The sequence below is a fragment of the Gopherus flavomarginatus genome, chromosome 6, assembly GCF_025201925.1.
Source record: "Gopherus flavomarginatus isolate rGopFla2 chromosome 6, rGopFla2.mat.asm, whole genome shotgun sequence".
In the NCBI taxonomy this organism is placed as follows: domain Eukaryota; kingdom Metazoa; phylum Chordata; order Testudines; family Testudinidae; genus Gopherus; species Gopherus flavomarginatus.
Window position 1 is genome coordinate 50,752,315 of NC_066622.1, and position 144,179 is coordinate 50,896,493.

At 47.2% G+C, this 144,179-nt stretch overlaps 1 protein-coding gene and 1 pseudogene across 4 annotated transcripts; one reads left to right on the forward strand and one right to left on the reverse strand.

Moving 5' to 3' along the window:
• Positions 1–3,010: 3,010 nt before the first annotated feature.
• Positions 3,011–50,792, forward strand: TRAIP (TRAF interacting protein). Of its 4 annotated transcripts, none has more exons than XM_050958698.1 (17): positions 3,011–3,029; positions 4,343–4,503; positions 6,630–6,687; positions 8,047–8,130; positions 18,638–18,677; positions 22,987–23,114; positions 26,119–26,213; positions 26,927–27,040; positions 33,848–33,935; positions 35,897–35,986; positions 36,263–36,351; positions 45,495–45,650; positions 45,904–45,952; positions 47,312–47,437; positions 48,069–48,192; positions 48,822–48,991; positions 50,516–50,792. In XM_050958698.1, exons 2-16 carry the CDS (start codon positions 4,406–4,408, stop codon positions 48,989–48,991), a joined length of 1,509 nt encoding a protein of 502 aa, XP_050814655.1. In that variant the 5' UTR covers positions 3,011–3,029; positions 4,343–4,405; the 3' UTR covers positions 50,516–50,792. The 4 variants fall into 4 exon arrangements, with proteins under 4 accessions (XP_050814655.1, XP_050814656.1, XP_050814657.1 ...); XM_050958699.1 differs by lacking the exon at positions 3,011–3,029 and adding an exon at positions 3,088–3,108; XM_050958701.1 differs by lacking the exon at positions 3,011–3,029 and having other exon boundaries at positions 4,347–4,503; positions 48,069–48,119; positions 48,834–48,991.
• A 16,382-nt stretch (positions 50,793–67,174) lies between these two features.
• LOC127054647 (uncharacterized) lies at positions 67,175–67,327 on the reverse strand (annotated as a pseudogene).
• Positions 67,328–144,179: the final 76,852 nt, after the last annotated feature.

Sequence of the window (144,179 nt, forward strand, 5' to 3'; positions counted from 1 at the left end):
GGACCCCATCTAATAGCCATTGCATGCTCCAGGAATGAGGAGCAAATCCCCTAGCCATCACTGATCTCATGCAATGGGGCCCACAGTCCTTATGAACGGACAAGGAAATGGGATAAAAAAGGATCATGATCCAATCATCAGCTACTCCCACGCTGATGGTTCAGATGTTTCACAGAATCCTTTGCACTGGTCCCCATGATGCTTCATTGGAAGGTCTGTGGGAAGCAGGATCGTTTGTTGGGTTCTCCTGGCTTCTAAGGAGACAATGGCCCCAATGACTGAGACAGCATGCTACAGCAGGAGTTGACTGTGGACAGATGGGAGCAGGTGCTCAGGTGATGTTGGAAGACTTGGAAAAGCTGACGGCTGAGGTCCCATCGATGGATAGGGCGAGACCCGCATAGGCAGGGCAACTGGACCTTTTAAGCCCTGTTTGGGAGAATGCTGATGTGGCAAGTAATGCCTGATTCTGCACAGGGCAAATGGTTGAGATGACACATAGATGAAGGAGGCCGATCTCTGAAGCTCTCCTAATCCCATGACCCCATCCTTCTTCTCCATGCAAAGCCCAGTATAACTCCCCACGGGCCTACTGGGATTGCCATTCACTGCAGCATGGCTGTAAGCATCTCCATTTGTACATGTGCTCTTCAGAGGACAAAGCACACACAGGCACCACCTGGCTGCCAGGTTCAAGTAAGGGCACATTCATAGTCTGCTGCCTTTTGAGCCAAGGCTGGGCTCTGCCTGGCTAAGCAGTTTTGAGTATGATTGGAACATGGATGAAAGACTTCTGAGAAAATCCCAGGAACTAATGCGGGAGTTCCTACCAAGCCCCACTGCCTGAATGTGGTTCTATTAGGTACTGAAGTGACCTCTGTTAGAGATGTAAAGCTAAAGTCCTGATCATCTGTGGTCATTATAGATCCCACGGCACTGTTCACAGGAAGAAGGAATATAAACAGGGCTGTGCTGGCCAAGTTCCAATTATGCTTCATTCTACCTCCCTCAATTTCCCTCCTCCCCCCCCCGAGTTTCAATGGGACATGGTATTCTGCTCTTCCTGTCTCACTGTTTTATAGTTTTGCTGTGTGCTGTTCAACAACAGCTGTGTTCCACCCAAGATGGCTGCATTCCAGTACTGGGTGACGTGATTCCTGCATATTCCATTCACCATACTCAAGTTCCTGCTAAAATGTTAAGTAATTAAACCATTAACTCTGAAACTTAATGACACCACAGATGACAGTGATGTAAGAGCCCATAGAACAGACCCATGCAGCCAGTTCTGCACCAAGTCACATTGGAAGCTTTTCTTCCCAGCTAGAAAGGCCATAAACTTGATGAATTAAAATGAAGATGCCCAGTAATTGCTGGAGAAGCCAGAGAAATGGCAGGAGTGTGCAGCAGCCCATACTGGTTCAGTTCAGCCCCTGAGGCTAACCAGGGCCAAATGTAGTCTCAGCGGGCTCCATACACGTGATACATTGCATTTAGCATGCAGATCTAACAGCTTCACCAGCATTCTGCCCACCAATGCATCCCCTCTCCTGCAAGCATCTTCCCTGCTTTCCTCCCTTGGTAGCCCATCCTAGAGCCCCCTGTCACACTGGTCCCCCTCCCACAGTAAGGTCCGCTAACGCTGTCTTTGCTGTTCGCAGTCTGGGATTCTGCTTGCCTCCTTGCTGTGCCTGGATGACCAACCTCAACCTCCCTGCCTATTGCACTTTGTTTTCTCTCTGCCTTGCTGTCTTCATGAAAGTGAAGACAAAATAGCACACTCAACAGCCCATGCTGAGACGTCCATTACTCTCTGCACAACTCATGCTATTTGGGTTCTATCCCTGTCCTCTTTGTCTTGTGCCGCTGATCCTTCAATCCGCTCCACTCGCGCAGACCCGTGGCCAATGAACTGGGGTCCATGCTGGCAGATCCAACTGCAGGACTGATGCTTTAGGCTATTAGGTCAGCAATTTAGGACCTGCTAAACAAATGGTACATCATTACAAATGTAGGAGAGCTAGATGGTGTGTCAGGGGTAGCTGGAGATTTTGGTGGGTGAGTAAGAGTCACAAAGACTGTGAATGGCTAGTCAACTACAAAAGCAGTTTCTCCTCCCTTGGTTTTCACACCTCAACTGCTAGAAGAGGGCCTCATCCTCCCTGATTGAACTAACTTTATCTCTAGCCTGCTTCTTGCTTGCACACCTGCCCATGGGAATTTCCACTAGGTGCATCCAACGACGTGGGTATTCACCCACGAAAGCTCATGCTCCAGTATGTCTATTAGTCTACAAGGTGCCACAGGACTCTTTGCTGCTTTTACAGATCCAGTCTAATACGGCTACCCCTCTGATAAGAGTCAGCTGGGATTTCAGGTGCCCACAAAGCCAGTGGAGTCCTTGTGAGCACATGATTATATGCTATAACGATTGGCAGTGGGACAGTTAGAGTTGGTAACCATATCACCATCACTAGGCTTCAGATCTAACACTTCCACAAAGATGGATGGGGCAGCTCCCACCTCCCAGAACTATGATGGGCTTTCTACAGCCCTGGGAACACACAGCAGTGTCAATGACATTCAGGCCACGTTTGCCAGGTTTTCCTCACCATGTGGTGGGCTGGAAACAGGATTGTTTAAAGGAAGGTGAGACTGCATCCAAACCCCTCACAGGAAACACGCCAGGAGTCATTCTCCAGGCCCTACCCTTGAGTCTGCAGACCGTGCACTAACCCACATGCCCCGCCCCGCCCCACGAGCACAAAGGCCCCGCTTTACATATTGTGCCCCTGAGTGTGAGGGCCGCGGCCCGCCACCCAGCTGTCCGCTCCGGCCGTCAGGCTGGGGCGGTGCTAGGAGCCCCTGCTCCCGTTAGCCCCGCCCCAGGGAGCCCGCTGGAGCCAGGCGCAGGAGAGACTCTGGGAAGCCGGCCCCGCCCCCTCCTCCGCCATGTAGCGCGGCGCGGCGGGTCCCGCGCCTTTCCCGGGTTTGTCAGTTCCGGCTCGGAAGGAACCAAATTTGAAGAGGTAACGCGCTGTAAACCGCACCGAGCTCCTGCTCCGGGGCCGAGCCCCCGGGCCCTGGCGGAGGCCCTCTCGCACCGAGGCGGGCTGGGCAGAGCGGCGAGCCGCGGGCGGGAGCTGGCCCGAGTGCCCTCCCCTTCGGGCTGCCCGCCGTTTCCCCCGCGCCCTGTCCTAGAGAGGCCGCCGCCTATAACCCGCGTGTCCCAGGCAGGCCCAGCCTGTGCTCGGCGCGAGTCCCCGACTCGTTCCCTGCTGCGGCCCCGAAGGGACGCTGGGATCGGACCCCGGCTCGCGCTGGGAGCCAGCGTTCCCCTTCCGGGCTGGCTGCAGACTAGGGGCGGTGGGGGACATAGCTCCCCGTGGAACACCACCTACAGCCACCAGCACAAAGTCGAGATTCTGCCCCATCTGGGTGTATCACAGGGGCGGGCACGTTTTTTTGGACTGAGGGCTGCATCGGATTTTGGAAACTTTATGGAGGGCCGCTTAGGTGAGGGGATAGTGGCCCGGCCCCCACCTCCTATCTGCACCCCCCAACCCCGGGACTCCTGCCCTATCTCACCACCGCTTCTCCCTGTCCCCTAACTGCCCCTGGAACCCTTGCCCCTGACTGCCCCCTGCTACCCCATCCAACCACTCCCCCGACTGCCCCCCAGGACCCCTGCCCCATTCAACTCCCTATCCACACACACTCTTGCTCCCTGACCACCACCCTGAACTTCCCTGCCCACTTACAATGTTGCTGGTGGTGCTACAGCTGCACCATGCTGCTGCTTCCACCACACAGCTCAGAGTTCCGGGTCAGGCTGCCCCAGGAGCTCACAGTCCCGCCGTCCAGAACATTACGCCCGTGGCAGAGTGAGCGAGCTGAGGCTGCGGGGGAGCTAGCTTCCTGGGTCAGGAGCCCAGGGGCCGGGCAGGATGGTCCCGTGGGCTGGATGTGGTCCGCGGGTTGTAGTTTGCTCATCTCTGGTGTATCAGGTTGGGCACAAACACATAGTGTGCGCTGGATGCATCCAGGGGACCATATGTTTGACACCTGTGCAACACCTTCTTCATCCCCACCCATGCCTGGCCATGAGTACCCTGAATAGCAACATGCCATGCGTGTCCTGTGTATTATACCTACAGTGCCCTCTGTACTTTCTCTCTGGCCTGCCTGCAGCTCATAGTGGGTCCCCCATGCTATCCTAAATGTCAGGTTATGCCCTGTGTATAGCATGCCAGGCAAAGATCCAAACTTGTGAGGCTGTGTTTGGTGTTCGTTCTGGAGACAGCCCCCGCTGAGACTGGTGCGTTCATCTCCCCTTGCATAGGCCAAGGAGAGGTGCTTCCCTGGTTGTGCTGTGGCAGCCTCCTGAATGTCGGAACCATAGAGGATGCCTATCCGGGCCCACTGTACCATCTGCTCGGATTTCTTTGACAATCACAAGGATGTGGCAGCTATCCACTGTGGGCACACCTTCCATCAGGAGTGGTGAGTAAACATGAATACATGACAGGTAGTGGTAAAAACATGCATCTCCTTTAACTGCTGAGTTGATATGTCTTATGATGATGTCAGTATCTCTGGAGAAGCAGAGGAAATATATCTCCATTTTGTTGTTGTGATAATCTCTTGTCATTTCAGTCTCTGAACTCTTCAGCCTCCTCTTTTCTAATCCTGCTGTTTGCAAATGTTATAGTCAAGGGGGACAGGGAAGAAGACACATTTAAAAATCATGTACCTTGTGCTTGGCTGACCCTTCTTGGTTTTTGAAGGGATGGGCTGACAGATTGTTAGTTGGCCATCATTATAGTGCAGGCTTCTAACAGTTGTGCTTTTCCTCTTTTGGAGAGATGCAGAACTAAAATAACAGGAGGTTCTGTGGGTTGGCATTGAGCTGCATTGGTGTAGTTGTGTGTTGGGAGCACTAGAATTGCAGGGGGACTGCAGATCAGCTTTGAAGTGCATTGGCAGAGTTGTAATGGGGCTGAGGACTGTAGTAGGGGAAGGGAGTGCAGTTCTGCCAATGCAATGCAAAACTGAGCAATGTGGATAATCCTGCACTGTTCTTGACTAGTTAGTGCTGATTGGAGCTAGGCAGAGTGAGTGCCTTATACTCAAAAAAGCAGTTAAAAGTACTTAATTTGTCTTAATGTATTTCATAACATGGTATCTTTGATTGAAGGCTCTCTGAGTGCTTTTTGAATATTAAAGTCACACAATGCCACTGTGAGGTGGGTAGATATCTCACCTCCCCATTTTAGTGCTTAGGAAACTGAGGCAGAGCAGAAGTTAACTTGTCCAAGCTCACAGTAAACCAGTATCAGATTTGAGAATAGGAATCAAATCCTAGTCCTGTGCTTTTAGCACTCTGAGACTAAAGGAAATGGGGATTAGACCCGTCAATATACAGACTTCAAGATACTTTTTTTTGCCAGTCTTGATTCTTAGGTGTTAATTTTAAACTCACTTTTTCATTAAAATGGAGAAATGCCAAACATATTAAATATGTTTGTATGCCACAGGCTCTCCCCTACTGAGCCATGTATTAAAGGAGCTTTTTTTGTGGTGACCCAAAGTAAGATTCTGTACCAGGGCCTAGTGTCACTTGTTGGCTCATTTGGTTCTCCCTGGGAAGTCTTATATCTGAGTTTCCCTTAACTGCCAGACAAATATCTGGTAACTGAATATCCTCTTTCCTCTTAGCACCTTCCATCCCTTGTAGAAAACACCTCTGCTGTTCAAGGCTTTCTTGTCTCATTTCTTCCTTCCACCTTTTCGTGTTTTCTCTCTTCCCTCTGTCTTCCATGATTCCTACTCTCTCCCCTAAACATCCTTGTCACAATGACCCTTCTTCTGGCTAAGGGTGTAGTTCTTGGGCTTCCTCCATTGATTTTTCCCTTTGCTGGAGGAATGTGGTAGAGTGAAATGAGGCTGCAACTTGCAATGCTCTTGAACTCTGATGCAGTGCTGCTCCCTCCCCCTTCATGCTTGTCCCTTCCCCATCTGTGGTCTTGGTTTCCTTGCCCTCTCCATCAGAAAGTGCTTGTCCATGTGCTCCAGCAGGAACAAGCTAAAGATGAAACAATCCTAATCAATTCCACATTTTTGCTGGAGTTCCTTTGCAAGTGTATTTGAGCTGGAAGCATGTGGTCTTCCTATGGGATCAACTGAGTGTGTGGGGGGAGGGGGGCAGAGGGGACATGTGTATACCAGGGCGCACTCATCCATGCCAAAATGAATCACCCTGAGGATGGTCACTGACTTCAATGAAAGGAACATCTGGGGCTCGCTTTGCTCAGTAACGGCTTTAGAGGAGGGGTGAGGGGAGCAGTGCTCTTTGGATCTGACTGGCTAAGCTAATTGTTTTGCTGCCAATAATCACATAATTCTTAAGGTGCTCTGAAGACCCAATTCCTAACATGAGACTGGACATTCTCCTCCACATGCTGTTCTCCTGCAGAGCTTAAAGCATGTCCCCAAACATCCTCCATTTGATACAACTTATTCCTCTGCCTTCTGGTAGGTTAGCAACGTAGCCCTTGGTTGGGCAACCTTTAGAATAGATTATCTTAAATTGTAACAATTCACTGTATATTTTTTTCTTTCTCCCTCAGTCTCATCCAGTGGTTTCATACTGCACCGAGTCGGACTTGTCCGCAGTGTAGAATCCAGGTAAATCCTTAATCCTGAGCAAAACACTGTATTTCTACATCCCAATGCTGTCTACCAACACTGTCAGAGCTCAGGCCTGAGGGCACAGTGGTGGCTCACAGAGGTGTTGATGTCATGCAGAGATTGGCTGTCACCTCTCAGTCACCATCAGACTGTGCTGGATGTCACTACTTACACTCTAGCAGAGAGGCTAAGGAGTGAATGGGCTATGGAGACTGAAATCCTCCCTCTAAGCCTCTCCAGGCCAGATTGGGGCACATGGGGAAGCATGTTTTGCTACTGCTGGGCCTTCAGGGCTTTTACTGTGGCAAAACTTCACTAGCACTAAATTGTCCTCCTGGAGAAGAAAAGGGGTGGAGGGAGCTAGGAAATAATCTAGCTTCCCCAGCTGAGATCAGGACACTGCACATACACATCATGAGAGACAGTCCCTGCTCTGGAGCACTCAGCCTAAATAGGAAAAAAAGGCAGAGGGTGGGAGACAGGAAGGATCATTTCTCTTCTATAGATTAGGAACCAAGGCATAGAGATTCAGTGACTCACTCAAGGTCACCCAGGGAGTCTGGGCAGAACCAGGAACTGAACCCAGCTCTTCTGAGTCCCAGTCTGGTGCCTGAACCCCAAAACCATATTTCTTAAGTTAGTCTGGTTCTTGTGCCTCATGTTACAGTAATAGTCAAGGTTGGGGGTATTGGCTATACTCTGAGCTGAGTTACACGGAGGCGTCAGTTTGCGGCCAGCATGTTAATTCTATAGGTGTGCTCCTGTCTTTTTCTTTCCTTTCAAGGTCTTAGCCCTTGTTTCTTCCCTGACTTGTTGATTCCCTGTATTCTTCACCACCTCTTATATATCTGGGTTACCATGGAGTTCTTGCAAAATAACATCTTATGTAGCAGTAACTATGCAATTAGTTGATGTCATGACTGCATATAATACTTAAAACACAAAGCTGTAACGGCATGGGGGAGGTGGGGAGAGCTACTGCACTCAATTACAGCACCCTCGGCATATAGAGAGCAGCACATACTTCTGTGTTTGGATTTGACACTGGGTGAGCTCAGCATCAGCTGCTGGCCTGAGCTGCCAGAGAACAAGCTGCTTTTGACTCAAATGCCTGAATCTTTCTGTCAAAATTCCAGGATCATGCTTGGAGTGACGACTGTAAATCTCAAGTTTGTTGCTTGGGTGACAGATCCAGGATCTCACCATAGAGATGCCAGCTGTGTGAACTGACTCTCATCAGCCATACCACACGTTACTGTCTTGTGATGGGACAGTAACTCTCTCCCATTGTAGCTGTCTGCCTAGCAGAAAAGGATCTTCCTGCATTTTCACAATCCTTTTCCATGTCTCATCTAGGTCAGCAAAAGACACATCATCAATAAGCTGTTCTTTGATGTTGCCCTGGAGGAGCAGACGTCACTGGATGCAGAAAGCATACAGGTATTCTGACTCTGTTCTCTTAACAGCAGCCTGGAGCTACAGCTTCTTTCAGTCACTGGTGAGGTCTCTAAAAAGTCCTGGGATTGAAAGCTGGATGTTGCTGTTCTTTCTACTGTTTGCCTCTCTGTTTTCTGTCCCTGTCCTTGCCACTGAGCTCAGCTCAGCTCTTCCTGCAGAACACCTTCACGTGGTACTTCACAATGGTCCCTGCTTTTCTCTCAAATGAGGAAGCCCTCTCCACCCCTTCGCTCCTTCCCCCTCACTTCTTATCTTCCCTGAAGCCCTTCCCATATGTTATAACTGTTCAAGCTCTTTTTGTTCTTGAGGCTCCTTCATTGTCGGGAAGGCTGGGAGACAAAGCTTTCCTGCAGCCTAGGGTGAAAGGAGTCCCAAGTTCTATTGAGCCAGTCAGCAAACCCTAGAGAACCTGGGCATAGGAGGATGATCCTCTAACCCTCTTGGGGAAGGGCCTATTAAAGGTACACTCAATTTGTTCACTTTATCTGTTTAACAGCCCTGTGAGTGTCAGACTCACAGGTCATGCCCATTCTTGGCCATGTATAGTCCCTGTGGGGGGTGGGACCCCGTCAGTGTGACAGCCCTTCTCTGAGGTCTGCTCTCCCTTGGTTGTTAAGCCCCTCTGCCTCCTGGAACCACTCCTCTCTGAGCCTTAGCATGCCTGTCTCTCACTGTGGGCCCCCTCAGAGAGTCCACTCACTCTGGACCAGGCAGAAACACGCAGTTTGGGGCAGGGAGGGATAGCTCAGTGGTTTGAGCATTGGCCTGCTAAACCCAGGGTTGTGAGTTCAATCCTTGAGGGGGCCATTTAGGGAACTGGGGTCAAGATCTATCTAGGGATTAGTCCTGCTTTAAGCAGGGGGTTGGACTAGATAACCTCTTGAGGTCCCTTCCAACCCTGATATTCTGTGACCCCCTGGGCCTCCACTCCCAGAGGGAATAATGCAACCCTGTTCTCTAGACCAGGGTGACTCTCAGCGTAAAATGGAAGGGTTTATTGAGCTTCTGAACACAGCATAGGAAATTCTCAGGGCCCTCAGGCTGGCCTTCCTCTAAGTCTCTCCTGCATCCAGGTGGGCTCTGCCTGCTCTCTCTCTCCAGTCCCGAGCCCCCGTGCTTTCCACCTGGGCATCTGAAATCACCTCCCTCAAGCCCCACCTCTGTCCATTTTCTTCTGTCCAGGTAACCAGGGTCGCCTGGGCCGCCTCCTCTTTTCAGCCGTCCTTTGTTCCCTTCTGTCTGGAACCGGCTGGCCAGGTCACCAGGGTCCTCTCTTCACAGCCCATTGTCCTCCCACTGGCCAAAACTGTCTGTGACTCCCAAGTTGAGCTTCCCGGTGACCAGTTGCTGGGGTATCCATTCTTCAGGACATTGGCTGGGGTCCCAAGTTCTGTTGCTGGTCCTCTGTAACAACAAACTCCCTCTCCCATCACTTTGTTAAACCAGTAGCACCCAGGGAAACTGCATCCCACCCCCTCGGCATTGAAAAAAGACAAGAAACCCCCCCACCCTTCCCCCAACTCAAGGTAAGGGCCCCCGCCCTGTGATAAAGCATCGGCTATAACATTGGCACTCCTCGTCACATGAACCAACTCCATGTCATAACCCTGGAGGAGCAGGCTCCATCTCAGGAGCTTGGCATTAGCCCCTTTCATTTGATGCAGCCACGTCAGAGGCGAATGGTCAGTGTACACAGTGAAGCGCCACTCAAGTAGATATGGCTGCAGCTTTTTAAGGGCTCACACCATGGCCAGGCATTCCTTCTCTATGGCCGCATAGTGCTGCTCCCAGCGCAGCAACTTCTTGCTCAGGTACACAATGGGATGTCTCTCCCCCTTAGTATCAGTTGCATCAGCACAGCACCCAGCCCGGTCTGAGGCATTGATGAACACCGGGAAGGGTTTGTTAAAATCTGGGTTTACCAGCACCAGGCTTTGGATGAATGCCCCGTTTAACACACAGTGAGCCCTCTGGCACTGCCCAGTCCAGACCACCTTGTCCAGCTTTCCCTTCCTACAAAGCTCCATGAGGGGAACTGCCAGGTTGCTAAAGTGTGGCACAAACCTCCAGTAGTACCCCGCCATCCCTATGAAAGCCTGGACCTGCTTCTTAGTCTGGGAAATGGGCTAATCCTTGATTTTTTTTCCACTTTGGCCGGCTCCAGCTTCAGGTGGCCACTCCCCACCTTGTGGCCCAGTATGACACCTCTGCAATCCCAGCCAGGCACTTTCCAGCTTTTATGGTCAGTCTTGCATCCTGGAGGCTACCCAGCACCCTCTTCACCTGGAACCACACGTTCTTCCTAGGTCTGGCTAAAGACGCAGATATCATCAATATACGCTGGAGCAAAGTCCTCCATCCCCTTAGTAACTGGTCCACCATGTGCTGGAAGGTGGCGGGTGCCTCTTTTGAGGCCAGAAGGCAGGACTAGTAGGCAGAAAGCAGGACCAGTAACTCAAAGAGCCCTGCTGGGATGGTGAAGGCAGACTTCACCCTAGCCTCTGGGTCCAAAGGCACCTGTCAGTAGCCTTTGGTGAGATCCATGGTAGCGAGGTACCAGGCACCCCACATGTCTAGGATCTTATCGGTCCTAGGCATGGGTTAGGCATTGGACATGGTTATAGCATTGAGCTTCTGGTTCTGTGTGGGCTATCGGATCAATCCATCCTTGGGGACCAGCACCGCAGGAGAGGCCAGGGACTGGAGAATGTCTGGATCACCCCTAAAACCAGCATGTCTCCAATCTCTGTCTTCCCAGTGAACCTGAATGGTGAACACCTGATGGGAAGGTTGCTTCCCATCTCCACCCAGTGAACAGCCAGGTTAGTGAGCCCAGGCCGGTTGGAGAACAGCTGCCAGTATGAATGCAGCACATCTCTGATCTCAGCTTGCTGGGCAGGGGTTAGCTGGATTGAGAGGGGAATTAATTCCAGCGAGGGGTCAGCCTCTGCCTCAGAGAGGAGTCCCACCAGGGGATCCTCTCCCTTCACCCACTGCCCACACACAGCCAGCACCAACTTCTCCCTGTCCCAGTATGGCTTCATCATGTTGATGTGGTATACCTGGTGGCTCTGTTGGACAGTTCCACTACATAGTTCACCTCGTTTACCTGTCTGATGACCTTGAAGGTGCCATCCCAGGCAGCTTGCAGCTTGTTCTTCCTCACAGGGATGAGAAGCATCATCACCTTGTCCCCGGTAGCATAGGAGTGGGTACGTGCTGAGCGGTCGTACCAGACCTTCTGCTTCCTCTATGCCCTGGCTAGGTTTCCCTTGGCCAAGCCCGTGAGCTCTGTGAGTTTTTCCCAGAAGGTCAGTACAAACTCCTCCACTGAGTCTCCATCGGGAGAGGCCTTCCCCTCCTACTCATCCCTCATCAAGTCGAGGGGTCCCCTCACTCTCCTCCCTGTGGATTCCTGGGGCACTTCCCTGTATGCGAACAGCAGGTGGGGTAAATATTTGTCCCAGTTCTGCAGGTGCTGTTCCAGAAAGGTTTTCAGCATCATTTTTAGGGTCTCATTGAACTTCACCACCAGCCTGTGGGACTGAGGGTGATATGCCGAGGCCCCAGTGTGTCAGACCCCACACTTCTCTCTCAAGCACTGGGGAAGGGTTGACATGAAATTGGACCCCTGGTCTGTAAGGACCTCCTTGGGGAACCCCACTCTATTGAAAATGGTAAGCAGTGCGTCTGCCTCGATCGAGGACAAGGCCACCGACTCGGGGTAGCGCATAGCTAAATCTACCACCACCACAGTGTATTTCTTCCCCAACCAGGTCACCCTGCTGATGCCCTGATGCCCTTCAAGGAGACTATTGTGGGCCAAGAACAACTGTCTGTGGTAGTACCTCTGGGGAACCACCAACTGCCTACTGGCTTTCCAAGGTTCAGTTTGCACTGAACCAGCCCAGGAATCTGATGTCTCGGGGCCCTTCCCCACTTACCCCACGGCAGGCCCTCTTGGCCCACCTCTCCTCCAACTTCTCATGCTTTCGCTGTTCTGCCCAGTCCGCCAGCCTCCACGCCTCCAGCTCCTTTGTTTTCAGTTCCAGCCTCGGCAGCTCCTCCAGGGCGAAACCTGACTGGGGCCCCCCGTGCGACTGGGAAGTCAGGTCTGATAGACTCCCGACTGCTACATGGATTGCCCGCATGGCTGCTCCCTGGCTCTCTGGGCATCCCAGGAGCGCCACTGGGGTCTGGAGCCTGTTTCTGAAACTGTTCATTCTCTACAAGCTGAGCCATCAGCTGCTCTTTAGTGAGGCTTCCCACGCTCAGCCCTCTCTCCCTGCACAGACGTGCCAGGTCCCTCTTGCGGAACTGCTTATAGGCCCTTTCCGCACTGGTTCCTTCAATTCCCTCGTTTTATCACTGGCAGCCACACACTGCAGAGCCAGCAGTCTACAGGGTGCATCCACAAACCATCCTCTGCTACCACGGATTCGCAGGTTGTGCCCACTCTTGACCCCATACCGTCCCTGGGGGGAACTCCCTTCAGTGTGACAGCCCTTCTCAGGGGTCCACTCTCAGGGGTTAAGCCCCTCTGCCTCCTGGAACTGCACCTCTCTGAGTCTTAGCATGCCTGTCTCTCGCCGTGGGCCCCACAGGGAGTCCACTCACTCTGGACCCCCGGGACCTCCACTCCCAGAGGGAATAATGCAATCCTGCTCTCTAGATCGGAGTGATTCTGAGCCAGCATAAAACAGGAGAGTTTGTTGAGTGTCTGAACGTAGCATAGGAAACTCTCAGGGCCCTCAGGCATGGCCTCCCTCAGCACAGTATATCCAAGTCTCTCCTGCATCCAGGTGGGCTCTGTCTGCTCTCTCTCTCTCTCTCCAGTCCCGAGCCCCCATGCTTTCGAGCTGGGCATCAGATATCACCTCCTCCAAGCCCCGCCTCTGTCCGTTGTCTTCTGTCCAGGTAAACTGGGTTGCCTGGGCCTCCTCAACGCTCAGCCATCCTTTCTTCCTCTCTGGCTGGAACTGGCTGGTCAGGTAACCAGGGTCCTCTCTTCGCAGCCTCCCACTGGCCAGAACTGGCTGTGACTCCCAAACTGGGCCTCCAGGTCATCAGTTGTGGGGTATCAATTCTCCAGGCCATTGCATGGGGTCCCAAGTTCTGTTGCTGGTCCTCTATAACAACAAACTCCCTCTCCCATCATCTCATTAAACACAGTTTCCCTGGGTGTTACTGATCCCACCCCCTCAATGTGCAAACCATTGAAAAAAACAAGAAACCCCCCCTACTTCGTCACAGTGAGTCACAGTTTCCATGTATATTCAGGCATTTTTTCCCTGTTACTGTGTGCAAGACCCAAAAATGAGGGTGAAGTGATTCATAGGTTCCAAGGTCAGAAAAGATCATTGTGATCATCTAGCGTGCCTTTCTATGTCACAGAGACCAGAGAACTTCCCCAGAATAATTCCTAGAGCAGATCTTTGAGGAAAAACATCCAATCGTGATTTAAAACTTTTCACTGACTTCACCATGGCCTTGGGTAAATAGTTGAAATGGTTAGTTATTTTCACCATTAAAAATTTACACCTTATTTCCTGTCAATCTGTTGAGCTTCAACTTCCAGCCATTGTATCGTGTTAGACCTTTCTCTACTAGATTGAAGAGCCCATTATTAACTTTTTGTTCCCTGTGTAAGTACAGCTAGACTGATCAAGTTAGTCCTTAATCTTTTCTTTGTTAAGATAAAGAGATGGAGCTCCTTGCATTTATATAAGGCAGGTTTTGTAATCCTTTAATCCTTTTCATGTCTCTTGTCCGGGCCCTCTCCAGTTTATCAGTATCCTTCCTGAATTGTGAACACCAGAACCGTAGCAGCAGTTGCACCAGTGCCAAATACAGAAATAAATTAACCTCTCTGCTCCTACTTGAGAGTCTTCTGTTTTATGCATCCAAAAATCACGTTAGCCCTTTTGACCACTCTGTTGTACTGGGAGCTCATGTTCAGCTGATTATCACCATTACCCCCAAATCTTTTTTTTTTTTAGAGTCACTGCTTCCCAAGATAGTCCCCCATCCTTTGAGCATGGCCTGCATTCTTTGTTCCTAGATGTATACATTACATTTAGCCGTATTAAAATAGGCACTGTTTACCAAGCAATCCAGATCACTCTGTGTCAATGATCTGTCCTCATCACTATTTACCACTCCCCCAATTTTTGTGTCATCTGCAAACATTTTCAATGAGGATTTTACATTTTCCTCTAGGTCATTAATAAAAATGTTAAATAACATAGGGCCAAGAACCAATCCCTGCAGGACTCTACTGGAAACACACCTGTTAGATGATAATTCCCTGTTTACAGTTACATTTGGAGACCTATCAGTTAACCAGTTTTTAATCCATTTACTGTGTGCCATGTTAATTTTATGTTCTAGTTTAGAGGTCGGCAACCTTTTGGAAGTGGTGTGCCGAGTCTTCATTTATTCATTCTAATTTAAGGTTTCGTGTGCCAGTAATACATTCTAATATTTTTAGAAGCGCTCTTTCTAAAAGTCTGTAATATGTAACTAAACTATTGTTGTATGTAAAGTAACTAAGGTTTTTAAAATATTTAAGAAGCTTCATTTAAAATTAAATTTAAAATGCAGTGCCCCTCGGACCAGCGGCCAGGACCCAGGCAGTGTGAGTGCCACTGAAAATCAGCTCGAGTGCCGCCTTCAGTACGCGTGCTATAGGTTGCCTACCCCTGTTCTAATTCATCAAAATGTCATGCAATACAAAGTGAAATGCCTTACAGAAGTTGTTTCTATCAATGCTGTTACCTTTGTCAACCAAATTTATAATCTCGTCAAAAAAAAGATCAAGTTAGTTTGATAGATCTGTTTTCCATAAACTGAGGTTGATTGGCATTTAATTATACTTCCCTCCTTTAATCCCGTTATCAGCTGCTCTGTTATGTTGTCCGGGAACAATGTCAGACCGACAGGCATGTAATTACCCAGACCATCCCATTTATCCTTTTTCAAAAATTGGCACATTAGCTTTCTTCTAGTCTTCTGGAATTTCCCTGGAGTTCCGAGACTTATTGAAAATCAACATTAACGGTTCAGTGAGCTCCTCAGCCAACTCTTTCAAAACTCTTGGATGCAAATTATCTGTGCCTGCTGATTTTAAAAATGTCTAACTGTAGTAGCTATTTAACATCCTCCTGAGATTATAGTGGAATGGAAAGAGCATTATCAAATGGTATGACTACCTCATCTGATTTATTTTTTTTTCCCTCAAAAACCCACATTTGACATGGGAGCAGGTCTGGTATTGCCAACCTACTTTTAACTCATTGAAATTGACCAGAAATGCCTTTAAACAAAGCAGCATAGGGAGATCTGTACCTTGATGCTCATTTTAAGAGAGAAAGCATAAGAGTAACACTGACACACTGGTAACTGCAGGAAAACTGCTTTGATTAGGGATGTATGTAAACAAATCTCTTGATGATAGAAGTGTGCGTATGGTGTTTAGCTTTGGAAAACTCTGAATGCGAAGAGTTAAATCAAGATATTATGGTGCTCTGTCTTCAAGTCAGTCCTTTCGCTTTGGCAAAGTCCTACTTCCGCATGTCTGAGTCAACTGTTTAAAAAGAAGAAAATCGCCTTGACCTTGGTATAATGGGATTCTTATACCCTCTTGTGTTTAAAATTAGCATGTGCAGCGATTACCATAATTAACATCGTCATGGCAACTGCTGTGTGTTTCATATGTGTGTGGGGAGGGGTGTTGGAAAATGCAAGACATTAACATAGGTAACAGCGTCATCTTCAGAAACAACTAATATATATTGTGGGCTATAATGCATGTGCAGAAGAGATGAAGACATCCTATAAAACATGTCTGTCTACCCATAGCTACCTAAAACTGTGACTTGGAGCAGATAAATTCTGCCTTTATGCTTGCAAGAACTGGTTTGAATGCATGCTAAATAGATGAGTGGTGCACTCACTGTGGGCTGGCTAGAAAAAGGATCTCTCTAGAAAAGAAATTTTTCTTGCCACTGACTCTTTGTTTTTTCTCTTTCATGTTTCTTAAACACTTTTGCAGCTCTTTCTGGGATCTCATTCTTTCCACCTAGCTTTCTCTTCCTGCTTGATTCTTCAATGAAGGCTTGCTCCTGTGCTTCTAGGTATTGATGTGAGAGCACTCTTTCTGCCCTAGACACAGATACTTGAGATTAATGTGCAATGCCCATACAGAACAAATCTTGCAACTACAGGAGCAAGCCATCGGTTGCCCAGCATGCATCTTGGCTAATTAGCAAGAAGCAGGGCACTTTAGTACCAGAAGAGAACTGCATGTCTTAGTGTTTAAACTATTTGCATACAATGTGAAGCAAATTAAACTCAGTTTACTGTTTATATTAACAGGGGACGGGGAAGCTGAGCAATACTATCATATTGAATGCTTCCTGTTGCCCTGCAGTGTTTTCAAAATAGTTTAAACATGTAATGTTGATCTTCTGGAGACAGGTTAACTTGCAGTGCTTATATGTATGACCGGTAGTTCTCAAACTTTTGTACTGGTGACCCCTTTCACACAGCAAGCCTCTGAGTGCAACCCCCTGTATATGTTAAAAACACTTTTTTTTTATATATATATATATATTAAACACCATTATAAATGCTGGATGCAAATCAGGGTTTGGGGTGGAGGCTGACAGCTCACAACCCCCCATGTAATAACCTTGTGACCCCCCGAGGGGTCCTGACTCCCAGTTTGAGAACCCCTGCGTACAACTATCACGTACAGAATCGTAAACAGTCAGTACTGGGTGATGGAAAAAGCCTACTTGGTTACGCAGTTTCGTCTTTGTGTCAATGCAGGAGGAGCCAAGATGGCAGGGTTTCCTTTTTCCTTTGGAGACTATTCTAAAGCCCAACGAACATATCTCACTTATCCTGTTGTCCAGCCTAAATTTTCCTAGTTTTATCCCATTATTCTTAGGTCTTGTCTTTATGGGAAATTGACCAGAATAGTTCCCCAAGTGGACATTCTATTTTAGAATAAGTCACTTTATTCTGGAATAATTAGTGCACTGTTTGAGCACACTAATTATTCCAAAATAGGATCCACATGGGGAGCTCTTCTGCAGTAGTTAAATCTGCTCAATTTCCATGTGCAGACAAGCCCTTAATTATAGCCATGTGCCTCACAGTAACTAGCCTCTTTCCGTCCAGGGTGTTTACACCTTTCAAATAGATATAAACTGTAAATCCTGTGGCTTCTGTTCCCCTGTCCTATAGCTGTCGCTTAGCCAAATGTCAGTGTCATCCCTCCAGCTCCCTGATCATTTTTGTTGCTGTTCTCTGAATTCCTCTGTTTGTCGATATCTTTCTGGCAAACAGATGACAGAATTGAACACAATATTCCAGGTACCATGTAGAGAGAGAGAGAGGCTATTACCTCTGACAGGATGCCTCTGCATATGCAGCTTCTGTGTTGTGTTGGCATTTCTTGCTGTCTAGTTATATTGCAACTCCTGTCCAGCTTGCTGTCTGCTGTCCCCTGCAGGTCTCTCAGTATTACTGCTTTTTAGGTTTCTTTTTCCCATTAAGTATGTTTAAGGTTTTTCTCCAGATGTTTTGGCTTCACTTCATTATTCTCTGCCCACTTTTCCAACCCCTTTGTAGGTCCCTGTTGTATCCTCACTGGGTTTACAGCATCTACCAATTTAATATTTGTTAATTTAATTAACATGCTATTTTCTCCAGATTGCTAATGAAGGTATTTAATAAGATGTGATCTTCCCCGGATCTCTGTGGTACTTGCCAGACACCACCTCCCCTGACTTGATACTGATCAGTTTATGGTTGCCCTTTATTTATGGTGCTGCAAGCCAATTGTCAGTTCACATAAGCATCCATATCCAAGCTGATATGAATGAACAGTGAATTTGGTTTTGTTAGACACTTGCTCACCCACTTCATTTTCTGTCTAGCTGGACATGTTCAAATCTACCCATTGTTCTGTGTCTGTGGCCCAATTTCATTACATCTATTTCATTCCCTTCAACCACTGAACTCATAATTCTAGTTAAAAATAATTGGCAATCTAGTTCTGTCTGGTGAGATCCTTGCCTTATTGCCTTGTTTAGTTAAGATGTTATGAAAATTCTTCCTCTGACTTCAAATGTTTTCCCTGAGAGGCCTTCCAGAGTTGTTCAATTCGGTAAAAATGATTGACACCGTGAGAAACGAGAGAGAGTCACAAGCATAAGATAAGACTGGGATGTTCTCTATGGCAGTCTTGTTCTTCCACTGAAGCACTACCAGTTTGAGATGCTCCCCGTGTGTCCTGCAGTAGCACTTGGGAATGTTGCATATAACAAGGGCATTCCTCACTATTTTGTTCTGCTCTCAGCACCTGGTCATGTAACTCACCAGGAGAAAGCATTTAGGAATCAGAGAACTTTCGTCTAAGATTAGGTGAAGGTTACTGGGTGGTGCTGCTCCTCATCCGATTCTTTTTGTTGCATTTCAGAATGAACTGGACAAGGTGAAAGCACAGCTCTCCATGAAAGGTAAGTTCAGAAAGGAAACAGAAGAGTATTCTGCCCAGCAGTAAGGGCGTGGAGAGAAGGAACATGGGATTGGCAGGCTCTGGGCTTTCTCAAGCTACAGTTTTGTTTTGTGCTGATGCTTTCAGGTCAGTTTGCAGCAGAAAAGTTGAGTATATGAGGGTGCTCTCTGAGCCTACAGTACAAGTAGGGTCTGCCTCTCTGAAACCAGTTGGACAGAGCAAACTGGGGATCGTGAGTCTTAAGTTTGCTGGGCCAGTGAGTAGAGACCTGTAGACTTTGTTCAGTGCTAGGGCACTTATGTGACACAGAATCATAGAATATCAGGGTTGGAAGGGACCTCAGGAGGTCATCTAGTCCAACTCCCTGCTCAAAGCAGGACCAATCCCCAGACAGATTTTTGCCCCAGATCCCTAAATGGGCCCCCTTGAGGATTGAGCTCACAACCCTGGGTTTAGCAGGTCAGTGCTCAAACCTCTGAGCTATCCCCACTCCCTGTGCTGTAATTATGTCCCTTGTAAGATTGTCCTAGCTGACATACCACTGACGGCTCAGTGTAGCCCTTATTCCAGGTGGGAATCAACAGCAAGCAAAGATTGTTTCATTGAGTTAGGCCTGTTTATCAGGAGATTCAACAGCCAGATGTTAGTAGCTCATTTATTCAAGTGTAAAGTGGCAGAAGAGGGCGTATAATTGGGGCCCAAACGGAAATGGGAGAACTTTGGCACTTATTCAGCTGCTGAAATGCTGCATCCCCAAAAGAGCAGGCACAATTTGATGTGTGCATTTCTATTTTCTCATTGCTTTAAAGAGCTCGGGCTCTTTAATTTTAGAGCTTGTTTGATGGAGACAGGAAAGCAAACACCCTGGGGATGTTGTCGATGTGTTTTAAGCATTGTCTGTAGGCAGCCTGTCGTCAGAATATGAGTCATGAGCAGCCAAAGGAAAATGTCAGTCAGTCTAAGTGACAGAAATCCTGAGACATGAGTTTGCAATAAGCAAAAAAGACCTTTAAGGGGAGCTTGGAGTGGGGAGAGTTTCAGCCATTTCCAAAGAGCCCTCTTTCCTGTTGGGTCCTCTGCCCTCTCACACGTGCAAGGCAGATAGAAATAGTTGACTAGATCTATTAGAAAATCTATCAGATGCCTATATCAAGGCCCCTCCTTGCAAGCAGTCCGGGGCAGTGACATAGTGAGTAGCTGGGCCCCACCTTCTGGGGTAGAGTGCTAGGCCTCCTACCAGAATGCTCTCCAAAGGAATTGCTATGCAGATTTGCTTTTTTATGTTAGCTAGGAGGTGCTGGGCTTGAAGGTCTCCCCGCTGAGAAGGAGAAGCTTTCTTCTGTCCTGTGTCCTGACTCTGTGTGGTCTATTCCTCCTGCCCTGCTAGTCTCAAGAATCTGCCTCTGCCTGTAGCTTTCCCCAGCAACAGAATGAAAATAGCCTTGTCAGTTTCACAGCTGCCACAGGGGGTTCTAAAGAGCAGATGTGTACCCGAGAAGAGTCTTGTACAGACCATAGACCAGTAGCTGAGGTGCTGGATCTGTCTGCAGAGCCCAGGAGGCATCGCTGCACCCTGGTCACATTGGAACATTTTCTTCACATCACACATACCAGAAATTAAACATTTGTTGGCCCTGAAAGCTTCAGTCCTCCAGAGCTAGCCTCTTGCCACCGCACCAGGAGAAGTTCTGCCTGAAAGTGTGTGTAGTGGGATGCATCTCCCCCACCCCCCAAAGTATGCTGCTTCTGGATAGGTACAACCACCCAAACAAGTGTGGGAAAACGCTTTACTTACAAACCAACTAACTTACCCAGCCACTTCCTATGGCCATCTTGTGGCTGTCACTGATTTGTTTGTGTGAGGGTGCGTGCGCGCACACACACACCAGTTTCTCCCTTTCTTTCCCCTGGCCCCAGCTGGGCATCTTCTGCCTCCTTTCCCAGGGAGACCATAATCCTGTTTCCAGCTCAGTTCTTTTTTTGGGATGGCAGCAATGTCACAAAGCCAGCAATGCCTCAGACCCTGGCGGGGATTGAAGCTGCAGGGCTGGGAAGATGAGCAAGCCCTTGAGGCCCTCTCCAGTAATGGTCAGCTACTACCAGAGAGCAGATGGAAACCTGGATGATGAGTGGATTTAAACAGTGCTCAAAAATAGTGCTACTGTGCTGTCCATGACTGACTGTAGTCACACTGCAAGAGGTGGGGACCACTGTCTTATACTGCTGCAAAACAGGAGCTTTCCAGTGATATAAAATGTTCTCTGCTGGCTCTGTTAGCTCATGATACTGGTCAGTCTAACCACCAGCTGGCTTTCCTGCCTCCCTCCAGAGCACACTTCAGTTCCAGCAGGATCTGCGCACCTCTATTTCGTGTGGCTGAAGGCAGGCATTAATACACCTTCCAGGCCAAAAAGCTTTATTGCTGGCATCCAAGGCATCAGAATTGAGGATATTAGTTTGGGGAAGGGGCGATCAGAACAACAGGATTGTGATGAAGCGGTTCTGGCGGGACCCAACTGAGAGTGCCAATTCAGGACCAATTGCTTAAACAGGGCAGTTACAGCCCTAGGCTGGGGTTTTTCCACCTCTAAGGCAAACCAAACCAGCCAAACAAAAACGACCTCGGTTTCACCCCACTGGCTAACCACAAGTCACACAAGCAATTTCCTTAGACACTCCAGTCTCCCAGTATCACCACCAGTGCCACCCGTCCTGGGGATGAATGGTTATGAAAACCAACACCCCAGTAAAAGAAAAAGGTTCTCTTGATCCCAAAGGACCAAGCCCCAGACCCAGGTCAATATACACATCAGATCTTACCCACAAATCATGCTGTTGCCAGTCCTTTAGAATCTAAAATCTAAAGGTTTATTCATAAAAGGAAAAAGATAGAAATGAGAGCTAGAATTGGTTAAATGAAATCAATTACATACAGTAATGGCAAAGTTCTTAGTTCAGGCTTGTAGCAGTGATGGAGTAAACTGCAGGTTCAAATCAAGTCTCCGGAGAACATCCCCCGCTGGGATGGGTCATCAGTCCCTTGTGTAGAGCTTCAGCTTGCAGCAAAGTCCCTCCAGAGGTAAGAAGCAGGATTGAAGACAAGATGGAGATGAGGCATCCGCCTTATATAGGCACTTCCAGGTATAAGAACACTTCTTTGTTCTTACTGTGGAAAATTACAGCAAAATGGAGTTTGGAGTCACATGGGCAAGTCCCTGCATACCCTGCTGAGTTACAAGGCGTATCTGCCTCCTCTCAGTGGGTCAATTGTGTAGCTGATGGTCCTTAATGGGCCATCAAGCAGGCTAAGCAGAGCTAACACCAACTTGTCTGGGGTGTTTCCCAGAACTGCAGCACCAATTTGAAATACAGACAGTATACAGCCAATACTTATAACTTCAACTACAAAATTATACAGACATACAGACAGCATAATCATAACCAGTAACTCATAACTTGGTCTTAGACACCTTATATGACCCCCTTTACATAGGATTTGGTGCCACTACAGGACCTTGGTTGCAACCCATGTTCTATGTGGTCCCAGATTATATCAATAACGTCACAAGGATTTTAAGGCCTTGTGACGTGCAAGGACTGGAAATGTTCCAGAGTGATAAATCTGCCTTAATCAAATATCACATGGCCTTTCAGAGCTCCAGTGCATTCTGCAGAGCTGTGCTTTAATGCTGCTTCGCTTGTGTATTTGTGATCTCACACCCTGAGACACACAGACTGTGGTGAGGGTGAGTGACAGCAGCATAACTACACAGCAGTATAATTGCTCTGCACGTAGGCACTGTGTTCCTATGCACAGCAGTGGCTGTCAAGCCTAGCTAAGCATGTACCCTGCACACACGACTTCTCGCTGGGAGAGCAGCGTCAAGGCAGCTCACCAGAGCTTTGTAGTTCTATAAATGTTTTGTTCGGCATGCAAGGATGCCAGCTCCTTGCGCCCAAGCTTGCCTTTGGGCGCTGCTGGAGAATAGTGCATGATAGTTATCTCAGTCCACATTGACTGGCTAGGACAGGGCTGAAGGGCCACTGAGGGGAACATTTCTTGATTGGTAAAGAAATGTTTGAAGTTTACTGGTGCTGGGTTCAGGGATTGCGTAGCACAGGTCCTGTCTGACACATTGCATTCAGTGAGGAGAGGGTCTGATGGGAAATGACTACGTCTCTGAGAGTTTCTCAGACTGAATGTATGTATCCTGTCTGTCACTCTGGCTTCATATCTGCCCTCAGACCTGTGGGTCTCAGGGCTGCCCAGGGCAAGGCATTCCAAGTGCTATGTGAGCATTTTCTTTCAGAGAAGGAGAAGCGAGACTGTCAGTCTATCATAGACACACTGAGGGAGACTGTGGATGTTCACAGCGTCACCATCGAGTCACTCCAGAAAGCCCTGTGTGAGACAGAGATGCTGTGTTCCACTCTCAAGGTACTTTCCTCCATGGGCAGTGTACATCTGATCTTCCCCATTTCTGACTAGGGTTACAGTCTCACTAGCTCTTCCTCTGGGTCACACTGTCCTCAGGCCTGTGCAGAGAGGACAAGTGGCTCTGTGCTCAGAGGTCTAAGTTCTGTTCGTTGCTCTGAAACCAGCTCCCTGTGACGCGTGTGGGCCCCATCTCTCCAGATGTGAAGTGGAAGGAGAGTAATGGGGCTGTATTCGCATTTAAGACAGTCCTTTAATCTTATCTGAGCTCCTTGAGGAGGTGGTGCTATAGAAGAGCCACTGGGGCAAAGGGGTAAGGTTCTCTAGGGCAGCAGTGTTATTTCAGGCGATGTGTTTCAGTTCTAACACACACCACCCTGGGACAGTAACCTCCTGAGCTACCTCCCTTGAACCCATGCACCTTGGAAGAGGTGAGATATTGGGGAAACAATACACTTATTGGATGAATATAAAGCAGTTGGGGTACTTGACATGTTAAGACATTGGGTCTTCTCTGTGCTTAGCCTTAGCAATTTGTGGCTGAGGTGGCTTGTTAGAATCCTACTTAAAAACAGCATTCTGCTCAAGGCCAGGGAATGAGAGGCAAACACATGCTTCCCTGCATTACCCAGTATGCTGAGGTGTTGAGCCTGCAGTGAGCTGGGTCTGGCTTGTTGATGCAGTGTCAGTATTGATCTTCCATCCCATCACTGTGAATGCTTGCTTAGGGAGCGAGACCCTAGCTTCTGTTGAGGGCTGACACTAGTGCCCTGCATTAAATCTTTCTGTAGGCCTGGTGGGGTTCTGCGTGAATTGATTAATGTTAATCAGTGATTTCCGCCTCCACCCAGGCAAGTTAATTGAAATGTACAAGGAGAAGTTACAAGCTGAGGCTGGGTTGGACCAACCATTGTGCTGCTGTCAAACCTGTTCTATAGTCAAGCCACTAACAGGAAATAATCTGTTTGTGTGTACATGTATGTGTGTGTCTATATGTATATAGACAAAACTCATGAGTGAATAAACTAGGATGGGGATGGGATGGCCACTTCCCTGTGGTGCTCCCCAGGGAAACTGATGCAACTTAATCACAGTGATTGGTCTTAGCTGCTGCTTAATTGAGATGATAGTGCCATAAATTCCACGTATTGGGGGTGCACTTTGTCTGCCACTGAGTAAGCTGTGCTTCATCAACTGTGAGTGCAGAGCTGCATTCTTAACGCACCTAGGTTAAACAGAAGGAAAAAGGTGAACCTGTGAAAATCTCTCTTCACCCCAAGGGTATCTTGTCCCTTTGTCCTTGACTTTAATGTTTTTCAGTGGTTTTATAGGTCACTGGGGTGTCCCAATGAACAGAATTTCTCTGTGAGGCTTATTAGCATTTCCTGGTCATGTAAACACTCCAGTTGCTGTAAAACTCTAAATCGGGGTGTGCTGTTGCAGCAGATACAAATGAGCCCTTCCCAAGATGATTTTGCTCTAGGTGATTGGGTTGGCTGCTAGGTTTCCACACCTCCTCTCTCCTGGGCTTTCCCTACCCCAGATTCAAGGGGAGACTCATAACCTATCTTTCCTCTGACTGTAATTGCTCTCTGACACATGTGAAAGCCCCTCCAGTGTAATCTGGGAACGTTGGAAGAAAAGGCACCATGCTCATTGCGTCTTGTCCTCTTGAAAGGGTCTGAGATCTCCCTGCAGAGTTCTGTGCACTGTTTCTCCTCAGACTGTTCAAAGCATAAGCCTTGGAGCCTCTGCTATGCTGTTGCAGGCCTGGCAGAGCCATGGCAAAGACCAAATTCACCAGCTTCAAGCCGGACCTTTCTTCTGCTAGCACTGCGTCAGTTACCAATGAACCTGCTTGGTGCCTCGGGACCACAGCTGGATGCCAGAGCAGCAAATATGGTCGCGTTGGCAGTTCTGGCCAGGGAGTCTGAGAACCGTGTATCGTGCCAGTTTAGAGCAGTGTGAGGGAAGTAGAAACAGTAGTGCAAATGTGGTGGAGAGAGCTGGCCAGAAGCGGCAAAAAGTGGCACTGGTATGAGAAAGATAAATATCCTAGCCAGGCAAGGTGAGACCTTGCAGAGGGACAGTGGCATCTCAGGCCTCTTTTTGTATCTAGTAATGTGGTGAGCCAGTGGGAGGGTCTGAGATTGAATGCATATTAAACCTCTCTGGCTTCTGCCAAGAGGAGAGGACACTGTCTTTGGCCAATCTTCTCTCTGGAGTCAGATCAAACAGTGTCTCAGTGAAAAGAAGGAAAGCCATCAGGAACCTTAGAAGCTGATATGTTAAACTGTCCAGGCAGATCAAAGCTTAGGGAGTGAATACAGGTGAACTGAAAGAGTGTTTTAAAAAACCATGTGATCCCCTTGGGAGCCCCTTATACACAGTAATATTCAGTTGATCCTGCTCAGGCCATGTCCTACTGCCAGTCATTTTGAGAATACCTAGAAAACCAGGCAGCACCTTCAGACAGCTCCAGATGCTCCTCCAGTGTAATCTGAGGGCACCATATTGGGTTTGTCTTGATAAAGTGTCTGAGCTCCCAGCAAAATCCCATGCAGGATTTCTTCTTACATCTGGCAACAGATGGCAGTTCAGCAAAATGAGAGGGTTAGTTCAGAGGTAACAGGGAGTGTCTGAATGGGGAGAAGGCTGCAGTAGCTGGAGACTCTTCCCTGTGGATCTTCATCACTTCTGAACACGGAAGGAGAGGATCACATATGACTCCCCACGAATAATCCTAATGGGAGCAATGGGATCAAGCAGTTCATGGACTGAAGTATCTGATGGCCAGCACTGAGAACTTGCAATGTGTTGGGAGCTGAATGAGTGATGTAGCTGGGTGGGAACCTATGGACACCTTGCTTCTGGGCTGATAAGATGGTGAGAGCTTTGAGGAGCGTGACTGCTGAGCAGGTTGTGCAGGTATTTCAATGTACACGTACTAGCTATGTGTCTCCTTTGTGCCATGCTAACTGCACAAATGTGCCTGTCTCAATCTCAGAAACAAATGAAGTACCTGGAGCAGCAGCAGGAAGAAACTAAAGATGCAAAAGAGGAGGCCCGAAGGCTGAGAAATAAACTGAAAACCATGGAGAGGTTAGATACAGGGCCTCTGCTGTGTACGTATATGTGGGCTGGGGCAAGCATGCTGTTCAGTGGTCCAAGTCACTTACTTTCTTAGAGGTCTTGTGCAGTAGTTCTGAATGCTACCAATGCAGAGCTACTTGAGTTCAGCCTCAGTTCCTAGTGCAGATGGAAATGTCACTGCTGTTGCACTGTTGAGCTGGGTTTTGGGAACCTCCTGCATCAGTGCTGGTGTGTCCTCATTGGTCCTGACCTGTCCAAACTCATCACCACCTCTTCCCACCCTGGCACCTCCGGGCAGTTATTGCTCTCTAAACAATAACATTTGGTACTTAGCTAGAGCTTTTCATCCTTAGCACTGGGAGCTTGGCTTACAGGTGGAGTAACCAAGGCATGTAGATATTGATGTGAATTGCCCAGGGACAATGACAAGGAATAGAGCACAGGAGTTCTGAATCCCAGCCTGGTGCTCGATCCACTACAGCACAACTGCCCCCCCTTCACCCCCCCGCCCTTTGCTAAGCCGTTGCTGCCCCACTGTTCCTCCCAGACAGCCCAGCTCACTAAGGGGCAGCTAGTGGGCAGCTGTAGCTTCCATCCCAGTGTGTCACTGCAGGGGGGGATAAACACTCTAGTGGCCCAGGTAACAACCCAGCACTCCAACTCCTTTCCCAGCTCCGCTCTTCATGGCTGTGTGGGAACCTGACAGGACGTGTCTGTTTCAGGATTGAGATGCTCCTGCAGAGCCAGCGCCCGGAAGTGGAGGAGATGATCCGTGATATGGGAATAGGGCAGGCAGCAGTGGAACAGCTTGCAGTCTACTGTGTCTCACTGAAAAAGTAGGTGCTGAAAACTTGGCAGTAGACTTGTTTGTTCCATCTCTTGGATATGTATGGATAGAACTCCCCCTTCAGGGTACTGGAGAAAAGTACAATGGTTTAGCTGCTGTGACTGCCTGTTTGCTGCTACGCTGGGCTTCGACTGACAGAATCAAGGCAACTTAAATTGGAGGCTGCCACTTGGAAATTCTTCCACTGATACTGTGGACATGTGCATTGCTATAGGAACAGCTTTCAGAGCTGTTCAGTGCATCTAGATGGTGATTATTGGATGGCAGTTGAGGGAACAAATCATTGACATACTCCTGGGGATGGTGGCACAAACCCTGAATGTCTCATTCATGCGGCACGTAGTACCTGATAGCAGTGCTGCTATGGCTCCTATTGTTCAGCTTCCAAGTTTTTGCCATACTTCTCTGCGCTGTCTCCAGTTCCTACAAAGAGATCCTTCTGCTCATGCGTCTTCACCGCATCTTCGCCAGCTCCAATCTAATGGCAGTTCAGTGATCACGATTTTATATGGTGCTGCCAGGCAGAATGATTGCACCTGCATTGTAATCGATAATGAGTTTGCATGGCAAATATCCCTAAGTGCCTCTGAACTTCACTTCTTAACCAGTACTACATGGGCCCCTTCAGCAAGGAGGCTGCATGGCCCCCAGATCACATCTCCTTTCCATTTTGCAGTCAGGGACTTTAGTTTTTGCCCCTTCCAGTCACTTGAGTGCAGTCTCCATCTAAGCCTATTCTCTTAGCTGCCCAGTGCTCTGTTGGTGGTTGCCATGCTACAGTTTAGCTTTGGTTTATCCAGCGTTGGCTTCTCCCCAGTGGGGCCTCTTGTATAAATAGCCTTGCACCTAAAGTTCTTCTTCGAGTGATTGCTCATGTGTATGCCACAATAGGTGCTCGCCATGTGCACCAGTGCCGGAAGTTTTTCCCCTAGCAGTACCCATAGGGGAGCACCCCTAGCAACCCCTGGAGTGGTGTCTCTATGGTACGGTATAAGGGGAGTTACGTGCCCCCCCGCCCTCAGTTCCTTCTTGCTGCCAGCGAAGGTGCATTGGAACTGTTCTGCTCTAGCTTGTCTGCAGCTTTCCTCTAGAACTCTTGTTCGTTAATTGTAATAGTACCTATAGGTGAAGTAGTTCAGATTAGTGTTAGTTTAGTTTAGTGCGCCCAGGTTGGGGCATGGCCTATGCCCTGAGCTTTAAGTCATGTGACACTTGCAGGCGGCCAATGCCAGTGAGTGACCCACACACAGACTGTTTACGCTGTCTGGGGGAAACCCATCTCAGCGATCACTGCAAGATTTGCAGATCTTTCAAGCCTTGGACCAAGAAAGAAAGGGACGTTCGGCTCCAAGCCATTCTGATGGAGTCTGCGTTGACCTCAACTCCAGTGCACTCCTCCAAGTCGGCACTGGGTACCGCAGCATTAGTGCGTGGTGACCCTTCAGTGACTTCCACGAGTCAACACTGCTCCCTGCCCTCAGGGCACACCAAGAAGGCTAAGAAGAGGTCTTCTCTGCCGAGGCACTGGAGCAGGACCAGGGGAGAGAGTAGACTCACGTTGGGCAGTTCTCGGTCCCTGTTTTACTCCTGGCCTCCGACTCCGCCACCGTTGGCTCCCTGGTCCAGAGGCAAGCCACCGCTTGGATTGCCGCAGTCACCTCCTGGTCAGTACCATTTGCTGTCGAGGGAATGTTCCCGATGCCGTTTGCTGTTCAGCAACCATCCCATGAGTAGTCCATGCCGGTCACTGTCGACCCCCACCAGGTTGTCTGGCTGGGTTCTGACTGACAGGGGTTCCAGGCACCGCTCCGCCTCGAGGGACCGTAGACCTTGCGAAAGGAGCAGGCCCTGTTGAGACCGAGACGGATGGCAATGGAGGTCCTCCTCTCCCAGAGGCTATCATAGCCTGTTGCGATACGAATGTCAACACCGTTTCCGTTCTTCATCTCGCTCCAGGACGCCACCACAGCACCACTCCTGCAGTCCCGAGTGTCGATCACCAGTGCCTCACTAGCGCAGATCCACCTGTCGGAGCAGATCATGGAGCAGCAGCTACCGGCGGTACCATTCCTCCACATCGGGATCACGGTCTCATGGTCGGCACCGTTCCCAACACCACTGCTTCTCCCAGTCCAGGGAGAGCGGCAGGTAGTCGTCCGTCAGTAGGACAGGCTAGTCAGGCTGAACAGCCTGCTCCGCCGGTGTCACAGCAAGTGCAGTGGCACCGGGCTCCTTGGCCAGCACCATAGTACCAATGGGCCCCGGTAGGGGTTTGCTCAGTGGCTGGAGCCTCAGAACAACCATCAGCCTCCTTTTCCCAGCCTCCCAGAAAGGAGTCGGTGGGACATGCATCTTTGGTTCCATGCCCAGAGGGTGACCAAATTGTGGGACCTCCAGCACCAATGGGTATGCAGAGTACAGAGCCTGCATCCTCACCCTCCCCTGATGAGGCGATTACGGCCCCTTCTCCCTCTGTTCCGCAGGAGGACTCTAAGGCTCACCAGGAACTATTGAAAAGGGTAGCATCAAGCCTCAACCTTCAGGCTGAAGAGGTGGAGGAACCCTCTGATTCCCTCTTCAACGTCCTATCAGCCATGGTACTGGGCAGGGTGGCCCTCCCTTTCCACAAAGGGGTGGCAAAAATTTCAAATGCCTTGTGGCAAACCCCAGCTTTCTTGCACCTCATCTCTAAGAGGGCAGAACAAAAGTACTTTGTGCCCGCCAAGGGGCATGAATACCTGTACACCCACCCTGCCCCCAACTCCCTGGTGGTCGAGTCAATCAACCACTGGGAGAGGCAGCTCCAACCAGCCCCTACTCCGAAAAATAAAGACTCAAGGAGGCTGGACTTATTTGGGGGAGAGGTTTATTCGTCCTCTAGTTTCCAGTTAAGGGTGACGAATCAGGCTCTCCTGAGTCTGTATGAGTTCAATTTGTGGGGCTCTCTGCCCAAATTTGAGGACTCCCTCCAGGAACGTGACAGGGAGTTCAAAGCTCTGATGGAGGAGGGTACAGCGGCTGCCAGGGTAACCCTGCAGGCAGCATCAGATGCTGTGGATACGGCTGCAAGGTTCATGGCCTCCGTGGTGTCCATGAGAAGGGCATTGTGGCTCCTGCTGCCTGAGCTGTCCAGTGAGGTGCAGAACTCTTTGCAGGACCTCCCATTTGATGGCGAGGCCTGTTTGTGGAACAAATGGACATGAAGTTGCACACCCTGAAAGATTCCCGCACTACGTTGAAGACAGTTGGACTCTATGTCCCGGCTCCAGCTCGGCCCAGGTTTAAGCCTCAGCAGGCTTCCACCCAGGCCACCCACTCTAAATAAAAGCTCCCTTATAAAAAGTCACAGAACTATAAGAAACGGCCATAGAGGCAGTCCCAGTCTGCCCCTCCCCCCCTCCGCCTGGGTCCTCCAAGGGTAAACAGGTGGGGAAACGTCAGTTTTGATGGGACACCTGGGGGTGACCTACCAGTTCACAACAGGGATCCACCCACAATAAAGCTTCCCTTCTCCAACCGCTTGTGTGCTTTTTCTCCCGGAGTGATCGCGGCTGACTTTGGTCTGTTGGGTGCTCAACACCATCTCCCAGGGCTACACCCTCCAGTTTACCTCTACCTCACCCAACCACCCTCTGCACCCGTCCCTTGTCTCACAAGGCCCTGCTAGAGCAGGAAGTGGGGCGGCTCCTTGGCTTAGGAGCGGTGGAGGTGTTGCCAGTGGAGTTCAAATGCAAGGGGTACTACTCCCGCTATTTCCTTATCCTGATGGCCAAAGGGAGGCTCAGGCCCATCCTGGGCCTCCGAAACCTGAACCAGTACATGATAAAGCTCATGTTTCACGTGGTTTCTCTGGCCTCCATCATCCCCTCCCTGGATCCCAGGGACTGGTACGCTGCCCTTGATCTGCAGGACACATGCTTCCATATTCATATTTTCAAGGGGCACAGGCACTTCCTTCGTTTCACAGTTGGGCAGGAGCACTACCAATTTATGGTCCTCCTGTTTGGCCTGTCCACTGCTCCCAAGGTATTCAGAAAGTACATGTCTGTTGTGGCGGCCTACCTCAGACATTGTGGGGTCCAGATCTTCCCCTATTTGGATGACTTGCTGGTCAAGAGCAATTCCCGGTCACAGGTGTGGGATCACATGGCACTCCTGTTCACGTGCGCCCCCCGGGGACTATTGGTGAACGACACCCATGTCCACGTTAGTCCTAGTCCAGCGCATAGAGTTTATCGGGGCAGTCCTGAATGTGATGATGTCCAGTGCCTCCCTCCCACCAGACAGATTCGAGACCCTGAAAGGACTCATCAACACGGTCACAAAGTTTCTCATGACGATAGTCAGAGCGTGTTTCCAGCTCCTTGGTCACATGTCAGCATGCACGTCTGTGGTTCACAATGCCAGACTCAGGATGAGATCCCTCATGCTCTGGTTGGTCTTGTGTTCTCCCAGGCCAGAGACAGGATGGACACGGTCCTCACTGTGCCCGAGCCGATGATTGCCTCCCTACAATGGTGGTCCTCCCCAGAGAATATGCTCATCAGGGTCCCATTCAGGAGCAGGTCAACGAAGGTGGAGCTAGTGTCGGGCTCCCCACCCCAGGTCTGATATGTCAATGTGCGGGACGATCAGACCCAAGGTCTGTGGTCTGTGCAAGACCGTGTCCTGCATATAAACATCAAGGCGGTCCAGCTGGCATGCGTAGCCTTCCGCTCACACCTGAAGGGCAGAGTGGTCAGGATTCTTGCGGACAACGCGACCTCGATGTTTTACATCAAAAGGGAAGGCAGGGCCCGCTCCTCTGCCAGGAAGCCCACAAGCTGTGCGACTTCTGTATAGCCCACGATATTTGCCTACAGGCCTACCACCTATTGGACACCTGGAACTCATGGGCGGATCACCTGAGCCGAGACTTCTCCTCTCAGCACAAGTGGTCTGTACACCCAGTGGTGGTGCACAGACTTTTCCAAGAGTGGAGAACTCCTCAGGCGGACCTGTCTGGGACTTGGCAGAACCACTGGTGTCTCCAGTTCTGCTCCTAGCTGGGGCTCTGATGCCTTCCTACTATCCTGGTCAGGCCAGTTTCTCTATGCCTTCCCCTCCCCCGATCCCACTGATCGGCCAGGTCCTGGAAAAATTAAAGACAGACAGAGCCCGGGTCATCCTGATTGCCATTGCATGGCCCAGGCAACATTGGTATGGAACCTTCATGTGCCTGGCGGTCACCCTGCCGTTGCCGACCTGCTCTCCCAGGACCTGCTCTCTTCCACCTCAACCTAGCAGCACTCCACCTCACAGTGTGGCTGCTCAATGGTTAGGCCAGGGGAAAAGGATGTGCTCAGAAGGGGTTCAGGCATCCTCTTGGAAAGCAGGCAACCCTCCATGAGTCGGGCCTACTTGGCAAAGTGGTCTTGGTTTTCCCGATGGGCATCTGAGTGAGACGTTTTCCCTGTGACTGCCCCGATCCACCTCATTTTAGACTACCTCCTTCACCTTAGAGCCAAGGGCCTGGCCCCCCGTCTGTCAAGGTGCATTTGGTGACCATATCAGCCTTCCACCCGCCAGTGCAGGGGCACACGGTATTCTCCCATGCTATGACTGGCCAATTCCTTAAGGGATTGGATTGTCTCTTCCTGTACATTAGTTCCCCGCTTTGAGCCATTAGCTACATGCTCCTGGTCGCACCTCTCATGGAAGGTAGCCTTCCTGGTGGCGATCACTTCTGCTAGACGGGTCTCAGAACTCAGGGCCCTGACCTCCGAGCCCCCGTACACAGTGTTCCATAAGGATAAAGTCCAGCTCCGCCCACATCCTCAATTACTCCTGAAGGTGGTCTCCATCTACCACATGGGTCAGGACATTTTCCTGCCAGTCCTCCCAAGCCCCATGCATCCAGTGAGAAACGCCGCCTCCACACACTTCACTTGAGACAGGCTCTGGCCTTTTACCTGGAACGGACTAAGCCTTTCAGGAAGTCTTTGCAACTGTTCATTGCCTTGGCTGAATGCATCAGGAGTCGACCGATCTTCACTCAGAGGCTCTCCAACTGGATCACCTCGTGCATCCATACCTGTTATGACCTTACGGGAATCCCTCTGCCGTCAATTGTGAGGTCACTCAACTAGGGCGCAAGCTTCGTTGGCTGCCTTTTTAGCCCATGTCCCCATTCAGGACATTTGCAGGGCTGCCACATGGTCTTCAGTTCACACGTTCACCTCGCGTTATGCAATCGTCTCCCAAACCAGGGAAGACGCTGGGTTCAGCAGGACTGTGCTCCATCCCGAGAGTTTGTGAACTCCTACCCATCTCCAACAGATATAGCTTGGAATCGCCTATTGTGGAATACCCATGAACAATCGCTCCCAGAAGAAAAGACAGTTACCTTTTCCATAACTGGCGTTCTTCGAGATGTGTTGCTCATGTCTATTCCACGTCCCACTCTTCTTCCCCTCTGTCGGAGTTGTCTGGCAAGAAAGAACTGAGGGTGGAGGGTGCGCGCAGCGCCCCTTAACCACATCATAGAGGCGCCACTCAATGGGGATGCTAGGAGCGCTCCCCTACAGGTACTGCTAGGGGGAAAACTTCTGGCACCGGTGCATGTGACAAGCACACACACCTATTGTGGAATAGACATGAGCAACACATCTCGAACACCAGTTACGGAAAAGGTAACTCTCTTTTCTGCAGCCGTGGAGCTATGAATCAGGTATCTGCAGGCAGTATGTGATCATTGACTCCAGTTAAGAACTCTATCTCAAAAGCCCAGAGTGACTGTAGTTTGGGCTCTTTCCAGGGAATATGAAAATCTGAAAGAGGCTCGGAAGGCATCTAGTGAGATGACTGAGAAGCTGAAAAAGGAGCTGTTTTCTGCCAATAATAAGGTAAAGAAAGTACAAGGAGTTGCACATCAAAGGTGTCTGGGTGATTTGTGTTCTGTTCGTGTCCTCTGCCTCTGCCCTTGGCTCACAGTAAGCCTTGCTCCTGCCAGCCAGCTGTATCAGTTACTCTAGCCACTGTTTGGTAAACTGAAAAATTCAGCTGGTGCTTCCTTGTGCTTGGAGCACGTGTTTGGTCAATCAGTGGGGCTCTTCAATCTGTTGTCCTAAGCTATTAAAGAACCAGGTAAATCTCTCTCTTCTTTACAAGTCCAGAGCTTGTAACAGAGCAAATACTATAACTAACCCCTGATGGAATGTTCTGCCCTCTTGTGTATAGGGCGTTTGTGTCCTGCAGCAAACTACCATCCCTGCCCTCTATAGCTCACTCTCTGAAATAGGTGCTGTTGCAAGGTGCGCTTGGGGGCTCAAGTGACATTGGTAATGTTAATTTGCTGTTGGGTATCCAAGCAGCCGTGGCCTTCCCAGCCCTGGTGATCTGGCAGGTCCTGTCCTGGCCAGTGGCATCCCTTGACAATTTGGTTGAGGTCTGTAGCTGCTGATCCAGACTAGAGGTGGGAGTGCATTGCCGAATAGGAATCCCTTGGCCCTCCAATGTCAGCAGAGCAGATCTATTGTAATTTTGAGTGGCAGGGATTGAATACAAGCTGCTCTTGCCTAGGAGTAGCCAGGGGTATAGTCACCATACTACTGAAGTCCCATAATGTCATAGTCCAAGGTCCTAAAACAGAACTGCTTTCCTGAATTGGTGAAGTTGCAGTGACTGGCATGTTTGTGTTGTACTAATGCTGATGCAGCAAAGCTGCTGTCCCTGTGGGAGTGGTGAGGCCCCATCATCACTGTCCTTCAAGGTGGCAGTCCTGATTCCCTTTGATCTGATATGTCTCAAATCCTGTAGAAATTCAAATGATTGAACCAAAGTGCAGCTGTTGCCACCCATGTGTTAAACCATGGAAAAGCTGTCACCATGAGGCCTGAAAGCTCAGGAAATCACCTGTGAAACTTCTCTGCTGGAGGCTGGGTCTGAGATAAACCACCATGGGATTCCCTCTGCAGGCAGCCTGAGGGAATGAACAGGCATGGCTTGCTTACACTAGAGTACACCAGCGATCTAGGCCAGTGGTTTTCAAACTCTTTTTCTTGTGACCCAGCTGAAGAAAAGTGTTGATGCCCGTGACCAAACATAATTATATCTTTTAACTAGAGTTTTCATAAAATCATAATATTGCAATACATTCCACTTTACATAACTAACACTAGTCTTAGTAAGCCTATTGTAAGGAGTGTGGGAGGTGGCCCAGGGTAGGGCAGAGGATGGGATGCAGGGGTGAGGGGTCTCTCTGGGGGTGAGGGCTCTAGGGTGAAGCTGGGGATGAGGGGTTCAGGGTGCAGGAGGGGGCTCAGGGTTGGGATGAGGGGGTGAGGGCTATGGGGTGAGGGATGAGGAATTTGGGGTGCAGGCAGTTAGCTCCAGGGGAGGGGCCTGCCCTCCCCCCTTCCACTCCTCCCCCGGCTGACAGCTCCGGAGGAAGGAGCCCCTCTCTCCTGGCCTGGCACAGAGCTCCAGGGTCAGGGGAGAGGCCCACAGCAGCCCTGCAAGCCCCAACTTGCTCCCCTCCTCAGTTCCCGCCCACACCCTACCTTTCTCCTTTCCAGGTCCCTGCAGCAGGGCCCTTTAGAGCTGCTGCATGGCAACAGTCACTACAATTCAAATCAGCAGTGCCTGACATTCCGCAACCCAGTACTAGTTCGCAACCCGTACTTTGAAAAACACTGATCTAGGCAATCTAGAGTGGCTGCCCTGCGTCTCCACTATGGGGAGTTCAATTCTCAAACAGTAGGGCCTGAAAGTTGACTGGGAAAGATAGCTTGTGCTTGCTGTATACCTGATACGTGCTTGGGATCTTTTCCTATCATTGCACTGTTGAACTGTTCTTACTCTGCAGCTGCAGAAAACATTCTTGGAGTTGGAGAAGATGAAAGAGGAGTTAAAAAGCACCCAGAAGGATCTGAGTAATGCAGACAAGGAGATTATGGTGAGATCCTCCACTCCTCAGCCTACAGTAGCTGGTAGCAGTCCGTGGCCTACAGCTGCAGAGCCAGGACTTGTGCCAGCTCTAGCTGGACACTTAGCTCACTGTCCGTTCCTGTTATGTCGCCTCTCTCCTGATCCTGTTTGAGACTCTGTCTGTCCCCTGTGTTGCAGCCTGTGGGCTTTCCTGAGTTTTATGGGCAGGAAGATGCAAACTTTCTCTGGCACAGGCTTCCCATTTCCTCATCTGTGCTCTGTTGGTTTTTTGGTTTTTCTTCAGAGTTTGAAGAAGAAGATTGGAATCCTGCAGGAGACTCTGAAGGTGCCGTCTGTAACCAGCGAGACGCTTAGCCGACTGGTCTTCGAAAGGTTAGATGGATGCATTCCCTGGGAATCAGTGTAGTGCACATAGAGGCATACTGGGTGCTCTACAGACATGGATAGGGATGAGATCTTGGCTCCAAAGAGCCTTCCGCCTAAATCGGAACAGAAAGCTGGGGTGTGGGATGCAGCAGAAAGCAGTAGCTGAGGGTGAAGTGGGGCAGGCATTGTGGTAGCTTAACCTTTGTTCCCTTCAGGTGGTTCTGCACATTCACATTCCGTACTGCACTGCCTGTGATTCCTGACCTTGTAACCGTCTTCTAGCAGGGTCATCTAGAGCTCTCCTGTATCTCGCCCATCCTCTATGTCACTGACATCCTGACAGCAAGACTGGATGGGGTGGAGCTCCCTCACCACCTCACTTCCTTCCAACTCTTGGCCTGCATGGATGTGAACCTTGCCTGGCTCTTTGGAGCCTGAGTCGTTCTCTTTTAGAGAGCTAGTGTTAGCTTTGTACTATAGTGAGTGTGTTTCACAGGTCTGGTGGACTCAAATCCCAACCTCCTCTCCTTCTTTGAGAGGTGCATTTCCTGCCCAGCTGGCTTCTCAGCATTTGACAATCACATGTGGTCCCTCGGAGAAGAGTGCTCGCCTTCTGGGTGTTTGACTTGTCAGACCTTCACTCTCAGAGCCCTCAAGGACAGGGAGACTTGTTTGCAGCTCCTTCTTGTCAAGGAAGCTCTCGATGCTAGACCCTTTGGATCCCATCACTCTTCAGATCCAGAGTCGAAGAAACCGATTTTGGCTCCTCTCGCTTTCACGCTTTCAGTGGCTCCCAGTGATTGAAGGTTTCCAAGAGGCCACACACTGTCGGGGCCAGATTGGGTTCCTGCAGTTCCCTCAGTCAAGCCTCCGAGGCTATGCATGTCCATACCAAAGACCACGCAGTCAGATCTGACTGCCCCAGTTCAAGAAGAGAGTTTGAGAAACAGTTCAGCCACCCTCACAGGTCCCGTACCTAGTGCCTTGTAGATACCCAACCTCCATGGCACTCCTCCTGCTGCAAGACCAGGGTCAGTTCTGAATTCCACTTCCAAATCCAGGAAGATGGATTCGATTGTTGTGTCAGAATTGAAGCCATTGATACTTTCATTTCCGTCTGTCCCATCACCGAAGGAAAAGAGGCATAGGGACAAAATGACCGCTGCATCAAACTTTCAGATCCATCCCATTCTCCCAAAAACTGCTATGGTTCCAAAGCTGTGGCTTCAGTCTTGTGATAGGAGGAAGAGATCAGAGGGCGCTGCTGGTTCTTCCTGTAAACACCTTGTGCTTCCTCCTCCTAGGACCCTTATAGGGTCACCACAAAGAACTGGATCTCCCTACTCTTCTCCAGATCAGCAGTTATCCCTGGTACATTCTATGTCTGATAAATAGACCTGATACAGACCTGGATCTTTACCAGGAGGAAAATAGAGGAAGAATGCAGAGACCTGTGGCTTAATTCATACCACCCTACAGTCCGCCTCCGGCAGGCATGTTCCTGAACCTTAGTTGCTGGGGGAACTTGTTGTCCTGTGGCCTTATGGGGGGCTACCTCGGGAATTTTGCTATTATCATCTGTATAGGCAGAGAGGTAACTTTTCTTCTGCAAAGGATCTGGGAGTCCAGAGTTCCTCAGATTGACACTACAGATGGTGAGACTGGAAATGCTGTCTGAGGAGGAAGATAAAGAGGTAGTGCCCTTCTTTGAGTAGTAGCATTTGGAAACAGATTATGAACGTGATTTATCACCAGATGTATGTGGAGGTGGCTTCAGCCTCCTCTCCTGAGGATGCTACACAGTTCCACAATTTAATGGATTGTATGGTATCCACTGTAAATCTTCCTGCAGTGGCTGTGGAAGAGACTTCTCACCTGGTGTTTGATATCCCTGAATGCTACTTCAAGGAGTAGAATCCCTACCTATCTTAGATGGTTTGCTACAGCCGGCTAAATCCATGTGGGCCTTGTCTGCTGCTTGTCAGCCTGTTTCTGACAAGTTGTATCAGATACCCTCTGAGTGGCGCTCCTACTTCCATACCCATCCTATCCCTAAGAGCAGGACTAAGTCAACTTAAGTTACGCGACTCCAGCTACATGAATAGCTGGAGTCGAGATACCTTAGGTCGACTTATTGCAGTGGGTTGACAAGACAGCGATCAGCAGTTGATTTAGCGAGTCTAGTGAAGACCCGCTAAATCAACTGCATGTCAATCTCCCAGTAAGTGGAGACAAGCCCTAATTCACTGGTGGTGACTGCTGCCAGTCGCACGGCAAGATCTGGACAGCCACACTCCACCACAGCCAACAAGGAAGGAGAAAGGATTGAGTCGTTGGGGAGAAAAGTTCTGTCCATCGTTCCTCAGTATTAGGGCGGCAAATTATCAGGCAGTCATGGCCCACTTACAGGAGAAGATGACACTGTTTTTACAAGTCTTACCTGATGACAGAATCAGGTTAGCAAATGCCATTTTAATGGAGGGCCAAGATGTAGCTACGCACTCCCTCTGGGCCTCCTTTGACTCTTCAAATTTTGCTTCCAGAGTACTGGCTGCTTCTGGGGCCATTAGGAGGCATGTGTGGCTTCGTTTATCCCCTCTAGCTCTGGACACGAGGAGTAAATGGGAGGATCTCCCCTTTAGAGAGGAGGAAATCTAAAGGATGCAAGATTGACAGCCATTTTCTGGATTTGATTCCCTTCTTGGCCTTCTTTCCAGTATGGGACATCTTAAAAGAAGACAGGCTGACCTAGAGGCGGATTGAGCAGATAGGCTTCTTTATTGCAGTACTTGTTCCCCTTATTTTTTATTGAATCAGAGATGTCAACCATGGCAACAGCCTGCAGCCTTCCAGAGTCAGCCTAGAAAGAGGCCTTTCAAACCTAGGTCTAGCTCTAACCAACCTGCTTCCTCATCCATGTCTTCAACTCAGAACACATCTGAGTTTTGACAAGATGTTTGAGAGTCAAGAACCAATCTACCTCCTTTTTTGGAGGCAGGCTACCCTACTTTCTCAATGCATGGAAGCAAATTATATCAGACCAATGGGTGCTAGAGAAAACAGAAAAGGCCTATGCCATATAATGCGAAAAATTGCCTCCCCACACCCCTTACCCCTACATTTCCCTCTCATTAGAGGAGACACTTAAGACTATTCTTGCAGAAGTAGAAAAGTTGCATCTGATAGGAGCAGTCAAGGAGATCCCTGTATGTGTGAGGGGTCAGGGCTCTTATTCCTGTTACTTTCTGGTACAAAAAAGGATTGAGGGTGGCGGGGGGGGGCGGTCATCCAGTACTACCCTGAAGGGATCTGAACAAGTACATTTTTGGAAGCTTCAGTTCTGTATATTGACTTCAACTTCCGTCATCCCTTCTCTTTAGGTCATGGATTGGTTCACAGCTCTTGACTTAAAAGATGCATGTTTTCATATATTGACTCATAATAGTAATCACAAATACTTTTGTTTTGTGGTAGCCAGACACCACTTCCAGTATGGGGTCATAGAATTGTAGACTATCAGGGTTGGAAAGGACCTCAGGAGGTCATCTAGTGCAATCCCCTGCTCAAAGCAGGACCAACACCAACTAAATCATCTTAGCCATACCTGGGGTGGGGAGCCCATGTGGAGGACATTCAGACCCAAGGTCTATGGTCCGCGCAGGATCTTGCCCTGCATATAAACGTCAAGGAGCTCAGGGCAGTCTGGCTGGCATGCGTGGCCTTCCGTTTGCACCTGGAGGTCAGGGTTCTCACGGACAACGCGGCCTTGACGTTTCACGTCAACAGGCAAGGCGGGGCCGCTCCTCTGCCAAGAAGCCCTCAGGCTGTGGAGCTTTTGTATAGCCCATGACATTTGCCTACAGGCTTACCACGTACTGGGCACCTAGAACTCACGGATGGATCACCTGAGCCAAGACTTCTCCTATTAGCACGAGTGGTCTCTACACCCAGAGTTGGTGCTCACACTTTTACAAGAGTGGGGAACTCCCCAGATGGACCTGTTCATGACCTGGCAGAAACGCCGGTGTCGCCAGTTCTGCTCTGCAGGGGGAGGGGTGTGGGTTTTATCTCCGATGCCTTCCTTCTATCCTGGTCAGGCCAGCTTCTCTGTGCCTTCCCCTCGATCCCACTGAACAGCAAAGTCCTGGAAAAGATAAAGGTGGACTGGGCCTGGATCCTTCTGATTGCCCCGGCGTGGCCCAGGCAACATTGGTACAGGACCCTCAGGAGCCTGGCGGTCACCCCACCATGGCCATTGCCATCCCGCCTGGACCTGCTCTCCCACGACCAGGGCTGCCGCCTCCACCCCAACCTAGTGGCACTTCACCTCATGGTGTGGCTGCTCAGTGATTAGGCCAGGAGAAAGGACATGCTTGGAAGGGGTTCAGCGCGTCCTCTTGGAAAGCAGGCAACCCCCCATGCATTGAGCCTACTTGGCAAAGTGGTCTTGGTTTTCCTGATGTGCTCAGCAGGGCTGTCCTCCATCCTGAGAGTTTGTGAACTCCTAGCCACCACCAACAGATGTAGCTTGGAATCACCTATTATGGAATACACATGAGCAATCACATGAGGAAGAAAAGACAAGTTACCTTTTCCGTAACTGGTGTATTTCGAGATGTTTCTCATGTCTATTCTACATCTCACCCTCCTTCTCCTCTCTCAGAGTTGTCTGGCAAGAAGGAACTGAGAGTGGGGGGAGCACACAGCACCTGTTATACCATGCCATAGAGGCGCCACTCCAGGGGTCGCTAGGGGCACTCCTATGGGTACTGCTAGGGGAAAAACTTCCGGCACCAGTGCATATGGTGAGCGTGCACACCCATTGGAATAGACATGAGCAACTCATCTCAAAGAACAACAGTTATGGAAAAGGTAACTGTCTTTTCTCCAGTGTGGTTGACTGGAGGTGGACATGTTCACAATGAGTTCCAACAAAAAGTGTCACCTCTTCCAGTGCAGAGTGAACAGGGACAGTCTATCCTTGTCATATGCTTTCCTTTTGTATGGGGAAAGGATTTGATGTGTGCCTTGCTATTGATCCAGAAAGTAGTGAAAAACATGTCAGGGCAGGGCAAGGATAATTCTCATTGCCCCAGCCTGACACCATCAACGGTGGCTTACTGATCTTCTGCAACTGTTTGGCAAAGTCTTTCTGTGTCGTCCTCTGTCTCCAGACCTACTATCTCAGCAGGAGGACAAGATCTTTCACCCAGACCCCCCGTCTCTTCAGTTGACAGCATGGGTGCTCGAACTTTGCTCTTGAGTAGTCACATTCTTCGTCTGTTCAGGGCAGGCTAATTAACTGTAGAAGCTAGTCCACTAGAGAGCTATTAGTGTTTAAAGAGGACCAGATTTTAAGCATAGAAGAAGGGGAAACCTGATTGCTCTGTATCTGCTTTCATTCCTTATGCTCTGGAATACTTAATGTACTTGAAGTCTGGGGCTTATCTAACTCATTGTTAAAAGTCCCTTTGGCAGCCAATTCTGTGTGTCATGCTTTATTTAGTAGTGGATTGCTGTTTCTTCGTTCGGACAAAAGGTTTATGAAAAGTTTATTAAATGTATGCTGTCTGGTTTTGGGATCTCAATTTGGTGTTGGCCATGCCCCTTGAACTAAGTGTTCTTTCTAGCATTTATCTGTCAAAACAGCTTTCGTTATTGCCATCATGTCAACTAGGAAAGTGAGTGAATTGAATGGCCTCGTGGCTGATCCACCTTTCACTCCTTTTCATAAGGACAAGGTAGGTCTCAGACCTGATCCCAGGTTCTTACCAAAGGTGGTGTCTGATTTTCTTAGGCAGTGTTATTGTAGCAGCGTTGGTGCTAGAATATTAGAGACACAAATTGGGTGAGATAATATGTTTTGTAGACTTACTTTGCTGATGAGAGAGACAAGCTTTCAAGCTTACACAGAACTCTTCTTCAGGTCAAAAGAGCTCTGCGTGAGCTGATCTCTCTCACCAACAGAAGTCAGTCCAATAGAAGGTATTATCTCACTGACATTGTCTCTCTGATTTTCATGTCAGTCAAACAAATAATTTGCCCTACCTCCCCCCCCACTGCACTCTCATAAGGGGGAACCATCCTACACACTGTGTGCACCAGACGGGCTCTCGCCTACTACTTAGAACTAAAAATTGTCATAGATCATCTAGATTGTGCCATATGCTAAACACCACATGGGTTATATGGTTTCTTCTTCGAGTAATTGCTCATGTGTACTCCACAGTAGGTGTGCGTGCACAGTAGGTGTGCGTGCTTGGTACGTGCACCAGTACCAGAAGTTTTTCCCCTAGCAGTACCTGTAGGGGATGGGAGCACTCCCCCCCCCCCCCCCCCCCCGTGACACCTGGAGTGACGCTTGCCCGGTGCGGTATAAGGGGAGCTGCACGCTTCCCCCCCCCGCCTCAGTTTCTTCTTGCCGCCAGTGAAGGTGCGTCGGAACGGCTCTGCTCCAGCTTTGCTGTAGCTCGTCCCCAGAACTGTTCGTTCATTTAGTACCTGTAGTTAATTAGCTGTTTAGTTAGTTTTAGTCAGTCAGTGAGCCTGGGCCGAGGCATGCCCCGAGACCCAGAATTTAAGTTGTGCGGTTCTTGTTGGTGTTCTGTGCCAAGGAGACTGTTTGTGCTGTTTTGAGAGAGACCCACACCAGCGAAAGGTGCAAAATTTGCAAATTGTTTAAGCCGCGGACCAAAAAGGAAAGAGACATTAGGCTCCGGACCATTCTGATAGAGTTGACACTGACACCAACCCCAGCACACTGCTCCGAGCCGGTACCAGACACCACAGTGTTGGTAAGCGGCATTCAGCCAGTGCCTTTGACCAGTCAGCACCCCTCCCCATCCACGGGACACACCAAGCGGACCAAGACTCCCTCCTCGCAACAGCACTAAGGGAAGTCTGGAAAAGAGGCTAGGCCCATGTCGGGCAGTCCTCAATCCCCATCAGGCCCTAGGCCTCTGACTTACATAGAGCGGAGTAGCCCAGCATCTTTGGAACAGGCCTCTCCAGATGTCTGGATGCCTTCCACACCCAAAACCCTCCAGGCAGCCCTGGACATTGTGTCCATGCCAGTGTTCAGAGCCCCACTGATGTCAGCCCCGCACTCCAGAAGCACACTGCCGCTGGATTCTCTGCAGTCGCCTCTTCTGGTACTCTAGACCCCCAGTTCCACAGTGGGACTTAGACCTGGTCTTAGCTCATCTCACAGGGTCCCCTGTTTGAGCTGTTGGCTACATCCTCCTGGTCTCACCTTTCGTGGAAGGTGGCATTTCTGGTTGCTATCACGTTGGCTGGACGAGTCTCGGAGCTCAGGGCCCTGACCTCTGAACCCCTGTACATGGTTTTTCACAAGGTCAGGGTCCAGCTCCGCCCACACCCCGTGTTCCTCCCTAAGGTTATCTCCACATACCACATGAGTCACGACATTTTTCTGCCAGTCCTCTGCCCCAGGCCTTGTGCATCCAGTGAGGAACACCACCTCTACACGCTTGATGTGCAGCAGGCTTTGGCTTTCTACCTTGAGTGGAATAAGCCATTCAGAAAGTCCTCATAACTGTTTGTCACCTCGGCTGAGTGGGCGAGGGGCCAGCCAATCTCTACCCACAGGCTTTCCAACTGGATCACTTCATGCATCCGGTCCTGTTATGAGCTGGCAGGCGTTCCCCCGCCGCCCATTGCGAGGGCACACTTGACCCAGGCGCAGGACTCATCTGCTGCCTTCGTGGCCTACATCCCCATCCAGAACATTTGTAGGGCTGCCACGTGATCCTCAGTTCACACGTTTACCTCGCACTATGCGATCGTCTCCCAACCCAGGGACGACGCCAGGTTTGGCAGGGCTGTCCTCCATCCTGGGAACTTGTGACCTCCTACCCACCTCCAACAGATATAGCTTGGAATCACCTATAGTGGAATACAGATGAGCAGTCACTCAAAGAAGAAAAGACAGTTACCTTTTCCATAACTGGTGTTCTTTGAGATGTGTTGCTCATGTCTCTTCCACATCCCACCCTCCTTCCTCTCTGTCGGAGTTGTCTGGCACGAAGGAACTCAGGGTGGAGGGCATGCGCAGCTCCCTAAATACCGTGCCAGGCAGGTGCCACTCCAGGGATCGTGATGGTACCGCTGGGGAAGATCTGGCACCAGTGCAAGTGGCAAGCATGCACACCTACTGTGGAATAGACATAAGCAACTAATCTCAAAGAACACCAGTTACAGAAAAGGTAACTGTTTTTCCCCATCCTCTCCCTTGATTAAACAGTGTATTGCTGATTGTTACACGTTAGCAAAAGTTTCTGTACCTGCTTTAGTGTGATCACATTCCCTTTGCTTGTCACAGGCAGGTGCCAGTCATTGGAATTTGCAGAGCTTCAACCTGCACTTCGGTGCACACTGTAACCAGACACTATGGTTTGAACTTGGTCTCTAGGGCAGATGCTGGATTTGTTAAAGCAGTGCTTCAGTCTCTGTTCAGTTAGGACTCTGCTCCCATCTCCAGGTGAGTTTGAGCACTGCTCCTCAGACTGCCACTATACATGGGGCAATATGCAGAGCCACTCGAAGAAATGACCTTAACTTACTTGTAACCGGCATCCCTCAAGATGGCTCTGCATGCTTACCTTTCCCATCTGTCTCCCCTTCTCTATCAGAGTCCTTGTTTGTTCTGTCTCTGGGTTTGCAGTGGTGTCAGAATGGTATGGGAGAGCCCTAGCTGAGCCTGCTAGTAGGAGACGATGCAGTCCCCATAAGTGTGAATGTGCAGAACCATCTCAAAGAACTCTGGTTTTGCTATTTTTGTTTTTGTATCTTTCTCATACCCTCTCGTTTATACTAGATTGATGTGAGGACAGGGGTTTGTAGGTATCCAGAAGCATGTGTTCAGAGAGGGACTCAGGTGTAATTTGGAAAGCTCTGAGGGAACAAAATGAAGGGGTAGGTTATGAGTGAAACTCCAGTTTTGCTCCTAGTGGCTGTTGTTATAACTGAACATTAGAGAAGTGTCATTATAACTACTCTAGATTTGTTAGGAGATCCTATCAACTTTGGGATCCTAGTTAAAAACGTTGGGCTGAAGGTCTCTCTTGTCTGTCTGGTGGATGGTATGTAACTTGATGGTGATGGATGACATGTCTGAAATGGCCTTGCAGCCCTGCTCCTGTGGAACTGCTGAGCCCAAAGCTCCACCGCCCAGCCCATAGCAACAAGATGGACCTGGACACCACCTTTGATGTTGAGATACCTGAGCATCAGCCTCACAAATCAATCACAACCCCTGCAAAAAAACCCAAGCTGGATAAAAAGCCGTGAGTTCTCCCCTTTCTCCAGTCCTAGGTGAGACCAACGGGACCAGGCTTCAGTCACTCTAATGCTCACATTTCTGCTGAGCATCAGGATCTCTGCCCATTTGATTCATTGCACTAGGAGACATTAATCTTTGTCTGGCCTTCCATCTAGCAGCTCCTCTCCCCTGCAAATTCTTTGCTAATTGCTGCAGTCCTCTGAAGCAGTGAACCTACAGCAGATAGACATCTGACTCACTGATCTGATTTCTTACAGGCCTTTTGTGACAAACCTAGCAAAAAAAGTTCTGAAGGAAACAGTGGAGGTAAAGTAACCAATTGCTTGCCTCTTAGATCCCCCTGCTTTTCTCAATCTGGTAATAGACTTAAGAAATTGACCAGAATATCCCTCCACTTGGGCTGTACAGCCATCGTGCTCTGATCTTAGTACTGCAATACATGCTCCAAAGTGCATCGCCTAAACCAGTGTTTTTCAAAGTACGAGTCCCGACCTAGTACTGGGATGCGGAATGTCAGGCACTGCTGATTCAAATTATGTTTGTTGCAACGCAGCAGCTCTAAAGGGCTGTGCAGCAGGGACCTGGAGAGGACAGAGGTAGGGGGTGGGCAGGAACTGGGGAGAGGAGCAAGCTGGGGCTTGCAGGGCTGCTGTAGGCCTCTCCCCCAGCCCTGGAGCTCACTGCTGTCAGCTAGGAGAGAGGGATTCTTCCCATGGAGCTCCATGCAGAAGAAGAGAGAGGCCCTTCCCCTGGTGCTCTGTGCTGCCTGCTGGCAAGGAGAGAGAGAGGGGCCCTTCCCCTGAAGCTCCGTATTCCCCCTGCTAGCAGGCAGCAGGGAGAGAGGGGCTCCTTCCCCCGGAGCTAGCAGCTGCCTGCCAGCAGGAAGAGAGCCCTTCCCCTGGAGCTAGCTGCTGCCAATGGGGAGAAGGCTGTGGGGAGTCCTCTGGCCCCAGCCTGGGGCAGCCTGCCTGCACCCCAAACTCCTCATCCCTGGCCCCACCCTAGATCCCTCACTCCCCACACCCACCTCCCACACTCCTTCCCATAGGCTTACCAAGGCTAGTGTCTAGTGTTATTTGAAGTGGGTTAAGCTGGAATGTTTTGCAATATTATGATTTTATGGAAACTCTATTTAAAAGATATAATTATGTTGGGTCACGGGCATCAACACTTTTCTTCAACTGGGTCACGAGGAAGAAAGTTTGAAAACCACTGGCCTAGACAGTGTTCATACAAATGCTCTAACACAGCTGCCCAAGTCCAGGGGCTATTCTAGCCTTCCAGACCACCTGTTCTTAATAGTTTCTGGGCATTTCTACAGTGCACTCACCTGGCACACACACTATTGCTATTGCCAATGACACCAGTGGTGTTAAACTCTAAGAATCCTGGGGGCAAACACTTTGACAAGAGCTGGTCTTACTAGCCACATGAAACACAAACACTTGCTCCTAAGCTTTGTTCTTAAAAGCAAGAAACCATAGACATTGATACTGACTAGCTGAGAAGCTGCAGTTCCATGGTCCACCTTAAAAGAATAAACCATGGGTACATGAGCTATAATTCCTAAGCTGCTTAGTACGGTTTTCAGTGCTATCTGTTTCTGTAAATGACATTCAGGGAGTAAAGCTGCTCATGCTGCCTTTCCTCTCTTTCCTGGGACAGAACTGGGCAGGTGAGCCAGAGGAGGACTCTCTAGAAGAATTCTTTCCTGCATTCATCAGGAACTCGGTTCTTTCCAGGAAGCCACCTGTGGGCAGCCTGCTGGGGCCACACAAGAACTCAGGAGCTGTGAGTATGTGCCCTGGCCAATCAGAGCAAGGATGCTGCTCCCTGCCCACCAGTGGTGGAGGCTTGTCAAGAGTCAGTCGTAGGCATTCTAGCCCCTGAGTGATCTAAGTGGGAGTGAATGAAAATGAGACTCTTGCTTTTTCTATGTGTTTGTGAATGTGAGAAGTGGCTAAAGACTTCTCTTTAGAGCCCTCTGTCTTCCCTCATGCACTGTGAAGCTAGTCAAATGGCCATAGCCCTTCACTGAGATCCTGTCCGCCATCATTGCTCTAGCTTGGCAGCTTGTCTGTCTCCCCTACGTTTCCCACTAAAGGTCCTATTTCTTTAAGGGGGGTTCTGTCCGTTGTGTAAGCTTCCATCAGAATATGGTCAAGTTCTTCAAAAGTGACTTTGGACACCCAACTTGGAGACCCTCAAAGGGTCCTGATCTTGAGAGGGCAGTTGCTTAGCATTTCCTGAAACTCTGGCTTCTTTATTGTCTCAGGTCAGGTACCTTAGTCTGTACATTATAAGGTGCCTGGAACTGTCCCTCACTTCCAGTACACTGCAAACTTCCAGCTTGGGTGAAGTACCTAGTATCACCCAAGAGGCAGACCTTGTGTGGTGTTATATCTTCTCTCTTCTTTTCTAGGTGAGAATGGGGTATGATGGCTTAGGAGGTAGAACTAAGTTCATACAGCCCGTATCCTTCCCCACCATCTGCGCTGTGGAAATAAGTGGGCAGGAATCTCAGCTTTGCTTCCCTCTCATTTGGGGCGAGTATCTAGGGTGATTAATGCATGGGCTTCACTTGGGAATGGGCTGGGGACTCTTTAAGGGAGCATGTGTTGGAACTTGTTTAAACAAGCACTTTGCCCACAGAACAGGCTGGTTTTAATTAATCTGTTTTCTATGCACCAAGTTAAACTGTACACCAAACGTGGCTCAGGTGGGAGAGCAGAATATCTAACTACATGTCTGATTAAAGACACTGTTCTGGTGTGTAGTCTCACTACACAGCTCTGTCTTCCAGGCACTAGGGGAGGAGGAGGGAGACAGATCGGTTGGGAACTCTTGAGGGAAACTTAAAAGATCCTGATCAATCTGGGAACTTGTGGCTCAGATAACTGTGTGCTGCTGTGGGTCTTGTATGTATGCAGGCACAGATCCTGGGGCTGTATTTGACCTATATGTGAATCATGTCATTCACGAGGAATGGGGGACCTGAGTCATCTGATCACTATGTAATAGTTGTCAGCTCTTGGACTGTCACTTGTGTGGCCATGTTCTCTGGGCAGGTCTGAGACCCTTCCACATGGTCCTGATTTAAAAGTTAGCCTAACCTATCCTGGAGCTGGTAATAAATCACCCTGCTCCCCATTTTCAGACTTGTTTTCCCTGACAGTTTTCCCTTCAGACAAACCCAATGGAGATCCGTCCCTTAGCTGTAAAGAGCAGGAAGAGGAATGTCTCCAGGCCAGCATCCACAACTGCAGCAGGTTCCTCCTCTGGCACGAGCCAGGCAAAACTGGACAGCTTCCTTCAGTAAACCTGAAGGCTTTCTTGGTCACTTAGGTATGCGTGGGCAGAAGTCTTGTGGCTTACCTACATCTCTGCGGAACCAAAGCCCTGGGACCAAGGCGCAGTGTCAGTCAGAACTCTCCCATGGGCTGGAACTGCCCTTTTGTAGTTCACTGTTGATCCGGTCCAGGCTGACTACACTCTGAGCATGGCAAGGCAGGATGTGCCATGTGCTACCAGCTGTCTTGGGAGATGGAGCTCCTGGCACTGAGCAACCTGCCTGCCTTTGCGTGACTTGCAAGGTCACTGGTTTGTGCTCAAGAGCTCAGGACTCCCTGTGGGTGGGGTGTGTGGATCCCTCATCTCCGCCTGATTTGACTCATCTTGGCCTCACTCCTAGGCAATGCAGTAAAGTGTGGGACAAAGCAGACTTAGAAATCTCCTGGCTGCTGATTGGTTCAGGCCTGGCCTTACGAGGCTGCATTTCCCCCAGGAGCCTTTGTTGGCACAGAATAAACAATGAATTTCCTCGCCCTGCTTCCCTGTTCTCTTAGGCTTTAGCACTTCTGGTGGTGATGGGTCCCTTGGGGGACAGAGCACTCTAGCTGGGTTTCAGGAGCATCGTAGACATGAAGATGGAGGAAGGGGATCCAGTGTCTGTTAGCCTGTAGCATCCAGGGCTGATTTCCAGGGCAGGGATGCGCAGTCTCCCTATGCTGGATGTTTCATCTCCAGCTGTCCTGGCTAGTAGGGCGGCATGGCAATCCTCTCTCTGACCTGGAGTCTTTGGGCCAGAGCATGCCTCATGCAACTCCACCTGAAAGAAGGAGTCTGCCTCAGGCACAAATCTGGTTTGTAATCTGATAGCCAGGGGAGACACCTCACATTGACACCTCACACTCAGGCATGGCAGCTGGGGACTTAGCCTAGCAGGAGACTGCTTTGGAAGGGACGAGCCCAGAATCAGGGCAGACAACCATTCTGTGATGCTGTCTCTACCATCCCAGCGGGTAGCCAACCTGCCGATTGTCCATAGAGCAAAACTGTGTGTGATTTGTTGCATGCCCATTGTACAGCAATTGGCACTGTACTGTTTTATCTGATCTCTAAGCAGCCGCTTGGCATGCACAGGTTTAATGAGGAGGTGGGTCTGTAATGAGGCAGTCGGGGGTGGGGTGATCTTAGCGTTTTTAGCTCAGGAGCCAGTAGCCTTTCCCAGCTTGCCACGTCTGTAGAGCTTTATTTTCCAGAATCGAGAACTTCATGTCTCTGTACCAGGCTCTTAAATGGGCCGATGTCTGTATGATTCTCTGGATGCTCTGCAAACTTTAGTTTGGAACTTATATTTTTATATATTTAATCAATTTTTTTTAATGATATGATGAGTTTACAAATGCTCCTCTGAGACGGATCCCTCCCTACTGCTGCTTGAGTGTTAAATACAAAATACCAGTCCAGTTACGCTTACTGGGAAAGAGATATGATGGAGCTGCTGATTGCTAGGAGATGGCTTCATTCTGCTGTCATTGACCTTAACTCAGTCTGGTGTCTCACATTTCCCATGTGATTCTGTTCCAGATCTTGCCCTGATACAATGGAGCCCTCTTCAAATTGTGCTGTTTATAATGAATTGGCTAGTGAGAATGGCTAGTTAGAGAGCTGACCGGACAGATCCAGCATTGGTACAGGCTTATCTGGAAACCAAAATGAATGGATTAAAGGCAGAGCCCTAACTCCACTGATTTCAGCATCAGCAGCTGTTTGTGTCAGTACCCAGCTCGTGCAGTGTGGGTGCCCTGATTCCTGTATGTCCCTGAGAACATGTGCCTTTATTAAATAAATGTGGTGTACAATATGGAGCCATCTGATTTGTAACCTGAGGTGGCTGCTGCTGTCTCTTCTCAGCAAAGATCTTGCTCGCTCCATTGCACTCAGGGAGCCAGTCTCTCACTGGGGAACAAAATTTGAAAGTAGCTGAGACACTCTTGCACATTCCTCTGAGCCAGCTGGTGCAGGCCACTGATGGAGGCAGAGACCTGGATTACATGGGCCTCTGCTCTCAGCCAGTCTGGTGAGTTCTGTGGGGCCTATTAAAGTATTGCTGCTGCCGTGCCCTGGTATCTTACTCTCTGATGTTTGTGGTAGCAGAGAAAGGGGAGCACCACCATCCATGGAACACCAGCCACTGTTCCCAGTAAATGCAGAGGTGGGCATTAGCTCCACTAGAGGCAGGCAGGGAGAAGGTGAAGTGACTTGCTCAGGAGAAGGGCACTGGGCAGGGCATGAAGCTGGCACCTGAGAATCTGCAAGGGTGGAGACATGGTAGATAAATGGCCAGAGGCCAGGCTCAGAGCTGTTGGTCGTTCCAGCTCCAGAGTGTGGGCTGGTTCCCTTGGGTGGGACTGGAGCTCTGCATGGGGGGCTTTCCAGCATCTACCCCTACATGTGGAGTGGAGGCAATCGGTCCCTTGGCTATGAGATGGCACAGGAGCATTGGGCTGGAAGCCTGGATGGCTCCCTAATTTTCCCTCCCTCCTAGCAGCTCTGATTGGTGGGCTGGGCCCTCAGCGGAGGGAGCGCTGGGGCAGTGAGGAGATGACCACCAGTGGGGGAGTTGGGGTGGAGGGAGGGCGGGAAAGTATTATAGAGTCATAGACTTTAAGGTCAGAAGGGACCCTTATGATGGTTTAGTCTGACCTGCACAACACAGGCCACAGAATCTCACCCACCCTCTCCCTCAATAAAACCCTAACCTATAGTTGAGCCACTGAAGTCCTCAAATCATGGTTTAAAGACTTCAAGATGCAGACAATCCTCCAGTAAGTGACCTGTACCCTACACTGCAGAGGAAGGCAAAAAACCCTAAGGCCTCTGCCCTGGAGGAAAATTCCTTCCTGAACCCAAATAGGGCGATCATTTAAACCCTGAGCATGTGGGCAAGACTCACCAGCCAGACACTCAGGAAAGGATTCTCTGTAGTAACTCAGATCCCATCCCATCACAGGCCATTGGGCATATTTACCACTAATAGTCAAAGATCAGTTAATTCCCAAAATTAGGCTAGCCCATCATACCATCCCCTCCATAAACTTATCAAGCTTAATCTTGAAGCCAGATATGCCTTTTGCCCCCACTGCTCCTCTTGGAAGGCTGTTCCAGAACTTCACTCTGATGGTTAGAAACCTTTGTCTAATTTCAAGTCTAAACTCCCTGATGGCCAGTTTATATTAATTTGTTCTTGTGTCCATATTGGTACTGAGCTTAAATAATTCCTCTCCCTCCCTGGTACTTATCCCTCAGATATATTTATAGAGAGCAATCCTATCTCCCCTCAGCCGCCTTTTGGTTAGGCTAAGCAAGCCAAGCTCTTTTGAGTTTCTTTTCATAAGACAGGTTTTCCATTCCTTGGCTTGTTATAGTAGCCCTTCTCTGTACCTGTTCCAGTTTAAATTCATCCTTCTTAAACATGGGAGACCAGAACTGCACACACTTGTCCAGATGAGGTCTCACCAGTGCCTTGTATAACAGTACTAACACCTTCTTATCTCTACTGGAAATACCTCACCTGATGCATCCCAAGACTGCATTAGGAGTAACATAGAAGTGTGAGGAGGCCTGGGGGCACATGGAGATTAAGTGCTGCAGGGTATCAAGGTGGGGAGCAAACCAGCTCTCTTTGGAGAAGGATGGGGGCTAGTCAGGTGATGAGTAGCTGCTCTCTCAAGTCTGGCTATGGAGGAGGATGAGCAGCTACTGGGAGCACAGGGATGGAGCCAGGGAGCAGGTCTGGGAGAGGTGGTTGGCTACAAGGCAGGGGGATCGGGTGGCCTGAAGTTTTTAGCACAGTGCAGCCGGCACTGAGGCACTCACCCCACAGTAGCAGGTGCCTGACAACCAGGCATTCCAGGAATTGAAACTGACTCTGCACCAGCTTGGAAACGGTCCTGAGGAGATTCAGGATGCCTGGCTCCGTCCCCTTTCCTCAGCTTGCAGGCAGCTCCTGATGCTGGGAAGGAGGCCCTCAGAGGCTTGATAGACCTGGCCCTCAGCTCAGCACTGAATTACAGGTAAATTAAACTCAAGTGAGGGAAGGTTAGCTTGGCCCTGTGTTGGTGCTACTGTGGTGCTACACAACATTTAAGTCAAGTAGGTCGACCTACTGCCACCACAGTAATGAAATCAGCTGTTCATGTCCACACTACCCTTGTTCTATCAGTGGTGAACATCTCATCAGGAGAACTTGCACCAACTCAGGTGGGACACTAACAGCAGGAGCCTTGCCACCCAAGAGCTGACAGTTGGAGCCCCACCACCACCTCATAGCGCAGTGGGGCTTGTGCTGTCAGCTCCTGGGGTGGCAGGGCTTGGGCTCTCAGCCGCTAGGGGCTGACAGCCAGAACAGTCAACCCAGCATCTACACTGACATTAAGTCAACCTAACTTCGCTGACCTAATTATGGCTCTCGCAGAAGTGGAGTTTTTAGGTTGATGTAGCACATGCAGCACAGCACGAGGCACACTGTAGTATAGACGCTGACAGAGCTAGGTCAAGGTAAGCTGCCTGACGTTGACCTAACTCTAGCCTGGACCAGACCTTTGCATGGGAAGGTGAAGTCAGGTTCTTCTGCGCCAACCTTTTCAGCACAGTGCTGCTCTGGATGTCAATTCCTGCCCTAATGTCTGGGACAGGCAGGTGGGTATTGCCTCCTGGATGACCAAGGAGGGCCACTTCATCTAGGTGTGCTAGAGGACAGATGATCCAGTGGTTTCATGAATAGCTTTTAAAGCCAAAAGGGACCATTGTGACCTACTCTGGCAGAGCACAGGCCCAAGAACCTCACCCAGAGACTTCTCCATCAAACCCATGACAACTGTTTATGCTAGAGCAGCTCTCTTGACAAGACATTCAGTCCTGACTTTGACTGGAGTCTCCACCAGGCCTCTGGTTAAACTGGTTAGGATGCTAGCCTGCTATTGGGTAGATCTGGGGTAATTCCCAGCTCTACTCCAGACTTTCTGTGTGGCCTTGTGCAAGTAACTAGTCTTTTTGTGTCTCTGCTTCCTATCTGCACAATGAGACTACTTCAGCCCCGTGGGGTGCACCAGGGCTCAGAGCTTCTACTCTGTGGGGTGCATCGGGGCTCGGGGCTTCTGCTCGGAGGGTTTGAAAATATTTACCAGAGCTTGGCTTTGGCTGAATTTAAGATCTGGCTGTGTATGTATCTAGAAACAAAGAACATTAGTCATATTTACAGGTGGGCAACTCTATCCTGGGAAGCAGTGACTCTGAAAAGGATTGGGGGTGGGGTGGGGGATGAATAATCAGATGAATGTGAACTCCCTGTGTGATGCTCTGGCCAAAAGAGAGAATTTGATCCTGGGATGTGTACATAGATAAATCTCAAGTAGGAGAGATTATTTTACTGATGTATTCTGGCACTGGTGCAACCGCTGCTGGAATCTTGTGTCCAGTTCTGGTGTCTACAATTCAAGAAGGGTGTTGATAAATTGGAGAAGGGTCAGCAGAGAGCAATGAGAAGCATTAAAGGATTGGAAAATCTGCCTCTTAGCAATAGACTCAAGGAACTCAATCTATTTAGCTTAGCAAAGAGAAAGTCGGCATGATTTTATTAGTCTATGAGCCCCTACACAGGGAACATATACTTAATAAGGGGCTCTTCAGTCTAGCAGAGAAAAGTCTAACACGATCCTATGGCTGGAAGTTGAACCTAGACAAATTCAGACTGCAAATAAGGTGTACATTTTTAACAGTGAGGGGAATTAACCGTCGGAACAATTTACCCAGGGCCGTGATGGATTTTCCATCAGTGACAACTTTTACATGAAGATTTAAGAAAACATTCAAAGCTCTGCACTAGAGATTACTGTGTGGCAGGTCTCGGGCCTGTGTCATCCAGGGGTTCAGACAAGATGATCACAATGGTTTCTTCTGGCGTTGGAATCTGAGGTAGGGGTCACAGCCTCTGCTAAGGATCAAAACTCTCATTCGCTGTGTTAGGAGTGTTAGTGATGACAATGTAGTATTCAGGCCTGTATATTTGCCTGAGATAGAATTCTAAGTCTTGTTTGCCCATTTGACTTTTTGGCATTTTTATATTCTTACTACTGTGTGTGAACAAAGACACTGTGTGTTACTGTGGGTGGAGATGGGGGAGATAAGAGCAAAAGTGTTGCTGGGCTAGGTGGGAGTTTAATATACAAACATACACTTGAAGGACAGTCCTGCTTCAAACTCCTCCCCTGAGATAAAGTCAAGCAACCAGTCGGGAGGGTTGAGGGAGTTGAGGGGGAAAGGTGTAAGAAATACTAAAAGTCAAAGAAATGCCTGTCCCTGACCAAAGCACAACCTCACTCCTTACCTCCCCACCCCACCACAGGGATAAAAAGAGGTGGTACCAAAGCCCCCTGATCCAAGAGCCTCCAAAATGGAACATGACCATACATTTTAAGGGGTGGGATCAAAGGTGTGCACTACAGGTATAATTATGCCTGCTAAGGAAGGGGAAACTGGAACTGGAACACTGGGAAAAGGCTCTGCCAGCATCAGAGCTATGGATACGCTTGCCTGATTTAACCCCAATAAACATCGCATTGCCTGCACTTCAGACTTGTGGTCTTCTACTTTCTGTCTGTGTAACAAGAACTGGGGGAGGGGTGAAGGGAAAGCCCTTAATATCCTGTGCACTAAGGGCCTGCTCTTACACCCAGGGAGGTCAGTGCGAGCTGACTTCAGAGGGCTTTGGAGAAAGCTTAAAACAACCTGATTCTTTGTGCTCAAAACTCCTTGGAGCAGAGTCCATCTCTTTTGTTCTATGTTTGGACAGTGCCTAGCACAGTGGAGTCCTGCTCCATAAGCGGGGCTCCTGGCGCTACTGCAGTCCAAATCAGTGATTAATAATGACACCTTTGGGGCAAAATGCACACAGATTTTGTCCCTCCTTTGTGCAAGCCACTGGTCAGTGTCTGCTCCATGTACTCCTGAACAGGCTGAGGAGACATGGCTGCCTGCGCTAACAAGGACTACACTCAAGGACCCAGGAGGTCCCTTCCAGTCCTACGTCCCAGAGTCATGCCTATGTGCTGTGGGGCAGGGGCTGGCATCTTCTCTGTTTGCACACAGCCTAGAGCCCTGTTTTTCAGTTACAGCCTCAAGCACTGGCAGAATGGAAATGATGCTCTCAGTATGCTCAAATCTTCGTGGGTAAATAGCTTTAACTGTCACGCTGTGTCTGCCACCTTCCTGCCAGGAGAGGTGGGGATGAAGGAGGCTGCAGACCTCCTGCTACAGGGCACGTGTGTTTGAAGGGCTTTGGCCTCTGTGCTGACAATGGTCCATTCCAAGAATCAGAGAGTGTTGGCTCCTCCAAGACCCTCCATGTTACAGCCATGTCCACATTATCAGATCTACTCTGGGCCATCAGACGCTGCCTGCCTTCTCCCTGTGATGCAAGTTGGCGCCAACCACAAGGTGATCCCTGCTTGCTGCCATTCCTAGCAAAACTTCACCACCGAAATTTCTAAACCAAGACAGTTTTCATTTACACATGGTTAAAAGAAGAGATGCACAAGCAAACCTCAACTGCTGTTGATGCTCCAGTTGTAAGATCTGAGGCCTCTTTCTGCAGTAAAAGCCGCAGCCATGAGCTAAGTTACAGAGATTCACATCCTTACATTCTGTCTATTGCACCAAAATGATGTAATATTGGGCTGTTAAGAAGGTGCTCCTGTCCTAAGAGTACCCACCATCACCAGATAAAGAAACAGATCTTAAGATGTTTAAAGAAAACTTTATTTGATAGTATTCTGTCTGGCAAGAAACCACTTGTCAACAGCTGTGATTGTGACATCTATACTTCTATTGTCTTGCCTTTATGGTCCCTGCTTCTCTATTTTTTATCTGTATGGTTTCGGTCTGGTTCTTTAATGGTTTCTATCTGATGCAGAACTAATTTTGCAAGATTTAAATCAACTAAGGTGGTGGGGTATGATTGGTTAAATAATTGTTTCATAATGGATGAAAAATACTGTTTTGTAGTATTTTAGTTTAAAATGATTAGTTAAGGTATAGCTAAGTAGGACCCAAGTTTTAACTATTTCAACTGGGATCTAAAAGGAAGTTTTTAGGAACCTAACTCCAGGACACAGCTCAAGATCAGAGCTGCCAGACCTCAACACACTGCCAACCATATAATGCAAAAGCTACCTGACCCTGATCGGCCACCAGGAAAAGTTCATCTACCTTATTGGGAGTGGTGAGCATTGTATGCCTAGTGTGTGCATTCTGTTTTGGTAACTTAATAAGTAGAGGTTAAGGATATTACTGTGTATGGCTTTTTCACTGGTAAAAGGCCCTGCAGAGCTGTAAAGCGCAGAGCCCACTGGGAATGGGTGTTAGTCCAGAGCCCACAGAGGGGTAAAGTTGGGTCCCTTACATCCTGAGTACCCAAAAGACGTGGGGCAGGGGAGATCACTAAATTGTGTGGGCTAACAGAGTGGAGCTGGACAGCTGCTTTTCTTTTCACAGCACCCCCTACAACAGATTCTCATCTCCTTTTCCATGAAAAAGCACTGAGCATGGTGGTATTGGGGATGGTAGCTTACAAAGAACAGGGAGGTGCTGGGACAGCTGTATTGTGTGAATTTTTGACTCTAAGTTCTCTTGTGGGAAGGACCTTGGAAATGAGAGAAAGAAAGCAGCAGCCACTAATGACTATATGGTCTAGTGGAGGAGTTCTCATTTTTGCTGGGATCTCCTATCAAAATATTTCAGGCTTTGAAGACCCTCACCCTGAAAAAGTGACATGTCCCCCCCGCCCCATACCATGCTACCCATACTTCTGCGCTGCTGCTGGTGGAGCTGCCTTCAGAGCTGGGCAGCCAGAGAGTGGTGCTTGCTGGCTGGGTGCCCAGCTCTGAAGGCAGCTCCACTCCCAGCAGCAGCACAAAAGTAAGGGTGGCAGTACCATATACCATGCCCACTTACAATAAGCTTGCCCCCACCCCTTTTGGGTTGGAACCTAGGTTTCCTGTAAGCTGCGTGGCCATGCAGCAGGTTATTTAAGGTCACGCAGGTCCCTCAGCATGTCACGGCCCAGCCTCCTGTGGAGCTGCTGAGGAGAGGAGCTCCTTTGCCCAGGCCAGGCCCACCAGAGGTGCCATGGCTGGGGCTAGAAGCCATTGGCCAGAGAGAGGGGCCCTTCCTCTGACCCAGCCTAGCCCAACCCCGCTAGAGCTGCCATGGCAGGGAGAGGTGCCCCTCCCCCCCAGCCCAGGTGCTGCTGCAGGGAGAGAGAGCTTGGAGGAGTCCTCTCTCCCCACTGTAGCCTAGGCCAGCCTGTACCCCAAACCCCTCATCCTGGGCCCCACCACAGAGCCCACACCCACGCACCCCAACCCTCTGCCCCAGTCCTAAGCCTCCTCCCACACCCCACTCTCCTCAGCCCTGACCCCACCCCAGAGCCTACACCCCCCAGCCAGAGCCTGCACCCAGATGCACCCCAACCCTCTGCCCCAGCCCTGAGCCCCTCATCCCTGGCCCCACCCCAGAGCCCACACCCCAAGCCGGAGCCCTCACCAACCCACATCCCAACCTTCTGCCCCAGCCCTGAGCCCCCTCCCACACGCCAAACCCCTTGACCCCCGTCACCTCCATATTGGTGAACATATAAAAATTCATTCCACACATAAGTGGGAAAAATTAGAGGGAACCGGACCCACAATTTGAGTAATACTGGATGGAATTGTCAATCTGGGCCTTCCTGCATTAAAACTGCTCCTACACCTTGCTCAGACGCATCTGTGGTTACCATGAAGGGTTGGTCAAAATTCAGAGCCCTTAGTATCGGGTCAGAAGTAAGCTGATTAAAGGCTTTCTGACACTTCTCAGTCCACTGAACTGTATTTGGCTGTTTTTTCCTGGTTAGGTTTGTCAGTGGGGTGGCACTAGTGACACCAGTAGTGTGATACAAATCATCTGTAATACCTGGCCAAGCCCAAGAAGAATTGGACCTGTTTCTTTGGCTTAGGGACAGGCCAATTTTGAATAGCATTTACTTTAGCCTGTAGGGTGTTGATAGTTCCTTGACCCACCTGGTGTCCAAGGTACCCTGTTTAGGCCTATTTGACACTTCTTGGCCTTCATGGTTAATCCTGCCTCCCTTATGTGCTGGAAGACAGCTTACAGGTGTTTCAGGTGTTCTGCCCATGAATCTGACAACCACAGGAGCCATTGCCAGGAAGATCCAAAGGGAACATTTCCTGGAGTTGTGCACAGTCAGATGCCTATGAGAGACAGCTCAGGCCAGAGAAAAACTTCAGTAGCCACTCAGACCTTATCAGACATGAGAGAATCAACATGGGAGAGACACTCTACACAAGCTCTGAGTGCGGGAAAAGCTTCAAATACAGATCAAACCTTATCACCCATTGGAGAAACCACACTGGTGAGACACCCTACATGTGCTCTTCGTGCAGGAAAAGTTTCAATAGGCAACCATGAGCACACATCTGAGACTCCACACAGGTAAGGCCCCTCCCACACACACACATGTGCTGTGAGTGCGGGAAAAGCTTCAGTCAGATATCAGCCCTTATCATGCACAAGAGAATCCACACAGGAGAGAGACCCTATACATGTACTGAGTGTGAGAAAAGCTTCAGTGATAGCTCAACCCGCATTAGATAACAGAAAATTCACACTGGTGAGAGACCGTACACAATGTGCTAAGTGTGGGAAAAGCTTCAATCAGCGCTCATCCCTTAACAAACATCAGAGACTCCACATGGGAACTTCTCCCTATACCCTGTGTGTGTGCTGAGGTGTGCGAGGCAATGTGACTCCCCTGCACGCACACTCTGCAGCACACGTAGCCCAGTGAGGTAGTAGCGGCCAGCAGGAACAGGTATGCAACCACAGGAAACCTACAGGCAGGAAGAGTAGGAGAGCTGAGCTGACACAAACCTGAGAGGGGCTGATTGTTTTCCCACTGACTCAACACTTGTAGCCAGATTTGGGTCAGGTTGCATGGCTCTATCACAGTCCTTCTACCCCATCCCTGTTGCCAATCACTGCCCCTGCCTCCAAACCTTGGTCCTCCCCGCACACACCATCTGCCTGTCCTCCCCCATTCTCCTATTGCTCACAAACAAAGTCTCACTGAGGCTACACCAAGTGCCTAATTTCAGACTCTCCCATCACTGATGTGGGTGCAGGGAGGTGCCAGACCCAGGCACTGGGTACTCCAAGTTCCTTGGTACCCAATGACTGTGAGTGCTGCAAACTGCAATCGAGGGCTTAGATACAGGGCTCTATGCACTTGCTTTCTGGAGAGAGACTGGATCAAATTAATGCCCCACCCTGACCCTGGATCTGCTGTGGGGGTTGGGGAGGCTGCAGTGGAGGGTCAGTTTATGTCCATCTCCCCAGTAATGATGAAACCCCTGACCCAGTGAACTCGTGAAGGCGAACATGATACTTCCAAACTCCAGTTAACTCCAGCTGATCTGCTAAGTGAGCTAAGAAGGAGCTTCTTTCCTGTGCTGGGAGTGCCTGACTCAGCCAAAGCAGTTAGTTGATGAAGGTGTTTTCCCTTTTAATCCCAGCTGCCCCAGGGCTTGCCTCAGAGCCCAGACACACAGTGTTACATGGTACTTATTCATTGTGAGGCAGTGTTGTGTGATCTGTGTTCCCCTCTAAGATGCGCAGTTGCACGGCCATCCAGGAGTGAATCAAGGACCATGCACTTCATCAGCAGAGTTGCATGTGTACAGGTGTCCGCCCCCCCCCCACACACTGCTTTGTAGCCATGTTGCTCTTGTCCTCTGCCTTGGAGCCCCTGGCCAGCTGCTCTTGGGACTCTCCTGCTGGCTCTGCAGAGTGGGGGTGTGGCGAACTGGGAATGTTCTTAATGTTTTCTCTGAATACTATGTTGGTGCCTCAGTGTCCCCTATGCAGTTCTTAAGTATCTAGGTGGTGGAATAAGGGTGTGTGATTGCTGCAGAGCAAAGGGCCAGTGCACCTAAATGCCTGACACTCTGTCTCCTAGCAACTGATGGCCTGGGCCCCTCCTCTGCAAAGGTGCCAACTGAAGGTGTTGGAGACAAAGAGATCAGGTGGCCTGGGAAAGGAACTGAGCAGACAGGAGGGGCTGGAGGGGGTTGTTAGTCTGGAGCTGGCTGGGGATGAGGAGTGAAGTGCAGACGTGGGGGTCTGGCTCACTGCCCCCCAGAATGGACCTGGCCGAGGGGGTCTGGTTGGCTGTATCTACAAGCTCTGTTTTAGACCCTGTTCTTGTCATCAAATAAACCTCTGTGTTACTGACTGGCTGACAGTCATGTCTGACTGCGAAGTGGAGGGGCAGGACCCTGTGGCTTCCCCAGGACCCCGCTGGGGTGGGCTCGCTGTGGGAAGCGCACGGAGGGGCAGAGGATGCTGAATGCTCCAAGGAGAGACCCAGAGGTGAAGACGTGTGAGCTTCTTGCCCTGAACAAGTCTGCTTCAAGGGAGAGGAAGCTCCCCAAAGTCCTGACTGGCTTGGTGGGGAGCAGTTCCAGAGCATCGCCCGGGACTCCGTGACAGGGGGGAGGGGTGCTGATGTCAGGGTGTCCCCCTTCCCTGCCCCTGTACCCCTTCTCCACAGAGCAGGGGGAAGAGGGGACAGGGCTCAGGAGCAGGAGAGCTGCTGCAGTCTGAGGTCTGAATGAGCCTTCAGGCAGTGAGTGAGTGCCTTAAAGAAACAGTGCACGGTCTCTCAGAGACTTCCCCAGCAGCCAGCATGCTCCCACTCTATTTCTCTCTCACACACACAGTCTCTGTGTCTCCCTTGCTCTCTGTCACACACACAGAGCCTTTCACACTCACCTCCCAACACATATTTGTATTATTGTTGTTATCACTTTCTGCAATGCACATATATTCGCTGTAATTTTATTCTTTTAGAGTGTTATTTTAGTTTTTAGACTCGTCTATGCATTTCATCATTTTTATTTTTTCCTTACGCTTAAATTTAATTCTTTGAGAAGTGAGTTCTAAAATGCCTAACCTGTCCTGGCTGGAGTAATTAGCTCTACGGTAACTTTTAAATATATACATATTATATCTAGGTTTTTTGTTTCTACTGAGGGCGCACATCCGCACATTACCTCACATAACAACATTAATTCTGTACGTGGTTGGAAAAAATTAGAGGGAACATTGTGTGTGATCACTGTGCAGAGATCCTCATTAAACTACAGCCCCAAAGCACACAGTACACTCCACTATGGGATTACTGGATACCATCCTACTAGACGAACCCAAATAACACAGACCATAGAACTTCCCCAACATAAATCCTGGAGCAGATCTTTTAGAAAGGTATATCTATAAACCAAACTTGTAATCTCATCAAAGAGAGAGAGAGATCAAATTAGTTTGACAGGATCTATTTTACATAAACGTGTCATGTTTAGCATTAATTATAGTATACTATTTCATTCTTTATTAACTGAGTCTCTCATCAGATGCTCCATTATCTTGCCTGGGATTGATATCTTACTTACAGGCCAGTAATTACACACAGTGTGGCCCTAAGATCATTCCTTGCCAGAAGGCAAGGGACTTCCTGGTATATAGCGGTGAGTATCAGCTGGCCTGACCAGTCCAGTGTACCCCAGTTCACTGTTGTTCTAATTGGTATCTTAAGGATCCCACTAGAGTCCAAGGGACTGGTTTTCTTTGTGTCCTCAGGCGAAGGTTAACATAAGGGTTCTCTGCTTCTCTCTTTATAGTCACGTAAACCTTTGAAAAGTATCTCTCCCACATTTCATTGACCTTGCTTCAAGAGGCAGGAAGGCTTCCTGGAGAAGCAGTCTCCATACCCCCCTTGGCTTTGTTTGTCTGGCATGAAAATGTACTTTTCTTTTTCTTTGATCACACCTTGCTCAATTTACATGGGAGACACAGTCAAGCAGGTGGAACTGCAGTCCTTTATCTGGAAAACCTGTTTATCAATGCTTCTCCCCCCCCGACATGCCCGGTTTAGACACATTTTAGTCATAATTCCAGCATAGTTGTATAATCCTAGTAGATTAACCGGATATACATCATACAAGAATATTAATGAACTGTGAGTTATCAGTTTTCCAGTGATATATTATGTGACAGCCTTAAGATACCAATTAGAACAACAATTAGGATTCTGTCCTGATCATTTGGAAAAGATTGGTTTGTGGAAACTACAATGAAAGAGAAACACTGCATGTGACAAATTTCACATGGAATGTACATATTAAAGCCTTTAGGTTCTATTTTCATCATTTGGAAGAGACTGGTTGGAAAAAAATATGAACAAAGAGAAAGAAATGGGTTTTTTTACCCACGAAAGGTTATGCCCAAATAAATCTGTTACTTTTTAGGGTGCCACCAGCCTCCTCGTTTTTGAAGAGAAAGTCGTTACTCTGATCAGGGCTTCTGCCCCCATCTCTCGTGGGCCCAATCCTTTTTTCCTTTACAAGTTCTGGGGCCTGGGCTGGCCATCAGAGCCCCCCCTCTGGCGTCGGGAAATTTTTTTTCCAGACTTCCAGGGGCCCAGTCCTGTCCACAGGGAGGCAAATCCTTTCCCCCTAAAAGGTTCAGACTAGTGAGAGAATCAGTGAACCTCAAGAGGATAAGTGGAACCTCCTTCTCCAGCCAGAGCCCTCACCACTCGGGAGGAGTCAACCCCCCAACAACGAAGCTGCTTCTTTGTGCCTCAAGAGCCTGACCCCCCCAAGTAGAACACTTAGGAGAGTCATATTTACTTCCGCCATTTACCCGTGCTTCATTGAATTTCTTCACTTTGACATTCAGCACGCTAGGCAAAAACACCCACCGTGGACCTTCGCGATGCTTTTTTTTAATTACACAGTCGGATTCCCCTGGTCTGCACTAGTTCTAAGTCAGCTGCTAGGCGCTGGCCGAGGTGGAATGCTGGACTCCCCTAACCCTGCAGAGGGGGAGAGGCGAGCAATGCCTGCTGCAGCTGGGGTGATCCAGAGGAAGGGCCCAGCTCATGTCCAGAGTTGCCGCTGCACCCCAGGAGAGGATGGCACCTCGTCCAGTTGCAGCTCGCGCCCAGACTCGCTTCACACCCCAGCTTGACCAACCCAGCCCTTAGAGCCACTCCTTATCCCAAAGTTACAGATCCGGCTTGCCGACTTCCCTTACCTACATTGTCCTAACATATCAGAGGCCGTTCACCTTGGAGACCTGCTGTGGATATGGATATGGGCCGGCGTGAGAGTTACACCATCTCCCCTGGATTTTCAAGGGCCGGAACCGCAACTCTTTCCAAGGCTTGGGCCCCTCTCCTAGGGCAAACCCATTCCAGGGCACACTGCCCTTCACAAAGAAAAGAGAGCTCTCCCCAGGGCTCCCACCGGCATCTCTGGGGTTGGTTGTGTTATCGCACTGGACACCTCATGGCATCCATCTCCACTACTCCAGATTCGGGGATCAGAACCCAACTCCCTTTTGATCTGCTGAGGGCAACGGAGGCCATCGCTCATCCCTTCGGAATGGCACTCACCTATCTCTTAGGATCGACTGACCCATGTTCAACTGCTATTCACATGGAACCCTTCTCTACTTCGTCCTTCAGAGTTCTCATTTGAATATTTGCTACTACCATCAAGATCTGCACCTGCAGCGGCTCCACTTCGGCCTGCGCCCTAGGCTTCTAGGTGCACCACCACAGCAGCCCTCCTACTTGTCGCAGCATAGCCCCCACTGCTCTCATTGCTGGCGATGGCTGGGTATGGGCCTGACACTCCAGTGCCATCCATTTTCAGGGCTAGTTGATTCAGCAAGTGAGTTGTTACACGCTCCTTAGTGGATTCCAACTTCCATGGCCACCATCCTGTTGTCTAGATCAACCAACACCTTTTCTGGGGTCTGATGAGCAGCGGCATTGGGTGCCTTAACCCGGCATTCAGTTCAACCCCTCAGGGCCAGTTCTGCTTACCAAAAGTGGCCCACTAGGCATTTGCATTCCACGGCCGGCTCCACGCCAGTGAGCCAGGCTTGTTATCCATTTAAAGTTTGAGAATAGGTTGAGATCATTTCGTCCCCAAGACCTCTAATCATTCACTTTACCAGATAAAACTGTGGAGACGAATGAGTGCCAGCTATCCTGAAGAAACCTTCAGCAGGAACCAGCTACTAGATGGTTCGATTAGTCTTATGCCCCTATAACCAGGTCAGACAACTGGTTTGCATGTCAGGACCATTACAGACCGCCACCAGAGCTTCCTCTGGCATCGCCCTGCCCAGGTATAGTTCAACATCTTTCAGGTCCTAGCCTGTATGCTCATGCTCCACCTCCCCAACAGGGTGGATGAGACGGGCGAGTCATGCGCCCTCCGTGACTCAGTGGCCTCGGGATCCCACCTCAGCTGGCGCGCACCGGCCCTCATCTTCATTGCAACATGGGTTTTCACTCGAGTCTGTGAGTTACGCATGTGTTAGACTCCTTTGTCTGTGTTTCAAGATGGGTCAGGTGGATTGCCGATATCACCGCAGACCCTGGGCACCCTGGCATGGCCCTCCCCGCCCAGTGGTGCGGAGCAGTTGGGGGACACTGAGGACAGTCTGTCCCGGTTGACAGTCACGCTAGGAGCAGGGAAACCTGTACCCCTCACAGCCCCCATACTCCACCACCCATGAGGGGAGGACAGAGGGGACACGGGGGAAGGTGCAGCAGTGGTCAACTCCCTCAGCCCCATGATGCGGCGAGAGCTGCTGCCTGGGGGCTTTAACACTCGCTGCCTTGAAGCAGCAAGCCACCTTCCTGCCAGGCCTTTCCAGCTGACCCAGAGCCGGTCGCAGCACACTGCCTCAGCGGAACTGCACCCGATGGGGGCTGGGGCCATCCAAGAAGTGGATGCCTCCTGACACACGCACCCCAAAGGGGGGCGAGGGGGATCCATCGTCCCGGGCTGGCCAACCAAACCTGCCGGGTTGAATCCCCTGGGCAGACTGTGCGGACCCCATTCATTTACCTCTTAACGGTTTCACGCCTTCTTGAACTCTCTCTTCAAAGTTCTTTTCAACTTTCTCTTATGGTATTTGTTGACTACAAGTCTTGTGCCAGTATTTAGCCTTAGATGGAGTTTACCACCAGCTTTGGGCTGCATTCTCCAGCAACTCGACTCCAAGAAGACTCGGTCCTGGTGCACCAGGAGCCACTACTGGCCTCACACCGTCCATGAACTGTGCCTCGATCAGAAGGACTTGGGCCCCTGAGAGTGGCACGTGGGGAGTGGGTCTTCTGTATGCCACATTTCCCATGCCCCACCATAGGACAGGGATTTGGCGCTGGGCTCTTCTCTGTTCACTTGCCATTACTGAGGGAATCCTGGTTAGTTTCTTTTCCTCCACCGACTAATATGCTTAAATTCAGCGAGTTGCCAAGTCTGATCTGATGTCGCAGTCGGATGGGGACACAGAGAGGGTGGTGGATGCCCCCCCCCAATGGACGTGTGAAGGAGAGCGAGAGCACAGAGATGTGCCAAGATGGGCACAGGCACTGGGGTGAGCAGATGGGGGTGGACAGCACCAGGAGTGCATGTGGGAGGTCATTGGCCAGGGAGAGGGAAAACAACCAACAGGGGCAGCAGACAAAGGAGATGGAGGCAAGGTTCGAAACCTGGGTGCCCTCACAAACCCTCTTCTCTTCCACTGTCATGAGCACCTGCCACCAGCTCCTTCTGTCCCTGACTTTCTGTCACCCTCCTCCTCCTGGAGAGTCTCGTCCTCACTCCGACCACGCCCTGGTCCTGGGCACCATCGTAAGCCAGGAAAGGAGAGGGAACCAGGACCCTTCGGGCAGCCATGTTGCCACAGACAGCCACATGGGGCAGGCCCGTATCCCCTCGGGACCCAGGAGCCGGCAGCCACAACTGACCTGGTTCCCTGACCCCCAGCACAACATCTCCCAGAAACTCCCTTATCCCATCACATGAGTAGGGCATAGAGGAGCAACAGGAAAATGGATGGGGTGACAGGGCGCATGGGATGAGCTCCCCGAAGCAGGCACTCTGGGGCATCGGGTCTGAACTTAGGGAGAAGAAGGCGTTGGGGAGAGTCATGAACTCCCCTCCCGAGAGAGGGTGGTGGCAGGGTGGCTCACGGCCCTCCATCACCAGGGGAGGAGGGCCATGTCCCACTGCCACTGCATCCGAGGGGCGATTGACCTTCAAGCAACACTCAGACAGGCGTAGGCCCAGGAGGAACCCGGGGCCACAAGTGGGTTCGAAGTGTCGATGATCAATGTGTCCTGCAATTCACTTTAATTCTCTCAGCTAGTTGCATTCTTCATCGACTCACGAGCTGAGTGATCCACCGCTAAGAGTTATCATGAGGCATTTATTTTTGGGAGGCTTGCGCCTTTTTCTCCTGGGCAGCCAAAGCCATGCTGGCAGCGGGGCGTTCCTTGTCTGCACCATAGATTAACAGACTTAAGGTCAGAAGGGACCATTATGGTCATCTAGTCTGACCGCCTGCACAATGCAGGCCTCAGAATCTCACCCACCCACTCTTGTAACAAACCCCTAAGCTATGTCTGAGTTATTGAAGGCCTCAGATTGTGGTTTAAAGACCTCAAGCTGCAGAGAATCCTCCAGCAAGTGACCTGTGCCCCATGCTGCAGAGAAAAGCGAAAAACCTCCAGAGCCTCTGCTAATCTGCCCTGGAGGAAAATTCCTTCCCAACCCCAAATATGGCGATCAGCTAAACCCTGAGCATGTGGGCAAGACTCACCAGCCAGCCCCTAAGAAAGAATTATCTGTAGTAACTCAGATCCCACCCCATCTAACATCCCATCACAGACCATCGGGCATATTTACCTGCTAATAATCAAAGATCAATTAATTTTCAAAATTAGGCTATCCCATCATACCATCCCCTCCATAAACTAATCAAGCTTCGTCTTGAAGCCAGATATGTCTTTTGCCCCCACTACTCCCCTTGGAAGGCTGTTCCAGAACTTCACTCCTCTAACGGTTAGAAACCTTCATCTAATTTCAAGTCTAAACTTCCTAGTGTCCAGTTTATATCCATTTGTTCTTGTGTCCACATTGGTACTAAGCTTAAATAATTCCTCTCCCTCCCTGATATTTATCCCTCTGATATATTTATAAGAGCAATCTTATCTCCCCTCAGCCTTCTTTTGGTTAGGCTAAACAAGCCAAGCTCTTTGAGTCTCCTTTCATAAGACAGGTTTTCCATTCCTCGGATCATCCTAGTAGCCCTTCTCTATACCTGTTCCAGTTTGAATTCATCCTTCTTAAACATGGGAGACCAGAACTGCACACAGTATTCCAGATGGGTCTCTGGCCTGATGTTCCCGAAGGGGACCTTGGGCGGGTTTTGGGGTGGGAGCGGAGGGGGACGCAGGTCCCTCTTTCTCTTGCCGCCTCAGCCCGCCCACCTGTCCCCCAGTACATCCTGCCCAGCCGGGGCAGCCCTCCTCGGTGTCCACCCTTCATACGTTACGGTCACAAGTAAAGGTTAAACAACCAAGCCCAAAGGCTCAGGTTCGGTCCAGGCACTTGGCTCAGAGAGGCCAGGCAGCCGTGGCCACGTGCAGACTGACCTTCCCGTACCCCAGCCCTTTTTGCCCTCCCCTCACAGAGAGGGAGGCAGGATAGCCCCTCTCCATCCTGGGCTTCCTGTGGACTGGGGAAGGTGGCGGTGGGTGATGTGGGGGTACCGATGGGGGCATGGGTGTCCTCAGACATCCTTCCCTCCTCAGCATTCCACCTTCCACCCTCCCCCCGGGCTCCCTCGTGGGCATCCATGGGTTGCCTTAGGCCACACAAGTCTTTGAACCACCGCCTACTTCGGGCCGTGAGGCTCGCGGAGAGCGCAAGGCACCTGGCTCCCGGGTGAGGGAAATGCTTCCAATCCCTCTGGGGTGTTCCCGCCCCGCCCCCCTGCTGCCACCGCTTCCAGCCTACATCGGCTACAGGCGAGTGGTGGACAGCACGTGGAGTGGTGTCTGGCACCTGCCAGCCAGCTCCGCATTACCTCAGAGGGCATCATCACAGAAGGTGCACTGAGAAACTGCTGCCATGGCCTCGCCTGCTCTCAGGGGTCCAGGGTTTCCCTCTGTTCCCGGCATGCCTAGGATGTGACTTGGGCCACCAACGTTTTTGCACACACCCCCACCCCCACCCCATAAGCCATCCCAGCCGCACACCCATGTCGAGCTCCCTGTCCAGGGTCGGTCATCCACAGCAGCAGGGAGGATGGTACCAGTGACCAGGGGCAGACTGCACAGGTGGGCAGCATCTCAGAGGGGGCAGCTCGGGTACACACATTGGGGGAAGGTGCAACAGTGGCTCGGCAGTGGACCAGCAAGGATGGAGGAGACCCCCCTCCACTGATCTCCAGCTGCCTGGGAGGGGGACAGAGTGAGCGTGGAGGGGGAGCTCAGCCCTCCCCGGGCCCAGGACCCTGCCTCCGAGTTCCCATCCTGCACGCAGGGAGGTGCCCAAGGCCTCAGTCATCAGCTGTGCCACTGTCAGGGGACCCTGAGCTGCCCAAGTGTAACCCCGTTAATGATACTTCCACAGGTTCACCTACGGAAACCTTGTTACAACTTTACTTCCTCTAGATAGTCAAGTTTGACCATCTTCTCAGCACTCCACCAAGGCCATGATGGACCCGGGGTAGGGCCGATCTGAGGACCTCGCTAAACCATCCAATCAGTAGTAGCGATGGCAGGTGTGTACAAAGGGCAAAGACTTAATCAACGTGAGCTTATGACCTGCACTTACTGGGAATTCTTCGTTCATGGGGAATAATTGCAGTCCCTGAGACCCATCATAAATGGGGTTCAGTGGGTTACCCACACCTGTCAGCATAGGATAGCCATACACTGAGCCAGTCAGTGTAGCGCGCGTGCAGCCCCGGACATCTAAGTGCATCACAGACCTGTTATTTCTCAATCTCGGGTGGCTGAACGCCCCTTGTCCCTCTAAGAAGTTAGACGCTGACCACTCGGGGGGGGGGGGTCACATAACTAGTTAGCATGCCAGAGCCTCATTCATTATCGGCATTAACCAGACAAATCGCTCCACCAACTAAGAACAGCTATGCACCACCACCCACAGAACTGAGAAAGAGCTATCAATCTGTCAATCCTTTCCTTGTCAAGGCCTGGTGAGGTTTCCCTTATTGAGTCAAATTAAGCCGCAGGCTCCACTCCTGGTGGTGCCCTTCTGTCAATTCCTATAAGGTTCAGCTTTGCAACCACACCCCCCCCGGAACCCAGAGACTTAGGTTTCCTGTAAACTACCCGGCGGGTCATGGGGATAACGCCGCCAGATCAATAGTCGGCATTGTTATGGTCTGAACTACAAAGATATCTGATCATCTTGATTAATGAAAATTTTCTTGGCAAATGCTTTCACTTTGGTCCGTCTTGCGTCAGTCCAAGAATTTCACCTCTAGCGGCACAATATGAATGCCCCCAGCTATCCCTCTTAATATGGCCCCAGTTCCAAAAACCAACAAAATAGAACCAGAGTCCTATTCCATTATTCCTAATTGGAGTATTCCGGCGACCAGCCTGCTTTGAACACTCTCATTTTTTCAAAGTAAATGCTTCAGACCCCCAGAACACTCAGTTCAGAGCCTCAGGGGAGTGCCAAGAGGCAGGGGCTGGGACAGGCGGTAGCTCGCCTCGCGGTAGACAGCCAGCTAGATCCCAAGATCCAACTGTGAGCTTTTTAATTGCAGCAACTTTAATATACGCTATTGGAGCTGGAATTACTGTGGCTGCTGGCACCAGATGTGCCTCCAATGGATCCTCTTTAAAAGATTTAAAGTGTACTCATTCTAATTACAGGGTCTCGAAAGAGTCCTATATTGTTATTTTTCGTCACTACCTCTCCGGGTCGGGAGTGGGTAATTTGTGAGCCTGCTGCCTCCCTTGGATGTGGTAGCCGTTTCTCAGGCTTCCTCTCCGGAATCAAACCCTGATCCCCTGTTTCCCCTGGTCACCATGGTAGGCACAGGAAACACCATTGAAAGTTGATAAGGCAGACATTCAAATGCATCATCGCTGCCTCGGGGTCATGCAATCGGCCCGAAGTTATCTAGAGTCACCAAAGCAGGCAGGTAAGCCCAGTTGGTTTAGGTTTGATAAATTGAAACTCCGAATGGCCTATCCATAAAAACTCTAACCTTAGTGCTGGAAACCCTACCAGTAACATCCCTAACCCTACATCAGAGAAAGTCATTACTGATCAGGTCTTCTGACAAATTTTTCGTGGAATCTACATCTTATAGCCATAAGGAATGTTTTCTCAGAATTAGGAAGATTTTGGTCCATGGAAATTACTAACAAAGCAAAACGCTTTACTGATCACTGCCAGTGACAAATTTCTCAGATAATTTTCATGTTAAATCAATCTCTCCTTAGCTTCTCTTTTAAATCGTTTTGTGAAAATTATTAAGGAAGCAAAACTTATTCATGGTCAGTGCTTTTGAGGAATTGCCAATACAGTCTTCATTATATATGGGAAAGAAAGCTACTAGAGCCTCCCCTGAGATACTGCTTGAGGTGTGCTACAGACCGCCAGGATCTGATCTGGATATGGATAGAGACCTCTTTAATGTTTTTAATGAAGTAAACACTAATGGGAATTGTGTGATCATGGGAGACTTTAACTTCCCAGATATAGACTGGAGGACAAGTGCTAGTAAGAATAATAGGGCTCAGATTTTTTTGGATGTGATAGCTGATGGATTTCTTTACCAAGTAGTTGAAGAACCAACAAGAGGGGATGCCATTTTAGATTTGGTTCTGGTGAGTAGTGAGGACCTCATAGAAGAAATAGTTGTAGGGGACAACCTTGGTTCGAGTGATCATGAGCTAATTCAGTTCAAACTAGATGGAAGGATAAACAAAAATAGATCTGGGATGAGAGTTTTTGACTTCAAAAGGGCTAACTTTAAAGAATTAAGGAAATTAGGGAAGTAGATTGGACTGAGGAACTTGTGGATCTAAATGTGGAGGAGGCCTGGAATTACTTTAAGTCGAAGCTGCAGAAACTATCAGAAGCCCGCATCCCAAGAAAGGGGAAAAAATTCATAGGCAGGAGTTGTAGACCAAGCTGGATGAGCAAGCATCTCAGAGAGGTGATTAAGAAAAAGCAGAAAGCCTACAAAGAGTGGAAGATGGGTGGGATTAGCAAGGAAAGCTACCTTAGTGAGGTCAGAACATGTAGGGATAAAGTGAGAAAGGCTAAAAGCCATGTAGAGTTGGACCTTGCAAAAGGAATTAAAACCAATAGTAAAAGGTTCTATAGCCATATAAGTAAGAAGAAAACAAAGAAAGAAGAAGTGGGACCACTAAACACTGAGTATGGAATGGAGGTTAAGGATAACCTAGGCATGGCCCAATATCTAAATAAATACTTTGCCTCAGTCTTTAATAAGGCTAATGAGGAGCTTAGGGATAATGGAAGGATGACAAATGGGAATGAGGATATGAAGGTAGATGTTACCACATCCGAGGTAGAAGCCAAACTTGAACAGCTTAATGGGACAAAATCGGAGGGCCCAGATAATCTTCATCCAAGAATATTAAAGGAACTGGCACATGAAATTGAAAGCCCATTAGCAAGATTTTTTAATGAATCGGTAAACTCAGGGGTTGTACCGTACGACTGGAGAATTGCTAACGTAGTTCCTATCTTTAAGAAAGGGGAAAAAAGTGATCCGAGTAACTACAGGCCTCTTAGTTTGACATATGTAGTATGTAAGGTCTTGGAAAAAATTTTGAAGGAGAAAGTAGTTAAGGACATTGAGGTCAATGGTAATTGGGACAAATTACAACATGGTTTTACAAAAGGTAGATCGTGCCAAACCAACCTGATCTCCTTCTTTGAGAAGGTGACAGATTATTTAGACAAAGGAAATGCAGTAGATCTAATTTACCTCGATTTCAGTAAGGCATTTGACACGGTTCCACATGGGGAATTATTAGTTAAATTGGAAAAGATGGGGATCAATATGAGAATTGAAAGGTGGATAAGGAATTGGTTAAAGGGGAGACTACAAAGGGTCGTACTGAAGGGTGAACTGTCAGGCTGGAAGGAGGTTACTAATGGAGTTCCTCAAGGATCAGTTTTGGGACCAATCTTATTTAACCTTTTTATTACTGACCTTGGCACAAAAAGTAGGAAAGTGCTAATAAAGTTTGCAGATGACACAAAGCTGGGAGGTATTGCTAACACAGAGAAGGACCAGGATATCATACAGGAAGATCTGGATGACCTTGTAAACTGGAGTAATAGTAATAGGATGAAATTTAATAGTGAAAAGTGCAAGGTCATGCATTTAGGGATTAATAAGAAGAATTTTAGTTATAAATTGGGGACACATCAGTTGGAAGCAACAGAGGAGGAGAAGGACCTTGGAGTATTGGTTGATCACAGGATGACTATGAGCCGCCAATGTGATATGGCCGTTAAAAAAGCTAATGCAGTTTTAGGATGCATCAGGTGAGGTATTTCCAGCAAAGATAAGGAGGTGTTAGTACCGTTATATAAGGCACTGGTGAGACCTCATCTGGAATACTATGTGCAGTTCTGGTCTCCCATGTTTAAGAAGGATGAATTCAAACTGGAACAGGTTCAGAGATGGGCTACTAGGATGATCCGAGGAATGGAAAACCTGTCATATGAAAGGAGACTCAAAGAGCTTGGCTTGTTTAGCCTAACCAAAAGAATGCTGAGGGGAGATATGATTGCTCTTTATAAATATATCAGAGGGATTAATATCAGAGGGAGAGGAATTATTTAAGCTTAGTACCAATGTAGACACAAGTACAAATGGGTATAAACTGTACACTAGGAAGTTTAGACTTGAAATTAGACGAAGGTTTCTAACCATTAGAGGAGTGAAGTTCTGGAACAGCCTTCGAAGGGGAGTAGTGGGGGTAAAAGACATATCTGGCTTTAAGACTAAGCTTGATAAGTTTATGGAAGGGATGGTATGATGGAATAGCTTAATTTTGGCAATTGATCTTTGATTATCAGCAGGTAAGTATGCCCAGTGGTCTGTGATGGGATGTTAGATGGGATGGGATCTGAGTTACTGCAGAGAATTCCTTCCTGAGTGCTGGCTGATGAGTCTTGCCCACATGCTCAGGGTTTAGCTGATCACCATATTTGGGGTCGGGAAGGAATTTTCCTCCGGGGCAGATTGGCAGAGGCCCTGGAGGTTTTTCACCTTCCTCTGCAGTGTGGGGCATGAGTCACTTGCTGGTGGATTCTCTGCAGCTTGAGGTCTTCAAACCACAAGTTGAAGACTTCAATAACTCAGACATAGGTTAGGAGTTTGTTATAGAAGTGGATGGATAGGATTCTGTGGTCTGCTTTGTGCAGGAGGTCAGACTAGATGATCATATTGGTCCCTTCTGACCCTAGAGTCTATGAGTCTATGAGTCTTTCCTGATCATTTGGAACAGATTGGTTGGTGAAAATTACAAACAAAGCCAAACGCATCATTGCAGGTAATAAATAAATCAATTAGGATTCTCTCCTGAGCATTTAAGATACAGCGCTCCGTGAAAATAACAGAGAAAGTCTTTAATGATAAGGGGACATTAAAAATTTTTCATACAATGTACAACTTGGAGCCTTTAAAATTGTATGCTCATGGTTTGGAAAAGATCGGTTTGGGGAAATTAGAACAAACAAGATAGTCATTACTGATCGGTTTTTGTGACAGACTCATCTAATCGGAACACTAACCCTAGGGTGGGAACCCTCCTTATAGAATATTCGGTTAACTGCAGCCAAATCCTAGCTCAGAGAGACCTACACATAGGAACTGTAACTCTAACTCCAAGTTGCCTACCCATAGGAAACCTAAACTAGGCGGGGATCTCTACCTATAGGAACTCTTACCCTAAACTCGAGTGGCTTACCTAGAGGAACGCTAACACTAGGGTCGGAAATCTTACCCATGGGATCCCTAGCCCTAACCCTAGCGCAGGAAGCCAAACCCATAGGAAATCTAACCCTAGGTCGGGGAGCTCTACCCATAGGAACCCTAAGCCTAGGGCGGGGAGCTCATTCCATAGGAGCACTAGCCCTAATGCCAAATTGCCTACTCAAAGGAACCCTAATCCAAACGCCACATGGCCTACCCATTCAAACCCAAACTGTAGGGTGAGGAGCCCTTATGCATAGGTACTCTAACCCTAGGGCAGGGAACCCTAAGGGCTGGGAGTCCTAGCCATACAAGCACTAACACTAACTACAACTTGCTACCCGAATCAATACTCCAAGTGGCCATAAAAACTCTGACCTTAGGGCTGGCGGAGCCATAGGATCCCTTACCCAGCCAGGAACAAACAGAACTGTCTCATGGCCCTGAAACCACGTGTTCTGGGAAAGGTGAAGAAATCATGGAAGGCCAGGTTGGACAGGCACAGAAGGCACCAGGACCAGAGGTTCCTGAATGGTGCACCCTACCCCCACCCCGCCCCGAGGAGCAAGGACTTAAAATCCTCCTGAGAGCTGGAGCAATTTAGGGAGCACAGCAGATCCTTGTATGGCCTGGGCCCAGGAGAACATTCCTGTTCACCTCCCCCCCTCCCTTTTTCTGACATTACACCCAGACTTGGCCAGTCTGGGTCATGCATGTGTGAGTATGAAAGTGGGTTAGGGCTTGGGGCATTAACTTTTCTTTCTTCCCCTGAGTGACATGGGAGTATTCCCAGCACTCTCTGCTGTTATTTTATTATTTTATCAATAAAGCTTTAAAATTTAGACCTTCGTCATCTCCTCCCTGAAAAGATCCTGAGGCATCAGCCTGATCAACTGATGCCTTCAGGCAGATTGGTAAAAAAAATCTGTCACAGTTTTGGTGAAGAATTGCCGAGGGGGGGATGTTCCAACTGTTCTGCCCTTGATAGTTCATGTTTGCTCTAGTCGGCACTGTTGGCATTTCATGTTGAGGATTTATGATTACAGGTGTGCCCCACCTCAGCTGTAGCATAACTGAGACCCAGAGAGGGGTTTAGCATTCCGCTTTCCACCCTGGTCAATGGGGGAAGGGTGCTGGTAGTTCAACTCCTGGTCGGAGAAGTGCCAGGTGCTAGGAGGAGGACTTAGAGATCCTCTTGCCGGGAGAGAATCCTTAGTCCATACACCCTCAGTCGTAGAAGGGCTGAGGGGAAGAGGAGAACTTAGGGTTTCTCGCTTTGCCCCGGGAGGGGTTTTGCATTTGGTGTATGGGCCCTTGGTGGTAGAAGGCCGAGCAATATGGAGGGAGGTTTAGCATCTCTCCCTCTGGCCCAGTGGGGTAACATTGGAAGCCCCAGTGCTGGCGTGAGCAATGTGAAATCTCAAGTGATTAACAGATCTTAAGAGTTGTATTGATGGATTGTGACATAATGTTCAGGAAACAGAGGGGTACAGCTATGGACTCGGGAGTCCCACAGTCGTGGGCAAAGGCATCAGTGATGGGTTCAAGCCTAGATGAATGGCATTCAGGAGCGCAGACATTGTAGTCCAGCTATCTGGTCAGCTGGCGTCATGGGAGGCAGGTGGACCTGATGCCCGAGCCACGGGGGAGGCAGCAAAGAAGAACCCTGCTGTCTCTTTCAAAAGGCGGGGTGAAGCCCTATCCTGGCTCGAGAGGGCTCTTGCCAAGGTGGGATACAATCCCTGGGGTTCCATGAAGGAGCTTCAAAGCAGTGTGCATTCTTGGCAGTAGGGTGACCAGACAGCAAATGTGAAAAATCGGGGTGGGGGTGGGGGGTAATAGGAGTTTATATAAGAAAAAAGACCCCAAAATCTGGACTGTCCCTATAAAATCAGGACAGCTGGTCACCCTATTTGTCAGGGGGAGGGATAGCTCAGTGATTTGAGCATTGGCCTGCTAAACCCAGGATTGTGAGTTCAATCTTTGAGGGGGACATTTAGGGAACTGGGGTAAAAATCTGTATGGGGATTCGTCCTGCCTTGAGCAGAAGGTTGGACTAGATGACCTCCTGAGGTCCCTTCCGACCCTTATAATCTATGATTCAGGATTTCTTAGATCTATATGCCGAGTATGTACAAGCAGAAGGACAAAAACCTAGGGGCAGCTATGGGATTACTTTGGACTGCAGCAGGCACATGGTATCAAATGTTGTCGGACAAAAAGAGAAGTTGGGAAGAGGTGTGTACCCGACAGCTGGGAGGAAAATTGAGCAACTGAAAACATAGATCATTAACCAGGTGACAACGCAGTGTCCTATGCCCAGGACAAGTTGCAAGCCTTGAGACAGGACTTTCAGGCAGAAAAGGCAGACCACACCCACCTGGAAGCACTGGCTAAGCAAGTACTGGTCCTTCAGGGACTTGTCAAAGATTTGACCGTTTTTGCTCGGCATACACTGCAGCAGCAGTGTGCTCACCATGAAAAGGAGATTCAACAGTTAAAACATCAGCTAGCCATGTGTTCTGTCCAGGTGGCGAGTCAGGGGGGATGATGTGAGTGACTCTTGTGAGGTCTTTGATCTCTCCCTTTGTGAGGATCCTCAGTTTTGAGCGGAACCTCGGTGCACTCTTATAGCGCCCCTCATTAAGGTCCAGCGAGTGAAGGGGGAGAAGGTCGTACGTACGGCACCCCCAACTACGAGGCACGCACCCCGTGGGGTGATTATGAAGAGGACAGGGATCAGGAGGGGTGGGGGCTAGTTAAGGAGCACAACCTCCTTGCTGAACTGGTAGTGAAACAAAGCCTGTGCCCATGGAAAGGAACAGTTCGGTGAGAAAAAAACAGGATCGGGCCCAGACAAGCAGGTAGGCAGGCAACTGTTAAAGAAATTGGAAAAGAGAGAGAGAGAGAGAGAGAGAGAGTGAGAAATTAACTCTGAAGAGGCTGGAGGGAATTAAGCAGTGAAACTTGGTTTCTTTGCAGCCATTCTGAAGGGGAAATGGGCCCTTTTCCAAAGGAATGTCTATAAATAATCCAGACAAAGAGGTTATCCAATTGAAATCATTTTGACTATGAACAAGTTAGTCAAATGTGCTAAAAGAACACTCCTGGTGTATACAATCTTTGTTTTGTGGGTTTAAGATGAATTGGTGTTGTTTTAAATAATACCACTAAAATCCATTTGAATCTTCCATTCAAAATTGCAAAAACAAGAAACACTTTTGCTGGACACAGGTAACTAGTGTTGTTTAACTTTGGTATTTGGCATTTAATCCTTAAGGGGTAACTCGATGCTTTAAAAAATTTAAAATGTTTTTAAATGAAGATCAAAGTCATGGCTGCAGCAGGGCAGACAAAGCCAGGAGAATGGGAAAAGATTTTAAATCTGTTTTTGGGAAACAAAATAGCAGCTAAGAGCTGTAATAAAAGAGAGAAAGACTGTGCCCCTACACTGAGTCTTGAGGTGGCTCTGTGTAATCATATTGTCACTTTGCCAAAGGGAGCTACAATAGGTTGTGTTTTCTTTTTCAAATCACTGTGTGTTTTGGAAGCAGGAGTTAAAAGTAATCAAAACTCAGGTGAAAGTTGATTGTGTCCCTTTTAAGACAGAGTCTCTGAGCTGCTGATAGCTTTGAATCCAAACACAAGCTAGAAAGAATCTGTGTTAATGCAAATTACCTAACTGATAAAAGTAAAAGCCATTGAAAACTGTCCAGCCTATAAAACAAACACAGCAAAATATGGGGGTAATTCCTCTGTTTTGCCTGCAATCAGCAAGGATATTGGTAAAGAAATAAATATTTTAAGCAATAATCTGCCACCCCCAAAGGAGTAGAAACATGTTCCTTTTGTCTTTCAGAAAATTAGGACAAGCTGATACCAGCTGAAGAGCAACCCAGAATACCATGAATCTACTGTCACAATAGGAATTGTGTTTTGTGTTCTATGTTTTGTCTTGTATTGTTTGTCTCATTGCTAGCACTGTTGTGCAGTAATTGCTGCAGGGAAACATACTGAGAGAAATTGGTTTTGGAGCAGGGATTATACATACTGTAGACCTGGAGGTAATTAAAAATAAATTAAGATCTCTGTCCCAGCTACAGGACAGAAATAAATGGAAAAAAAAAAAACATACTGCTATAGCTATGGGATGTAGTGAAATGCAGATACTTTCTTTGTCCACCTTGGAACACACAAAATGTTTTGGGTAATATTAGGAAACACTAAGGTTTTAATACACTTGCTAAAGCAAAGAAAAAGATCTCTGACTGATACTTATCAGTACGAATGGATGCAGTATGATTCTAGTATCGTAAGGCCAGACCTTTTAATTGGGGGAAATTGTTAAAACTGCACACTAATAGGCTCTGGAAGCAAGGATATGGAAAGTTAGTTCACTCCCCATATTGCACATGGGATCCTTCTGGCTACCCCGGATCTCAAGCTAGTGGGCTGGGAAGGGAGGGAAGTGATTGGACACCAGAGGTGGTACCGAGTGAACTCCTCAAAAATGGGCATGCTCGTCCTTGCCTATGGCTCCAGAGCCCTGTAGTAAAGACATTTTACAAGGATCCTGTTGCCATGGAGTCCCCAGGTGATGCTCTGGAATTGCTCCCTACAAAGCCAGTCAGGACTCTGGTGAAGTCTCCTCTCTGTGAGCAGACTGTCTCCAGGGCAAGAAGCACACATGGCTTCCACCTTCCAGGGTCTGACCTTGGAGCATTCAGCATCCTCTGCCCCTCCGTGCACTTCCCATAGCGAGTCCGCCCAGGTGGGGTCCTAGGGAAGCCGAGGGTCCGGCACCCCAACTTCGCAGTCAGATGTGACTCTTAGCCAGCCAGTAAAACAGACATTTATTAGATGACAGGAACAAAGTCTAAAACAGAGCTTTTAGGTACAAAGAACAGAATCCCTCAGTCGGGTCCATTTTGGGGGGCAGAGAGCCAGACAACCCCATCTGCACTCACTCCTCGTCCCCAGCCAGCTCCAAACTGAAACTCTTCAGCCCCTCCTCTCTGGCCTTTGTCTTTTTCCCGGGCCAGGAGGTCACCTGATCTCTTTGTTCTTGAACACCTTTAGCTATTCCCTTGCACGGGGGGAAGGGCCCTGGCCGTTAGTTGCCAGGAGACAGTGTCGGCCATTTATGCACACTGGCCTTTATCCCACCACCTAGAGACTTAAGAAATGCATAGGGGAAATGGAGGCACCCCTACAGTGTTCAGAGGAAACACGAACAGTCCCACTTCGTCACACCTGAATGTGGGATGAATTGGATAATGAGACTATAGTACTGTATAATGGGCTCAAAACATATGTTTCTGGTCATAGCATCCTGGGCCTCGGTTGTGGAGCAGCCACCTGCCTGGACCATCCGGGTTTCCAGTTGGCCATGGGATTATCTGAATAATCATTATTATGAGGAAGAGAGATATCTGCAAAGGTTCTCCCAAGGGGGCGTGTGTTAACTCTCTTTCAGAAATGCTGCAACATGTCTAGTAAGGTTGCATGGGCAAACTAAACTGCACCTCTTGTTTCAGGTTTTTTGCTCTACTCAACATTGTGCAAGGGGATGACTACCACCAAGCAGCCATAACTCTGAATTAATGGAGCAATTTGCCATTGAATTGCCTAGGATTTTTTTTTTTTTAAAAAAAAGCAGGAAAATGTATATTGGTGGTAGGAGTTAGTCATTTAGGCATTTGTATATCATGGGGGGAGGGATAGCTCACTGGTTTGAGCATTGGCCTCCTAAACCCAGGGTTGTGAGTTCCATTCTTGAGGGGGCCATTTGGGGATTGGTCCTGCTTTGAGTAGGGGGTTGGACTAGATGATCTCCTGAGGTCACTTCCAACCCTGATATTCTGTGATTCTAAGCTCCTGATGGGGCTTGAGTCATAGTGTGGCAGGAGGCTGGAGCCTTAGAAACTGCAGAGCCACAGTAATACACCTGATGCCTTCAGGCAGATTGGTAACAAAAATCTGTCACACAAGTGGCCTACCCATTGGATCCCTACCCTGGGGTGAGGACCCTAACCCTAAGGCTGTGAGCCCTACCACTAGGAAGGGTAACCCTACAGAGGGGAGACCTACCTATTGGAAGCCTAACCCTAACTCAAAGTGTCCTATCCATAGGAACTGTAACTCTAACTCCAAGGGGCCTACTCATAGGAATCCTATCTGTAGGGCAGACATCGCTAGCAATAGTAACCCTCACCCTAAGTCTACATGGTGTACCCAGAGGGAGTGGGGTAGGGGGGAAGTTGCACTTTCATGTGAAGGAATTCTTATCTCCAGAAATTCCATGGAGAGAAATTCTATTTTATTGCATTTTATGATGGCGGCAGGGATGGCTGAATTCATGTGAAATTAATTGGTCATAGTCTCCAAAATTAATGTGAAATTTAGCTGTTACCAACTTCTTATAATTGCTTACATTTGCAGCAATTCCTCAGCTCTGCAGGGGGAGCTAAAGACTGACTTCAGGCCCCTTGTTTGAATTTCCTAACATTTCTTGGCTTATACTACGGTGCTGTTGTTTAAGCATGAGGAGAAAAATTATGCTAACTTATTTACTAAAGGCATTTTCATTGTCCCTTTCAGTGTTTAAGAAAGAAGCTGGCAGCTGTTTACTCTCCTGGAGGTAATTAGCTCTGAGCAAGGAGCTTTGTCTCAGATGAAAAGACTTTCCCATCATTGAGAAATATATGAACCTGTAGCTCTGGTACTACAGCCATTGCTTAGGGGCTTTGGATTTCCTAACCCCCAAAACTACATTTTCATTGTAGTAATTACCCTTTACAAATGATTAAAAAATAATACGGTCTCTGTTCAAAGAGGAGACTTCCTGCTGCGCAGCAGGGCTGCTAATGAGCCAGCTGAATGTTCACAGTGGAAAGTCAGCTGGTCTGTTCTTTAATTACAGGTTCACAGTTTGGGGCTTACAGGGCTAGGCCAGCTCAAAAAAGGCCAACTCCACTGTTCTCATCATGCTTCCTTTCCCCATGCAGCCTTGCATATGCATTTCCTGGGCACCTGGGCTGATGTGGGGTGGGCTCAGAGCCACTGCTTTCATCCTCCCTTCTCTCTATTGCATTGTGTCATGGTAAATTTCCTCACTCTGAACCTTAGCGTCCAAAAGATGGGGTACCAGCATGAATTCCTCTAAGCTCAATTACCAGCTTAGTACTTGTAGCGCTGCCACCAACCAGGAATTCCAGTGCCTGGTACACTCTGGTCCCCCCAAAACCTTGCCCGGGGACCCCCAAGACCCAGACCCTCTGGATCTTAACACAAGGAAAGTAAACCCTTTCCCTCACCGTTGCCTCTCCCAGGCTTCCCCTCCCTGGGTTACCCTGGAAGATTACTGTGATTCAAACTCCTTGAATCTTGAAACAGAGAGGAAAATCCACCTTCCCCCCTCCTTCTCTTTCCCCCTCCCAGACTCTCCCTGAGAGAGACAGTAATCCTGACACAGAGAGAAATTAGCCTCTCTCTCCCCCTTCCCTCCTTTCTCCCCACCAATTCCCTGATGAATCCAGACCCAGTTCCCTGGGGTCTCACCAGAATAAAAAACAATCAGGTCCTTAAACAAGAAAAGCTTTTAATTAAAGAAAGAAAAAACAATAAAAATTATCTTTGTAAATTTAAGATGGAATAGGTACAGGGTCTTTCAGCTATAGACACTGGGAATACCCTCCCAGCCTAAGTATTCAAGTACAAATTAAAATCCTTTCAGCAAAATATAAATTTGAACTCCTTCCAGCCAAATACACATTTGCAAATAAAGAAAACAAACATAAGCCTAACTCGCTTTATCTACCTAGTACTCACTATTCTGAACTTATAAGAGCCTGTATCAGGGAGATTGGAGAGAAACCTGGTTGCACGTCTGGTTCCTCTGAGCCCTCAGAGTGAACAACAACCAAAAAACTAACAGCACACACAAAACTTCCCTCCCTCAAGATTTGAAAGTATCCTGTCCTCTGATTGGTCCTCTGGTCAGGTGACAGCCAGTCTCACTGTTCTTGTTAACCCTTTCCAGGCAAAAGAGATATGAAGCACTTTTGTTTTATTAACCCTTACTTATCTGTTTATGACAGGTGGGTATACCTCTGGAGTACTTGGAGCAGGCAAGCCTCATGCTCCCCCAGAGGTGACACAATGGGGGGCTCATGGGGTCACAAGCACTCCCAGATTTCTCAGATTGCCTCTGGCCGGGATACCCAGCAGCAAGGAGACAGCATCTTCTCCTGGCAGCAGCACTCACCATGACTCCGTGCAGCACAGGATGGGGGGAAGCAGCAGGGTATCAGACTGAGCTTCTCCTTCTACATGGGGCTGCTTCTCCTTTCCTCCTGCTGATGTCCCAGTGGTTCTTACTACCTGCTTTGCAGACTGCCTGCTGAGGTGAGTCAGGGGGTGGAGGAGAGGTAACTTGTTGGATGGTCATGTGTCCCCCCCCAAGAACCTTTATATTTTGGCCCACAGTATCCACAGTTATGTGTTGCCTCTGTGCTCCCCTGAATTGTGATAGGCCCTTGCATAAGGGAAGGGAAGCTCCTAGCTGCACCTTCCCCACATACCCATATCAGGGCCAGCTTTAGGCCAATTCCCCCAATTCGGACCCCGTGCCTAAGAGGGCCCCACGCCCAGTCAGAGGGGGCAAGCCGGCAGCCCTACTCCCCGGGCCAGAGCGCGGGGCAGAGCACTGCAAGCCTCATGGCCCCGCAAACTTGGCCGGAGCACAGCAAGCTGCAATCTGGGTTGTAATGTTTGCAAAGCTCTTTAACAGCCTCAAATGAAAGTGGCTTTAGAAGGGCAGAGTATCACTCCTATCCATATTGTTCCAGTGCACACAATGAGGGATTAGATGGCTCCCACAAGACCTTAAACGTATTCCTACACATTGAATTTTAGTTCACATTTAGACTGGCTTTGAGGGTAATTCTTGTTCTGGGTTTGTCATAAACAGATGTAGTAGTAGGATTTTATGTTTGTATTTTATATAATTTAAAATAAAAAATAAAAATAATAATGTAGCAGATATTAAATGTATGATTTGATCATATCCTGCCAGCCACCCTTTTTGAATAGCAAAAAGGAATGGCTCTAATGGGCCATTGGTAAAAATAAATCAACCAGAATTTGCCTCTGTGCTGATTTCAAGGCAGTGACAGACCTTTGAGGGTCACCAATTTGTTGTAGGTTTTAGCATTTTAAAATAAGTAAAAAAATACCATAATTGTTTTATTTTGCACTGCAATTTGATGTTCCTGTTCAAAATGTTCTGTGGAAATTAATTTTGTTTTGCGTGTGAATAAAAAATGCGTGTGTTAAGAAATAAGTGTAAAGGCCAACACTGAACCAAATGGTCAAGGGAAGAACCGGAGACAGACACAAGGGAGGCTGCAAAACGCCCCTATTGAAATGTCAAAAGAAGGCAAATTAACAACTCTAAAAATAAGATAGGCACCTATCAATAAAAACAAAATAGCTGTAATCAAAACCTGCATAAAATAACTCTCTAAATCAATTAAAAAAAACAAGCACTCATCAAACAACAATTAATTACAGCATGACAGTGCAAAACTGACTGGTCCCAATAAAAAAAAACACTATAAAAACAGAGTGCCTAGCCATAAAACTTTTGGTTCATCTTGCCAAGACTTCCCTGGAGCATCATGTCACGACTGGCAGAACCCGACTCCTCCCTACTCATGATGAACCTAGCTGGCCGCTAGTTGGATCTAGACTAGTAACTATAACATCGACTGGTGGGATAGTTTGTGTGTGGTGTGTGATTGAATGCATATGCTAATTATTGTATCTTCAATAAATGCAGCATATTGCCTTTTCCCTTGAAAAAAATCCTGTGTGCTTCTTATAAGCATAACATTTGTGGTGGAGAATTGCGAAAGGGGGAAGACATGCATTGTGATTGTTGAACATACTGCTAAATATTGCTAAAAGGTATATCATACATATTAAGTGGTCAATCATTCAGGTGTGCACACCTGCAGTCGTAGAAATGCTGGGCCATAGAGGGGAAGGGTAGAGTCCTTGCTCCTACCCATTTGTCGAGGGAAAAATGCATAGGTGAATATACCCTCGGTCGTAGAAGGATCAAGCCCAAAAGGTAGGGCCTTAGCATTTCCCCTTCCTGTTCTGTTAGTCAGAGTTCTTTTTATTGTGTATAGACTTTTTGTGTTTCGTAAGTCCTAGCGTGAGCCTGGGCACGAAAAAGATATAGAGGTAAAAAAACCTCATAAAAATATATTCAGGCAGCATTGTCTATGTAAAACCTGACTCTGTAGGATATAGGAGTGTGGGCAAATAGTGGTAGCACATGTTTAAGAAATGTTTGTTAGGATATAGATATTCAGGCCTGTCCGCAAAGGCCTATTTTTTAAGAATGTAGGTGTATTCTTACCACTTAGCTAGTTATAGAGGTACAAAACAAGAATCAAAATCAGTCTGCCAGTTTATAGGCCTTCTCTCACTATGACAGTCTAAGGCCTTGTTCTTAGGCTAAGGCCTTTGGCTAAACAGCAGGGGCAGCCATAAGCTGGGAAGCGAATGGTCACGTCCTCACTAATTACACTGAAATAAGGCAGTTTTGGGCTGTTAAAAAGATGATCCAATCTATCACCTCCAGAGAAAGGGAAGAGCCTAGAAGATTTAAAGAAAACTTAGTTTGATAGCATCCTGTCTGGCAAGAACTCACTTATCAATAGCTGGAACGTGAAATCCTCATTTCTTTGTTGTTCTGTCACTGTAGTCCCCATTTCCCTATTGTTTGTCTGTATAATCTCTGTCTGGTTCTGTGATTGTTTCTGTCATGCTGTATAATTAATTTTGTTGGGTGTAAACCAATTAAGGTGATGGTATATAATTGGTTAGATAATCATGTTACAATATGTTAGGATTGATTAGTTAAATTTCAGTAAAATGATTGGTTAAGGTATAGCTAAGCAGAACTCAAGTTTTACTATATAGTCTGCAGTCAATCAGGAAGTAAGGGGATGGGGGTGGGAAACTGGAATCATGTTTTGCCAATGGGGGAATGGGAACAAGGATCCAGGCAAAGGTTTTGTGGCGTCAAAGCTGGGAAGGGAGACACTGAGGAAGGAAATTGGAATCATTGCCTGCTGGAAGTTCACCCCAATAAACATCGAATTGTTTGCACCTTCAGACTTTGAGTATTGCTGTTCTCTGTTCATGCAAGAAGGACCAGGGAAATGAGAGGGTGAAGGAATAAGCCCTCTAACAATATTTAAAAGGAAGCAATCCAAAGATGATACTTTGTTCTTCAAGAGATTGCTCCTTTTAAACAGATCTTGCTAAATTGGTAGTGGAACAAAGCCTGTGTCCATGAAAAGGGACAGTTCAGCGGAGGAAAGCAGGATTGGGCCCAGACAAGCAGGCTGGCAACAAATAAAAAAATTGGGAAACAGGTTGGAAGCCCTTAGGGCATAGTGGTAAAAATAAAAAAAATAAGTACAGGCATGGGGATTTCAGATCCCGGGGACAATACTTAAATGGTAAAATCTAAGTTAATAAAGGTGTCATTTTAAAACATAAGAAAGTAATTAAAAAAAAGTAAGAAGTTAATGCTGCAAAGGCTGGAGGGAATTAAGCAGCTGAAGTTGAAAAGGAAGTGTTACAAAAAAAGAATTTGTGATTTCTTTGCAGCCATTCTGAAGAAAAAATGGGCCCTTTTCCAAAGGAATCTCTGTAAATAAGCCAGGCAAAGAGACAATCTGATTTAAATCATTTGACTATGAACAATTTAGTCAAATTAATTAAAAGAAAATAAAGAGTTTCTATTGGAACTTAACTGCCCCCAAATGTATACAAATGTAATCTATGTACAACTGTATAAAAATAAAAGCAGTGTAAAAATGTTTTTTTTAAAGTGTGTATAAATATATTGGGTAAATATGTGGAGTGTTTAGGACCTAAAGCAACACTCTTGGTTTGTAAAACTGTTGTTTTGTAGGTTTAAAATAAATTGGTTTTGTTTTTAAAGAATTCCACTAAAATCCATTTCAATCTTTCATTCAAAGTTGCAAAACCAAGAAACACTTTTTGCCAGACACAAATAACTAATGTTGTTTGGCTTTGGTTTTTAGCATTTAACCTTTAAGGTACCTTAACGCTTTATAAATTTAATATCTTTTCAAAAGACCAAAGTCATGGCTGCAGCAGGCAGTGAAAACCGAAAAAATGGGAAAAGATTCTGGATTTTTTACAAACTTGGTCTGCTGTATTAAAAAAAACAAAACTAAAAAACAAACTCAAACACTAACAAATGGAAAAAGTTTTGGTACTAATTCAGGAAATGGGGTTCAAAGTAGCCTTAGACAAGGCTCAGTTGGTGCTACCTCAGGTTATGTACCTGGGCATACTCATTGGATAAGAAGGGAGACAGGTAATTCAGAGGAAGATAAGGGCACTGGTAGAAATGCCAGCCCCTACCGATTCCCACTCTTTAAGAATACTACTAGGAGAATTAAATTTTCTTAAAACACACTTTTATAAATATGCTAAAACAACTCACCCATTGTGGAAACTGCTAAAAAAACAAAAAAACAAGATGGGAATGGGGACAAGAGCAGGACTCCGCTTCAACCCTGCTAAAACAAAAGGCTCTCACAGCTCCAGCCCTGCGTTTCCCTAATAAATCACAGCCTTTTATTATTATTCAGTGGCTAATAACAAAGCCTTGGCTGCCACACTATTACAAAATATTGAAAAAGGAAACTGACAAGAATGTCCAGAGGTCACTCTAAAGCAAAGAATTGCCTTAGTAGTGGCACACCCATTGGAAGAATTAAATACCATGGGTCAAAAAATGCATGTCTGGTTTACTAATGGAAGTGCAATGGTAGTAAAAAAAAAGTGTGTAAAATATGCTGCCATAAACGTAGACCTGGTCTACACTATGAGTTTAGGTTGAATTTAGCAGCGTTAAATCAAATTAACCCTGCACCCATCCACATAACGAAGCCATTTACTTCGACATAAAGGGCTTTTAAAATTGATGTCTGTATTCCTCCCCGATGAGGGGAGTAGCGCCAAAATCGACATTGCCATATTGAATTAGGGTTAGTGTGGACTCAATTCGATGGTATTGGTCTCCAGGAGCTATCCCACAGTACACCATTATGACCGCTCTAGACAGCAATCTGAACTTGGATGCACAGGCCAGGTAGACAGGAAAAGCCCCGCGAACTTTTGAATTTCATTTCCTGTTTGCCCAGCGTGGAGAGCGCAGGTGACCACACAGAGCTCATGAGCACAGGTAACCATGCAGTCCAAGAATCGAAAAAGAGCACCAGCATGGACCGTACAGGAGGTACTGGATCTGATCACTGCATGGGGAGTGGATTCCGTGCTAGCAGAACTATGTTCCACAAGACAAAATGCCAAAACTTTTGAAAAAATCTCAAAGGGCATGATGGAGAGAGGCCACAATAGGGACTCACTTCATTGCCGCGTGAAAGTTAAGGAGCTCAGACAAGTGTACCAGAAAACCAAAGAAGCAAACGGAAGGTCCGGGGCAGAGCCATAGAAATGCCGCTTCTATGCTGAGCTGCATGCAATTCTAGGGGGGACTGCCACCACTACCCCACCCCTGACCGTGGATTCTGAGGAGGGGGTACTCTCAGCTATGTCTGAGGATTCTGCGGACGGGGAAGATGAGGAGGAGAAGGACAACGACGATGAGCTTGTGGAGAGCACACAGTATTCTGTTCTCCCCAACAGCCAGGATCTTTTTCTCAGCCTGACTGAAGTATCCTCCCAACCCTCCCAAGGCGGTATCCCAGACAATGAAGCCATGGAAGGGACCTCTGGTGAGTGCACCTTTGTAAATATAAAACATGGTTTAAAAGCAAGCGCTTTTTAATGATTAATTTGCCCTGAGGACTTGGGATGCATTCTCAGCTAGCACAGCTACTGGAAAAGTCTGTTAACGTGTCTGGGGATGGAGCAGAAATCCTCCAGGGACATCTCCATGAAGCTCTCCTGGAGGTACTCTAAAAGCCTTTGCAGAAGGCTTTTGGGCAGTGCAGCCTTATTTCGTCCTTCATGGTAGGACACTTGACCACGCCATGCTAGTAGCAAGTAATCTGGTATCATTGCATGACAAAGCCTGGCAGCGTATGGTCCCGGTGTTTGCTGGCATTCAAGCAACATCTGTTCTTTATCTCGCTGTGTTATCCTCAGGAGAGTGATATTGTGCATGGTAACCTGGTTGAAATACAGGAATTTAATTAAGGGGATAGAGGTGGCCATTCCTACTGGGCTGTTTGCCTGTGGCTGAAAAGAAATCCTTCCCTGCAGTTAACCAAGCGGTGGGGGGGGGGGGCGGGTAAAGCGATCATCCCAGAGAATTGGATGGGGGGAGTAGTTTGGTTTCTGCTGCTGCATGGTAAAAGGAAAACTGCAGCACTCAAGGTGCTTTGCTTGGTATGTGAGAAAGGAGGGCGCGGCTTTTATGAAGGTTGCAGAAGTCAAAAGACAATGGCTTACCATGGCCGCATGCAAGCCAAATTCTTTTGCTCAGACCTGCATCTGTGATCTCTAACACCAAAGCTGCAGGCACTCAATATTAAGATGCAAAATGCAACCTTGTACCGAAATCACATGTGCTATGTAATGTGAATAGTGTTGTTCACCGTGAAAGAGTATAAGCATTGTTCTGTAAAATGTATCTTTTAAAATACTTCTCTCCCATTTTTCCTTCCCGCAGCTGCAAATTTTTCAAGCCTCCCTCCTCCATCTCGAAGGCTATCTCAAATAAGGCAGCGAGAAAAACGGATGCAAGACGAAATGTTCTCTGAGATCATGGAATCGACCCGCAATGGAAGAGCTCATCTGAATGAGTGGAAGGACACGGTATCACAGTACAGGAAAGCTGCCAGTGAACATGAGGCCAGGAGGGACGAGCGTGAGGAGAGGAGGGACGCTCGAGATGAGAGGTAGCGGGATGCAACACTGGGGCTGCTGTGGGATCAAACAGACATGCTCCGGTGTCTGGTGGAGCGTCAGGAACGGCAGCAGGATCGCAGAGTGCCACTGCAGCCTCTGTATAACCAGGAGCGGCGCCAGGGTTTCTGACGCCCTAGGCGGACAGCCATTTTGCCGCCCCCCGCGGTCCCACCACAGTCATGCCGGCGGACGGTCATCTGCTGGAAAGGCTCCGGTGGAGCTGCCGCAATGATGCCGGCAGGCGGTCCGCTGGTCTAAAGGCTCCGTGGACCTGCCGCAGGCATGACTGTGGTAGGTCCACTGGAGCCTTTAGACCAGCGCACTGGCCGCCGAAATGACTGCGGCAGCTCCACCAGAGCCTTTCCAGCAGCGGACCGTCCACTGGCATGACTGCGGTAGGTCCACCGGACCCATTTGCCGCCCCCCCCCCCAGCAAAATAGCGCCACCCCAAAATTCTGGCGCCCTAGGCCATTGCCTAGGTTGCCTAAATGGTAGCGCCGGCCCTGTGTATAACTGCCCTCCCCAAGTTCCATAGCCTCCTCACCCAGACATATAAGAACGCAGGGGGGGAGGTTCCGCACACCCTGCCACTCCACCCCAGTGGACAGCCCAAGCAAAAGACTGTCATTATTTTGAACTTTTAAAGTGGTCTTTTCCTTCCCTCCTCCCCTCCTCCCAAACCCCACCCAGGCTACCTTGTCAGTTCTCTCCCTCTTTTTATAATCAATTAATAAATAATACACGATTTTTAAATGACAGTGACTTTATTTCCCTAGAAAGCAAGCTGTGATCAAAGGGGGAGGGTGGGTTGCTTACAGGGAATGAGTCAATCAAGGAGGTGGGTTTTCATCAAGGAGAAACAAACAGAACTTTCACACCGTAGCCTGGCCAGTCATGAAACTGGTTCTCTGATGTGCAGCACTTCCTGGTGTGCTCTTCTAATCGCCCTGGTGTCTGGCTGCACGTAATGAGCGGCCAGGCGATTTGCCTCAACCTCCCACCCCGCCATAAAGGTCTCCCCCTTACTCTCACAGAGACTGTGGAGCACATAGCAAGCAGCAATAACAATGGGAATATTGGTTTGGCTGAGGTCTGAATGAATCAGTAAAGTGCACCAGCAACCCTTTAAATGTCCAAATGCACATTCTACCACCATTCTGAACTTGTTCAGCCTGTAGTTGAACAGCTCCTGACTACAGTCCAGGCTGCCTGTATATGGCTTCATGAGCCATGACATTAAGGGGTAGGCTGGGTCCCTGTAACAGGGTGCTGGCTTAAGAGGCACTGAACCAGCCCCTGTTAGCTCAGAAGCTGCTAGCATAGCTCCCATCAAGGGGAACTGGCTGGAGCTGGCAGGGTGTGGCTCATTAAAGGAGCCTGAGAGCAATCACCTGTGAGCCTGCTGAGAGGAAGGCCGATAAAGCTAGCAGGAGGGAAGTAGGAGGGGAGGAACTAGCAGGAGGGAAGTGAGGAGTGAGGGCCTGTTGCTCCCAGCTGCTGTAAGAGCAAGCTGTTCCCTAAGGGGCTACCTGACTAGTATTGAACTGTATATAGCTGTATATATGTGGTGGTGGGAAAATACTGGGAAATAAAAGGGCACTGGGGTATGAAAGAGTGGTCTCCAGCGAATTTGTACCGCGAGCAACAAAGCGCACATCTACAGTCCCCAAAGATAACCATAGGCATTTCAACATCCCCAACGGTTATTTTCTGGTCTGGGAAGTAAACCCTTTGCTGCAGCCATTTAAACAGATTAGTGTTCCTGAAGACGCGAGTGTCATGAACCCTTCCCGGCCATCCCATGCTGATGTTGATGAAACATCCCTTGTGATCCACCAGTGCTTGCAGCACCATTGAAAAGTACCCCTTGCAGTTTATGTACTGGCTGCCCTGGTGCTCTGGTGCCAAGATAGGGATATGACTTCCATCTATTGCCCCACCACAGTTAGGGAATCCCATTGCAGCAAAGCCACCACTATGACCTGCACATTTCCCAAAGTCAGTACCTTTGGTAGCAGCAGCTCAGTGATTGCTTTGGCTACTTGCATCACAGCAGCCCCCACAGTAGATTTGTCCACTCCAAATTGATTCCCAACTGACCGGTAGTTGTCTGGCGTTGCAAGCTTCCACAGAGCTATTGCCACTTGCTTCTCAGCTGAAGGCTGTTCTCATCTTGGTATTCTGGTGCTTCAGGGAAGGGGAAAGCAAGTCACAAAAGTCCATGAAAGTGCCCTTACGCATGCGAAAGTTTCACAGCCCCTGGGAATTGTCCCACCCCTGCACCACTATGCGATCCCACTAGTCTGTGCTTGTTTCCCGGGCCCAGAATCAGCGTTCCACGGCTATAACCTGCCCCATTAACAGCATGCTCTCCAAAGTGCCGGGGCCCGCGGTTTGAGAGAATTCTGTGTCCATGTCCTCATCACTCTCGTCGCTGTGCTGCCATAGCCGCCTCCTCCTCGCCAGGTTTTTCAGGTCCTGGTTCAGCATAAACTGCACAATAATGTGCAAGGTGTTTACAATGTTCATGACTGCTGTCTTGAGCTGAGTGGGCTCTATGCTTGCCGTGGTATGGTGTCTGTACAGTTCATCCAGGAAAAAAGGCGCAAAACGGTTATCTGCTGTCGCTTTCACGGATGGAGGGATGAGGCTGTACCTAGAACCACCAGCGACAATGTTTTTTGCCCCATTAGGCATTGGGATCTCAACCCAGAATTCCAATGGGCAGGAGAGACTGCGGGAACTATGAGATAGCTATGGGATAGCTACGCACAGTGCAACGCTCCAGAAGTCGACGCTAGCCTCTGTACATGAACGCACACCACTGAATTAGTGTGCTTAGTGTGGCCGCATGCACTCGACTTTATGCAATTGGTTGCCAAAAATTGAATTCTGTAAATTTGGAGTAATCCCATAGTGTAGACATACCCATAGAAGAGGAAGTCATTCAGAGACATTTAGACCACTAATTGGTTCAGCATGCCCAGCTACGCACAATTTATTAGGTTTTAAGGCAATATGAAAATTCCCCATGACCTGTGTATATTTATGCTGACAGTAATATTTGTGTGACAGAAAATACAGTTTTGGATACATGACTGGTATAAAAACAGGTGAAAAGCAGCAAATAAAAAGAATATTGCATATTCAAAAAAATGGAAATAGATTTACCAGTGGGTAACAAAAAACCCTAAACAGTTAAAGGTGAGACATGTAGGACACACAATAAAGTAATGAGTATAAAAACCACCTTAAATAACTGGGTAAATACAATAGCCCAACAGCAGTTGTAACCAAAGATCAAAAAAGGAATGTCTATGCTGACACATCTGAACCAACAGATGGCACTACAAACCACACTAACCAAGTTCCAAAAAAAATAAAAAGACAAGAGTTACTTAATGTAGCCTACCAGTTTATCCATAAAAGAGTGGAAAAAAACTTTAAAAACTTTGCAAGTAGCAAAATGGAAGATAATGTTAAAACATGGGTGAGAAATTGTGTGTGGTACACTCAGGACAAGGCGCGTCCTCAGCACTGGCAACTCATAATGCACCAACGAAGGCTTGGGCCGTGGCACAGGGTTCAGATTGATTTTATTAATAAATTGTCAAAAAGTAAGAGAGAATTCCAGTATTTATTGGTGATAATCGATTCCTTTTCAGGATGGGTGGAGGCATTTCCTCCTAAATGGAGGAACGCACTAAAAATACTAGCAACAGGTAGTGGCCAAAAAGTTTTTTAATAAGGTAGTATGTCACCCTCGAAATAATAAATTCCAATAATAAAAAAGCCTTTGTAAAAAAAAATCTTTACAACAATAATACAAAAGCTCCATATACCATACCAGCCTCAGTCCTCAGGCCAAGTAAAGCGCATAAATCACACTAGTAAGGAAGCACTCTGAAAGCACAGGAAAAAACTGGCAAAATAAACTGCCTCTAATTTTGGCTGTCATCCACAGCAGTAATAAACTAAAAACAAAAATCCAATCCTTTCAAATCCTCTTTGGGCATACAATCTGCCTAATAATTAATCTAGTTACCTGGTTCAGGGTTAAAAAAAAAAGCTCTAATATAACCCAGCATAATTATTTTCAATGTCTCAAACAGTTACAAAACCAAAAAAGCAAACAAACAAACAAAACCTCTCCAGTATAGGGTTAATCAGGCCATCAAACACATAAAACAACAAAATTCAAAAACAAAGGCCCACAAAGGCAGCCTTGTGGATAACAGGGGCCCAAGTCATGTACCTTAAAATGGGAAAAAGGGGTCACTTAGTCCATAGTTGACCGCCTTAGCCCATTGGTATATCACATTAAAAAAAGTGAAAAACTGAAATGATTACATGTTTTGCAAATTAAATTGTTTACAGAAATAATAATGTTTGAATTCTTTGCAGAAAAGAACATCCGGAAACCTGAGCACGAAGCGCTGCTTAACCACCACAATTTTAATCCACAAAAAATAAGACTCCAGTGTAAGGTCTGGCTTTACCTGCTTCTGGAAACTTTCAATGCTCAAATAATTAAAGCAATCATAAAAAAAAATGCATCCCTCCGTATAAATCAATATTTAAGAAATAATTCACTCCCCACCAACCAATAAAATGGTATAAAAATACTAGCCAACTCTTAAAATCCTTAAAAAATACCATTATGTATGCCTGGGAAGGGGAAGTGGGACTTAAGGTTCACCTTATAAACACCACAAAAAATCCAAACCAGTGGGAAATAGGGGTTAAAATAAAGGGTTCTTATGGCGATACCATCTGAAGTTCCAGCTACTCACAAATACCATATCAATAAAATAAATTGTGTTTATTTATTGGAACAATACTAACAGTTATTGTGGTATACTGTCCAATACCCCATACTAAATTGAACCTATGGTTCCCGAACACATGCACCAAAACCTGAACCAAAAAATATTCATTCAAAAAAATAAAAAAAACAAAATTGTTTGTAACTCAAAGTAACCCAGTAAAAGTCTTGCTAAATCCACTACTAGTAAAAATAAAAACTGGTATAAATTAGACTCAGCTAAACATGTCTAAATTAAAACCTAAATGTTCACCCTACTTTCTTCCTATTATAACGGCCTAAATAAAAACACATCAGCACTCCAATGGCCAAGCAAAACAAGGTGTAGTAGACACCATATCAAAAAAAGTTAAATTTGGAGCAAATGTAGATCTGAAGGTAATTAAAAATAAGTTAAGTTTCTTGTCACAACTGCAAAATTGTCTCATTCACAAGCAGGCAGATAAAACTGTCAATTTGGTACAAATAGGTCTGGGAAATCTAAAAGCAATATAAAATATGTGGCGGTGGCTAAACACCACCACCTCCTAGCTGCTGTATAGACAACAAATAAAATTAAAAAATGAAACTGCCTTGGCCATAGGATGTACTGAGATGCAAATCCTTAGTTTAGCATCACTTAAACACATAATGTTTTGGGTCATATCTGGGAATGTTAACACATCTTTTAAAACAATAAAAAAGGTCCTTGTTTAACACCTACAAATATAAATAAATGCAATATGTTTTCAGCATGGTTAAGCCTAATTTATTATTAGGAGAAATTATTATTAAAATTGCTAACAAACAATCTATAAAAACAAAAATATAAAAAGTGAGCCCGCTCCCAAAATTGACTATGGGATCCTTTTGACTACCCCGGGTTATGGGTCAGAGGGCTAAAAAAAAAAAGTAATTAAATACCCAAGTGTATACAAAGTAGAGCCCTCAAAAATGGGTGTGCTTGTCCCTAGCTGTCACCACATAATCATGCAGCAAGGACACGTCATTGGGAACATGTGTGGGACAAACTAGAAAATGTGACGTGTTTTGTACAACAGACAATGTGTATGTGTTACATCCTAAAAAACAGTATTTTGGGAAAATACAAGTATCAGCCAACTCCCAATAAATAAATGTAAATGTAATGCTCATGTATTATATACTAGCAATCACACATTTACCAGTATTTACCAAAAATAAAAAAGCACAAAGCACTACAACCGCCACCCCAGTTAATTTCTGTGTTACCCTTAGCCTAAATGTGCACGATCTAACTAATCACTTATTGTCAAAAATCAGCGTTGCTCCGTTTTTACAACAAACACAGAGGGATATAAAAAAGCATGTCATTCAAATATTAAATGCAAATAAAAACATGCTAAAAATTGCTAAATCTAAAAAAACCCTAACAACCTGTCACTGGTATGACGTTTTTACAGGCTGGTCCCCAACCTTTAAGGGCATATTGTCTATTATGTTTCACCCATTACTAGTTGTGTTAATATTGTCCTGTCTTTGCTTGCTAGCAATGTGTTATATGTGCTGTTAAACAAAGAAAATGTTTGTTAAATTACAACCACAAGCTCAAATTGTCTCTCAGTATATTACTATAAAATAATTGTATGAAATATGATACACTCAAGAATTGTTCTTGAGGGGTCAAAAGGGGGACATGTAGTAGTAGGATTTAAGTTTGTATTTTATATAATTTCAAAAAAAAGAATGTAGCATGTATTAAATGTATTGGTGTATGATTTAATCATATCCTGCTGTGTGCTTCTTATAAACATTAACACAGAGTCACATAAACTGTCAGGGTAGAAATTTAAAAATTGGAGTTTTAGCTGTACAGATGAGAAAATGCATATGCATTGCTTGCCTACTGCATGTAACTCAAGTGAATTTGGGTGCACTTGAGTTGCATGCACACAAACTCTGTGAACTCATGCACAAGCCCTGATTTCACTGCACCCATAGCTCCTTACAGCTGCAGCTCAAATAGTGGTTCTTATCATTTGCAAAAGCTACTGCTGCATATGTGCAAAAAGGAATCTGCAAATAGTTCTATAACCCTACCCACATAATATCAAAAGGCTTAGCATCAGGGAGAACAAGCCTACCTGGCCATTTTCAATGGTAAAGGTCAGTAATTTCAGTAATATGGGAGTGAAAAAGGATTGTAAAAGTAATTTTAAACTGGGGAAAATATTCCCCCCTTTGCATCTGAAGGGATTTTATTCAATCTTCAAAAATAAAATAAACACCTCTGTCATGAGACCAAACCTAAAACATTTTAGCCGCAGGGAAAATATTTCAGAAGATTATAGGACTGTGAAAATAAGGGGGGTTCAGAAAATGTTTGAGGACAGAAGGGACAATAGTACTCATCTAGTATGATTTCCTGTATAACACAGGTCAGAGAACTTCATTTCAATGACTTGTGGTTGAACTAGAGCATCTCTTTTAAATAGACATCCAAGCTTAAAGATGTCAAGTGACTGGAGAATTCACAACAGCCCCTGGTGAGCTGCTTTCTCCTCCTTTCTTCTGGGCTTTCGTTCCAATGTTTCATCTCTCTTGATTGATTCCAACAATCAAATTCCAGAATAATTATGCAACAAATCAAACTGGGGAAATTCTTCATTTCCGGGAATCTGCAGCATCCAGGGAGACAAGAAGGACAGAGGCCTTGTTGAGACATGATACACAAATTTCCAGAGAGAACCCCTGAAACTCTGAGCAGCCTAACATCTTTCTAAAATGTAAGGTTTTCATCTTGCTTAATAAGTAAACTAAGCTTAGTGCCAATCAATAAATTTACCTTTTAAGATAACTGGAATTGCATATGGTAGCTGTTAGTCTGGGCTTACCCACTGTTGGGAGACTCTTACTTCAGAGGTAATGGTCTGAGCAACATGGTCAAGTGTGAAAATGGTCCTATAACATCCCCAAATGGTGCTGAGAAGATGATGGGAGTTACTGTTGGCAGTTAAGGAGAACGTGAAGGTTGCTTGGCTTGGTTACAATGGCCATAACTGGCAACTGGTGATGTGTATTGGTAGTAGTAGTTGCAAACCTCATTTAGTAGCAGTTACTAGCCATTAAGGGCAGTTTCGAGTGGTTTGTGGCAATTAACATTTGGTGGTTCATATAGGCAGGTGGCAGTTGTAGAGATCCAGTTACACTTCTGGGAAGCTGGTGAGAACTGGAGCAAAGGGGGACAGGAAGACAGTTGAGTCTAGTACCCCTGCAATGGAAATATTGTGGGGGATGATCTGTGTTTCTGCCCCACCTGTCATTTCCTGTAAACTGCATGCGCACATGGCAGGAGGAAGCAAGAGCGGGTCCCAGGGGGCTGGAAGCAGGTAAGAACTACTCACCCTACTCTCCCTTTACACCCTTACTGTCCCCTGCTCTCTATGTAAAGCACCCACCCCACTCCCCTTCACATCCCTGACACCCCAGCATCCCCTCTTTCCCTGACACCCACCCCACTCCCACATCCCCGACACATCCACTGCCTCCTGCTCCCCATGCAGAGCACCCACCCTGCTCCCTTTCCTATTCCTAACACCCCAACCATCCCCCATTCCCTACACAGAGCACTCACCCCACTCCCCCTACAATCCCTAACATCCTGACTGCCCTGCCCCCCTTAGAGCACCCATCCTGCTCCCTCTACTACCTGACACACCAACTGCCCCACTCCCCCAGACAGAGCACACATTCCATGCCCTCGCCTACCCCTGATACCCCAACTCCCCTGCTCCCCACACTACCCCTTATTCAAAGTGAGTTTCTGCTGTCTCTGATGAGAATTGGTGGTAGCTGGTGGCAGTGAATGGCAGTTGGTGGAATTTGGCATAGTCAGCAGCAGCTGCAGGCATTTACCTGCAGTTGGAGGAATATTGTGTTATTAATGGCTGCTGGGGCAACTGATGATGTTTGAGAGATTTGATGCTTGTTAGGGTAGTGGGTAAGATTTGCAACAATTCATAGATTTTAAGACCAGAAAGGACCATTCTGACTTTACATATAGCACAGGCCAGAGAACTTCACCCAGGGATTCCTGCATCCAGTCTCTAATGCCTGTTAAGCTGGAGCATTTGGTGACAGTTCCTGGAAGCTGATGGCCTTTGGCAGGAGATTCCGGCAGTGTTGATTGTTGTAGCAGTCCTGGTGAAGAGAGATGATCATTTGTGTGCAGACAGCACTGAATGTGCCGTTGACCCTTCCTAGTGATGAAAATCAGTTGTCCATGCTGATTCTTTTAGCTATGCCAGCTGCCTCCAGTTCCATTGTCCATGAAGTGTGGTTAACACATCCTCAGACCCTAGCAATCCTAAACAAAATCATCTGTGGCTCTACTCCTTTCTCTCTCAGAGGTAGCAAACAGTGGTACCAGACTTCTTCTGTCATTAGGGCTATTCAGATGGGTCTTTCCTTTTCTCACTGCTCTTGTTCAAATGTATAGGGGCCCCTTCAGAGGGCTAGTGAAGAAATCTGGGCTGTGGTGTCTTCATCTCAACCAACTCACCTCATGCAGTTAACTCAGATGTGTAGTGCCTAACAGAGTTTACGGCATGGATGGGAACTAGCCTTCTACTCTCAATCCTGATAAGATTTAGGCAATTCTGATAGAGTAGAACCAGAATAAGTGTTTTTTGTATTAATGCCACCATATATAAGGATGCCAGTCATTTGTCTCTCAAGCTTTCCAGCCACACACAGCTCTAAGAAGTTTTTTGTGGCTCAGAAGTTTATTTCTCTCACCATAGACATTGGTCCAATAAAAAGTATGTGTGATGGGTTCCTCCTGGCGTGCCACCTGGAACTGGGTACTACTGTGCCCCCTGACCCACCAGCCTGAGCTCCCTCTCACACTATATTGCTGTGAGAAGCTGCAAAGTCCTCCAGCCAGCATACATACAGGTAGGGGCACACCCAGCTTCAGTTACAGGCAGGATCTCTGACCAGCCACTGCATAGGAAAGCTACTCCCAACTCCTCAGGCACACCCCCTCCCTCTGGAGTATAAACCCAAAATTATACCATATTGTGTTGCATAGGGAACTGTACAGCGTAAGATCATAAAATTTGCCCCATTCCTCAATGTGGAGAGAATATACAACAGCCTTTTGCCTATGAGTTATGATTCCCACACACTTCACTCCAATCAATGGTTTAGATAAAGCACAAACAAGTTTATTAACTACAAAAGATAGATTTTGCATGATTATAAGTGATAGCAAAGCGATCAAAGCAGATTAACTAGCAAATAAACAAAAGACGCAAACTAAGCTTAATATACAAAATAGATTAGATATGAGTAGCAGATTCTCACCCTAAGAGATGATACAAGCAGGCTGCAGATTCTTAAAGGACAAGCTGCACTTGCTTTAAAGCTTGGAATCCCCAGATGTCTCATTCACAGGCTAGAAATCCCTTTAGCCTGGGTCGAGCACTTCCCCCAGTTCATCTTTGTTCCTCAGGTGTTTCCAGGAGTCTTCTTGGGTAGGGTCAGAAGAAAACCAAATTATGTCACTTCCTGCCTTATATAGCTTTTGCATATGGCTGGAACCCTTTGTTCCCAAAGCTTTGTTCCCAGACCAGTTTGTGGAAAAATAACTGACATCCCAAGATGTAATGTAGAGACATGTGGTTTCATCACCAGGGCTCTACCAAATTCGCAGCCATGAAAAACGTGTCATGGATTGTGAAATCTGGTCTTTTGTGTGCTTTTACCCTATAATATACAGATTTCATAGGGGAGACCAGTGTTTCTCAAATTGGTGGTCCTGACCCAAAAGGGAGTTGCAAGGGGTCACAAGGTTATTTAGGGTGGTGGATCACAGTATTACCACCCTTACTTCTGCACTGCTGCCTTCAGAGCTGGGTGACTGGAGAGTGGCAGCTGCTGGCCAGAGGCTCAACACTGAAGGTGGCATCCTGTCAGCAGCAGCGCAGAAGTAAAGGCCGCAATATCATACCATGCCATCCTTACTTCTGTGCTGCTGCTGATGGCCGCTCTGCCTTCAGAACTGGGCTCCTGACCAGCAGCCTCCACTCTCCAGCTGCCCAGCACTGAAGGCAGCACCGCCACCCCCAGCAGCAGCAGCGCGGAGGTAACGGTAGCAGTACCACAACCACATACAGTAACCTTATGAAACATTCCCCCCACCCCCCTCGGTCAGGACCCTGACAATTTTTTGGTCAGGACCCCTACAATTACACCACCATGAAATTTAAGATTTAAATATCTGAAACCATGAAATGTACTGTTTTAAAAATCCCATGACTGTGAAATTGACCAAAATGGACAGTGATAGGGGCCTACTCATCACATGTCCTTGCTGAGTCATAGCAGCCATTATTTGGAGGCTGTCTGTAGTGTTTTCAGGAAGGCTCCATGAAGGACATAAATCCACACCATGTAGAGGCCAAGCATAGGAGTTTATTACACACAGCGCTGGCAGAGTGTCACTTGGCTTATTAGGCTCAGAGACACTGTCAATCAATTGATTACAATAGAATATATAGATTTTCCATAGGCGGGGTAAAGTGATGGAGTAGGCAATTCCACACCCCGGGATAAGTTTTGCAGCAAGACAAGATAGCACATTAGCCAATGGTTAAAAGGTTACATAATGTCTCCGCCCATAGTCTCAAGTTAACAAGTTAACATTTAATTAATACTTTGATGAAATGTTATTAGTATAAAATATATATGTTGAATTCTGATTTGGGGTCCATAGGAGTGGTGCAACTCCTTTGATTGTCCAACAGGTACATTCCTAAGGGTTAAAGCAAAGAAACAATGAAAGTATATGGCAATAAAGATTGCCCCCTTTATGTCTTAAGACAGGCATTAGTCCCTGGGAAGAGAGGTGGAAGGATGCCATATCTTATACTGACATGTGCCAACTTTAATAAACTCAAGGTTGGATCTGTGGGAAGAACGTTCCCTACAGAAGAGACTGACACAATAGGAACAGGGATCCTTTGTTCAATTTGCAACTCTGAATAAGACACAATTATTTAGTTCTTAGTTCCAACACCTGGCAATTTGCTGACCAGGCCTATTTTAGCAAAACAAGATTATCTGTTTACCCCAGCTTTCTCTTAGCTAATCACTATTTGCTAGGCCTCTGGTCTCCAGATCAAACTCTGGACTTTGGGTCTGAGAAAGAGCTGGCACAATTCCTATACTAACGGAGTGGTTATTATATAAAATACACATGGATTTTAACCCTTCACTCCACAAGTGGGAGATAAGCTTCTCCTAAGGCCTACCGTTTTTCCCTAACGGCACATTACCCTGAATAAGCCATTCCCCACATGGCTGTCTAGACTGAAAGCATCTTGTCTAGTGGGCGTTACCCAGGTGTAACTACATTTGAAATACAGATACATAGTCAATATTCCTAATTTCTGATACAAAAATGATACATGCATACAAATGGGATTATCCTATTCAGCAAATCATAACATTTCCAATTACACTTCACATGATTTATTTTGCATAAAATACATCATAATTATGTCAATTATATCATAATAATATCTCTATGAAGAATATGGGGTGCAGTGTCATAGTATTATCTTACTCATCTTGTCTCTCTCATATTTTGGGACTGACATGGCTACAACAACACTATATACTTTCCCACTATGTCTGCCAGAGTCTGTAATTTTCTGATTATCAAGGACGAGGGCTGAGGGGAGAGCTGAATGGGTAGAAAGATGTGGTGGGAGAATCTGTATTCAGAATATTCTGGAAGGTCTTTCATGTTTTTACACAAATCCAGGGAGTATGGATTGTATACTGTACCCAGAGTGGGAGCACTTTTAAGAAAGACAGAAAACAGAGAGAGTCTCTTACTACTGGTTGGTGGCAGTAATAGCTGACGACTGTGACAGTTATTGGCAGCTGATGGTAGTCACCTGCAGAGCGGGAGTTTACTGGCAGATAATTTACATCTGGTCGCAGTTACTGGCAGCTGATGACAGTGAATGACAAATGGTGAGCAAAATTATTAATAGGGAGGGATAGCTCAGTGGTTTGAGCATTGGCCTTCTAAACCCAAGGTTGTGAATTCAGTCCTTGAGGGGGCCCTTTAGGGAACTGGGGTAAAAATCTGTCTGGGAATAGGTCCTGCTTTGAGCAGGGAGGTGGACTAGATGACCTCCTGAGGTCCTTTACAACCCTGATATTCTATCATTGTTCTTTCTGCCCCCTTATATATCTATGATTATTCGATGAATGAGACAGTTATTGCAGCTGGAGACAGTCGTCAAGAGTTCCATGGCATTTATAGCAGTGGGTGGCAGTCATGAATGTTTGGTTACAACTAATAGCAGATAATGACAGCAGTAGATGGAGACAGCTGGTGATAACTGTCATGGGCTTTTGGTGACACAGTGGCAATTGGTAACAATCATGGTTGATCACAGTAATAGTTTGACTGTTGGTGGCTGTTACTTGCAATTGGTGATAACTGCTGACAGTTGGTATTGCTGGCTGCACCTGGTGACATATAGGGCAAAATTCTATAGTTAAGAATGAAAATGAATCCAGAGGAAAAACAATTTTACCAATCATTGTAAAACCAAAATACTCCACAGCATATATTTCTGCCCCTGGGGAGGGATGAGAAAATAACACATGAAAGAAATTAGTCATGTTGCTACTGTCGACCAGTGCCTGGTGTGGGTCACAACTGAGAATGCCAAATTCGGGACAGACTGACAAAGATAACCACCCCAAACTGGTGCTTATTCTAACATTAGATTCACCATACCAGTAAGGGTTTGTCTTCACCACCAATGTTAAAGCGCTGTCATGGCAGCGCTTTAACGTGGCTGTGTAATCGCAGCACCAGCACTGCCAGCACTGTAAAAGAACCACTCCCACAATGGGAATACCTAACAGCGCAGCTCCCAGTGCTGGTGCACTGTCTACACTGCCACTTTACAGAGCTGAAAAAACACCCCCCAAGCGATGCAAGTTTCAGCGCTGTAAAGTGGAAGTGTACACAAGGCCTAAAAAAATGACCTTCTGTAGCACCACACTGGTTCCCAAGAAGCCAAAATATAGTGCCCTTAGGCAATCCAACCCTTATCACCACCCAGACATCTGGTCTTTATAACGAGAGATTACTGAAAACCAGATTTATCATATAAAAGCTCTTCCAATCCCAAAGGATCAGCCACTTCTCCAGGTTAAATTCATGGTCCACTTTGGTCAATTTCACATTAATAGGATTTTAAAATGAGTAACTTTCATTATTTCAGCTATTTAAATCTTAAATTTAACGGTGTTGTAATTATAGGGGTCCTGACCCAAAAAGGAGTTGTGGTGTTGCAAGGTTACTGTATGTGGTTGTGGTACTGCTACCCTTACTTCTGCGCTGCTGCAGCTGGGGGTGGCGTGCTGCCTTCAGAGCTGGCCAGCTGGAGAGTGGAGGCTACTGGCCAGGAGCCCAGCTATGAAGGTAAGAGCAGCCACCAGCAGCAGCATAGAGGTAAGGAGGACATGACATGATATGGTATGGTATTGCCACCCTTACTTCTGTGCTCCTGCTGACAGGGCACTGCCTTCAGAGTTGGGCCATTGGCCAGCAACTGCCACTCTCTGACCGCCCAGCTCTGAAGGAAGCAGTGCAGAAGTAAGGGTGGCAATACCATGACCCACCACCCTAAAATAACCTTGTGACCTGCCCCTGCACCTCCCTTTTGGGTCAAGACCCCCAATTTGAGAAGCTCTGGTCTCCTCCTTGAAATCTGCATAGTATAGGGTAAAAGCACATAAAAAACCAGATTTCATGGGGGAGACCAGATTTCATGATCCATGACACGTTTTTCATGGATGTGAATTTCATAGTGCCCTATATATAACTCAGATCTTACCCAAAAACACAGATGTAGCCAATCCTTTAGTAATTGAAAGCTAAAGGTTTAATGGTATAAAAAGAAGAGAGTATTAAGCGGTTGAGAAATCATATACATCAAGAATTCTCAATCTTTTTCTTTTTGAGGGCCCCCAACATGGTATAAAAAATCCACGGGCCACTCATGCCATAATAACTATTTTTCTGCATATGAAAGCCAGCCTGGCATTAGGGGGTAGCAAGCAGGGCAATTGCCAGGGGCCCCATGCCACAGAGACCCCCGCAATGTGAAGCTGGTCAGGCTTCAGCTTCAGCCCCAGGCGGCAGGGCTCAAGGCCCCAGACTGGGGGGGGGGCGGGGCTCAAGGCCCCAGGGCTTCTGCCCCACGTAGTGTGAATTTTGACTTTCTGCCCTGGATCCCAGCAAGGCTAATGCCAGCCCTGCTTTGCAGACCCCATGAAACATTTAGTGGGTGAGGGAAGATTTTGGGGGGAAGGATAGCTCAGAGGTTTGAGGCTGCTAAACCCAGGGTTGTGAGTTCAATCCTTGAGGAGCCCATTTAGGAAACTGGGGTAAAAATCTGTCTGGGGATTGGTCCTGTTTTGAGCATGGGGTTGGACTAGATGACCTCCTGAGGTCCCTTCCAAACCTATGATTCTATGATTCATTCTATGAAACCTGCTCATGGCCCTGGGCCCTGGGCCCCTAGCTGAGAACCGCTGATGTATATTACAATTGATTTTCAGAATTTGCAGGTCAGGATAATAGCAGTGATGTTAAATCTGCTAGCTTGTAATAACAGCAAAGAATCCTGTGGCACCTTATAGACTAACAGACGTTTTGGACGTTTAGCTTGTAATAAGTCTCCCTGGTTTATCCAAGCAGTTTGGGGGTCATTCAGATCGCTGTTCAAAGCTTCCTTAGAAAAACACAGTCCAGAGATGAGAAGCAGGAATGAAGAAAAAGAAGTGATATCACAGCTTGAAATTTATAGCTCAGCTCAGGTGCATGGAAAGTTACTGGTAAAAGATGGAGTCTCATGGTATGTCTACACTACCCTATCACATCTAGTCTAGACACGATAAATCGATCCCCGAGCGCTCTCCCGTCGACTCCTGTAGTCCACTGCCACAAGAGGGGAGTGGCAGCAGTTGACACCACCGTGAAGACACCACGGTAAGTCGATCTAAGTATGTCGACTTCAGCTACGTTATTCACGTAGCTCAAGTTGCGTAACTTAGCTCAATCCTCTCCACCCCCAGTGTAGACCAGGCCTTAGATCACATGTCCTTATATGCTTTGCTGAATCATAGGGGTATTCATTGAGTAAGTGCTCCTTGAGGAATTTTTGGGAGAGACTCTGGAATAGTTGACTGTCCTTAATGGGTCATCAAGCAGGCTGGCTAGTGTTGATGCAAATCTATCACCCAGGAACACAACACATGTTGGAGATACAACTACATAGCAAATATTCATAACTTCAGATACAAAGGTGACACATTCGTAGAAACAGGACTATCAAATTTAGCAGATTATAACTTTTCCACTGACGTGCTTTGTATTAGATTTAGTGCAATTGTGCAACAGTGGTAGCAATGATATAAATGGTCATCTTCCTTTTCATATAGCATCACAGCTTCTGTAAGGTGCTCTGATAGTACAGTGACAAGCACAGAATAAAAACCTATATAGAAATTATCACAATGAACAACAGAGTTTACAGATACATTCATATAAAATGCTGCTTTCCTGTGAAAAATGACACTGCTGGGCTCCATGTTCATTGTGTCTTAATTTTCTCCATATAACAACTTATCCAAAGTACCAATAAAGAAATGTTCTTATTTTATCTGTCAGACCTGCACATCCTGGTGTCTTAGAATCCTGGTGGGTTGCTGGACTATGGTCTCTGTTGGGGATAGGTGGCCCAAGCCCATTAGGGTCTCCCTGACTTCAACTCAAGTTGATGGGGAGGAGAACTGAGCTCTCCAGGGACACCATGGATTTAGGCCATACAGAGTTTGGGGAATTAGCCCTGCAAGCTTTTCTGGGCTCCAGCTTGTGAGGGTGGGGGAAAATTGGTCTTTGCACAGCCCACCCTTTGCAGTCCTAATAGACATCTTTCTCTCAAAGACTCAAAGAAACCAAGTGGGTATGGACTCCTATTAGCGGGGCTGCCTGAATGTTTATGTGGGGGCTGGCTTGGACTCCCATTTCCCAGGAAATATGATTGCTTGTGGGGTAGGATGAGTTGGGTGCATGTTCTTATTGGCCAAACATGGGCATAAATAGTGAAGGTGCAGGTTGGTGAACACAACCTCACTAGGTTTAAATAATATCAAGACTAGTAATATCTTGCCTTTACTAAATCCTCTGAGATTAATGAGAATGGTAAAATAACATTATTAATTAAATATGACATAACTTAAAACCCCCCTAAAGTGTATTATACACTTCATCAATTCCTTAATGGAGGTGCAGCCCAGAGGCACCTGAGGTGGCATTGGCAGCAGGGCAGCCCTGGAGTCACTCAATAGGAGGTGGCAGCAAGGAGGCCAGCAGTAGGGAAACCTGGAGTAGACTGAGAGGGGTCAACAGCAGGATGGCCCAGAATAATAAAAGCATAGAAGTCCAGCCCCTTATGAGAAGCAGGACCAAGTAAATGTAGACCATCCTGACAGGTATTTGTCCAGCCTGTTCTTAAAAACCTTCAGTGATGGGAATCCCATGGCCTCCCTTGGAAACCTATTCCAGAGCTTAACTATCATATTGTTAGAGAGGATTCAGAGAAGAGCTACAAGAATGATTAAAAGATTAGAAAACCTGCCTTATAGTGATAGACTCAAAGAGTTCAATCTAGTTATTTTAACAAAGAGCAGAATAAGGGGTAACTTGATTACAGTCTCCATGGGGAATATATATTTTACACCTGAGCGGTGCATTCTGCATGACTGTGCCCCCTTAGAAAACGGCCCTCCTGCAGAATTCCTGTGCTGCCCTGCAGAAAATGGCAGGGAAGCAAAGGGAAGCCGTGCTAGGGTGGGGTGGGGGATGACCATGGGTGCAGTGTTTTCAGGGGAGATTGCCCCCCCAAACAGAGGTGATGCATGGGGGGCACACAGGGTTACATGCCACTGCACCCCCTCATTTCTACAAGCGCAGAGATGCCCAGCTGAAGGAAGCTGTGTGTCTCGGCTCTGCTGACTCTGCAGTTGAACGTCGCCTCCTTGATCCTAGTGCCAGTTGTGCACCCCTCCTATGTGCTGCGAGCCTTCCTGTTTTCTGTGCAACCGTCAGTGCCCGTGGTGGGGCTGGGGAAGGGAGAGGTGCGGGAAATGCGTGAAAGGAGGGTGGGGTGTGGGGAGAAGAGGCAGTGGGGAAGGAAGGAGGGTGGAATAGGGCAGAGGGAGGGGAATGTGGGAGTAAGGGGTGGGAGATGGAGAATGAAAGGGGATAGGGGAATCACGGGAGAAGTGGGATCCTGGAATGCAGTGTTCCCTAGACAGCAGATGCAGCTCCCCTATTAAGCAGGCCCATCGGACCCTCACTCTTACAAGCCCTACCCCCCTCCACCTGGACCCCTTCAATGAGCCTCCCACATCCAGGACCCCACCCCACTGATCCCCAACCAGCTGCACCTGGACTCCCACCCCATCATGTCCCACTCCCCCAGCATCCAGACCCCCATTTGAGCCCCCAGAGCCACATCCAGATCTCCCACTGAGCCAGTGCATCCAGATCTCCCACTGAGCCGCCTGCACACAGGTTGCCCCACACAGAACCCTCTCACCCCATACCCGGAGACCCCCACATTAAGGCCCTCTACACTTGGATCCTGCTGGGCTAAGCCTGCCCACCCACACCTGGTGCACCTGGCACAAAGGGGCAGGGCCCCAGGGTGTTTCTGGCCCAGGCCTTGCATTGTGTCAGGATAAGGTGCAGCCTCACTGCTAAGTCACTGTACAGGGTGAGGTGGGGGCTTCAGGGTGATCTCCCAACTCAGTGCAGCCAGTGGCCTGTGCTTCCCACTACCATGCTGGAACCACATTTATGTACTGACAAATAAAATTTGCAGAATTTTGCAGAATTTTAAAATATTGTGGGCATAATTCTCTCAGCAGTAATATTTAATAATGGGCTCTTCAGTCCAACAGAGAAAGGTATAACACAATCCAGTGGCTGGAAGTTGAAGCTACACAAATTCAGATTGGAAATAAGGCATACATTTTTCACAGTGAGAGTAATTAAACATTGACATAATTTACTAAGGGTCATGGTGGATTCTCCATCACTAAAATTTTTTAAATAGAGTGGACATTTTTCTAAGATGTGCTCTAGGAATTATTTTGGGGAAGATCTATGGCTTGTGTTATACAGGAGGTGAGACTAGATGATCATAGTGGTCCCTTCGGGCATTAGATCCAGATTCATGGAATCCATTAACATTTTTTCTAATATCTAAACTATCTCTCCTGTTACAGATTAATTACTTCTTGCTCAACCTCCAGCAGACATGGAGAACAACTGATCCCTGTCCTCTTTATATATGTGAAAACTGTTATCAGGTGCCCCCTCAGTCTTCTTTTCTCAAGACTAAATACGTCCAGTTTTTTTTAACCTTTTCTAATAGGTCAGGGTTTCTAAACTTTTTATTTTTGTTGCTCTTCTCCGGACTCTCTCCAAATTGTCCACATCTTTCCTAAAATGTAATGCCCAAAACTGGACACAGTAGTCCAGCTGAGACCTCACCAGTACCAAGTAGAGTGGGACAGTACCACCAATGTCTTACATATGACACTCCTGTTAATACACCCCAGACATTACTTTTTCAGAACTGCACAACACTGTTGACTTGTATTCGTGATCCACTGTAACTCTCAGATCCTTTTTGGTACTACCACATAGCCAGTTATTCCCCATTTTGTAGTTGTGCATTTGATTTTTCCTTCCTAACTGAAGGACTTTGTACTTGTCTCTATTGAAGTTCGTCTTGTAGATTTCAGACAAATTATCTAATTTTGCAAGCTTGTTGTGATGCCGACAGACCAGATCAGGCCAAAGCCATAGACCAATTGACTTGTGTGTGAACATCAAAGAAATGTTAAGTATAACAGTACTCATAGACTAATTCACGCGTGTTAACAGAGATCATAGGAAATGTTGACTGTACTGTGCGAACTCTAGGTGGATGGTCTGAACAGAGGCTCCCACTGGCCAAGAACATGCGACTGGCTTGGGCACCCATGGGCCAAGCTGAGAACGACAGGGTGGCAACCGCGCACGGTTTCTATTGGCGGAGCGCTGCGTCACAGGGACGGGCGGGGCTTCCCTGGGTGAGCATGTGCAAGCTTAGGGGCGGTTGGGCCAGAGGGGCTCCCATTGGCCAGCCCGTGCGCATGGCCGAGGGAGCTGTGGCCGAGTCGAGACTGTCTGGTGCTCCCGTCCCATTGGCTCGCAGCGGGCCTGAGCTGTGATTAGCCAGTCAGTGCCCAGGATAGGCGGGTCTGAACCTAACACATGCTCCCATTGGCCAGGCAGTGCGCGTATCCGAGGCGCTCCCTGTGACGGAAGGAGTCGGGCGCGCTCACAGCTGGCGCATGCTCTGTGGCGGGGCAGGCGGTGATGGAGGTACTGGGCTGATGGCGGGGGAGGCGGCGCTGCGCTGCGCTGAGGGAGCCTGTCCCGACCCGCCGTCGCGTCCACCGCGCTGCTATGGGCAATGAGGCCAGCCTGGAGGGCGGGGGAGCCGAGGGGAGGCTCCCACCTGGCCCAGCCGCCGGGCACCCGTCGGCGCTCGGAGCGGCCAAGCCTCCTTCAGCACCAGGCGCCGGCGGACAGCTCCCCGGGAGGGCAGCGGCCCCAGCGTCCGCCGACAGGTGAGCGAGCCCAGCCCGGGGTGAGACGGCGCGGGGTGGCCTGCGGGGGAGGGGGATCCAGGGCCGGGGAGGGGGAGCCTGCAGGGAGAGGGGGGACTCGGGCAGAGGAGGGTTGGGGTACGGCCTTCATATAGGGTGTGGGAGGAAGAAGGTGCATCCTGAACAGATTATGGCTAAGGGAGGGGTGGGGGGTACAATCCGAGTGCAAGGGCTGTGCAGCGTAGCCGTCAGAGAGGTTAAGGTGAGGGTAGGAAGTAGGATAGATGATGGGGTGAAGCCTGCTGTGGAGGTTAGGAGAGGAGGGTTACAGTCTTTGTGCCAGTGGGAGAGAGAATCAGGGCGAGGGTGTAACGGATATAGGGGGAGAACTAGGGGAAAAGGTGTGGGCTGCTGCTTATAGAGTGAATGGGGGAGAAGATGATGGTGCAATCTGCAGGGGACACTCAGGGAGTGGGTCAGATGGGTGCAGGGGTGTAAGTAAAATTGAACCATTACCAGAAGATGCGGGTCCTTGGCAGAAGGGGCAGGGCTGGGGCTCCGTGTCCCCCAGCCAGCCCATGCGTGCTGCCTGGCCCGTGCCGCCTGGGGCTCCAGTGGCAATTTAAAGGGCCCAGGGCTCCGGCCACTGCCCCAGCCCTTTTTAAATCACTGGCCCTGGGGCAACTGCTCCCTCCCCCAACCCTTTTGGTGGCCTGGGGTGGGGGCAAAAGGGCAGTGTTTTAAATTCAGCTGTACAGGCAGTACCGGTGGCCACTTTTTACTGGTACTCTGTATCAGCCCGTACCGCCTTACTTTCGCCACTGTATGGGTGGCCTATCTGTGGGGAAGGGAAGGGCCTAGGGAAGGTGGGGGAAGTGGTGCTCTGTGTTCAAGGTGCAAGGGTGGGTTGCAGGCCCTGGGGAAAGCTAGAAGAGAAGGTGGAGGGGCTAATTGTGGTTGGGGAGCTAGGAGAACATAGGAGGACAAACCTACCTTCCTTGGAATACTAGGGAAGAGTGCCAGGGTGCAGCCTGGTGTCAGGGAGAGAGGATGGGGGTAGAATTGATGAATGGGGTGAGCCAGAAAGAATATCTCTCTGTTTGCATCCCCTGTGTTTGTGCCTGGGTCTCCAACCTTTTATTGCTCAATTTTTTGCAATACCAGTTTGTGGAACACCAGTGACAGTGATTACATCGTACATGTACCCCAAATATAGCTTCCCTGACCGTAGCTGATTTGTGACATAAAAGAGAAAGGTGGTTAGGTAACTTAAATAAAGTACATGTATGTAGAGAAATAATTGATGTAAAAGCTTACTGTGGTATATACAATGCCATCTTGTCTACTAAAAATAACAAAATAGGAGTGAAATGTTTTGACAGCATATGTTGGAGAAGGGAATAGTATTCTTTAACCCCCCCCTAAAAGTAACTGATTATTTAAAATGTCTTGATCTCATCTTTGAATTTAAAAGGACTTGGAATCTGGCCAGTTGTTGTGTTGTTTGGAATTCAGAACATATAAAAGGATGTTGTGGTTAGAAATTCAAATAGGCAGCTGTTCACAGTTAAGCTTGTACTGAGATTTGAACTTAAAATAGGACTAAAATCACTGTTCACACACTTTAATGATTGAATTCAGTCTCCAAATTTGGCTCAATAACTCTTCAGAGGACAATTAAATTTTGTGTATAATTTTCTCTGTAAAATCTTTACTGGCTGTTGAAGAGAGAACCTTTTAAAATGCTCCTTTTGAAATTTTGCCCTATTTTCCTCATGTCTTTGAGTTCCTCTAGCTAAGCAATCATAGTCCCTTAATTCTTGACTCCCCCCGCCTCCTTTCCTTTTCTCTCTCTTTCTCTCAGTGATAACATAGATGTAGTGTGTTTTTGAAATTTTAAAATTAAAATGCAGCTATTACCCTTATTCAGGCCACCCTCAGATTTACACCAAGATTAGTTAATGGAACTGCTCGGGTCTCCCAGCTATTTCTATTCTCTGATGCTGCCAGTCTCCTTCCCTTATGCGTCAACTGGGCTCTTCCTCCATGAGCCCGGGGGCTGGTTGAGTGTCAAAGGGTATGGAAGGGTGGGCTTTGGGAGACAATGGAAGGGATGAATGGGGATGTTTGTAGTGTGGATGGTGGCAGAATGAATAAGACTTTGAGGGCAGTAATTAGGGCTTTGGAATGACTGTGGGCTAATAGGAGTGTCTGGGTGGCCTGGAGAGGGAATGCCTAATTTCTTTTCACTGACTCTCTGTCTCTTGAAGGATTCCCCTAATGCTGCTGCCTATATTTCCAGGTAATGTCACCTCAGAAAGCCAAGTGCCTTAGCGCTTTGTATGACACTGCTGCCACGATGGCTGTGGAGCAGTGTTGCAAAGCTCTTCAGCTACTGCTGCCTCAGTGCAGAAGCACCGGTCTCCTTCCAGATGAAGGTCACTAACACAGTCCTGTTCCTCCACTCTATGGCTTCTCCACAAAAGCTGATAAAAAAAAACCCCACTTTCCAGCCTGTTGGAAATTCCAATATTTTGGAATCCGATGAAACTGAATCTGGATGAAAAGGCAAAATATCAAAACTTTTTCTGAACAAAAGGTTTAGAAAAATCTAGATTAGCTTTTTTTCCTCGCTTTCCCAGTGGAAAATCCTTCCAAAGTCTGTATTTTCCAATGGAAAATTTAAATTTTGACAAAACTCTGTTTTCTGATGGTAATGTTTTGTTTAATTATTTTGCCACATGTCCCTGACTACATGTCTGCTCTGTTTATGTGACTGCCCCCTAAAAGGGCTCCCAACCTTGGAAAAAGAAGTGATGTGGGATGCAGGGGTCTGGGAATTGAGAGCAGGTTGAGGCCCTGGGAGGTAGGTGGAGGAGGGGAGCTGTGGTAGCAGAGGAGACACACTGTACCTTCCAGCTATCTGTATTGCCCTAATGACCCCTCTGCCTCCCCACATCCCTAGACACCGCCCTCACCCCAGCCATATAAATGGGAATGGAGCGTTGATGTCAGGGGTGAGGAGAGCATGAAGAAAATGTGGGGCTTCTACTCCACCCCACTCTGCAACGATGGGGAAGATGCACTTTGAGGAAGTCCCTGGTGTTTGTCAGTGTAGCTCTTCTCAGGGTTTGTCTTCACTGCACCATTAGCAGAAATTTACCCCTAATCTGACTCCCATACACACACAAAAATCTCTGTTTCAAGTTAAGTTTTGCTTTAAGCTTGAGCTAGCTGGTTAATAGGGGGAAGGGGTGGGCTAAAGTTCAAGTGCTGCTGATGTTCAAGTTAGATTAATGCAGTAGAGATGAAGAAGTTATAACAAATCAACTGCTAATCCAGTCATTTTAATGTAGCTCAGGTGTTATTTTGTAGTGTGATCACTGTCAGGATACGTCTAGAATAGAGTTGGAGGTGTAATTTCCAGCATGGGTAGACATATGTGTGCTAGCTCTGCCACAGAGTGGTGGGAGTGGCAGGATGGGCTAGCCACCGAAGTACATACCTTGAGTTTCAGATGTGGGATCATACTGCTGCTCACGCTATTGCAGCTATGTTTCTATTTTTATTTCAGTAGCTCTGATTGAGTTACCATTGGTTACCCGAACTGGAAGTTACACCTACAGCATAGATGTATACATCCAGGCTCCTCCCAGCTCAAACCAACTTCTCTCATATTCCTTTAACATGCAATCCAAATTCCTCTATACCTTTTACCCTGCACACATTGCCCCCTTCTCCACTGTCTTGAAAAACCCTGTACTCCTCCATGCTTCCTATTGCCCTACGAGTTCAAATATTAACTGTTGATATATGTAGGTGTTTAAAAGCTGAACGTAGTAGGAAAATATGGTAGGAAAATGTGGTAGGCATGTTATAGGGAGCAGGGATAATATTTAGGTTTCTTAACTCAAAGTTAACAAAGCTTTTGGCGGGGGAGTTCGAAAAAGAAAGGCCTTGACAGAAAGTAATTTTTGTAAACTGCAGGAATACACATGGAAAATATGTTAGATCTAGCAAAACAATCTGGTGCTGGTGAATACAATGTACAGTAGAACCTCAGAGTTACGAATACCAGCGTTACAAACTGACCAGTTAACCACACACCTCATTTGGAAATGGAACTACACAATCAGGCCGCTTCAGAGACCAAAAAAAAAAAAAAAAAAAAAGGAAAGCAAATATAGTACAGTACTCTGTTAAACATAAATGTTGCTTTCCTTTTTTTTAAAATAGTTTTTCTTCTGCATAGTAAAGTTGAAAAGCTGTATTAAGTCAGTGTTCAGTTGTGAACTTTTGAAAGAACAACCATAATATTTTGTTCAGAGTTACGAATAACCTCCATTCCTGAGATGTTTGTAACTCTGAGGTTCTAGTGTACTCATACTGATAGATTTCAGGGCTGGAAAGGACCGTTGTGATCCTCTAGTCTGACTTCCTGTATAACACAGGCCATACAGCTTCCTCAAAATAATTCCTCAAGCATTCAGTCTTCATTTAACATGTGTCAGTGGTGGAGAATCAACCACTTATCCTTGGTAAATTGTTCAAATAGTTAATTAGTCTCACTGTTAAAAACAGGGCCAGCTCTAGGCCCTAGCAAACAAGCACGTGCTTGGGGCAGCACATTTTCAGAGGTGGCATTCCGGCCATCCTTTTCTTCTTTTTTTATTTTTGGCTTTGGGCAGCAAAATCATAGAGCCAGCCCTGGCAGCAGCAGTGCTTTGTGCATGGGGGGTGCCCTGGGGCCACTACGGTTCATGCAGCAGGGAGAGTAGTGCCCGCACCTTGTGGCTGGACCGAGCAGGCTCTGAACGGGGGAAACTCAGGCTGGGGGCCGCCTCGCGGGGCACACGGAGCTGCCTGGAGGTGCTGCAAGGCGGCCGCCCCCCAGCGCCGCAGCCAGGGCTGAGTGAAGCTGCTCAAGCCTCCCAGGGACTATGGCATGGCAGCCAGAAGCAGCAGCAGCAGCGGGGCTATAGAGGGCAGGGTGCTGCCATGCGGGGCCTGTGTCCCGCTCTCCGGGGCTCTGCTCCTTCTGGGGCTACCCTGCCCCAGCTTCTCAGTCCCCTGCCTGGGCGGTCCCCCGGCTCTGCCCTCCCAGGTCCCGGCCAGTCCTGGAGGCAGGAACCCTGGCAGGAGGGACCTTGGGCTCAGGCGTGGCCCGGGAGCCCCATTGCTTACTCCGACCCTGCCAGCGCTGGACCGGCTGGAGGCGAGGAGGCAGCGGCTGGAGTCAGCACTGATGGGGGGAACCCAGGGTTGGGGTGATAGGGGGTGCGAATGGGATGAGAGGGAAAAGAGAGCCCAGGGCTGGGGCGGAGGGCAGCCAAAATATTTTTGCTTGGGGCGGCAAAAAACCTAGAGTCGGCCCTGGTTAAAAATTCATGCCTTATTTCCATTGGAAACATCAGTCTTTACAAACCTGGTGGAAGGAAACTTGAGAAATCCAAAGAGACAAAGCAAGCAAAATGGAGCATGCAATTTTTAAACATTGTCTCTAAATTAAAACATCTGAAGCCATAGACAAGTCAGTAAGCAGTAAGATGCACTGTTCCGAAGTATAATTTTTGCTACTTGCTTTATAGTATATAAGATACTAGGTTGGATTGGGATATTAATTTTGATATTTAGATTGTTAGAAATTATGCATTGTGTTGTCAACTAATTTGTGCTAGACTTCAGAAGGGGGCTAGAGGGTGTTAAAGAAATAATAGCATTCTAAAAGTAATATGTGAACCGTGACAATGTTTTATAACATTAACACTAAAATAATATATTTTTAGGCTTTTTGGTGATGTTCAGTTTTATATTAAAGGTTCCAGCTAGACTCAAGCTGTCAAATATTTAAGCCACTGTGTAATCACAAGGAGCTTGCTGCAAATTCAAGCTGTCTGAATAGTTCAGTGAGGCTGAGGACTACTTACAGGAATAAAGGTTTAGAGGATTGAACTGTAACTCACATGAGTAGTCTTTGAATGAGTAGTCCCATTTAGTTCAATAGGAGTACTCATAAATTAATAAAGCAATATAAATCATTGATACTGGCAGAACCTGGAATAAGAATTCTGGTTCCCAGGCCCCCTGCTCTAGCCACGTGACCACACCTAACCATGCCTGGCACTCACAATCAGGACTTGTTCACTGGGGGATGCCTGATTCCAAGACAGAGTGTCATCTGTTCTCTTTATAATCATCTCCCTCTCAAGACTAATGATTTATACAATGAGCTGAACTGCAAACCCTGCTTGTGGGGTTCCTGGGTCATCTGTCGCTGGTGGATTTAGGGAAATAATGCCCAGTGGATGGCAGTCTCCCCTGCAGGCTGGGCTTTCTTTCTGAGTTGGTTCGCAGAGTAACTTGTGAAGAGAGCCCTTCAAGGATTGATAAGGGTTTGTGGGCGTCATGTTGATTGCTTTAGAAATGTATATAAAATATTTTAATGTTTTTTTTCTCATAAAATTGGGAAGAAAGTAACAAAGTTATAAATGTTTAGGAAGCAAAAGCATAATAGTAAAGTGTGAAGGTTGGAGCCAAATATAATCTGAAATGTTTTTAAATAATACAGAGAGAACATGTGGATGGATGAAACTTTGGGCTAAATTCTGATCTTATTTATACTGATGTAAATCTGGCCCAATCCATTTATATTAGTTACAGTGCTGTAAATCAGCTGAGAACAATATTAAGTGCAAATTATAAGAGGGAGAGTATGGTACAAGTGAGACTGAAGGAAGCTGTTCTCCAAGATAAGGGATACAACCTACGTTTGGGAAAGCATGGTTTACATCTATGCTTATGATCTCTTAGCTTAGTTATGTCTGCTGTGGGTTATTCCACTTCTACCTGGATAAACTTTATATTTGATTTTAGAGTTAAACTGAAACAATAGGAGGTTCTTACATTTAGGTTTTTGCTGTCTTTCTCTTATTAGGCCTCCATAGTAAGTTCTTCAAGATATGTGCTAATTTTCTTAGTCAAGACTGTCTTTTATGTGTATGTAACTTAATTGGCAAACAAATCTTGGTGGTTTTAAGCCTTTTCCATATTTGATGCTGATTGGATCAGAATGTTGCATTTAAAGAGAAACTCATCAACATAAAAGTGAAATTTTGTACAGAAATTATGTACAGCAGCCTGGCCAGCTCCTATGCCGACTGCTCCTCACCCAGCATAGGTAATGTGTCTGGGACAGGATGCCACGTGCCTGCCCTCTGCCAGTTTTCCACTGGAATGTGGTCCCTTGGGAAACATAGCCAGGTGGTGTAAAGTGGGAACAGGTCTTTGGCTGCTGTAATTTATTATTTATACTGGGGCAGCTTGAGAATCAAGGAGCCATAACCAGCTTCTTGACTGCCTTCCCACTCTCTTTTGTCAAATGAGTCTAGCACAATAGACAACCGGGGCCATTATTTTTGAACAATCAGCATTTTGCTCTTTTATAGACTTTTGTTTTTCTGTTTTCTCTTAGTATAAGGTGTTGCAAAAGTCATTTGTGAGGAGATAGTTGGGTGTGTGCTGGCTATCAGCTCAACAGGAATGGCCAGGCAATTAGTGTTCCTGGAAACTGAAGCCCGTGCCGCATTGTGAATTCATCAACTGATGTTGGAAGAGTGCTAAGCCCTTTCCTGGCAGTCTGCTGTGTACTTCTCATGTTTTCCATGAAACGATGTGGTGATACCCCCAAGATTCTTCTTGGAACACACAATGTAACCCGATGTGGTGATACCCCCAAGATTCTTCTTGGAACACACAATGTAACCCAATTATACATGTATAACCCAAGTATACAGAGAAGGTTTAAAGTATGTGAAATTTAGTTTGTTCTCATCCTGCAAGGTACTGAGTGTCTGAAATTGCCAGAGTTGAAGGAATTCAGCACCCTCTAAGATTGCTTCATTATATCTCCAGTGGCCTTGATATATGAAAGTTTGCCATTTTTGTTATGTATTACATTTTCAGATTTGGATGTAATCACTGAATCCTCTAAAACTTGGTTTACATACATGTTGTTTTTTAATGATATTTCAGCACACCAAGAAGACCAGCTCAATCGGATCTCCCAGTTGGAGAGAGATCAGCTTCCCCATCCCTTAAACAGTCTGCCCAGACCCATGAAAGCACAAGAGAGATGCTGAGCCATGGTCACGCCAGCCAACAAACAGATGGACCTAGGAGGACACTCCAGGTGGACACCAGAATTCAGAGATCAGGACGATCTCCCTCTGTATCACCAGATCGAGGCAGCACCCCTACCTCGCCTTACTCTGTCCCACAAATCGCACCCCTTCCAAGCAGCACACTTTGTCCTATATGCAAGACAACAGAACTCACCTCCTCTCCTAATCAGCCAAACTTCAACACTTGTACACAGTGTCACAACAAGGTCTGCAACCAGTGTGGATTCAATCCCAACCCCCATCTCACTGAGGTAATTGCTTCTTTTATTTCTCAGATTTTCAGCCTGAAATTTTTTACTCAGAAGGTAGAGCAATCTTACTTGCTAACACCAGATCACCTTTGGTGTTTTTAGGAATGGGAAACAGTCAGGTTCGTGTTCTCAGGAAACATCATGTACTGCCAAATAGTTTAAATTTCAGGCTGTCTTGCATGCTCTGAGCTTTGAGATTGCATCCTCATCTTCCACGTTCATGACAGGTTAGCATCCTTGTCCTTTAATGGTGACACTGCCGGCTAATCAGTGGATGGTTGTAGTGATCTGAGGACAGGAGAGGAAGAATGGGAAGCATATATAAGGGAAAAGCTTACCGGGATTCTCAAACTGGGGGTCGGGACCCTTCAGAGGGTCGCAAGCTGTCAGCCTCCACCCCAAACCCCGCTTTGCCTCCAGCATTTATAATGATGTTAAATATATAAAAAAGTGTTTTTAATTTGTAAGGGGGGGTCACACTCAGAGACTTGCTATGTGAAAGGGGTCACCAGTAAAAATTTTTTGGGGGCCACTGGCTTAGATCTTCATGGAGGTACAGTTTTCATCTAGATTCCTTCTCCCCCCACCTCCCCCCTCCCCCCTCCACCCAAGGCCATGGATTTCCTGACCCAGGTTAGTTCCACTTGCAAAGAAATGTCATAGGTGTGAAGGGTTGTACCATAGTGGAATCTTCATGAGGTGGTGACCAGTGGCAGAACAAGTATTTGAATGCTGAATGTTTCTGATTCTGAGTGATACAGGTGATAGTTTTTGGCTGTGAATGCCTGACAGAATTGGAAGCAGATATTTTCTTCTGACGAGGTGGGAGATAAGTGAAAATAATCATTTGCAAGTTAATGTCTTCTTGTAAAGTGTTTCAACCAAGGTGTCTGATGCTGGCTGTGTAAAATTGTAAGCATGAGATTCCTGGAGGCAGATTTGACAGTGTTTGAAATAGTTGAGTGATGTAATGCTGAGGACATGTAGGTGTGTGGGACTCTTTGAAACACCCGATCGCTCTTATTTACATTTATGACTTTAATTATGGGTACATGTAAATTCCTAGCTGAAAGAACAAGGTAGATGTACTTTTGTAGCTGTTAAGGAGATGTCTATCCATAAAACTTTCCCAGGTAATAAAAAAAAATCTTAAATCCTAAGATTTTATTAAAATGTTCAAAAGTGCTTATGTGAGTTAGGAACCCAAATCCAAGGGAAGTTGGGCTCCTAAGTCACATAAGTGCTTTTGAAAATTATCTCCATAATTTCAGTGATCTGCCAGTGACTCCTCTGGATTCTCACTTCACTAACAGAAATTTCCATTTCTAAATGTTGTTGCCTCATATAAAGCCTCATTGCTGTCAATATTTGTTCTTTGGAAAAGGAGGGGTTAGGAGGACTACTATCCCTTGCATAGCAAGGGTATATGATACTTATTCCAGCTGCATGTTTCTTTATAATCATTAGTTAGGCTCACAATAGAGGTCTTTCTATGGGATGGGGGAGTAGGCAGATACCGGACACAGTGTTGGTATATAATACTCTAAATACTTTTTATTGATTACAATATAAACCGCACTCGCTCCACATTCATGCCGCTTTCATACTGCATCAGAGTCTGGAGATCAGAATGAAATCCTGATGTCCAGTCGAAATTCAGTCCGATCACAAGGTGTGGTGAGCTGGCACTGCGTACACCTTCTTTATCAAGGCTCTGGATGATGTCTGACTCCCAATTTCAGAAATGTCAGGCAACTGTTTATAGACACGTCTCTCTCGTCATCAGCTCTTTGACTTTGTTTCCTAGGCCTTTCACCCATATCTCCAGGAAAACTGTTCCGGGCAGGCCACCATAATCCAAGACATTCCATTTCCTCTTATGGACATGACAAACTTCTTTAACACCAACCAGTCCTTTACCACTTATAACCTGAAATCCTCACTTCAGTTGCCAACACGTACCTCACGTACTCATGTCAAGCACATAGCATTAATACTAGGCCTCAATGGCCTATAGCATATTACAACATATACTACTATATATCCCAACAGTCCCCTTTTGATACATGATTAATAACATTGATTATTGTTTCAGAGTAGTTGCCGTGTTAGTCTGTATCCGCAAAAAAAACAGGAGTACTTGTGGCACCTTAGAGACTAACAAATTTATTGTAGCATAAGCTTTCGTGGGCTACAGCCCACTTCATTGGATGCAAGTGGTGGAAAATACAGAAGGAAGATACACACACACACACACACACACACACACACACACACACACACACACACACACACACACACACACACACACACACACACACACACACACGGAACATAAAACAGTGAATGTTACCATACACATTATAAGGAGAGTGATCAGTTAAGGTGACTTGTTGTCAGCAGGAGAGAAAAATAACTGTTTGTAGTGGTAATGAAAATGGCCTATTTCCAGCACTTGACAAGGAGATAGAAGGAACTGGGTAGGGAGAAATAAGCATGGGGAAATAGCTTTACTTTGTGTAATGGCCCATCCGCTCCCAGTCTTTATTCAAACCTAATTTAATGGTGTCCAATTTGCAAATTAATTCCAATTCAGCAGTCTCTCGTGGGAATCTGTTTTTGAAGTTTTTTTGTTGTAATATTGCAACTTTTAGGTCTGTAATCGAGTGGCCAGGGAGGTTGAAGTATTCTCCAGCTGTTTTTTTAATGTTATAATTCTTGACGTCCAATTTGTGTCCATTTATTGTTTTACGTAGAGACTGTCCGGTTTGGCCAATGTACATGGCAGAGGGGCATTGCTGGCACATGATGGCATATATTACATTGGTAGATGTGCAGGTAAACGAGCCTCTGATAGTGTGGCTGATGTGATTAGGTCCTATGATGGTGTCCCTTGAATAGATATGTGGACAGAGTTGGCAACGGGCTTTGTTGCAAGGATAGGTTCCTGGGTTAGTGTTTTTATTGTGTGGTATGTGGTTGCTGGTGAGTATTTGCTTCAGGTTTGGGGGCTGTCTGTAAGCAAGGACTGGCCTGTCTCCCAAGATCTGGAGAGTGATGGATCGTCCTTCAGGATAGGTTGTAGATCCTTGATGATGCGCTGGAGAGGTTTTTGTTGGGGGCTGTAAGTAACGGCTAGCGGTGTTCTGTTACTTTCTTTGTTGGGCCTGTCCTGTAGTAGGTGACTTCTGGGTACTCTTCTGGCTCTGTCAATCTATTTCTTCACTTCAGCAGGTGGATATTGTAGTTGTAAGAATGCTTGATAGAGATTTTGTAGGTGTTTTTCTCTGTTTGAGGGGTTGGAGTAAATGCGATTGTATCGTAGAGCTTGGCTGTAGACAATGAATCGAGTGATGTGGTCTGGATGAAAGCTGGAGGCATGTAGGTAAGTATAGCGGCCAATAGGTTTCCAGTATAGGGTGGTGTTTGTGGCCATTGTTTATTAGTATTGTAGTGTCCAGGAAGTGGATCTCTTATGTGGATTTGTCCAGGCTGAGGTTGATGGTGGGATGGAAATTGTTGAAATCATGATGGAATTCCTCAAGGGCTTCTTTTCCATGGGTCCAGATGATGAAGATGTCATCAATGTAGCGCAAGTAGAGTAGGGGCGTTAGGGGCGAGAGCTGAGGAAGTGGTGTTCTAAGTCAGCCATAAAAATGTTGGCATACTATGGGGCCATGCGGGTACCCATAGCAGTGCTGCTGATTTGAAGGTACACATTGTCCCTAGATGTGAAATAGTTATGGGTGAGAACAAAATTACAAAGTTCAGCCACCAGGTTTGCTGTGACATTATCGGGGCTACTGTTCCTGATGGCTTGTAGTCCATCTTTGTGTGGAATGTTGGTGTAGAGGGCTTCTACATTGATTATTGTATCACTTTTATAATTTTGCAAGCAGCTCAGCTTTATATATTTCCTGATTCAAAACTCCTTGTCGTTTTCTTATTTGACAATACAAACACAGCATGACAAAGATTTTATAGATAGATAGATTCATAGATTCTAGGGTCAGAAGGGACCAATGTGATCATCTAGTCCGACCCCCTGCACAAAGCAGGCCACAGAACCCCACCCATCCAGTTCTATAATAAACCCCTAACCTATGCCTGAGTTATTGAAGTCTTCAAATTGTAGTTTGAAGACCTCAAGCTGCAGGGAATCCACCAGCAAGTGACCCATGCCCCATGCTGCAGGGGAAGTCGAAAAACCTCCAGGGCCTCTGCCAATCTGCCCTGGAGGAAAATTCCCTCCCGACCCCAAATATGGCGATCAGCTAAACCCTGAGTATGTGGGCAAGACTCACCAGCCAGTACTCAGAAAAGAATTTTCTGCAGTAACTCAGATCCCATCCCAGCCAACATCCCATCACCAACCACTGGGCATACTTATCTGGCGATAATCAAAGATCAGTTGCCAAAATTAGGCTCTCCCATCATACCATCCCTTCCATAAACTTATCAAGCTTAATCTGAAAGCCAGATATGTCTTTTGCCCCCACTACTCCCCTTGGAAGGCTGTTCCAGAACTTCACTCTAATGGTTAGAAACCTTCGTCTAATTTCAAGTCTAAACTTCCTAGTGTCCAGTTTATACCCATTCGTTCTTGTATCTACATTGGTACTAAGCTTAAATAATTCCTCTCCCTCCCTAATATTAATCCCTCTTATATATTTATAAAGAGCAAGCATATCCCCCCTCAGCCTTCTTTTGGCTAGACTAAACAAGCCAAGCTCTTTGAGTCTCCTTTCATATGACAGGTTTTCCATTCCTCGGATCATCCTAATAGCCCGTCTCTGAACCTGTTCCAGTTTGAATTCATCCTTCTTAAACATGGGAGACCAGAACTGCACACAGTATTCCAGGTATATAACAGTACTAACACCTCCTTATCTTTGCTGGAAATACCTCGCCTGATGCATCCTAAAACTGCATTAGCTTTTTAACGGCCATATCACATTGGCGGCTCATAGTCATCCTGTGATCTACCAATACCTCAAGGTCCTTCTCCTCCTCAGTTGCTTCCAACTGATGCGTCCCCAATCTATATCTAAAGTTCTTATTATTAATCCCGAAGTGCATGACCTTGCACTTTTCACTATTAAATTTCATCCTATTACTATTACTCCAGTTTACAAGGTCGTCCAGATCTTCCTGTATGATATCCCGGTCCTTCTCCATGTTAGCAATACCCCCCAGCTTTGTGTCATCCGCGAACTTTATTAGCACATTCCCGCTTTTTGTGCCAAGGTCAGTAATAAAAAGGTTAAATAAGATTGGTCCTTCCAGCCTGACAGTTCACCCTTCATAATGACCCGTTGTAGTCTCCCCTTTAACCAGTTCCTTATCCACCTTTCAATTCTCATATTGATCCCCATCTTTTCCAATTTAACTAATAATTCCCCATGTGGAACCGTGTCAAATGCCTTACTGAAATCGGGGTAAATTAGGTCTACTGCATTTCCTTTGTCTAAATAGTCTGTCACTTTCTCAAAGAAGGAGATCAGGTTGGTTTGGCACGATCTACCTTTAGTAAAACCATGTTGTAATTTGTCCCAATTACCATTGACCTCAATGTCCTTAACTACTTTCTCCTTCAAAATTTTTTCCAAGACCTTACATACTACAGATGTCAAACTAAGAGGCCTATAGTTACTCGGATCACTCTTTCTCCCTTTCTTAAAGATAGGAACTACGTTAGCAATTCTCCAGTCGTACGGTACAACCCCTGAGTTTACCGATTCATTAAAAATTCTCGCTAATGGGCTTGCAATTTCATGTGCCAGTTCCTTTAATATTCTCGGATGAAGATTGTCTGGGCCCTCCGATTTTGTCCCATTAAGCTGTTCAAGTATGGCTTCTACCTCAGATGTGGTAATATCCACCTTCATATCCTCATTCCCATTTGTCATCCTTCCATTACCCCTAAGCTCCCCATTAGCCTTATTAAAGACTGAGGCAAAGTACTTATTTAGATATTGGGCCATGCCTAGGTTATCCTTAACCTCCTTTCCATCCTCAGTGTGTAGTGGTCCCACTTCTTTTTTCTTTGTTTTCTTCTTATTTATATGGCTATAGAACCTTTTACTATTGGTTTTAATTCCTTTTGCAAGGTTCAACTCTACTTGGCTTTTAGCCTTTCTCACTTTATCCCTACATGTTCTGACCTCACTGAGATAGCTTTCCTTGCTAATCCCATTCTTCTTCCACTCCTTGTAGGCTTTCTGGTTTTTCTTAATCACCTCTCTGAGATGCTTGCTCATCCAGCTTGGTCTACAACTCCTGCCTATGTTTTTTTTCCCCTATCTTGGGATGCAGGCTTCCGATAGTTTCTGCAGCTGCGACTTAAAGTAATTCCAGGCCTCTTCCACATTTAGATCCACAAGTTCTTCAGTCCAATCCACTTCCCTAACTAATTTCCTTAATTCTTTAAAGTTAGCCCTTTTGAAATAAAAAAACCCTAGTCCCAGATCTATTTTTGTTTATCCTTCCATCTAGTTTGAACTGAATTAGCTCATGATCACTCGAACCAAGGTTGTCCCCTACAACCATTTCTTCTATGAGGTCCTCACTGCTCACCAAAACCAAATCTAAAATGGCATCCCCTCTTGTTGGTTCTTCAACTACTTGGTGAAGGAATCCATCAGCTATCACATCCAGAAAAGTTTGAGCCCTGCTATTCTTGCTAACACTTGTACTCCAGTCTATGTCTGGGAAGTTAAAGTCTCCCATGTTCACACATTTCCCATTAGTGTTTACTTCCTTAAAAACATTAAAGAGGTCTCTATCCATATCCAAATCAGATCCCGGCTGTCTGTAGCACACCCCAAGCACTATCTCAGGGGAGGCTCTAGTAACTTTCTTTCCCAGTGTGATTTTTGCCCAGACAGACTCTGTCTTGTCCATTCCATCACTTCTTATTTGTTTACAGTTAACCTCCTCATTGATGTACAATGCTACTCCACCATCTTTGCCTTTATTTCTATCTTTCCTAAACAGCACATAGCCTTCAATACCTGTACTCCAGTCATGACTACTATTCCACCACATTTCTGTTATCCCTATAATATCCGGTTTCACTTCCTGCACCAGTAGCTCTAGTTCCTCCATTTTGTTCCCGAGGCTCCTCGCATTAGTGTACAGATATCTTAATTTTTGCCGTTTGGCTTCACTCACATTCTGTACCCTGTTAGGCACAGACATTCTACCAACAACATCACCTGTTAGTCTGTTATCTACACTACCCTTCCTCCTTATGCCAATTCTTCTGTCCACGGCTGTATCCCCTCTTACTTTGTTTACTTCCCTCTCAAGGTTAAATTCTGGCGTGGAGATCTCCCGAACATCTCCCAACCATCTCCCCCAAATTTCTAGTTTAAAGCTCTCTTAATCAGGTCGGCGAGCCTCCATCCTAGAAGTCTATTTCCCTCCTTGCTCAGGTGAAGTCCATCCCGAGAGAACAGTCTTCTGTCCGTAAATGCTTCCCAATCGCCATACATCCCAAAGCCCTCCTTATAGCACCACTGCCTGAGCCATCTGTTGATCGCCATAATCTTATCACACCTTTGTCGCCCTTCTCTAGGAACCGGCAGAATCCCACTGAAGATCACCTGAGCCTCGATTTCCTTAAGCGTCTTCCCCAGTCTGGCATAGTCTCCTTTGATACATTCCAGAGAGTATCTAGCTGTATCATTTGTTCCCATGAAGGACAATCAACGGATTCTTCCCCGCTCCTGCTAGTATCCTTTTCAGCCTCAGGTCCACATCCTGTATCTTAGCACCCGGCATACAGCACACCCTTCTGTTCTCCTGATCAGCTCTAGTCACAGGCCTGTCTATTCTTCTCAGTAAGGAGTCTCCAATCACATAGACCTGCCTTTTCCTGGTGACAGTGCGCTTCTCCGGTCTATCTCCCGCACCCACCGGCTGCAAGTCCTCTCGATTCCTATTCCCCCTCGCAGTCCTCCTGGGGCTCATATTTGGTGTTGCCTCCATTGACTCCTCCCCTCCTCTTGCAGGACTATCAGCTCTTCTCTTTTTTCTTGCCCTCTCTCCTTCAGCGACCACCTGCTGTGCCCCTTCTTCATTTTCCAACTCTGCAAACCTGTTCCTGAGTTCTATTTCTCCTTCACTGGCCCATCTTTTCCTCTGTCTGGTTCTCTTAGTCACATGCTTCCACCGTCCACTTTCCTCACCCAGCAGTCTCTCCTCAGAATTCTTTGGTCCTGCTTCCATCTGCACATCTGAGCTTATCCCTTCAGCCCCCTCGTATCTGTGCTCCATCATCTGCTCAAATCCCCTTCTGAACTCAACCAGAGTTTGCACCTGCATCTCCAGTCCTCGGATCTTCTCTTCCATCAGCTCTATCAGGCAGCACTTCATGCAGACAAAGCTCTTTTCAGGCACCCCCTCCAGGATCATGTGCATGCTGCAGCTTCCACATCCAGTCATCCTCATTGTGTCTTTCACTGCTGCCTCTGTATCAGTCATGGCCTTCTCACCTGGAGCCTGGTAGTCAACACAACACAAGCCCCCAGCAGGCACCAGACCACCACCCTATCCCTTGACTTGTCGGTTCCTCTGTCTTAGTCTCCCCTGCAACCTTCCCCCGGAAACTCCCTCTGAAACTCCCCTGTTTACAGCTCTGTTTGCTGGCTCCTGTGCTGCTGCAGCTGTCTGTGCTGCTGCCTGACTGGCTGGCTCCTTATATAGGACCCCTAATCAGGTAAGCCCCGCCCCCTAATCAGGGCTCCGCTGCTCTCCCAGCACACTGCCCCTAGCAGCCTCCACACACACGCACTCTCTCTCTCTACACATGAACAATATAACAATAGGATGCAATTCCAGGAGGGCTGTGGCACTGGGAGACCATCCTTTAAAGACATCGTACCAATGGTGAACTTTAAATTCTCCCCCTTGTTTTCCCAATATATGATCATTATGCAACAAGATACTTATCTTTCCTAACTGGGCAGATTTAGCAGCAAAGAATCCTGTGGCACCTTATAGACTAACAGACGTTTTGGAGCATGAGCTTTTGTGGGTGAATACCCACTTCCTCAGATGCATGTCATGCATCTGAGGAAGTCGGTATTCACCCACGAAAGCTCATGCTCCAAAACGTCTGTTAGTCTATAAGGTGCCACAGGATTCTTTGCTGCTTTTACAGATCCAGACTAACACGGCTACCCCTCTGATACTGGGCAGATTTAGACATTCTTTGCATATTACTTTATTCTTTTACTTTTATCAGCCGATTCCTCCCATCGTTCGCGGTGTACCCTTAGATCAAAGGACCACTCCACATCTTTTGATTCCCAGACAATTTCCTTTTTAAAAATAAGGGTCCCCAATAAAAAGTCCCTTCAATAATAACCTCCATTACATTAAATTTGCGTGACTCGGACCTTTTTCTGTCATATTTCTCCAAAATACATATTTTTCAGTGGTTACCACACAATTGCCTAAATCAAACACACTTGTGCCATTAGGGGCTAAATACTGTATTATACATTGTCCACTTTAATGGTTTAGATAACATCCCTCTAAGGACCAAGTTAGCTGTGGGCACACCCATTTATTTTGTCCCCACCCCCCACAACGTTTTGTCAGTTCCACCAATTTATAGCCCCCCTCTTCCTGGATCAGATGTGTTCCACTTATTTCTATTTGCCATAATTCTCTGTTAATAATCTTGGGCAGCACCCGGGCCATAGGTGCTCTTTCTCCCCTTGTTATAGTATAATTCCCAATTCTGAACCTTAGCTTCCAAAATATGGGTACTAGCCTGAATTCCCCTAAGCTTAATTACCTGCTTAGATCTGATAAGCTGCCACCAATCAGGAATTCGAGTGCCTGATACACTCTGGTCCCCCAAAAACCTTCCCTGGGGACCCTCAAGACCCAGACCCCCTGGATCTTAACACAAGGAAAGTAAACCCCTTTCCTCACCGTTGCCTTTGTTAGCCTTCCCCTCCCTGGGTTACCCTGGAAGATTACTGTGATTCAAACTTCTTGAATCACAACACAGAGAAATTAGGTTTCCTGGAGAGAGAGACAGATTCACGCTCCGTGAATCTAAAACAAAGGGATTCTCCCTTCCCCTCCCTTCTCCTTCCCTGTTAAGTACAGACTCAATTCCCTTGAGCCTCAACAAGGGGGAAAAATCAGACAGACCTTAAAAGCAAAACTTTTAATAAAAAGAAAGAAAAAAGGTAAAAATTCATCTCTGCAATTTAGATGGTAAAAAGTTACAGTGTCTGTCTACTTATAGAAACTAGAAAGAAGCCTCCCCCCCAGCAAAATACAATTTAAAATACTTCCAGCAAACTACACATTTGCAAATACAGAAACAATCAAAAGACTATAACCCCCTTTCTTACTAAATTACTCACTATAAAAGACTGTAGCAGGGAGATTGGCAAGAAACCTGGTTGCACGTCTAGTCCCTTCCAGGACCCAGAGAGAACAAAGCAAAACCCAAAAAACACAAACAAAGGCTTCCCTCCACTGAGATTTGAAAATATCTTGTCTCCTGATTGGTCCCCTGGTCATGTGTTTGGTTCCCAGTTTGTTAACCCTTTACAGGTAAAAGAGACATTAACCCTTAACTATCTGTTTATGACACTCCTGCTCTCCTGTATTATGTAATAGCATCCTGCCCTTCCAATCCCCTCTTAGAGTGGTTTGATTCCGATTAAACTCAACGTGTTTCTTCCATCCTATAATTCGTTGTTTCCATATATGGGAGTCTTTGAACCATTCAAAGGACCATTGCCCATTACTCAGTAGATTGACTATCCTCTCTATATACTGTGTCCCATAAGCTTGCATCTGTTCACATCGTATTGCTAATGCAGTTTTGTTATTAATTTCTCGCATTTAGATACATTTCCAAGGCTTGTATTTGTTTTAATTGAAGCACTACATTCCTTATTCCTTGCTCCGATAATATGCCAAAATTTTGTATTATATGCATCTGTATGGCTCCCAAAATCTCACCCAAAGTTGACATTTTCCCCTATAATGTCTCAATATCAAACAAATTCAACGCTGTCCCCAGCACCAATGCCACGCACAAGATATTCTCCTATACTTCTCTTATTACTTTTAGCTCCATCTCCCCATTGTTGTTGCCATGCTGGTAATAGAAGCAAGGCATATGGCATACACTCTGAATGTTGTGCGCTCACATTTAATTGCAATCCCTCCAGCCAGATTGTTTGTTTGGTCCACAGTAGTTGGGGCTTCAGTTACTTCCCCCCTTCTATATGGATGTTCATCTGCTGTGATTCTTGATATGGTTTTATTTATTGGTGTTTGATTAAGAAACACAAAATACTGACCATATCCCCAAAAGTATATTCCCCCATCAATTCTCTTGAAACAGCTTAATTTTACCATTATGGAAGAGTTTACCATAACGTCATACATCCACACTTTGAGAGGTGTTGACTTCTTCCATCCCACATGGACATTACTCCATTCTTTTTTGTGAATCACATCCAGGGTAGTTACGTTAAATTCCAGACAGTGCAATTCAGGATGTTTATATTTGGGTTATTTTCATTATAATTAAATTCAAATATCAACCAGCCCTATCCTTTTATAATATAAAAATACCTCCCTTGCTTCTCCACATCCTTTGGTTTTAAATATTCCCATGTCAAAATCTTACCATTTCCCTACCATATTTCAAATTGCACCTCAAAAGGTTTCCCCTCACGTGGTTTTGTTTGGTCCCATTTTCCCCATTGTGTCCCATGGGTGGTTGAACATATTTTTTCCTCTTTAATCCATACCTGCACTTCTAGAGGTGCTCCCATGTGTGTATCTTTGTACCCCTAAGCTTCCCCAAATACTCACAAAACATAAAAACCAGAAACCATATCCCCACCCTTCAGGGTGCCATCGACTTTCCCGTTTTCCCCTAATAGTTGGGATTTCTGACAGTGTTAGAACTTTTACTTTAAAATCAATCTTCATTCTTTGCATACTTTTCTTTTGTCTGGTTCCACTTTTGCACTCTTCTTGTGTTGAGGTCTTGGCCATTAATCTGAAGAATATTGTCCAGTGCCTCTGACTATACTACCCCAAACGCCTTTGCTAAGCCTTTGCTAAACTCTTCTGTCTTTGCTTGAGCTCTGGTATTCTTCTACCTAAAATGTAATTCACACAGCACAATCTATCAACCAGACAAATAATACAAAGTAAAGCAAGCATAAGTAGGAAGCCAATTGCAAAAATTTTAGCACCATGTCCACATTCCCAATCCAGGATCTGGTTGGGATATCCTCCTGTGCAGTTGGACGTTCCCCTTTTAGCTCTGTAAAACGAACCATGTAAAACAAACCAAAAGGTTATCTAATCTTTGGGCCATAACTTTAATTGCGATGTGTGTACCCATTTCCCCTTTTCTTCTTTATTAATTTGCACTACAATGGGGGAAATTTTATTCACAATTGAAAATGGTCCAACCCATTTTGATTTCAAAATATGATCTTTTGATGTCAGCCTCAGATACATCACTTTATCCCCAGCGTTCCACAATTTTGTATCCTGAGTGGCCTGTGAGTCCAGATATTCTTTTGCTTTCCAAATTGCAGAATGGTGTTCCATTCTGTGCATCTGAAGAAGTGAGCTGTAGCTCATGAAAGCTCATGCTGAAATAAATTTGTTAGTCTCTAAGGTGCCACAAGTACTCTTGTTCAAATTGCATCTGTTAGTCTGAATTCCATTTTCTTAAGTTCCATCAGTAACACTTTAACCCACTGGGTAACTGACACTTCTTCTACTTCCCCTTCTCCTGGGTATAGTAGAGGGCTCCACAGTCTATAGGCCTTCCATAAAGAATTTGGTATGGCTGGTACCCTATACCTAACCAGTCACTACTTCAGATTGCCTCCAAAACCAATGGTAATTTCTCATCCTTTACTTGCCTCTTGTACTACCTTTCGCAGAGCCTACCTAATTGTTTGATTCATTCTCTCTACCAATCCTGATGATTGAGGATGGTAAGGAATGTGTAACTGCTGTTTTGTTCCTAAAACCTTCAATAAACCTTTAACTACTTCCCCCACAAAATGCTTCCCGTTATCTGAATCAATCACTCCTGGAGTTCCATACCTGCTAAAAACAACTTCCCATAGTTTCTTAGTCTGTGCAGAATGGTTGCGGGTATGAATCGCCTTCACCTGTCCGGAAAAGGAATCTACCACCACCACCAGATACTGATTTCCCCTGGAAGTTTTCAGCAATTTATCAATATTCCATGGCCCTGCAATTCTCTGATGTAATAATGGCCCTGCACTAGGTGTTCTATTGCTGTTTTCCATGCATTTTATACAATTTGTAAGAAATCTCTCTACATCCTCCCGTTGTCTAAGCCAAATTCTGATTTGTTTTACCTTAAAAAATGTGTTTTTTATTCCTTGATGTGCCATGGAGTGGCAGACATTAATGATTTCTTCCCTTTGGGTTTTTTCAGGGACTCACTTTACCTCTCCTGTCTTTTTGTTCACTGTGTACCCCCTTTACACTCCAGTTTCCCCATTTATCCTCTGGCTTAATCTCCTGCACTATAGCTTGCGCTCTAGTAACTATCACAGCTCTCAAAGGGTCCATTGCTGCTGCCTTGGCCAAGGCATTAGCCTTATCATTCCAAAATTTTTTATTCCCCTCTCGCTTTTGATGACCTTTTCTAATATGTCATACCTTCAGTTTCCCTGGATTCTTTTTTAACCAGTAATAAATTTGCTTCCAGTCTTCCTTTTGGACTAATCCTATACAACAATCCTTGTACTACAAAATCTGAATCCATATAAACATTTAATGCAATCCAAGGTTCCATTCTTCCATTCTAACAAATCACTAAGGTGGATTTGATTTAAATCAAATTGATTTAAATCACTAGTCAGGAAGACTCGATTTAATCATGGATTTCTACATAAAAGTGCATTCTTGTTCGTTGTTATAACTTAATACACATTCTTCACAACTCAGGGATAGATGTAGGTTTCATTTTAGAAGGTACACACTATGCATTTTAAAAGTGATTTATTTTGAAAACTTTTCAGATTCGTTTTACAGTTATATCAGAAAATGAATGATTGTTCGGTAATTTCATTTACCAAAGATAATTGAAGCAGATATTTATGAAGTCATTGAGAGGTGAACTATCTCCAGTTCAACAGGTTAATCATTAATATTTGGAGGATTTTCTTGCTATGTTGTATTAGGAGGAGAACATCACGAGATAGACATTTAAATTGTTTTATTTAACTAAAACAACAATGTTATGTATTCTGGATTTTTTTCTTCAACAAACATAGTATTTTAACAAAACAGGCATATGAATTTTTGAATTTAGCTGAACATTCAAGTTTTTTAAAATCAGGTTTGTTTTTGTTTGTTTTTAACTAACATAGTTAAATGAAATATTAAAAGAAAATCGACTGTGTCAGCCTGGTCAACATGAGAAACTTAAAATACTGGCTTCTGCAGCTAATTGAGTCCTCTTCACCTTCATTTTCCTGTTTGTTCATAATCTGGAAAAGAAAAACAAGCTTTCCTGCTTTTTCAGGTCCCAAACGATTTCTCAGTTTGGAATGAATTAGTCCAAAGGAAGAAAATATTCTTTCTACACCGGCAGAAGAAGCTAATGCTGTTTAGAGTGAGATTATCACTTCAACAGTCTCTGAACCCAAGTGCTTAACTGATATCCACCAGTTCACTGGGGTGACTTTCTTTAAAACATCAGCAGCAAATATATATTTCTTGAATGGTTCACCCTTAGCTCTGAAGTTTATTATGGTTGGCATTATGGAGGGATGATTGCTGGATGTCCATGTCATAGCCAACTCCTCTTCTTCAGCAGTTAAGGTTTGACCATGGTACTGAGTATTGAGAATATTTGCAAGAAAATGAGCTGGAGATAGTGCTTGTCCCATTTGTCTTTTTTAATGCTTGTAATTTAACTGTCATTGCATATTTCTCTTTCTAAGATTTCACTCTGTTCCTTCCAAATTTCAACAGCATCAGCAATAAAACAGCTATTTCCCTGCATTTTGTTCAAGGCTGCAGAAATAGGTTTCAGGGTACTCAGCATGTGTTCAACATTTCTCTTAAGCCCAGTGCTGAGAACTTTGACTGTGACAGTGCCATCTATTTTTTTTTCACGATTTTGTTCACTAACTGTCATCGGATTAGGCCAGTTCTTGATATAGTGCTCAAAACAGTCCACTACTGAGTTCCATCGCACGTCTTGTGGCAGAGTTTGCTTGGTTCCTCCCACTTTTTTCAGAGCAGCTGCTGCAAAGTGGTTGTTATGGAAGTATTTTTCAATTTCAACAACATTAGCCTTTATTTCTGGAGCACTGAAGTCTTTGGCTAGGAAGTGCATCAAATGAGCATTGCAACCATATGTTATTATCTTGGGACTCTCTTCTAAATAATTTATTCTCATCTTGGATATATTTGCAGCATTGTCTGTGACCAAGCTATGTACTAGACATCTGAATTATTTTTTTCAGTTTGTTATAGCTTTTACTGCTACTTCTTGTGAGTATTCTGCTGTGTGTGCATTTCCTCATGTATCAGTTGTTTCTGTAAGGAACAGAATCCAGACTAACATGGTTACCCCTCTGATACTTCTGTAAGGAAGACATTCCTTTCTTCTATTGTCACACAAGCACATACAACAGGATCATTGTGGACATTGCTCCACCCGTCAAGACTCAGGGTTAACAATTTTACCCTCTAGACCTTTTGCACACTGCTCAATTTCTCTTTCATACACTTTATCCAGCAATTTGACTGTGCCATCTTCTCTCTTGGGTGGATTGTATCCTGGTCTTAATGACTGAACCATGTTAATGAAGTGTGGGTTCTCAATCATACGGAAAGGAGAGTTTGTTGTATAAACAAACCAGGCAATTTTTTCATCTATTTCCTCTTTTTGTAATCTGCTGGTTCTTATCACAAACTTATCAATGGTTGTTTCCGGATGATGGAGATTTTTTTTTTTTTTTTGCTACAGGAGATATACTGTGGCTCTGTGACATACATAATGTGACTGAAACACTATCATTGGCAGATAACTCTGAAACTATAGAATATTATGGTGATCTTGAAGGTGGATAGTCTTCAGAATCCTGTATGTTGAGGATGGATTCTCCTAAACAAAATAAGACAATTATGGCAAATTGCTGGCACTACCATGATGGGCCTTGCGCTTTCTTTCTTTCTTTCTTTTCTTTTATTTTTGGGGGGGGGCAGGGATGGTGATGTCAGGGCACCATTTCTTGCCCCTGAACTGGGATATTAACTGCACCACTAGTGTCCTAGAGGGAGGGACCTGGGCCCGCCCTCTACTCTGAGTCCCAGCCCAGGGGCCCTAGGAATAGCAGTAAACCACTTGAACTAGCGGTTCCTTCCCCTGGGCTACTTCCCTCTCCTACCCTTCAGCTTGTGGGGGCTTCCTGCCCTCCTCCTGCACAAGCCAGGTGTCCCTTTACCTAGGGTCTTGGCAGGGCCGTCCTTAGGATTTATGGTGCCCTAGGCGAGATTATTAAACTGCTGCCCCCATGCCTGTCTTGCTCTTAGCAACACAAACATAAGCTTACAGTTCTGGAAAACTTGCCACATGCATGTTATTAAAACCAGTTTAACTTAATTAAGCACACTGTAATGCTGATGGACTAGCACTAAAGAAGTAGCATTATAGAAAAAATTCTGATTTGCCAGAATGATGCAAATAATATCATTTTTTTTAATTTGTCAACATTTTATTGGAAATTTCTATGAAGAGGTATTGAAACAAGGATTAGTTTTTAATTAAAAGCAATCTTTCTGGCTTTTTTGGCTGCAAAATCAGTAATAATGTCATCGTATGACAAAGACAAAGTGATGTCTTGTTCGACTGCAAGAATAGCAAGACCAGTCAAGTGTTCCTGACTCATTGTAGAGCAGAGATAGTTTTTAATGAGCTTTAGTTTTGAAAAACTCCGTTCTCCTGATGCTACTGTTACAGGAATAGTTAGTAGAATACGAGTGGCAATGTACACATTAGGATATATGTCAACAAGTTTACTGGTATGAATAAACTGTACAATGTCCATCATCGATTTTGCATGTGGCAACAACTCAATTTTTCGTACAGTTCAAGTCCATTTAAATCAAAACGATCACCGTGCTTCAGGAGGCTCTTTAGGTCAGGGGTCCCCAATGTGGTGCACGCAGGTGTCCCGGCTCCCGTAAGGGCCTCTCAGTGCATCCACGTACTGGCCGGAGGATGAGCCTCTGCCGAAATACCACCGAAATTCGGCATCATTTCGGCTGATGCTTGTATGCCACCACAGGCCTTCATCTGGCACCCGCCAGACGAAAAAGGTTGGGGACCATTGCTCTAGGCTCTTGCACTTTGTGATTAGTTGCTCTTGTTTTCCTATTTCGTTGAATTTAGTCCCGTCAGCCCGCTGCCAGCTGAGTGAATGCAATCCCAGGCCGACAGTGGGTTGAGTGGCTCAGCCGGGGTCTCAGCCTCTGGCCTGCTCAGCCGCTGCCAGCCTGGGGTTCCTTGGGGGTCCCCAGGCCAGCAGTGGGTGCTGAGTGGGGCCGGCGGCTGGGACCCTGGGTGCCAATGGGGCAGCAGCCGGAACTCCAGAGCAGCGGCGGGCTGAGCCGCTCAGCTCGCCGCTGCGTGCCATCAAAAATCAGCTTGTGTGCCACCTTTAGCATGTGTGCCATAGGTTTCCGACCCCTGCTCTATACATTAGTAAGGAGATGAGCATATTACAGTTGTTGGAGGGCTCTATTTAGCAGTAACAGGGCTATAGGAAAGTCAGTCAACATTTTTTGTTTCTCTGATGAAAACTGGTCCACTCCCCTCCCCATACCAAACTTGTCACAAATAACTGTCAACAACTTAATTTTCTGTTTTTGGCTAAGATATTGATTTAAAAAAAAACTGTTGAAATTGAATTCAGGATTGTTAGCAAGCATTTTTGGCAAACAAAGTTGTTAAATGGCACTTTAAATGGCAACACAGTACTGCTTTCATGCTTGGCTCACCCCCCAGCCTGCTGGTCCAACAGCTGCAGTAGAGGAGGAGATAGGTGGAAAACTGCAGAACCCCAAAATCCACCTCTTGGGGTGCAGAGTGTCAACAGCAGCAGCAAACCCTCAGGTCCGATCACACGCCAATGGGTACCACTGCCAGCCCAACGGACCATGGTGAAGTTAGCACAGCATCTGATCTCAGGGACAGGGCACCCATGGAGCCACAGCAGCTTATCCTGCCCTGTGGAGCTCCCCCCCGGAGGAGATGGATCACAGCCAGCCCAGGGGAGAGATGCGCTCCCCAGCTAGGGTGATCAGATCCAGACGTCCTGATTTTATAGGGCCAGTCCTGATATATGGGGCTTTGTCTTATATAGGCACCAATTACCCCTGTCTAGGGTGACCAGACTGCAAGTGTGAAAAATCAGGACAGGAGTGGGGGGGAAATAGGAGCCTATATAAGAAAAAGACCCCAAAACTGGGACTGGCCCTATAAAAGTGGGACATCTGCTCACCCTACCCCAACCCTCTGTCCTGATTTTTCGCACATGCTATCTGACTAGCCCTAGCCCAGCCCTGTGCGACCATTCCAATCCTGGCTGCCTGCCGAGGAAGTGAGTTACTTTCACTTTGATTCCTCAGCAGGCAGCCAGCCAGCCTCCCCTCCCTGCCAGTGCCTCACCAACCCAGCCCTGATGGAGGGGAGGGGAAAAAGAGGGGTGCTCCATGGGGGGGGAAGGGAGAAACGAGGGTGCTTTGTGGGGCAGAAGGGAGAAGAATGGACGTTATGGGGGACAACAAAGGATACTGCCAGAGCCGCAGAGCCTGCCTCACCTCACGCCAGGGGAAAGTGTCACACTCACAGGTGATTTCTTTCCCCTACCCCATCCCAGAGACACCAGCAGCCAATCCCCTCCCTCAGACTGTGCTGCATTCGACTCTCTCTAGGACCCAGCAGCCCTGCTCTTACATGCTCTGCTGCTTCCTCTCTGTTCAGGCTCTTGCAGGAGCGGTCTCTAGGTGGCTGCTTATTCTGCCTATGACTAAGGATGGCCCTGGGTCTTGGTCTTCTTAGTCCACCGCAGCACTTCTCCAAACTTTCCTCTGCTTCCCTCCAAACTGCTCTCTGCTCCAACACCAATCCACTCTGCTTCAACTCCTCCCCTTGTCTGACTGAGGCAGGGGTTTCTTATCAGGTAACTGACTTCAGGTGCTTTAATTGGTTTCAGGTGCTTTAATTAATCTATAGCAAACTTCTTCCCTCTACAGGGAATAAGGCTCCCTTCTAACCCTCTCCTGCTGCTCTCTAGTCATGCTGTATCACACAGTGCAGTTATTTAATTGTTATTACCACACTGCTCATTTAGTGTTACTCATTGCATTCGCTGACAGTACTACTTTCAAAGTGAATTGTAAAAGGAAGATCTGCCTATTTCAGTTATTTATTTTTTTATCACATTTGCAGCTAAATAGAGTAACAACTATATTTTTTGCTCAAACATGAGAATTCAAGAATAGTCCAGAAGGAAGACAGGTATCCCTTAAGAAAGAAGTATTAAATAAAGAAGTTTACCAACCTGAAGATCCTGCATGTTCAGACATGTTCCTTTCATCATCTTCAATGCAGCTTCCTCATGAGAAGGAACACTTCTCATGATGTTGTTTCATTTTGCACGCAGGCCTTGCATTTCTTTGTTGCACTGTTTGCATTTTGCACGCATGCCTGTCTTACCCACAGGCAGAGGAACTTCATTAAAATATTCCCAAACTGGGTCTCTTTTACGGTCTGCTGCCATTATAGGTTTTCCCTTCTAGTGACAGAACGGTACGGTAGATCTCCAATCAATGAAGGCTACACTCAGAAAGACCTCAAGACTTCTGGAATATGCTGCTCAAACAGTTTTAGTTTTGTTTCAACTGTCTGTCCCTCCCTTCTCACATTTATCTCCAGACTTCTCCTTGTTCAGATCTATTCCACCCTCAACAATCTTCTATTCATTGAACTTTTTGAAACTTTGCACTTTTAGAGAGAAGTAAGGGATTGACTCTGTACACAAATGTGCAGAGGGACAATAAGGTTGAGGTCTGTTATTTCTCACCTCTATATATCATTTATTTATTTTAAAACATTTTTGCTGTTAACAAGCATGTTATCTCTGAAGACACAAATCCACAGTTTGAGAACTCTAAAACTAAACATCTCTGATGGTGTCTTCTAGACTGAGTCCCATTGGGTAGACAGAAAGATTAACCTAAATAATCTATACAGAAGCCCCTGGGACCCCACAAGATTGGATCCCTAATCCATGAACTAATTGAACTCATTCACAAAACTTCTTAAACATTTCATGAATATATTGTCTCGTACTATAGAATTAGCATTTATAATCCCTAGTCCACAATGAGACATTGTAGCTCAAAGATATATCTTCAGGTAGATCTTTTCCTCAAACAGCATTTTATTAAAAAATCTGATTGAAATTAAAAAAAGCCGATTTAAAATTTTTTTTAATCATTGATTTTTATCCACCCTGCTTTGTAGTTAATAAATTTGTTTGTTTGTTCTACGTGAAGCAGTGCGTTTGGTTTGAAGTATGTCAGAAATTCCCCTTGGGATAACAACCCTGGTGCATATCAATTTCTTTGTTAAATTGACAAACTCATATAAGCTTGCAGTGTCCAGCAGACATAACTGGACATTGCAAGACAGAGGTTCCTAGGGTTGTGTCTGGGATCAGAGATATTGGCTAGGGTCATTCGGTTGCACAATCCAAGGAGCAGCTTACATGCTAGTGGCTGTGCGTGAACAGCCCAGGAGCGGGGGTTCTCAAAGCAGAACAGGGTAAGGCCGGCTCCCAGAGTCAAATATTGGATTAATTTAGTAGGTCACCGGTCTGGATTACACTAGAGGGGAACATCACATGGGGGTCCTCTGGTCTTGGCAGATTCATTAGCGATTTCACCATTTGTTGATCCACTTGAGTTCCTTGTTCTCCTAGGGTTACCCCTAAAATAAGTTACTTTCCTTTGTACTGATTGGGCTTTCTCTCTATTAACCTTAAAGCCTATCTTCTGAAATAAGCTTTAGAACAGGGGTCGGCAACCTATGGCACGCGTGCCAAAGATGGCATGCGAGCCAATTTTTTTTTTAATGGCATGCTGCTGCCTGCTGGGGTCCCACTCAGCCTGCTGCCGAACCCCGGCAGGCAGCAGCGTGCCATTAAAAATGCTGCCCTACCCAGCCCGCTCTTCTCTGCCCCCTGCCTACCCTCTCTCTGGCGGGCAGGGGGCAGAAGCAAGCTTGGTCCTGCCGGCTGCTGCTGTATGGCCAGCAGCCAAGCTTCCCCTCTCCCCACCTTTTCCCCCAGCATGCTGCATCGAGCCCCGCCTCCTCTCCCCCCCCATTGCTGATGGCCCTTGCGAGGGAGGGGAGAAGAGCAGCCCCAGCGCTCTCGCTGCTCAGACCGGTAAGGGGGGGGGAAGGGAGGCAGGAGCGGGGCCTTGGGGAAGGGGAGTAGGAGCGGAGCGTATCCTTCCAGCCCCCTGCCATGAGCCATGAGCCACTCAGGGCAGGGGGCTGGGAGCACCCCCCTGATCCCAGCCCCCCCCAGCCCTCTGCCCTGACCCCTGCACCCCCCTTGCACTCCAGCCCCCTGCATCCATCCCACAACCCCATCCCTGATTCCTGCACCCTCCACACATACCCAGCCCCCTCACACCCCATGCCCTGACCCCTGCACACCCCCATGTCCCCAGCCCTCTGCCCTGACCCCTGCACCCCCCTTGCACCCCAACTCCCTGCATCCCCCTCACGACACCTTCCCTGACTCCTGCACCCTACACACATACCCAGCCCCCCACACCCCATGCCCTGACTCCTGCACCCCCCCACATGCCCCCAGCCCTCTGCCGTGACTCCTGCACCCTCCACACGTACCCAGCCCCTCCACACCTCATGCCATGACTCTTGCACCCCCCACATCCCCACTCCCCACCCTGAGCACCAAATGGGAGCTCCTGCACCCCCTCCACATTCCCACCTGCACCCCTTGCACCAAGTGGGAACTGCCCAGGTAAGCGCTCCACACCCAAACCTCCTGCCCCATCCCAGCCTCCTCCCTCATTCTAGCTCCTGGGCAGACCCTGCACCCCAACCCCCAGCCTGCTCCTGCACCCCCAGCCCTGTGCTCAGTGCACCCCAGCCTCAGCTCAGTGCAGAGAGAGAGAGGAAGAGAATGGACAAGAACCAGGGAGGAGGTAGGTACTCACTCTATGTAGGCAGGGCTGGGTCCCCAGGCTGGCAGCGGGCTGAGCGGGGCCGGTGGCTGGGACCCCAGATGACAAGGGACAGGCAGCCAGAACCCCAGACTGGCAGTGGGCTGAGTAGGGCCTGCAGCCGGGACCCTGGCTGGCAGGAGCCAGTGGATGGAACCCCAGACCAGCAGCGGGCTGAGCAGCTCGGCCTGCTGCTGGTCTGGGGTGCCGGCCCCACTCAGCTCACCGCTGGTTTTGGGTTCTGGCTGCCGGCCCTACTTAGCCCGCCAATGGCCTGGGGTTCTGGCTGCCGGCTCCTTGCCTGCTGGGGTCCCAGCCGCCGGCCCTGCTCAGCCCACTGCCAGCCTGGGGTTCTGGCCGCAGGCCCCTCTCAGCCCGCTGCCGGCCTAGGTGAACGGAACCCCAGGCTGGGAGTGGGCTGAGCAGGCCGGCAGCTTAAGATCTGCATTTTAATTTAATTTTAAATGAAGTTTCTTAAACATTTTGAAAACCTTGTTTACTTTACCTACAACAATAGTTTAGTTATACTATATATAGACATACACGAGAAACCTAAAAAACGTTAAAATGTATTACTGGCATGCAAAATCTTAAATTAAAGTGAATAAATGAAGACTCGGCACACCACTTCTGAAAGGTTGCCAACCCCTGCTTTAGAATCTCTCTAGTGTGTTCACTTACCTCCCCCTCAGTATCTCCCCAAACCAATATATCATCCACATATGAGATGACATTCTCCCAGTCCTCTTAAATAACTGGTCCAACATCTCCACCACATGTTGGTGCGCAATGTCTTGGGCATTATGCAGTCCCTGGGGTATTCTTTTAAACTGCTGTTGTTGTCCTTTAAATACAAAGCAGGCCCAGGTATCAGGGTGCAATAGAATGGCAAAGAAACAGTTTCCCAAGCCTATTACAGAAAACCATTTAAGGATTCCCTATATCCTTGCCATCACTTGAGGCAAATCTGCTACTATCAGTGCCATAGGGGAAGTGGCTTTGTTCATTTGTCTAAAATCCACTGTCAATCTCCAGTCTTCTGAGGCCTTTAATCTCGACCTAATTAGGATGTTGTATGCCAAATTTCCCTTTTCAATTATTCCCTGTTGTTCTAATGATTCAATTATCTTTCCAACACCTGCCTCCTCTTGTATAGAGGTATTTATACTATTTCTGTGGTGGTACTTTATCCCCCACAATTTAACACATGCCTCAATTCTACCACATTCTGGTTTATTTTTAATCTATACATCACATATCCTGCTGAACTAGATTACCGTATATACTCGTTCATAAGTTGAATATTTTTGGTTAAAAAGTGATGCGTCGAAGAGCGAGGTCGGCTTATAAACGGCTCTACACCAGTATTTGATGATTTTAAACTCTGTGGAATCATTGAATTGAATATCTAACACATGGTCGTTTTGTTTACCTGGAGCGTCTGCAGGCATGGACCCCTTGGCTCCCTGTGGCCGTGGTTCACCGTTCCCAGCCAATGGGAGCTGCAGGAAGTGGCGCACCACTTCCTGCAGATCCCATTGGCTGGGAATGGCAAACCACAGACCCTGGGGGCTGAGGGGCTCCGTGCCTGTGAACGCTCCAGGTAAACAAAACATCCAGGCCTACTAGTGGCTTACCCTTATGGGCCAGGAGCCAAAGTTTGCCACCCCCTGAAATATAGGGTCGGCTTATGAAAGGATTATACAGTTTTTGCTATTTTTACCTAACCAGCTTGGGGGGGTCAGCTTATAAATGAACAGGCTAATGAACGAGTATATACAATTTCCTCTTCTGCTTTTGCAGCACATATTCTCAGAATGTATCCTGCTGTCACAGCCAGGGCCGGCTTTAGGAAGTGCGGGGCCCAATTCGAACATTTTCGGCTGGGCCCTGGCAGGGATGACTTAAAAAAAAAAAGTGGAAAAAAAAGCTTTTCATTTCTTTCATGTATTATTTACTTTCCATAACTATATAAATAATAAAATTATATATTATGTACATTGCATCATACATGGTGTTGATTGGTTATTAATGACTGCCGTTTCACATGTGTGGATCCTAGCTGCTCCCTGCCCCCCTAATTGAAGCAGGTGTGCAGGGTTACTGCCCTGGGAACTGCAGGGCACAAGTGGACATGGGGCTGGCTGGAGGCAGGGCAGGAGCTGACTGGAGGTAGGGTCTGGCTGCAGGAGGGCAAGGGGTGCGGGGCTGGTTGGAGATAGGGGGTGTGTGAGGCGGGCTGGCTTCAGGCAGGGCCGTGGGAGGATGCAGCAGGGGTTGGCAGGGCCGGAGACAGAGAAGTGTGAGACTGGCTGGCTTCAGGCAGTGGGGGTGCAGCAGGGATTGGCTGGAGACAGGGCAGGGTGTGCAGGGCTGGTGCGGGCAGCAGTGTGTGTGGGGTGGGCTGGCTGGCTTTGGGCAGGGCCACAGGGGTGTGTGACGGGTTGACTGGAGACACGGCAGGGGGTTTGACAGGGACTGGCTGTGGGCACGGGGTGCAGAGCTGGCTGCAGGCAGGGGGAGCGGGGCTGGTGTGGGCAGGGCAGGGGGTGCAGCAGAGGCAGCTGGAGTGCCAGCCCTTTAAATAGCCCCCAAGCTCTCTGCTATCCCAGGGCTTTGGAGGCTATTTAAAGGGCCCGGGGCTCCCCAGCTTCTTCCCCGCCCTGGACCTTTTAAATAGCCGGGGGAGCCTTGGGGAATGCATGGGGGTGGCGGGGCTCTTGCGGCTATTTAAAGGACTGGGGTGGCAGAGGCAGTTGGAGCCCTGGCCCTTTAAATAGCCCCCGGAGCCCCTCACTACCCCAGGGCTCTGGAGGCTATTTAAAGGGCCCGGAGCTCCAGCCGGGAGAGCGGGACTTGCCGCGCTCTGGCCTGGGCTCCAGCCAGGAGAGCGGGGCTGTGGGGCTTGCCGCGCTTCGATCAGAGCTCCAGCCGGGAGAGCGGGGCTTGC

Coding starts and splice junctions, on each gene's coding strand:
- TRAIP (XM_050958698.1), top strand. CDS start 4,406: ATGCCTATCCGGGCCCACTGTACCATCTGCTCGGATTTCTTTGACAAT. Junction 6,688..8,046: donor GTCCGCAGTGTAGAATCCAG/GTAAATCCTTAA, acceptor TGTCTCATCTAG/GTCAGCAAAAGACACATCAT. Junction 45,651..45,903: donor CCCAAGCTGGATAAAAAGCC/GTGAGTTCTCCC, acceptor GATTTCTTACAG/GCCTTTTGTGACAAACCTAG.